At 40.4% G+C, this 144,179-nt stretch overlaps 7 protein-coding genes across 11 annotated transcripts in view; 5 read left to right on the forward strand and 2 right to left on the reverse strand.

Moving 5' to 3' along the window:
* tcf25 (TCF25 ribosome quality control complex subunit) overlaps positions 1-15,083 on the forward strand; it is an 18,378-nt gene extending 3,295 nt beyond the window's left edge. Inside the window, exons 7-18 of the mRNA XM_084357030.1 lie at positions 2,118-2,248; positions 3,380-3,479; positions 6,537-6,630; positions 6,708-6,800; positions 8,105-8,210; positions 8,946-9,105; positions 9,220-9,307; positions 9,544-9,702; positions 9,793-9,883; positions 10,574-10,653; positions 10,798-10,873; positions 14,128-15,083. Of these exons, the coding sequence (XP_084213156.1) occupies positions 2,118-2,248; positions 3,380-3,479; positions 6,537-6,630; positions 6,708-6,800; positions 8,105-8,210; positions 8,946-9,105; positions 9,220-9,307; positions 9,544-9,702; positions 9,793-9,883; positions 10,574-10,653; positions 10,798-10,873; positions 14,128-14,295 (1,346 nt within the window). The 3' untranslated portion in view covers positions 14,296-15,083. The remainder of the gene's footprint in view (positions 1-2,117; positions 2,249-3,379; positions 3,480-6,536; positions 6,631-6,707; positions 6,801-8,104; positions 8,211-8,945; positions 9,106-9,219; positions 9,308-9,543; positions 9,703-9,792; positions 9,884-10,573; positions 10,654-10,797; positions 10,874-14,127) is intronic.
* Positions 15,084-20,155: 5,072 nt separating this feature from the next.
* mc1r (melanocortin 1 receptor) lies at positions 20,156-23,239 on the forward strand. The gene has a single exon (XM_084369877.1). It carries the CDS (start codon positions 21,878-21,880, stop codon positions 22,850-22,852), a length of 975 nt encoding a protein of 324 aa, XP_084226003.1. The 5' UTR covers positions 20,156-21,877; the 3' UTR covers positions 22,853-23,239.
* Positions 23,240-28,893: 5,654 nt separating this feature from the next.
* Positions 28,894-40,422, forward strand: def8 (differentially expressed in FDCP 8 homolog). 2 transcript variants are annotated; one of them, XM_084362501.1, is made up of 12 exons: positions 28,894-28,972; positions 30,027-30,149; positions 32,324-32,418; positions 32,546-32,695; positions 34,265-34,406; positions 34,990-35,154; positions 35,924-36,051; positions 37,014-37,127; positions 37,442-37,522; positions 37,979-38,119; positions 38,336-38,445; positions 38,876-40,422. In XM_084362501.1, the coding sequence occupies exons 1-12, from the start codon at positions 28,933-28,935 to the stop codon at positions 38,961-38,963; spliced, it is 1,377 nt and encodes a 458-aa protein (XP_084218627.1). In that variant the 5' UTR covers positions 28,894-28,932; the 3' UTR covers positions 38,964-40,422. The 2 variants fall into 2 exon arrangements, with proteins under 2 accessions (XP_084218627.1, XP_084218628.1); XM_084362502.1 differs by having other exon boundaries at positions 28,965-29,054.
* A 1,401-nt stretch (positions 40,423-41,823) lies between these two features.
* On the forward strand, positions 41,824-52,795 carry LOC311257631 (mitochondrial inner membrane m-AAA protease component AFG3L2-like). 3 transcript variants are annotated; one of them, XM_084353364.1, is made up of 17 exons: positions 41,824-42,027; positions 44,203-44,293; positions 44,417-44,476; positions 44,567-44,685; positions 44,869-45,018; positions 45,126-45,200; positions 45,784-45,908; positions 46,002-46,275; positions 46,399-46,536; positions 46,760-46,913; positions 47,014-47,121; positions 48,465-48,590; positions 48,701-48,811; positions 49,230-49,345; positions 49,461-49,661; positions 49,954-50,148; positions 50,759-52,795. In XM_084353364.1, the coding sequence occupies exons 1-17, from the start codon at positions 41,908-41,910 to the stop codon at positions 50,978-50,980; spliced, it is 2,385 nt and encodes a 794-aa protein (XP_084209490.1). In that variant the 5' UTR covers positions 41,824-41,907; the 3' UTR covers positions 50,981-52,795. The 3 variants fall into 3 exon arrangements, with proteins under 3 accessions (XP_084209490.1, XP_084209491.1, XP_084209492.1); XM_084353365.1 differs by having other exon boundaries at positions 44,206-44,293; XM_084353366.1 differs by lacking the exon at positions 41,824-42,027 and adding an exon at positions 42,561-42,624 and having other exon boundaries at positions 44,206-44,293.
* An 853-nt stretch (positions 52,796-53,648) lies between these two features.
* On the reverse strand, positions 53,649-79,223 carry dbndd1 (dysbindin domain containing 1). The gene is made up of 6 exons (XM_084368869.1): positions 79,157-79,223; positions 75,027-75,110; positions 74,230-74,753; positions 70,490-70,639; positions 64,814-64,951; positions 53,649-55,073 (listed from the first exon to the last, which is right to left on the reverse strand). The coding sequence occupies exons 3-6, from the start codon at positions 74,258-74,260 to the stop codon at positions 54,919-54,921; spliced, it is 474 nt and encodes a 157-aa protein (XP_084224995.1). The 5' UTR covers positions 74,261-74,753; positions 75,027-75,110; positions 79,157-79,223; the 3' UTR covers positions 53,649-54,918.
* Positions 79,224-79,284: 61 nt separating this feature from the next.
* mthfsd (methenyltetrahydrofolate synthetase domain containing) lies at positions 79,285-86,911 on the forward strand. 2 transcript variants are annotated; one of them, XM_084367490.1, is made up of 8 exons: positions 79,285-79,449; positions 79,592-79,695; positions 80,721-80,834; positions 81,394-81,507; positions 81,625-81,715; positions 83,028-83,140; positions 83,535-83,660; positions 84,876-86,911. In XM_084367490.1, the coding sequence occupies exons 1-8, from the start codon at positions 79,422-79,424 to the stop codon at positions 85,611-85,613; spliced, it is 1,428 nt and encodes a 475-aa protein (XP_084223616.1). In that variant the 5' UTR covers positions 79,285-79,421; the 3' UTR covers positions 85,614-86,911. The 2 variants fall into 2 exon arrangements, with proteins under 2 accessions (XP_084223616.1, XP_084223615.1); XM_084367489.1 differs by lacking the exon at positions 80,721-80,834 and adding an exon at positions 80,902-81,015.
* A 1,799-nt stretch (positions 86,912-88,710) lies between these two features.
* Positions 88,711-92,521, reverse strand: foxf1 (forkhead box F1). Its single transcript, XM_084347660.1, has 2 exons — positions 91,288-92,521; positions 88,711-90,195 (listed from the first exon to the last, which is right to left on the reverse strand). The coding sequence occupies exons 1-2, from the start codon at positions 92,264-92,266 to the stop codon at positions 90,032-90,034; spliced, it is 1,143 nt and encodes a 380-aa protein (XP_084203786.1). The 5' UTR covers positions 92,267-92,521; the 3' UTR covers positions 88,711-90,031.
* Between the last annotated feature and the right edge of the window lie 51,658 nt (positions 92,522-144,179).

Raw genomic sequence — 144,179 nt, forward strand, 5'->3', positions numbered from 1 at the left:
AATTCAAGGTACTTAAACTTTACTTGAATATTTCCATTTAATGCAGCTTTATACGTCTACTCCACTTTATCTTAGAGGCAAATATTGTAAATTTTAACCTACTACATTTCTCGGACAGTGTTAATTACTAGTTACTTTACAGATTACAGCCCAGTGAAAACCATATATTTCAAAGTTTGGTGAGTTTGGATTTGATATTTCTGATAAACTGAAGGATTAAGTGTTCCTTTATGGGTTGAGAAAATTGTCCAACTTCTTAAGCTTAATGCACTTTTTAAAAACCCTCTTGGATTAGCTGAAAAATACATCACCACAGAGAAAACAGGGTTGTTTTTATGATCTCATGAAAAGCTGAGTTATAGAGATATTGGAGACAGAGATAGAGATTCTCACAGGTCAGGTCTACAGTACTTCACTGTTTTTTATGTCTACGGCTGATACTAATGCAACTGATCCTGCAAATAACAAAAAATATGACCTTCAATAATTGCATCGCAGTTATTTGATGGAGCCTAGATGTCTGCTGTCCCTACAGTCATGTAGTCTCAGTGCCTTGCTTTGCCTTGCCTTTCTGCTAGTAACATTTACCCATGTGAGTTTCACACAAGTCTGCTGTGAAGAATGGTGGAGGACACCATAACATAACACAGTAACATTGCATAAACAGGCACTTTTTCAAACACAGCCTTTAAGTAGTGATTATGTTTATCTAGCCACATTACAGATTACTTTATATTATAACTTAACTTATTTTAACATGAAGCACTTTTCAGTTACTGTAGAAACATGCTGGTACTTCTCCCTCACACCGGGAGAGACTTCCCAAAATAAACCTGTTGTCACCTACACAGGTTAACGGACAAAAACAACACTGAAAAAATACTCTGTTCGAAGTAAAAGTACTCAGTACAGAAAAACTGCCCCTTGACTGTTATGCTATTATATTATTATTACTCATGCGTTAATGTAAAAGCAGCACTTCACTGTTTTAGTTGGTTGACGTGGAGCTCATTTTTATCTATTATATATAGGACAACTAATGCAACTAATGACTGTTTTCATTATCGATTCATCTAATGAATATTTTCTTCGTTAATCGATTGTTTGCTGTTTAAAAATTCTAACCATAGTGAGAAATGGCATCACAATAACCAAGAGTCCAGTGGGATTCCCACTGTAGTACAAATCTCAAAATATTTAAGAATAGATTTAAATTATTAAAGTTAGGAAAAGCAGCTAATCCTTTTATTTCAGTTTCCAGCCGTTGGCAGAAACACTAAGAAGTTCATTTTGAACTCTGGCTATGATTCATTGCTGTCGGTTAAATTACCCAACAGTATAAGTAGCACAACCTTAAACATGTACAGCAGTAAAATATCATGTACACATTAATGCACCGTTACTGTTATTATCAAAACATCAGATGAAAAAGTAAAAAAGTGAATAGAACATTTTTTCTGCAGAACAAGTACTTTTAGAACTTTAAGTGAATTAAGCCAATTAAATCCATTTTTCAAACCATTTTTTTTTTATAGCCCATAATCACAATCACATAGTCTCTGTGGGCTTTCCTGGCCCCCTAGAGTCTAGCCTCTCTCAGCAAGTGTTAGCAATTTAAGTCTCTGTATGGTCTGTTTTTATGTTATGTAACACAAACTTAAATGGCACCTTGCCGCCCGAGGCACAAGCAACAATGTCACCTCAGGAGCAATGTTTACTTATATTTAGGCACCATGAAATCGCCTAAAAGTTGCATTTGTTACACGGACGTCATCAGAAAGACTGGCTGATTGTGTTCACGCTGAAAGTCACCATTGAAGTACGGTATTTGGTAATTTTTCCATTCATGCCATGTCAGATGAGAATTTTTTCAACACATGTAAGAGTAGCTATTGAAATGATGACGCCAGCCTCGTCAGTACACATGCTGTAGAACATAGCTCAGACATCGCTCCCTTGCTCGGACTGTGCGTGTAACATTTTTCACTATGATATGGGTCTTGTATACTTGTTTGTTTAAATCTACTAATGTGAATGATATAGATCTTCACCTTGTATCAGCCTGTTGTGTATTTATTATGTGTTCTTGTTTTTAACTCTGCTTGACATCGCCACAGGAATCTCAATGAGCTTGCTGCAGTCAAAGGATGGCATTCAGTTCTTCACCTTTGAGCACAATCGGGACTACCAACAAGTACAGTTCAAGTTCTTGGATGCTGTCGAGTCCATGGATCCCAACAACATTGTGGTAAAAAAATAAATAAAGTTCCTCTCCGCTATGCACTTTGGTGTCAGTGAGTTTGAAGATGATGTAGTAACATTTCAAATCAGGTTGGGCTGTACCATTCAAATTCAGATTTTATTTTGTAGATAAAGATAAGGCTACACGTTATAATTATGAATTTCTAATAACTCAAGAGTGTTGTATAGTACAAATTTAAATGTTTATTGAAAAAGATAGATGTTTTTATTTCCAAAAGTCACAAAATATATTATATATATATATATTTTTTTATCTGACAGATATGCTGCTTCAATCCATATTTATTGGCACTGAAATTCTCAGCTTCTTTCCAAAACCTCATTAAACGAAAGAGAGCAAAAGAATAGAAACAAATATCATATCAAATGAATCAATAGGACAGCCCTAAAAACATGCATCCTCAGTATTGATGCGGATTCATAAAATTATCAGTTGTCTGGGTGGCAAGAATGTTTACGTAATATTGCACAGATAATGTTATCCATTCTAGCCTATTAGCCCTTGAATAAAGTAACTAAAAAATAATCAACAAATGCAATTAAAATGTCCTCGCTCAAAGCCAAATAGAAGGATGTGTACTAAAACTTTAGGGGAGAGGTCAGAGTTTCATCCACTCACTGAGTTTAATGTTCTGTTGTCCGGGTCTCCACTGTGTGAAGTTAGACGTTGAGCTTTTGTAGTTTTATACTCTAAGAAATACGAATCAGTCCATGTTTGGATTTTGTTATTAAATGCAGCAACTGAGAATTGTGATTATACTGTAGTAAAACTAAGACATTAACCAGGCTGACAGAATTTCTTTCTGAAAAGAAGTTCAAATGTTTACACTCAATGGACAAACATTAACTTGTGACTCTTCTGTCTGGATTGCATTAGCAATTTCATTAAATTATCCAGGAGAGTCTCATGTTTCTGCATGCATGTATGCATTATAATTAAAACCCATCTTAGTGGAGGTTAGCCTGTGTCTACTTCACAACTTATTTATAAATCTGTAGTTCTGAGAAAATGTAACCACATGATCAGTGAGGCTTTTCTAATCCCACTTTTTCTAAAGAAATTTTTTTTTTCTATCCTGACTTCATGTCTTTGTCCATCTTCTCTTCTTCTCTTCAGGCCCTGCTACAGCTGAACCCATACCACATCGATTCCTTGCTGCAGCTCTCTGATGTCTGCCGCATACAGGAGGATCAGGAGATGGCCAGGGACCTCATAGGTTAGGATCAACTTTTCCTTTCATGAATTACATAAAGTCTAAACCAAAGGCATGACTCTAGATGTGTAAATGATAAGCGGTGTTATTAGAATCATACACAGGGATTCAGTGTATTTGACCAGAATTAGTTCAACATCAGAGCAACTGATTAATGTAGCTTAAAGGTAAACCCACACTATTTGTTGTATTAAGTGCATGATGTTGTTTTCTTCTCATAACGTTAAGCTACAATCTAGTATGAACCTAAAAGTTACTCGTCTGAGTTTTTCCTATCTCAAAAACAGACCTCTTCATACACAAGCTCCTTCTGTTCCAGTTTTGTTCCTTTATAGACATCAAATTTTGCACAGTTCCTCTTCAGACATTATTAAGCCTTTTAAGTCCAACTCTGTGTTTCTTCCTGGCTAAGTGGACCAGGCACACACTGTTCATTTAATATTTATTCATCACTTAATTTGCTTCCAGCAGGGGTATGGCTTGGATCTCTTTAATTGAACACATGAAAAGTCATTCCCTTTGGCCTTACAAGTTGGCCTTGTTAGTTGGTAAGAAATACCACACTAGGAACAAAATTCATCTAGTAATAATGGTCAGGGTTCTTGGGTTAAATGCACTATACAACCCTTTACAACTAACAGAGATCATCTGACATATAGAAAAAAAGATACGTTTGTTATTTTGAAGGTTCAGTGTGTAGGATTAGTTGCATCAGGCAGTGTGGTTGCACATCGCAATCCACCTAATCCCCCCCAACCTCACCTTCCTCTACAGTGACTGCAAGAAACGCGAAAGGCCCTCTGTAGAGCCAGTGTTTGGTTTGTCCAGTCTGGGCTACTGTAGAAACGGGGCAGCGCAAAATGACAGACAGAGGATGGAGGAGACCTGCTCCCTCTGTAAATATAAAATCAAAAAAACAGACGGAAGAAACCTCAAGAAGAGCCACAGAGGAGGGATCATGCAATAGATGCCGCATGTACGGAACAGAACAACAAACTCACACTTACAAATTGCATTGACAGAATATCTGATACAAGTGATTATTTAATATGTAAAGTGTGTGGATCCAGGAGGTCGACTGAGCAGGCCGAGACATCGCCAAGTGGTGCCCGAGCCACACGACCTCCTCTCCACCGTGGTGACCTGGAAGAGGGCAGGCCATACAAGATAATAAGCAGTAAAAAAGAAAACATCAGAGTGAAGACGCATCAAATTTCACAGAAGTACAGATGTAAGGAAATAGTAAAACAGAGGAGAGCAATGAGCGTAGCCCAGGATATGACGATCCAGATCCGTCAATATGTGAGGCAGCGGGAGCCAGGAGAGGGAGATGTTCCAAGGGACCTGTGGTTCATTAGAAGGGAGCCTGAATGAAAAGAGAGTAGGAGGAGGAGGAGGAGGAGCAGAAAGCTATAGAGATCACATTGAGAGAGCAACACAGCTTGCAGCTTGAGGGCACAGAAAACAATAAACTAAAGTTAGAGAAATGCGGCATTAATCAGAATAAACAGATTGTTTCTCGTTGGCAGGACAATGTGAATTCTAATAGTAAGAGACTTATTGAGACTGAGACCGACCCACTGAAGAAGCTAGTCAGTGACTAATGAAAGGTTAAGTCAAAGAAGTAAGTTTTGAGTTTAGATTTAAAGGCGTCAGTAGAGCCAGATTGTCTGATGTCTGCTGGGAGGTTATTTCAGAGGAAGGGGACACGAGTATAAAAAGCCCTGAAGCCAGCTGACTTCTTTTTAAACCCGGGGAAGGGCTGGGATAAGTCTCATTCTAAGGTCATGAAAACACAGTGATTTTTATTTTGAGGTGATTATACACTAATGAAAATAATTATGTGTAGTTATTATTCCTTCTAATGATTATATCTATTTCTGCAGTTGTCAGTTGCTGTAGTTAAACCAAGTTTACACTACAGGAGCCGCATTCATAAAGTTTCCTGGTACAAAGAGAGATGAAATTCTAAGAAAATCTTGAGAACTGTGACGCTTTCTAAGAATTTTTCCTTAAAGTAAAGACTAGCTCCTAGATAAGATTAAAAATAGAAGAACTTTTAATTTCCCGTCTCCCTCTGCTTACTGGTGCGCTCCCTAGCAATGGGGTAAATCTTGCCTCATCACCGAGATAAAGGTTTCTGTTCTTTCCCTGCTCAGATTTGCTCTAAGACGTTTCCTAAATCACGTTTCCAGCAAGGACTCCTGGCTAGATTTTTTTAAGGCTCCATTAGGAGCTCTCTCAGAATTTTATCCCTTATCTTGCCATCGCCGATGGTTTTTAGAGAGATCAACAAAAAAACACAGATCGGAGGCAGATCGCTGCACGCACCAGTGAAAGATGATCAGTATTTGTGATTTGCTCAACAAAAAAAGGAACTCGGGGACAGCAGGCCAGCCGACGACAGCTAGATATCTCTTTCAGTGCAAAAATAAACCTTGCTTTCCGCATATCCTCTTAATCCATCCTCTCACTCATATTCTTTTCTTTATAGTCCTTGTTTTTGTTGCTGAAAAACAACGCACAAACAACTTGGACTGCGTGTCAATCCACTGTCACGTCTATATGCGTGTGACCTTGTAATACGTGACCCCCTGTCGCTGATCAGTCATGAACAACAAACAATTGCAAGGCAGAAAGTTGTTTTCGTGCTCAGTGTCAGTTTGCTTTTGTCAGTGTTAATTCAACAAAACAGGCATTGTTAAAAAAATCACAGTCCATGAAAAGCACAATACTCGGTTTATTATCCCCCCCCCTCCTCAACCTCGAGGGATAATTTAACAACAGCCATTTGTCTTATTCCCCTGGCTGATTGAATAAGATGCCATTAGTTGAACTTGAACTTAAGACAGAGAAGTAAGACAGTATTTTCCAGTTTTGGTCTTTTTTTATACAAAACACTGCTGGGGATGTGATTATCTCAGAGATTAAAATGAATTGATAGACCCCTGCAACTGCAGCGTTGTACAGCTGTGTTTTGTGCTCCTCTCTGTTCTTTGTGTAACACCCAGTTTGCTGCTCCTTCAGTGAAAGTGTTTTTTTGTTTGTTTTTTGTTCCAGAGAGGGCCCTGTACAGCTTTGAGTGCGCTTTTCACCCTTTATTCAGTCTGACCTCAGGTACCTGCAGACTTGATTATCTGAGACCGGAGAACAGGTTGGTTATTCTTTTCATTTGTTAGACACTTGTATAAGGACTTAGAAATTCGATGATTCAATAATCTCTGTTTACAGGGCATTTTATCTGGCTCTTTATAAGCACATGATGTTTCTGGAGAAGAGAGGATGCCCACGTACGGCTTTGGAGTACTGCAAACTGATCCTGAGGTACATGTGGAAAAGCTTGTGCTATAGAGTTAAAGGGAAACAGTAACCAATAAACAATGCTTTTAGCTCAGTTACAGTCTTTACATCCCCGGGCCCTTTATGATGAACTTATCTAATTTGTTCCCATTATTTCTGACCCTCACTCTATTTCAGAGAGAAGGAAGGTGGCAGTTTAGACACTGTCTTGTGTTTGACATCACACTAAAAAGTATTGTTTGGCTTCCGAGCGCAACGAACAGAACTATTATTTCCCTGAAAAAAATAGCCACCAGTCAGCAGACTTGGAAATAATCTTCACAGAATTTAAACTCAACTATTAGGTTAGTGTTCTGCCAGTATTAATCCTGTTCGGGCACAAGGGGAAGTTTGAAAATGTGCTTTTTATTCGTGGTATGACACGATTATGCCACTTGATTTGCCACACACTATGGCAAATCAAGGGGCATAACCCCCCAAATTATTTATTAAAAGTACAACAGCTGAACACGTGTTTCTTCCAAGTTCTTCCGAATTCCTAGTTTGTGCTTTATCATCCACAATGTGATTTGGATCTGTATAACAGTGACATACAGGCTGATGTAATATGTTTGACCAAGATCTTACATATGATAGAATAATTGGATTATAATAAGATCAGTCAGTGTAATTATTCAAACCTCAACCCACAACTTAAAACCTCCCATATCATGCTGGTGCTTACATAATGCACACTAAGAGGACTGTTCTCACGCACTGCTGCCATCAGTTGTCCATAGCTCGAGCTTTACAGCCTTCCCATATGATGGACGATGCTTATCTATGATTTTCCATCCTACTCTGGAAAATCTGTCCTCCTCCAGCCAGCAGTGATTAAATCAGTATTGGCTCACAATGCCAACATGATTGATTACATATTTTGTAAACAAAGCACTCTTAAAACTCATATATGTGATATGATTAACTCTGTCAATCCACCGTTTAAGAGAAAAAAAACAAATCAATAGTGATATTTTGTTTTAGGTATTATCATAAGGCTCAGATAGTTTTTAAGCCTTTTGAAGGAAACCAGAAAAAATAACTTATTTAATTTATTTTATTGTCAGAAGTATTTTATGCACAGCAGACTGACAGTTTTGAGCAAAGACACTGCGTGGTTACTTAATTTGGCCGTCTGCCCAAGTTCCTCAATTTACTCTGGGAGGAAATAGTAGAGCTGTAGTGCTTTTGATTCTATCTGGTTTGTTTGTTTGTTTGGTCTGTTTTTTTTTGGTTAAGTGCTTGTAGTGATCACTTGTTTCCTGTCTTGTTTCCAACTCTTTTGTCAGTTTGGACCCGGACTCCGACCCTCTTTGCATGCTCCTGCTCATCGATTTACTGATGCTGCGTTCCAGAGAGTACCAGTGTCTCCTCCAGTTATACCAGGACTGGGAGGTAAAGTGTGCCATCATGTGCAGATATGTGCCAGCATCATGCTTAGGATTTCGAAACCAAAGCAGGGTTCTGGGTGTCCAACCCCCAAAAAATGTTTGATTCAAGGACTGTGTTTCCTGCATTCTGGTGATGTTTAAAGGATGAAAATAAGTGAAGCGCAACTGCATTTTTTTGTCAAATTATTTTCATTTCAGTTTTAATTCTCAGAAAACAACGCAGAATAATTTGCCCTCTAGCATAAACTTGCATAAATCTGTGACAAAAAGTAATATATATCACTTTTAATTTATTAATTTTTTTTGTCTTTGCGAGCCACTGCCCTGTGTTTGTCAGCCTCTCAGTGGGGATTGATTCGGTGTGACCCCAGTGATTGACAGAAAAATGAATTTTACAGCCCCTTCCCTTTAAAACTTAAATGTGAATTCTTCTCTCCAGGGTGTCTGAAATTTGTTAAGATATTCTCCATTTATCCATTTCACTCACTGACGAGTACGTGGCACAACAGAACAGCACACAACGGCACACAGCATGCTCTACTGTGCAAGAATCAGGTTATAATAATTAAAAGGGGAAAGTGTGTGAAGGAGTGTGTTATATTGCCATACATTGGGGAAAGTATAGGAGATTTGGGCCCCAGGAAGAAACCGGGAGAGGTTGATGAAAAAATGCTTTTGCTGGTATGACCAGCGTCAGCGTTTCAGTCTGATACAGAAACGTTTTGTTTTTGTGTTTCAGGAGCACAGAAACCTGTCCCAGCTGCCAAACTTTGCGTTCTCCACTGCACTTTGCCATTTCCACCTCAGTCAGCAGGAAGATCTGGATCCCGAAGATAGTGACAAACAAAGACGTAAAGCGGACCGGATGCTGCAGGATGCTCTCATCATGTTCCCTGGAGGTTAAATGAACCACTACCAGTATATGAATATTTAGACATTATTGCCTCTTATTCAAAAGCATTGTTAATGTGTGTTTTCATCTTATTGTGTTGCTGTGAATATGTTTTCTGCAGTCTTGATGCCTCTACTGGACCTGTGTACTGTGCAGCCAGATGCAACAGTCACCTCACATGCCTTCTTTGGCCCAAAGAGTCAGATAGGGTAATGTTTGCTCCCTTTCTTATCTGAAGTGTTGCAAACCGAGCAATTAAAATCCATGAAAACTCCATGATATTAATGTTGTATGGTACCCTTTATCATCCAATGTTGTATAACCATCAACTATGAAAAAGGCGTATGTTTTAGCTGCAAAATTTTCCATGGCCTTTATTTTTATCCTGTATCAATTTTGCTCCTACCCTAACGTTAAAAAAACTCAACCTACCTTCTGTCTCTAGGCAGCCCCCAGCCCTGGCTGAACTGACGGCACTGTATGTGGGGAGGACCTGCAGCCTGTGGAGGGAAGCAGCAGTAATGCTGTGGTTGGAGGAGTCTGTGAAAGAGGTGCTGCGTCGAGATGATGCCGAAGACCCTTTTGTTGAAGACTGCCAAAACAAGTAAGATCTCAATAAGCTGCTCGGCTGCCCACATTTCTGTGCAATATGTGCTTCGTAAACCAGCGTTTTACCTTCATTACTGTGTTTCAGGAGAAAGCAGAGGTACCAGAGCGCACCGAGGAACATCCATCGCCACGTCCTCCTCTCCGAGATCAAGGAAGCCGTTGCAAGTCTGCCCCTGGTGAGGAACAATCAGGAACCACACTTATGATTCATTGAATCTGCACTGTCCTCAATTCACTCAGTAGACACAGGAGGTGTGATGAGCATCAGTAGGATCAAATCTTGACAATTTTCTTATACAGTGTGAGTTCCAAGTATCCTCACAAGACAGAGGAATTAAACCAGTTTATAGATCAAACTGTCAAATCCAGTAGAGCCTGACCGATATACAGTTTTTGGGGCTGAGGATGATACCAATATTAGGGAGCAGAAAACTCCGGTATCGATATATCAGCAGATATACACTGATTTTTGCAGTGATACCTCAAATGTGGTTGTCAAACACTTCTGACAAAAACATAACAGAGACTGAATATTTACAGTTTAACAATAAACGTAATTGTCTAAAATGACAATGGCAGAGGTTTTTCTAATCGGCATAGTTGCTTTTTCACATGCAAAACCTTGCTGCTATATACTGTAACATATTCTGCTGTGCTTCACCTCACATAGGTCACCCCCCCCCCCCCCCCCTCCCCCCAAAAAACACAAATCAATATTGAGTCATAGACCTTCGAAGAATCATATAATCTGTGCCCTACAGAGGATCCTCACAAAGCCTCCAGTCTTGCATGTAATTCATGTCTCTCTTAACTCATGCACCCCTGAGGAAGTGACTCTAATACAGCCATTTGTTTGATACCTTCAGGACGTGACTAGTCAGCCTGTGATGGGCTTCGACCCTCTGCCTCCACTGGACTCAGTCACATCGTATAACAGACCAGAGAGGTAATAGACAGCTGTGCACATGAAATGCCACAGTACAGTCAAAAGAAGATGCAAATATTGTTGTTTACAAGCAACAGGCATTTTATCATGTATCCAATGTCACACTTTAGTGAGATTTCTCTGTGTGTTTGTGTCTGCATACAGGCAGCATGTTGGCGCATCCAATGAGAGTACATTGTCGCTGTTTTTCCGGTCTTTGCTGCCAAACTTCAACCTTCAGGTGAGTAGCACGGATCAGGCAAGATAGGTCTGGTAGGAAATGGGTATGGATAACGAATGGATTAGGATTTGGGGAAAAAAGAGTTGTGAGGTAATTTTATGGAAAGACACATAGTACTATTATCTCTGTACATTAAAAAAATGGGCAAGTATTAGTAGAAAGCTTCCTAGGACACTAGCAAAGGCCCGTTTTGTGGATGGGATATCATATGATGAATAGCTTTGAGTCCCACATGCAAACTGATTGGCTCCAGAGAAAATCATGAATCATCTTCCTGTGAGATGTCCCAAGAGTCGTCTGTTTTTATTTAGCTTCCTGACCCGAATCATTGAAAGAGCTCAAAGTTAACTGTGTTTAAGGTTGGTTTTCTATGAAACGATTAGTAAGATAATTTACAGATGTACCCATTTAGTTGCCGGACCCTCCAGGGCTGGTGGAAACTGAACTGGTAAAAAAGATCTGGACAACCATTCTAACAAGATGGAACACTTCCTCCAAAGACTCATGGTTACCCTGAGGGGATGACAACTGCTAAATATGAAGGAAAGCATATGACCTTGTTAACAGCATGTCCACCGTTTCCCAGTGTGTCACTGAAGGACAAAACAATAACAACATTCATGAAGTTGTTTGTGGCTTTGGCTTTGCAGTCTCTTTCCTTGTAATTGAGTTATATGTTTATGTTTATATATTATTCAAACATAGAGCCAAGTGAGTTTACTCTGTCTACTTTTCATAAGTATTGTCAATCTTGAATGTTATCTATATTTATAGGAACTAAATCTTTAGAATATGTCCAGTGTTAGTTGAGCACGTTCCATGTTTCTGCTTACACTTCATCATTTAATCATTAATCACTATTCATTCCTACAAATGCTCGCCGTCATACAGACATCAAAATCTGTCCACCCTCATGGACTCTCAGGAACTTGTACAGCACTTTCTGTTTGAGGCTGACTGTTTGACAGAAAGGAGTGAATGTTTTAAGATCTTTTTGTCAAAGAAGTGGAAGTTACTCTGAGGCAACCTAGCCATTTGTTTAATTCTTTTTATTTTTGGGCAGAAATTTATATTGCAAGGATAAGGGAAGTCTCATTTCTTCTGCCATCCACAGATTTTTTACAAAATGTAGGAAAACTTTGTACATTTAGGGAGAGGTACACACAAAAGCAATGCAAAGGATGTCAGAGGGAGGTTGAAAAGGAAATAAAATAAAAAGCATTAAGGCTTGCTGGAAAGAAAAAAAGAAAAAATATTACAGTTTTATTCATTTAACACCTGCATGAAAAATTTGACCCACTTGATCGAGAATTTAATGGATATTTTTCTTAAGATGGATAGAAAAGTAATCCTTTTCATAACATATATATAATTGTCTTTATCTATCCACTTGTATTTTGGAGGGTTCAGAAAGCAAGCTGTGTCTTAAGTGCCTCTAAAAATCCACTAAATTTTAGCTTTATTTAAGTCGATTTAAGTAATATATATGTACATTTACCGTTATCTGAAACAAGATTTTTATTTGCTATGTATAATAGAAATTATCTTGGTGTAATGTACCGTAGTGTTTTGAGTATACTCATTGGCTTAACAGGCTTCACCCCCAACATTCATGCCTGTCAAGGGGAGTAAGGGAGTCAGCAGACTGAGTGGTTGTTGTCGAGTGATGACTGCAGTGTAAAAAGTGTGAAACTTCAAACCATTGATCTCTGGCTGATTATCGCTGTTTAAGGGATGGAGAACTGAAGAGCAGTGTAAACCTGAAAACACTCCGTAAGAATAATTTGCAAATTCAGTTATTATCTCCTCACCGTCATGCTGATGAAAAGTCAGATGCAGTTTTGTAATCCACAACATTAAAGTAGCTGGGGATCTGATTTAAAATGTAAAAAAACACAGAAAAAACATCAAATGGCTCCATACAGAGTGATTTGAAAATATATAATTTACACCCTCGACGCATGGCTGTATTTTCAAATCAATCCAGAGACTTGGATTAAGCATGACCAATTGTAAAGAGCCATTTCATTTATTTATTTACATTTTGAAAACAATCCCTATCTACTTCAGTTGTTTTTGAGAATAGTACAGCGGTTTTGCAGTGAAGCTCCAGAAATATTTTGTTGACTAAAAAAAACTTCACCCAAGTTTCCTCCGCCGTGGGGTGAGTAGATAATGACTGAATTTTATTTTTGGCTGAAGGTTCAAGGTTGAACAAGGGGGGCGTTGTCAATTTCTTACGATGGTTGAGGTGCTTGGCCTGGAACAGTGTGTTCCCAGGTGATCGTAAATGTTATGCAAAGACTGTGTGTGCATACTTCTCTGTTTTTATATACAGAGACTTTAATATTGAAGTTAGAAAGTTCAGTGATCTTATTGATTGTCCATATTAAGTCCACTGTGTGGCACAATCCAACTGCCTTCACTTAAAGATACATCAGGCACACCCATTTACTGCTCATCTTGTGGGTCATACATGCTTCATGTTACCAGATGGGCCCGAGGCATGTTTCCATCAGGATGGTTCCATCTATTTTGATCATGTTATCCACTAATGGAGAGGAAGAGATACAACTTGGATAGAACAAATGTAGTTAAGACGAAGGAATATACAGTATATTTTTACTGTTACAGATCTGCAAACAAGATAATATTATCTTTACATAACACAAGCATAGATTATCCTGGTTGAGGGTGCATTGTGTTTCAAAGAATAAAAGTACTTTTGGCTGATTAATTAAGTGGGATTGTTTATAATATTAATCAAAATAATAAACTTAATTTGTATATGACCTCTCAAAACATCGTTGAACCAGGATTAAAACATTTTAGGTCTTCAATGAGGCAAATAGAATACAGCAAATTAAAATAATCCAAAATAAAATGGAATGAAATACCAAACAATAAGAACATATAAAGAAAAACAATGATTATAAAACAGATAGGACATGTTGGAAATAAAACTTTGTATCAGCATCAATTAAAAGCTGTTTCAAAAGGAAAAGTTTTGTGAAGTGCTTGAAAGATTAATTATTCTGCAAGCCTGAGGCAGGGAGTTCCAGAGCAGATTTAGTATTATTTACTCGCTTTGTAAAATAAAACAGTAGGACACATTCTTCTGGTCTGACAGCTTTGAGCCATCCAGTTCATCCAGAGAGATGAAACTGTTGAACTTGTGGTAATCGTGGAATATCAGTTCAACACTAGACTAACAGAAAATAATGTGATTTCCTGACCTCTCTTTCCTCGTTAAGGGTGAACTGAGGCAGGAGGACGACATGGAAGTGGCTCGAGCTGGTCAGGAGCTGAACCAGGAAGTGAATCGACTAATGGTGGCAATGAGGGACATGCTGGCAAACATCAGGTTTCAGGAGCCGCCGAGAGAGGACAACCCGTACAGAGACGAGGAGGAATGGGACTGAGAGAGGAGGGAGACAGAGGAGGAATGTCCAGTGTGAGGATGAAGAGGAATCGATAGACAATAATAAACTTAATAAAGTGTAATGACAACAAGTAAAATGAAATTATTTAATGTTGTTTATAATTAAAAAAGAGATGGCGTGGGACAACCGAATAGTATTTTTTTAATTGTCACAATTTCAGAGGACTAAAGTGAAAGGAGGAGATGGAGTTACGAGTCTCTCCCCGGCTTTAGTGGCGTTGATCAAAAACACAATTTCCGGACATTTGTCAACATGGGAAACGTTATTCTAGTCCAACCCGTCAGATTGGTTAGTTCCCATAAATTTCACTGTGGTTTTTATAAAAAATACCCATTTTGTAGCATATCTGCAACATGTCTAGTATATGTTGTTGCTGCAAAATGAATCATTTTTATAAAAAACACAGTACACACACATATACTAGGCGCCACTCTTTGTTCTTCGTCCTCTGGTTTGTGAGAGTTGTCATGCTCACAAACAATGGACTGCTTTATGAAATAAGAAAAAAGTTTAAACAGTCTTTTTATTTTGACTGGAAGTTCTTTATCGCTAATTCAGATTGAGCAGTTTAATACAGGATGTAACAGAAACAGAACACTTTATTCTCATTGACAAAGGCGCTTAACATGAAAAATAGAGGTGAAAACTGAAGGCTCTTTTATCGTGTTTTAAACACTCTCTGCTCTCTTTAACATGTTTAACCAGACCAGCCTTTTGAATCTGTTTGATCTGTTTTTGCAAATGAAATAATAACCTCTTTTGTTTGAGCTTGTATTGGGAATATCCTCCATTTTGATCTTCGAAACAACTTTATTTGAAAGAAACATATCTGAGACCTGCTGCTGAGACACACTCGCCCAATCAGTTAGGAGAAATTGTGTTGAGTTTCCCAAAGAAGCATTTCTGAGGCAATGCTGTCACCATAATTATCTTGTACAGAGTTTATTCTGATTTAAAAAGAAATAAATCAAGTAAAAACATTGATTAAAATAAATATATATGAAGCTTTTTCATAAATAGCAGCTGTGTTTACCCACTCTTCTGACTTCTTTGCTTTCCTATCACATTATTTGCTAAACATTTAAAAATAAAACAAGCGTGCAACTATTTTGGTCGCACATGCGTGACGTGACTAAACATTTTCACTGGTCGCACCGGTGCGCCTGACAATCAACAGGTCAGGTTAAGAAAATCTAGCCTTTAAAAGTGTTTTTAACAAACACCAACTGGGTGTGTAGACAGTTGCCTTTGCGTAGATTTCTTTCTGCACATAATCATTTACACAATTTGTTAAGATAAAATGTATGATTGGATGCATTTGACTTATGCCCTGGTGCACCTAAATGAAAAAGGCGCACCAGTGTAAAAAGTCTGGAGTGAGATACTGTTGGGACAGAGAACTTGTTTCTGTTGTGACCTGATGTCGATGCCTTCATTCATTTATTTTGTCTTCGTTTGTCGTTTACTCGATCAGAACTATCACAATGCTGGGAATCTGACACATTTTCTTTGGGAAACTGCAGTTATACAATCTAATCCAATTTCCTTGGGCTTTTAGTTTTGTTTATGTTTTTTCATTCTTGTGTAAATCTTATAATTGCTGTGTCGGTAACTGACTCTCACGTTTCAGTTTAAGATGGCTTGCTAATATTTCAGTTATTTGTGGCTTACTCCACCAAAACAAACCACACAGATAACTTTTTCCATCAGCCAGCTGCTGTCTATGAAGTCTCAGTGTATTCAGTGCTCAGTTATGGCAGATAGTTCGTAAGCTTTGCCTGGATTGAATTTAGTTCCTTTGCACTCTCACTTAGACGTTCATGACCTCCCTCAATGATGCTGATTCACTGCACTTAAAACCTGAGGCCGCAACTGTACTTCTAGCAACACATCAACAAAATATTCATCACTTACGTACATTATTTTCAAGTTTTTCTCTCTTGTGTTGCTAAACTTAGATGTCTCAGCCAGACAGTCTGCAAAGCCCTTCCATGGTTTTCATCTGGCAGAAGAAAGAATTTGTCTCATGATGTGCTTATTTTGTCTTCCTGTCAAATCTCTTTTTTTACATGATTCTATTTTTCGGTCTCTTTTTCTTTTATAGTCGTGATTAGCTCACCGGATTCCCATTAAATATAATTAAACTAAATCAAATTAGAAACGTTCGACCCAAAGGCTTTTCGGTCACAGTTGGATAAATTGTGAAGACACTGAACAAATCACCCTCTATACATACAGTAACACAGTCCGTGAGCGGCATGTTAACACAGTGTGACACAGTGTGACTGTTGGATAGTCCAATGATGTCATTGTTCCCTAGTTCACCTGGAGCAATGAGGCTGTTAGAGCTTTTCATGTGATCTAGTAAAGCGAGTCTTTCATATCAGAGCCTCAGAAGGAGCTGTGTGTGAGGCTCAGAGGCTGCCTGATTCAACCCCACTGTTTCCACCACTGTTGCACAGATATTCATTACTGTGTAATGAATGAATATGACAGTAACCTCACATTTACCCCAAATAACTTTATGCCCCGGCGCTGGTGGTAGCCTTGGCTGGAAGCATTATGATTTCAGGCTGTCTTTCGGTCCCATTCTTGTGAACATCAAATCTCAAGAACGCCTTGAGGTAATTTCTTCAAATTTGGCACAAACATCCACTTCGGCTCAAGGATGAAGTGGCTAGACCTTGGTTGCCAGATGTCAAAGGTCAAGGTCACTGTGACCTCACAAAAAAAAAAGTTTTTGGCCATTTCTCCACAATTAATTTTATAATTATGTCAAAATTTTACACATTTTTTTAATAGGATAAAATGATGAAGTGATGACATTTTGCTTCCAAAAAGGTCAAAGGTCAACTTCAATGTGACATCATAATGTTAAGCAAAAAATGACCTGGCTATTTTTCAATGCCACAGCTAAGGAATAGCAACTTGACTGGTATGTGGAGCCATACAGCTGCACGGCGGGAATTGTAATTGGATAACTTAAGTATGTTCAGTGTATAATGAAATAAAAAAAGAGTAAAACAGCAAATCTTCACATTTGAGACCAGATAGTGTTTGGCATTTATTTCAAGATAAGAATACTTTAAAGTTAATTGATAGGCAAAATAGTTGTAGATTAATCGTCAGCCAATCAAGTGCGCGGGAGTTACATGACGACAGGTATGAGCCTCGTGTGAGAGGCAGAGCTGCAGTGTTACACTATTCTGTAACGCTTTCTTTATTACATGCCCTGTAACTTCTGATTATAATCTATGGCCGACATTTCTGATGACGTAACGTACTTTGAACGTTGAGAAAAAAAACTGACTGAACTACACACGTGAATGAAATTGGAAATAATGAGCGGTACATTTTGGAAGTAATTTTTGAAGATGTTTTTTAAAGCAAAGTGTCATTAACTTCATGGGACAATATGCACATTGTTTTAAAAGGCATCGATAGGACTACATCTCACTGTGGGATGTCTGTGGGTTGTCCAGTAGGACAGTTTGGGATATCATCTCACACTGTTTACCCAAATAACTCATATTTCTTCAAATTTGGCCTAAGGGTCCACTTGGAGTTAAGGATGAACTTTGGACTTTGGTGGTCAAAGGTCACTGTTTTTGGGTGTAACTCGAGAATTAATGTGCTAATTTTGACAACAAGTGATGACATTTTATATCCAAAAGGTCAGTGAAGGTCAGCTTCACTGTGACATCATAACGTTCTGCGAAAACACTTTGCCGCCCATTATTCATAACCATAACTCAGGAGCAGAAGGGAGATTGTGATCAAATTTCACATTCGGTCAGACACTGAAGTATGTGAAGCATTGATGTTTGTATCAGGTTTTTTAGCCAATCGTGGGAACACATACAAGGAATTGTACTGTTTTTTTGTTTTTTATTAACTTACACATAATAGACATAGAGCAGTACTCCAACTCCAAGTTTGCTGGTTTTGCTGATATTGGGCTTCAGGTTGTTGTTGTTGCACCATGTGATGAAGCTCTCTATCAGTCCTCTGTACTCTTCTGTAAAAATAGTCTCAAAGAGATGTCAACATGTTTCTCACTGGAAATGATTCACTGAAACTTCCATTTTACCAAGACCTTACACTCAATGCCTTTTATAAAAGTCCTTCAAAGGCTTCACTGCATAGGCTTTACTATATGAGACTAGACAGACATGGATGTAAAGTGCAACTTGACTCTCAAGACAGCGAGGCGGTAATTCCAGTTTTTACTGACACTAATATATTCCTGTCTAAGGTAAGTGAGATATGGCTTTTGCAAGCAGCCTTATTATTACACATAAGTATCTTTTCCGTGTCAGTCGATAACAACGCATATGTCACACATTTTTAAAGATATTTCATGTTTTATTAACTTCAGGAATTTCCGGAACAACAGCAGGCTATTAAGAGCAGAATTTGACCCATTGACTTCTCAGCTGTTCAAATCAAAGTATCATAAATCTGCAATTACACTAAAGGATGGCTTCATGTTTTTTTTTTTTGTTTTTTTTTTAAACTAGACTGCCATGTATGGAGGCCGAGAGCAGCCGTGCCTTCTTTTGTTTATGTCGTTGCGTTGAGATCATGAGTTAATTATTCTTGAGATCACAAAGCTGGTTTACCTGTGATAACTGGTTAATATATCTTATTCAGAGAAAACAAAATGCCCCTTTCTCAAGATAACAAGATAATTTAATATATATCGTTAGAGTAAAACATGATATACACACACTATTAACTTGTTATGAACTTTTAAAACTTGCCACAAGCGACGAGAGGTGGCGCAACAGTCGGCTTTCATCGCTGTTAGTTCCTTTGATGTCAGTTTGGTGTGTCAGGGCCCTTACTGTACATACAGTGGGCAACATACAGCAGATGTGTTCATTTCCAGTATATAGCCATACGAATTCTTGTTGGCATAAGGGAACTGTAAAACTGTAAAAGAAGCTACCCACACTGGTGGGCCTTTGAATGGTATAATAAAGTATGTATATTAAACAAAAGTGAGATTGAAGTACAATCTGATGCGTTGATCGTTGGTAGAGCTTATTTACAAGGCAGCCATTTTCCTACCTCGAATGCTGAGGTGATGTAATGCTGCTGTGTTCCAGGTTGCAAGTTGTATAAATGTACATCTCAATCTCAGACAAATTTCTCCAAGATAGGTGTGTACATTTCTGAATTCATTTACGCCTTTTCTAATCGGTTCTAAACAGTAATGTTTGCTAGAATGTGGTGGAATGCTAACATCAGCTGTTGTTTTACCTAGAAACTATCCATTGTCTTTATAGTTGCTAATCAATCAGGAAAGAGTGAAATGACAACAATTTGTCAGATTGCCTGCGTTTGTATGACTTGTGCCCCAGAACACAGCAGTACAACCTTTGAGCTTCACACCCTGAGTGTGATGTGTAAGGAAAAAGGCCACTGTGAATATGATCTATTGGTACTCCTTGATTGTACATTTTAGCTTAAATCAGTCGCTGCAGTTGGTAAGACACCATCTGTGCATGCAGGAACAGCACTCATGATCTCTGTTAATATTATAATTGTGTTGTGAAAAAATTGCAAGCGTGGCCATTCTGGGCCTCCGTGGACACGCCCTTGTGCACAGTGAAAAAGATTGTTAGAGGTCATTTCAGTATAAGTCAAGGAGCGCACATGTACAGCACTCGTTCTGTGCAAAAATGAATAGCCAGAGTTAATATGAGACTTCAACAGTATGAAGAGTTTGACAACTCTTCCAAAGGTACTGTCGCGGCACAAGCAGCAAACGTTGTTGTTGAAACAGAGAGAGCGACTTCTGTACCAAAAGCTCCATTCAGATTTCACTTTTTCAGACCGCTGAAGCTTCACATTAGCTTCAGACAGTTTTTCACAAAACAAAGACCTGATTTTCATATTTAAAGCCACAAAGAAAAACACGATCAAACATCGGGTGTCATCAAATGTTTCTGAAGCATCAGTGGCTTCTCAAAAAAGGATGTTAACAGGAGTAAGAAGCAAAATGTAATTTTTGAACATGAATGGGACATTTTGAGTCACGGTGAAGACTGGAATCAGAGTTGATCATTTGGAGGCGGTGAGGTCAAATGGATGTCAGCAGTTATTTTTAACACTTTTCCTTTTCTTTGTTTAACTCCATGTCCATATATCTACTGTATTTTTACAAGGTCTATGTAGGCGTGTGTAGATATATGCGTCTATAGAATACAATAGAATAGAATAAACTTTATTGTCTGTCCCAATAGTGACAGAAATTCTCCTTTGACAAGGCTCAACAATACAGATGAGTCACATTTAAAACACATTAAAAACATTTATTTGTATGTGTGACATACGTATTTGTATGTATGTGTTGGCATTTGTATGGAGTTATTATTATATTTATTTTAATACGGTAATATGAATTTGTCTAATTTAACTTCTTTAACTAATACACTACTTTGATTTTATAAAAAGGTTTGTACTACAACGGGAATACTTTTTTTGGTTTGTTTTGTTTTTGTTTGTTTATGTTGTTTTTGTTTCTGTTTGTCTTATGTTTTTGTTTTGTTTGTTTTTTGTTTCTCTGTGTCTTATGTTTTTGTTTATGTTGTTTTAGTTTCTCTGTCATATGTTTTTTTTGTTTTGTTTCTCTGTTTGTCTTATGTTTTTGTTTGTTTATGTTGTTTTTGTTTCTCTTTGTCTTATGTGTTTTTGTTTGTTTATGTTGTTTTAGTTTCTCTGTCCTATGTTTTTTTTGTTTTTGTTTCTCTGTTTGTGCTGTTTTTGTTTTGTTTTTTTGTTTCTCTGTTTGTCTTATGTTTTTGTTTTGTTTGTCCCTGTACGTTTTTTCTTCCTTTTCTTCTTTCCTAAAATGTACTGTTTTCAGTTTCTGTGGATGCCCTTAGAATAAAAAAGACTGGATTTTGTGTCCCATCACTTACATTAAAATTGCTTCATTGCCTCTCTCTGCATCCAGTTTGAGCAGAGGTAACGTCTATATAATAATAACAAAGTGCTTCACAGAAAAGAAATACTATCCGCTCCTTTGACAGCGCCGCAGCCCAGCTGACGTCTGTGTGAGAGGAGGAGTCGCCTGAAGTCCTCCAGAATCCGGCATCACTTTGAGAAATGTTCAAGCAAGTCAGTCTCCCCAACTCTCTTTGTCGTGTTCACTGTCACCATGTTGGTAAGAACCGAAACAGGGAGGATGTCTGCAGCTTGAGAGGCGCGTGAGAATGGAAAACCATGAGGTGTAAACCCTGTTTTGATGGAGAAGGACATTTTATGGATCTCCATGCTGGACAAGTTGCATCCATAGGACAGAAGAGGCGAGGAGACGCGCCAACTCTCCGGACTGCCGCGGTGCGTTGATGTGACTGTTCCCCGAGCAGAAGTTTAACATCTGAACGATAAAGTAATAACAGCTCATGGAAGTGTTGTCAGATATGTAACAGTCTTTGGATGCGTTGATGGGTTGAATGACTGAACAACTTCTCGGGCGACTCGCTTGATTTTTCATTTTGTCGTTTTTTTTATCATCCATCACATAACAAAAAATAAAAGAAAATCAGACATGGCGTTGAGCAACGCGTCCCTATCCAACCCCTCCGTCCTCCACGTGGACTTCACCCTGATTGACTTTATGGACGAGAACGAGACGAACCTCACCACCGGAGAGCAGAACTCGTTGGGCTGCGTGCAGATCCGCGTCCCTCAGGAGCTCTTCCTGACCCTGGGGCTCATCAGCCTGGTGGAGAACATCCTGGTGGTTCTCGCCATCATCAAGAACCGCAACCTGCACTCGCCCATGTACTACTTCATCTGCTGCCTGGCCGTCTCCGACATCCTGGTCAGCGTCAGCAACGTGGTGGAGACCATATTCATGCTCCTCAACGACCACGGCCTGATGGACGTGCACCCCGGCATGCTGCGCTTCCTGGACAACGTCATCGACGTGATGATCTGCAGCTCCGTGGTGTCCTCGCTCTCCTTTCTGTGCACCATCGCCGCGGATCGCTACATCACCATCTTTTACGCGCTGCGCTACCACAGCATCATGACCACGCAGCGCGCCATCGCCATCATCGTGGTGGTGTGGCTGGCCAGCATCACCTCCAGCATCCTCTTCATCGTGTACCACACCGACAACGCTGTCATCGTGTGCCTCGTGACCTTCTTCTGCACCACCCTGGTGTTTAACGCCGTGCTCTACCTGCACATGTTCCTCCTGGCGCATGTGCACTCCCGGCGCATCATGGCTTTCCACAAAGCCAGGCGCCAGTCCACGAGCATGAAGGGCGCGATTACCCTCACCATCCTGCTCGGGGTGTTCATTTTATGCTGGGGCCCCTTCTTCCTCCACCTCATCCTCATCCTCACCTGCCCCACCAGCCCCTTCTGTAACTGTTTCTTCAGAAACTTTAACCTTTTCCTCATCCTCATCATCTGTAACTCGCTCATCGATCCGCTCATCTACGCCTACCGGAGCCAGGAGCTGCGTAAAACCCTACAGGAGCTGGTGCTGTGCTGTTGGTGCTTCGGGGTGTGACACCAGGTTCAATGAACAATGTTCAGCTCCCAAAGAGTGACTGATTGAACAGGCAGGTGATGCCCATAATCGAAGCTGCACACGACAAAGACTGTATCCCTGGAAAATAATAATAATAAGTTTGTGCATCTCATTGTGGATTTTATAATCATCAGGTTAATTGCGGGTTTACACTGTATGTGCCAAACATCTGGACGTTTAATCCAGCAGTGACTCACTAGATTGTGAACTCTCACACACAATAGAGTCTGTAGGTTACTGGACTCATGTTTGCTGGACTCATGCTTTAACTGAGAAGTATTTTATTTTTATTAAATCAAGTTCAAATCTTAAAAAAGAAAAGAAAGAAAGAGCCATTTCTTCTGTAAATCAGTTGTGTTTCCTGTATATAAAGTGCCTCTTTTTTGTTGTTGATCCGTCTCATCTCTGCTTTTAAAAGCTGCTTTTGAAGACAACAAGGAAACAAACTCAATATCTGCCCTGGAGATATGTCATAAAAAATGATATAACTAAACTCATGACTCATGACAAAAACAAGCTTTGACATTCAATGCGTTAAGGTTAATGTCACGTGTTAGAGATGAGAAATTGCCTCGTTGGTTCTGGTGTCGAGTGGTTTTCATGACTTCCCTTCTCATCATAACGCAGTCCATTTCCCACTGTTTTAAAATGATTCCCATTTGGGCAGAGAAGCACTCACTAAAAGAAGAATAACATTTACTTTGGCTGATACTTATGATTTTTAAATTCAGCAATGAATGGGATAATTTAATGAATCCTGGTGCAAGAAGAAATCTGAAGAGAAAGTGGTGAAGGAAGGATTTTTTTAAAAACTCTTGTCTGTTTGGTGGTGTTGCGTGTGAATTACTCCACCAAGACTAAATGTCTGGATGTCTGAGGAGGAAAAAAAAAGAGGGTGAGCTAAATCACATGAACGGCCTCGCTTGGTGGCAGGCCTGATGCCCGAGGCATGATGGGATTTATGACAGAAGGCACGTCGAAGTTTTATTTCTGTGTTATTTCCCAGAAATGGGCAGCGGGTCAGTTTGTGGAAGGGCTTGAAATGCGGCCTGATTAAGTTATGTAGGTCAAATAAGCGAGACATTAGCCTGATGGCCTGTGGGGAATGTCATTTAAAATGTAGCATGAAAATGAAGTATTAAAAAAATCACTTAGCCTGATACTTTTTGTCTATAGGGCGCAGATGTAAGAGTCATTAACGAGCAAAAGACAGAGAAACCTTTCCAACTATGTCCTCAAATGTTCTTTCAGATACAACTCACAGCTTTGTCATTGTATTTATTTATTTACCCTATGATATCTCATATTCTTTATTGATCCTAAGGATTTGTTGTTAATAGGACCTACATTTTAGACTCTGAAACTGAAATTCAGCCATATAACCTGTCTTTATTTTAGATTTCTCTCCTCAGTGCTTTGTTACATTAGTTTCCAAATTAAAGGGGGAAAGACACAGATCCCATCATAAGCAGGAATTGAGCTGTATAACTTTACTGGTTAGAAGATGTCGACCCTGTAATGTGAAATGTGCACATTAATATTGAGGATAAAGACTGTTGTACACAATAACTTGAAGAATGCCTGCCAGAGTATTTGCTGCTGAGTAATGTAACTGTACTTAAACACTGTCCCTACTGTTATTATTGATGTTTTTTCTGTGTAATTTCTCTTTTGATTGTTAATTATGACTTTATTTCCTTTTTTGTATTTGTAATGGTATTTCTGTTCCATAGCCTCCTATTCTTTTTGGCGTTGGAGTTGTTAGAGAGGATTTTGAATGTACAGTATGTCTTTGTGGTGTCTGCGATATAAATCTTACTATTAAAGGTCATGACACTGTGGCACTATGTACTTTGTTGCATCCCCTAAAGTAAACCTGGTTCAACACAAGCTGTAAATGCAGTGGGCGTAAAAAAAACAAAAAACTGCAGCATGCCTCCCATGTTTACTTGAAACTGGGTAAAACAGGTCCATGTTGTGCAGTTATTCACTAAAAGGAATATACGTTAAGTGTAATCTTATTGAAATTGTTGACACGTTATCTGTTAGTGTGAAATAACAAGGCCAAAATAACCCAAGCTTGATGCAAATTAATGGTAAAAGAAGCGTTATTATTGATCAGCCGTCCAATACACTTTCTCCTCTCGTCATTACCAAGTATGCTAAGTTAGCAGGTTATTTAACACCAAATATCCAAACCCAAGGCTTAATTCATTTGCTTACGAGATAAGAGCTTGGAGACAGCTGTGCATCTCATGGTTTTTTGGAAGTAAAAGTCTCAATTAATTCTGCCTTTAGAAGTAACTCTGCAATATCTACAGATGATACTGTAAGACAAGACAGAGGACATAAACTAAACAACACAGTCTTCAACTTTAACGTATTTAAATGCAGTATTAACAGTTTTTTCTTCCACTTCTTTTTAAAAAGTGTGAAAGTCAATGTGCTCTCAGCAGACAGAGGGTTCTTTGATATATAACACAACAGAGATGTTTTTGAAATGCTCAGTTATTAAACTCATGATCAAGTTCAGTTCGGATGCTGCGCTGTAAATGAAAACAATTATTGAAGGGACGGGGGATTTCCAACAGGCACAAATTAAACCGCATCCTGCACTGACGGAAGAAATTAGTCTTAATTGTTTAAAATAATATTCAAAGGATATGTGTTTATTATAGTTCAACCACATGAGCATAATTGAAAAATGAATAACAAATAAATAAAAATGTGATCTCACCATTTAAGCAGTGTAAGCCAGAAAGAGCAAGAGAGCAAAGATTAAATAAAGTTGTCACAAAAAATGTATGTCTGCAATATATTTTTTGAATTCTTGCTTACTTCTTTTGCGTTTGTTGTTTCAAACTGTTTAAAAGCGTAACTTTATTCCTTATATTTAGAACTTTTTTGGCCTAACTTTTGTTGTTTCAGAGGATTATGAAGGACATGAAAAATGAAAAAAAAAAAAAAATTAATGAAGAACCGATCAGTGTGATAATTTGTTGATCTGTGTCTAAAACTAATTTGTCACTTTAATTTCACGATGGCAGTCTCTGTAGGGAGTTTGCCCCATAGCTTTGTGTTATTTGTTTGAAGTCTTTGAACTTCATGGCCTAATACCAAACTTGGCTGTTACTGAAGGGGGAAAATATTCTACTCATGCTTTTGATTGACAATGTGCAAAGTATTACTTTATTCCTCATAAATCTTACTTGTCTCATACTTTTTATGTTCATATGTCACTGACTAATCAATTTATTCATATTTATGTTTAATCGTTTTATCAGTACATTGTGCAGTTAGGCGAATGATCTGTCATAGATCAGTGAGACAGGCAGAGCAGACTAATTGATTTATTGAATACTTCTCTCTCTCTCTCTCTCTAAGGAGGGAGAAGGGAGATGGCAGTTTTGTCATATATGTTTACAAGAAGTAAAAGATGCAGTCTATATACTTGAGAGCTGAGCTGTGCTGATTTGTTTAGGTACATGAAGGACCAAACCTGACCTGAATATTGCAAATTAATGATAATATAAATGTATCAAATGCCAATTAAAATATAAATGTTAATTGAATTCATCTCATTGTAGTTATTTGTAGAAGTGTATTTTGCATTCATTCATTATTCACTGCTTATCCTAGGCAGGGTCCTTCGGGGGGCATGGAGCTGATCCCGGCTGACATTAGGTTAGCGGTGGGGTGCACCCTGGACATGTCACCGGTTCATCATAGGGCTGACATATAGACACAAACAACCATTCACACTCACATAGGTAATTTAGAGTGACTGATTAATCTTGCTTGCATGTCTTTGGACTGGGAGGGAGGAAGCCAGAGTACCTGGAGAGAACTTGCAGGCAGGAGGAGAAAACTCTCCGACTCCAGCCAGGTCTCAAACAAATGCCACTGATACATTATTCTTTTTAAATACTTAATTTCTTTTCACAGTGACCACTTTCATTTGAATATTTAATTTAAAAAAGATTCTGATGAGTCAGAATTGGTCCTCCACACTACAAATGAAGTAGAACAATTAGCCCGCTGGCTAACACACATGACGTCTTGGATGAATATTGAAAGTGTTAAGTTCACAGTTAAAGCCAAAGGCAGAAATGTCTTGTGCTTGACTTTCAATTTTTTTCAAGGATGTAAATACCTCAAGGATGGCCTAAGTGTGACTGCATTATTTGCAGGAAGCAGGATGTTTACAGTTATGGCTTCTTCCTTCATTTAGCTGCACAAAGCGGTTCTGTTTACTGTCTAAATGGCAGCTGTGGAGAATTTTCTCAGCTGGACAACAAACACACTCAAGCTTTAATTAGGTAGACATATCCATATGACCAGAAAACAAATGACTGAATACTGTTAATAAAGTTTTGACTGATGAAGACTGTCAGCTGCTAATTAGTATATTTACATATTAAACTTAAAGGTCCCATTTGAAAGAAAAGTTTATTTTTGAGTCTAATTCCCAACTTATCAAATACTGATGCTTTGGGTTTCCCAACTCGTCAAGAATTACAGATCTTGACAAGTTGGAGACTCAAAAACAAAATTTTCTTACAGATGGGACCTTTAATATGAAGTCCCCCAGATATCTGACAATGACAGGAGTAGGCTATAATGTATGGCTTTAAGTGCTATAGTAGTAGTAATCATTTGATGATTCTTGTCACATTGAAGTAACTCTGTAGTTTTCTATTGGTGACATGTCTTCATATAGAAGCTAAGCTGTGTAAAACCTGTTCTGGTACTGCTTAACTCAAACTGACAAGATACAGTTATACTTGGAATAATCTGCAGAGGGAACTAATGCTTACTTACCTCATTTCAAACAAAAATCCATTTACATACATGGACTGTAATTGAAAAACTAAGGGCATTTGTATAAACACTTTTATTGTCATTAATGATAGGATAATTGTTATTTCATTTTAGTCCAACAGGTAATGGACTAGTACATTTCAGTGTCCAAGAGGTATAAAGGTATAGGTATAGGTAGGTATAGGTCACTTTCAAGAGATTCCATGAGTCTGCCGCACTAACACCAGCCTTTCCAAGATCAGTCCTGGCACAAGTATATATACAAGTATATATGCAACAATACCAAGAGTGATCCTGCCATGTATATTACATATAAGGCAATATATGTATATGTATATATTATTATATACATACATCCTTGGATTTATGGAGATATAGGTTCATAACATATATGAAATACCCATAGTAAATTCTGTATATGCACATATATGGCAAAATGTCTATATGTTGAATAATTATATGGTATGTTAACATGTTAACAATATATATGTAATTGATATATGTAAAACATTTAGAACACATATAAAATGCCCATAGTACAATTTGTATGTACATATATCTAAAGAATATATGATGATGTTTTTTTATATATGTACATAATATGATATGCATATATGTATAATTTGTATATTAAACATTTATACAAACACATTTATGTTATATGCATAAATAATTACATATGTGACATATGCCAAAATATGTCACTGACATGCGTAAACATACATATTTGTATGGGCTGGATATATAAGTCAACATATAAAATAGCTCCAGTTTCTAATAGGTTTCATATATGGTTTGTAGATATATGTAGATTCCCTATATGGGAAATTCATGTATGTACACATGTCGTATTATAGGATGAGTAGATGTTGTGAGAACTAGATTTGATTTAAGGAAAGAAAATCCCCTCCATCACTGTGAAGGTGATCTCTTTTCATCTCGGAGGAAGTTACTGTCCCACATTTCATCGAACATATGGGATGTTCATTTTCAATGTAAAAGCACCAAACGTTACTTCCGTATAAGATAATAGCCTTTAATATGAACCATTTAGACAAGAGACATAAGCATGACCTATTTTGTATTAAATATTTTGGTTTAGTACAGAAAAATTACCTAATTATTCTTAATTTTCCCATGTTAATCAAGCAATGCTACGGACATGTAATCTTATTTTGAAAATACCCACCGGAATTCGCCCGTTTGAACCACTGAAGACTTGACGCCGCTGCCTGGTGATGTTGCTGATGACAGGGACAAAACAACACGGGGAAAACTGTACGTTATAACCAAAAGCGTCGACTAAAATATATGTTTTACAACTGTCGGTTCCTTGTTGATAGATAAGGTCAACAACGGGGTAAGCTTCGGACCAGACCGAACTGTTAAATCAGCTAACATTAGCCTCAAACCGACGCCTGGTTTGTTTTTAAGGCTAGTTAGCTAGCTAACGTTAGCTGGCTGTTGACATCTGTTTGTTGATGTTGTTGAGCCCTGTTTGTGCTGATAGCATATTACCTGCGACAAATACTATCAATGCCCTACATGTCAAGTTGTAATACTCGAGACATAATGGAGGTTACCGATGTGTAGAGGAGGACTGTAAACAACAGCTCTGATTGGCTGTAATTGGTGAGGCGAGGTTTCAACTTGTGTTTACATCGTCTCAGGGTTTGCACAGTTTTCTCTGTTACTGGTAAAAATGTGCGAAAAATAGTGAATTAAATGTCCGTGTTTGAATCATTATTTAGAAATGACTTCCTGTCAACTAGCGTTGCAGACTGTTTAGTGACAGCGTTGTTTCTCAGCACATTGATTTTTATAGGAAGGCTGTGGTTTCAATTTCAGGTCATTTTAATTGCACATAATTAAGCTCATAAGAGGTTGAAGGTGAAGTGTTGCTTATGTTGATGTTGCCTGTTATCATGTAGCCTACTCAAGGTTTATTGAAGACCAACTCAATCTGAGCATTTGTAGCAAAAAAAGAGGTGTCACTGTTAAAATCCTACTACTCAGCCTGTAAAAACAAGTTATAATGTCTTCTGTGGCTCTGGAGTAGCTTTGTTACATCTGAGAAAACAACCCTGATGATGACAGGTGGAGTTATAACAGAAAGTCTGTATTACAACCAGATTGAAATCATTTTTTACTGGATAGCAGCAGCACAGTTAAATTGTGATCTTAATGCGACCACACTGCACAATAAGCAATAACCATGAAGACACATTAGCTACCTCACTTCCATTAAAAGGCAGCCAGGAGCCTCCCTCCTGCGTAATTCAAAACACAAGAGCAGAGAATGGTGACTGTAATATATTTTGTCTTCCCTCAGATGTAGCCGATGAAATGGAGTATGATGAGAAACTCGCACTTTTCCGCCAAACCCGCCTCAATCCCTTTGATCGCGGAGAGGGAGAAGATGGTCCCCAAGGAGACAAGACGCCACCACAGCATGGTAAAGTTCTCTCACACCCTCACACCTGTAGCTCAGTTCAAGGAAACAAAATGTTGCCTTTAAATTTGTTTTTCTGTACACTTTATCTTATTACGAATAAAACAAGAGGTGTAAACATGAAGTCATACGGCTGCAACTGGACCTAATATGTCACACACTACGTATCACTATAGGGGACTATTAAAATACATGGAGTAGGACTGGAACGCAACATAATTCTGTTTTATCCTCCTTTGTCTTTTCTATGTATCAATATCCCAGAAACTATTTGCTGATGCTTTTAAGTGCAGCTGTTAAAATTGTGAGGATGAAGAATGGATGCCTTTCAGCTATTGAAAATCTTGATTTTGGCTGTCAGTCTAGTTTACTTTGGCAGACATTAATATATTGTTACACTCTGAAAAGATGTCTTGTTTGGTAGACTCTGAAAAAAGCCAATAAATCTGGGATTTTATAGAAATAACACATTTTAAATACTCAGCTCTCCTTGAGTTGTTTGCTGTAGGTACATTGAGTAAAAAAAGAAATGTTTTATTGATCTATGGGTGGAAAGTGGGTGTAGTAATCTGCCTAATATATCGATTTTCTTGACATTTCCCTTACTAAACAGATTGGTGCTGCAGTGCGGGGTAGTTTGTGCTTTTCTAAATGTCACATACTTGCAGATATAAACTTTGTCTCCTTACAGTACCAAATGCAGTGAGGCGATTAGGTGCTTAGATCATGTTGCTATGGCTCATTTGCTGTACGGCGCAGTGACTCTCTCCTGGAAATGATTATTACAAATAAACAAACTGTTTTCATCTAGTCTTGAACAGATCCTAATACCGGTACATGAAGAACACTGGACTGTTGTTAATAAGCTTATAGAAAAGGAAGTTAAAAACTGAGACTGGACCAGGGGAAATAAAAGCATAAGTGTAAGCACTACTGTAGTAACACTTCCTGTATTTTAGGAGTTGGGAATCGGAGACGTTGTTATTAGATCACAGTGATTTTAACATGCAAGCCTGACACGCTGTCAGCTGAGCTGCTTCATTGTCCTCTCTCTGTCGCACTGAGAAGCTGAATTTACTCAACATGTTATCCTCTGACGTGTATGCAGGTAATAACCACATTTGTCTACACTTTTTCAGAAAGATAGAGAGTGGTTTGTTAAATCTAGTGGTCTGTGTAGTAAATTTTATATCTTTTGTAAAGCTTTTCAAATTTGGCTTAATTTCCTCCCCCTTTTTTTAGATTCCTCAGTAACAGACACATTTCTCCAGAGGTTGCTCCATGTCTGCTGGATTTGTGTGTATGCTTTAGTTTGCTAACAGGTTCGCCAGAACAAGTAGCCAAAATATAAAATCTATTAAAGCAGCTCTAAGCAGCTAATATGGTCACACACATCAGAAAGCACAAGCTCACCCGTATTTGATAACAACTCTATGCATCTCCTAAAAACGTTGTTGTGTCTCTGTGCTAGTAATATGTTTTATCATATACTGATATTATGGAAGCATTACTCCTTGGTCTTACAGATATTCTTTAATATTTGCACATAAACTCAAACAAAAAATGTTATTTCACTTACTGTATTATCTTAGTTAAGCCAAACGTTAAAGACATGTAACTAATAAGGATACGAATAATTTCACATGTAATAGACCAATGCACATAGCACACATACCGTACTAATTTTACATGTACGGTACCGCAGATGAAACGCGTTTGTACAGAAATAGTTGATAGTAGCACAAGAAGTTGTCGAAGAATGTTGATTTAATTCATTTAGAAGCATACCATGTGTGAATCTTGGACTATGTATGACCTCCCTGATATATTATAAAAAAAAAAAAAAGAAGCATACCATGTGAATGCCTACGTAACAGATTGATCGTAAACATGCAAATGCGAGAAAAGTTCATTTGGCTAGGTGATCTGTTTTGTCAGCTGACTTGGTTGCACATTACCAGAAGTGCTAAAAAAAATGACCTGTGATTCCTTCAGTTGTACATTGTGAGTTTTTGCCTCCTCGACTTCTTGAGTGGTGAGTCAGAGTGTAGAGCTTGTCTTGAGTGGCCACAGTCATGTGTGTGAAATTAGCATGCATGCCTGAGTGCACTTGGCAGACCATAGTGTGTGTGCTTACAAGAAGAACGGTGCCTTATGCCAAGTGGTCTTCTTTTTAGAAACAAGGCCTGAGCTGTTCTCTGGGACCAGAACCCACAGTTCAGATCGGACCATGGATCTTGGTCTAGCTGAGGACCACTTCTCAAGGCCTGTGGTAAGTAAAGCTTCCCACTCCAAATGAAACTGTTTCATAGCGTAAGACTGAGAGTGCCTGCATGCAGAACTTCTCTTCTATTTACTGTATATTGACGCATGCCTTTGCTCTTGTTCACCGTTTACAGGGTTCATTTGTGGCGTCCGACATTGAGCAGCTGAAACTTGCCATAGAGGAGTGTAAGAAGCTGATCTTGGAGCTGCCAGAGCACTCGGAGAGACAAAAGGACACTGTGGTGAAACTTATCCACCTTCGCCTCAAACTACAGGAGCTTAAGGTTGGAACTGAGTAGTGAATGGAGAAGTACATGAGATGGTAGTGTAGTTGTTGGTGCTGGCTCAGTGGCACAGTCAGTAAAACTTCAAAGAAATTCAAAATTGACTGATTTGACTTGCATGTTTTCAGTTTAGTGTAATATATTATGTTAGGCATGCCTTTTTACTGGATTATCAGAGGGGTGTTTCTGAAAGTAATGCTGCATTCAAGTGCATTCGGAAAATATAGAACTTGGGGGTTTGAATGATATATTGTACTGTAGTTGGTCTGTAGTTGAGAACTTTCAGAGAGAGAATGGAGAATGTCATAAGAAATCCTGCTTGACCTGTTTTTTGTAACAACACATTTAAAAAAAAAAGGCTTTCTTCAGCTTTCATTGCATCACTTTTGACCTTTTAGCCATTTTCCTGTATGAGATAAATGAGAGCAGGTAGACATTCTTGGAGAATGATAAGGTGATAAACAAGTTTGCGGAGATAAGCAACTTCCAGCAAAAGTTCCTCATGTTTCTAATAACTCAGTTTCTGTTTCCTGAGATTTCCTTCAAGGTACAGAAAGTACAGTGTTACGTGCAGTCTGTTCTTGCAGGACGAACCAATTAAACTCATTTTGTGGTGAATTTTTAGTAGTAGTTTAGTAATTTCTGGTGGTGTTTTGGAGCTGCATTTTGTGTGTTCTAGCCAATGTCTTCCAAGGTTAGCATGCTAACCAGCTAGCCCTGATCCGTTCTGTCTCCTGATAACACTTTGTACCGCCGGAGGGCCCCGTAGTTTCAACTGGGAAAGAAAAATAATGTTTCCCTCACTAAACAGAAAAGTACAACCGTACACCGTTTGAATTCAAGTCCAGCCCCCTTCTTGTTGCTGTGAGGGCAGACTCTCTCAGCTAATAAGGCCACTTAGCTCCATGGCAAACTGAGCTACTTGCTCACGGCAGGTAGTTGCTACAGCCAAAGATAGCTACAGCAAAGAGAACCAAGTTCAGTGAAGTTAGCAGCAGTAAGCAGTTTTGCTGCCCTTATAGATTTGGAGCTACTTTTGAATTCATGCCATTTCCTACAAATGACACCTTTTAATGGCTCAGTGATTTCCCCTCCTTTACAAACCCTCTGTATCACTGATAAAACTATCTGTCTAGTGGCATGCCGACAATGTTTCAGGCTGATTACTGTAGACAAAACATTGTACTGCAGCAGTCATGGCAACAGTGATGCACAAACGTTTTTCATGAATTAGGCTGCACTTGTTAAACAGAGTTTTGTTGCCTTTACAGTTAAACAGGCAAGTTTTGTCTTTGATGCTTCAGGGAGGATCATACAACTAGAACAGGACCATGAAAATAAATATAAACAGATGCTGCATATTTTTATTTATTTTATCAGATCGTATCAGATCACATCGTATAATGTAAAAGTTTTATTTAGTCTACGAGAGGGTGTGAATGTCTCACTGTACAAAAATTGCTATCATGTTATTCAGTAATCAATGTCTTTCTCATTTATAAATGAATATATCACTTCTTTGTTGGTGGTCTTAATAAATGTTTTGTTTTGCAATTTGTCCCCTAAAAGGACCCTGAGGAGGATGAGCCTAATCTGAGAATGCTGCTGGAGCATCGCTTTTCCAAGGAAAAGAGCAAGAGTGTGAAACAGACCTGTGACAAGTGTAGCACCATCATCTGGGGTCTCATCCAGACTTGGTATACCTGCACAGGTGAGACACAGTAAACAGTTAAACTTTCTGATGAAGCACTGTGGAGATATTTTAGTAGCAAAATTGTAAAACATCATATTGTGCATGGAATAGATGTTTTAATGGCGCATCGATTGTTCACAATTTAGACCTCTAAACAAGATCAAACCAGCTCCATATGAATTCCCTTTTCCATGCTGTCAGAGCTTCATCAAGGCTCATAATATGGTACTTCTGACACATGTGTGTGCAGTCTCACTGTCTGCAAACTGTCTTAAGATGTCTTTCTATCTGAGCCAGAGATTTAATTTTCATTTTAACTGTCCTTTTTTATCAGATTAGTAGTTAGAACAATAATTCGAAGACTTTGATTCAATTTAATCATTTCAGTTTGACGAAATATTTTTAGATTTTAATTTTATATTCTCATGTTTCTAGTTAATTTTTCCTGAATGGGGGATTCAGACTCAATGGGAGCATCTTTGTACAGCTCTCCAAGTAACAGCCATTAACCAGTCATACCAAACCCACTGTGTGTAGCAGTAATGCAGTTGCACCAAAAAAAAACTCTCATGCCCTGTGATTATCTCTTTTCTTGTTTCAGGTTGCTATTATCGTTGTCATAGTAAGTGTATGAACATGATCACCAAGCCTTGTGTCAGGTCGAAGGTCAGCCACCAGTCAGAGTACGAGCTCAGCATCTGCCCTGAGATAGGACTAGACCGGCAAGACTACCGCTGTGCAGAATGTCGCACGCCTATTTCACTGAGTGAGTACATATTTACTATGTTGGTATATGTTTGACAACTTGAAAGTTTTCCTTGATAGTCGTGTGCACAGTTGAAAATAAGGTTACTTTGCAGGCATCCAGAAATTGCTGACAAGGATTAAGTGAGCTACAAAAATTGAGTGTGCATGTTTAATATGGAACATATTTTGAGAAAATCTTTATACTCTACTACTCATCCAAATATTATATCTTACAAGTACTACAAGGAACTTTTTACTGGTTATGAAACAGTCTCAAATATATATATATAATATTGATGCCTCAAATGAGACCATCAGCAATGAGATTGGCAATTTCTATATTGTAGAAGCTTAGTAGAGGAAAGAAGCTGCTCTGTAGTCTTGTGTATACTTCATGCAGTGGATACTTCTGTATTGCCAGATAGCAGCTGAACAACAGACTTATATCATATTATGCTGGCCTTGCTACCAAGCTATGTCATGCTGTTGGCTTATTAATATAAAGACATAACATAACTACAGAATGGTGAAAACTTTAGCTTTCTCAACAGAATTACTATTACTGAGCAAAAGATTCTGTTAGCTGTGACTTACATGTAACATCGGTATGTGAACGGCACTAAAACAAAGTTAACTTTGTTTCACAATCATCATATTACAGTTGTTAATCTGAGTTACATCGCCTCATTGCTGTGCATCCTGCAAACAGCTGTGATTTAAATGAATCTGAGTACATCCTGCCTTTTTGTTTCATAGTTTGGCTATACTCTGCCACATTTGTCTTGTAGGGGGCGTGCCGAGTGAAGCCCGACAGTGTGACTACACAGGCCAGTATTACTGCAGCACATGCCACTGGAACGACACGGCCATTGTCCCAGCTCGTGTCATCCACAACTGGGAGTTTGAACCACGCAAGGTACCCTCAACAAGCACAACAATATACACTCAGCATGTAAAAGCATCATTTATATATTTATCTATTAGACTTATTGTCAAGTTATACCCCTTAAAAAACAGTAGATGAGTGTATGGTGGGGACTGTTCTTTTATAAATGTCACTGCTGAACATCAGAATTGTATTATGTATTATTAGAATTATATTACATAAGCATCAAATAAACTTAAGCTGGACCTCCTAGTCATACTAGTCATGAGGAGTGCCGTACAGACTGTGGAAACGGTCTTACTATGTGACTACAGAGGAGCTTTTTCAAGTGAAGTCAGTTGTGGTTTAAATATCAGAAACATGAAATCACAAAAAATGCCTGTTTAGTAAAGCCAGTCAGCATCTGACTCTCGCTATCAAGTTCAACTCAAGTCAGGACAAGGTTGTGATTCTAAGTCACATGGTGTGCATTGACCTATTCAGGCTGTCCGCCACTGCAGCTTTAACTAGGGTTTTCACCATTCTACAAATCCACAATTTGATTTGACTCGAGTGTAAGGTCCTGATTCGATTCACTTTTCGATTATTTTTTCCAGCATTGACAGCTATGCTATTCTTAGACTCGCATCTGGATTTATTAAGATCAACAGACCATTGGTTTCATGCCCTGACAACTGTCATTAACATTTTCAAAATCTTTTTAAAGATCAGGGTTAGGTAAGTCAGATAATATTCACCAAAAATAAAGGTTCCAGATTTCTACCCAAAATACCGCCCTGCAATGATTCAGAAATAAAAAACTAAAGAAACAAAAGGGTTTCCCAGTGCTGCATTTGAATTTGATGGTCGAAATTGAAAGCTCATTTTGAACAAGTTTCGATTTAACATAGAAATCATGACACGCCTTTGTTTAACCCACCTCACTGCGTTGGTATGAAACGATGAGTGTGTTCATGTGCAGTCTGTGTTTTGACAGCGTGTATAATTTTCAGGTTTGTCGCTCCTCGATGCGTTACCTGTCCCTGATGATACCACGACCTGTGCTGAAGCTAAAAGAAATCAACCCGCTGCTATTTAACTTTGTGGAGGAACTGGTCGAGATCAGGGTGGGTAGCTTCACTTTGTTTTAGAGGCACTGCTATTGATTACAGTTCAAATTATTTTAGATGGCTGTCTTCTCTGTTTTAGAGTGGAATCACCACAAAAATAACTGAATCATGATATGGTTACTCTTACAGTTGCTTGATCACCCAATGCCTCCTGTGCTTTGTTGCTATGTTAAGTGCCATGATGTTGAAAATCAAACGAGTTTTGGATAGAGTACTGCTAGCATGTGCATTTAGACTGAAAACCTGCTGCAGCTGTGTGCATTAAGTGAGACCAACAGTGATGTGTGTGTTTGTGGGTTTTTGCTTTACAGAAACTCCGTCAAGATATTCTGTTGATGAAACCCTACTTTATTACCTGCAAGGAGGCCATGGAGGCTCGGCTATTACTACAGGTCAGTATCTCTTTACAAACCAAACTGACTTTGCCTTCTGCAGTTAAAGTATCATTATATGTACACTGATATAATTAGATGATGTGACCAATAAGTTACATGTTACAACAGCACCACCATGTGGTGTAAGTGGACAGTTTGTGCTGCATCGGGACAGGTGCCTGATGTGAAATGGAGACGCTGTATGTGATATTAGTCTAGACAAATACTGTAAACCTGACTTGATTAAAAGTAAAGTAACTATTAACTGAAAAGTAAAATATTTATAAAAGAAAAAAGGTATTCCAACAGACAAAAAATACATGCCAATACACAGAATAGTTTGAGTCCAAATCATAGTGTTTGATGGCGAGTATCATAAAAATGTATATATTTTCCCTCAGCAAGTTTGTGTTTTTTTTATGGTGCAATAACACATTTTCCTAATTATTTTTCTCTTGTATTTGTCTTCTGCAGCTACAAGACCGGCAGCACTTTGTGGAAAATGATGACATGTACTCACTACAGGATTTGATTGACATCTCCAGCGGCAGACTCAGCTGTTCGCTCACAGAGATCCACACCACATTTGCTAAGCACATCAAACTAGACTGTGAGGTGAGCTCATACATAAAGTATAAATAACCATACTGCTGACTTCTCTTGATTTGTGAGCTTGTTGCAGGTGTATACATCACACATAACTTCATCTTGTTATGAGGCAATAGGCACTTAATGACAACTTTATTACTTGCTAAAGGAGTACAAAATCTATAACCTCTGTGAAACCCAGACTTTCTGACTCATTTTGTGTGTCTTTGTGTGTGTATGTAGCGTTGTCAGGCCAAAGGATTTGTGTGTGAACTGTGTAAGGAAGGAGACATCCTTTTCCCTTTTGACAGTCACACCTCAGTGTGCCACGAGTGCTCTGCTGTCTTCCACAGGTTAGTCACCACTGACCAGTCAGACAGAAAAACTCAACAAAGTATGTGATTGTGAGGAGTCTAAAATGTAGATGTGAAAAAATCTGTGAAGAAAAACACAGCTTGCAGTTATGGATACAACATAATAAAGCCTCAGCACTGAGATGGTGTTTTTCCCTCCTTTGAGTGGAGCTACTAGTAATCCATAGACGTCATTGGGTTTATTGGGCTATTCTGGTCTAAGATCGTCAGTTACACACCCTTACATCGCATACAGAGAAATAAGAAATGGATTACTATGTTTGTTCCACTCAACATACTCGAAGTAGCAGAAAAGTACAATTGTACAAACAAAAAACTTTAAACTAAAAACATTTTACCCAGACAAGACACCATTAATATGATGCATTTTTTACCAAAAAATGTCTGTGTTTGTTCTGCGTCTCTTTAGAGATTGTTACTACGACAACTCCACCACATGTCCGCGATGTGCCAGAATGACCGAGCGCAAGCAGGACGACGATGTGAAAGATGCATAACTCTGGAGAGGACCACCTGATGTTACTGGATGTTGCACTTTGCCTCATGTTGTGCTCTACTCTATCAACAGAGTCTGATAGAAGACTACAGTAGCTTTTTGTCTTTGTCCTTGGTTTGTTGTGTGCATACGTTTATACTGTAGTGTCTTAATCTTCCTGTGCACTACATTATGAAGCAGGGTTCTTCGAACCCCATCTGGAAATTAATATATATATATATTTTTTATCCAACTTTTTAATCTATACTGAAATTGGATGTACTGAACACTGTGTATGTGTGTTTGTGTGAGTGATTGGCATCAGTGTGTATGTGTCTGCTTGTATAAATGTACAAAATAAATGCCCTATAGAAAAAAGCCACATTATCAGCAGGTGATTATGCATGCTGTTACAAGCCTCGACTGAATTAACCTAAACTGCCAACTTTGCTGCATACTAAAATTTAAGGTTGCCATATATACTAAAAATTGTTTTGAATTTAAAGGATCATTACTCCCGCTTCCAAAGACACAATAACAACATTTATATTAACCAGAAATTTGCCTTTTAGCTTCCTAATGTATGTTTCTATTTTAAAAACAGTAAATGCGCTTGAAAGTTAAATGCGTGACCTTGCACTGAGCATCAGTTCATTAGGTCAGATAATTTAGTATGATGCATAATTAGTTTACAATAATAAATGAATTAAATCTGTTAGACTTTGCGATCTTAACATCACTGGGACTATTTTTCCCTTTATTTATTCCATAATCTGTTCCAACACTGACACACACACACTAATCTATACTGTCCCTGGAGCAGTCTGTACGGGTCCTCCACTCATGTAACATGCATAATATCCTTTTAGTCATAAGCTGTTGATCAGTTTAACATTTCATAAGATCTTAAAAAGAGATGTCCAGATAGGAAAGGTTGTGTAGTAAATCTTTAAGATCATAATTTCAAAATATACATACATATATAGACAAAAGATACATAATCAGAGCATGCATAACCAGTACAAAGAAAAGGCACGTGGGAGTTAAATGTGCTGTCCTTTTATTCAAAACTGTGAACTCATCGTAGACTTTTTGATCTGTGTTTAATCTGGTTCAGTCTAGTGCAGTCAGTGTGTAGCAAACAGATGTGATTACTCATGAACATCGTGTGCCTCAGATTGTCAGGTTGCATACAGCTGTTATCCAAACGTCTTAATGCACTCACCATCATGTAACGTACCTATAGCACACTGTGTCCAGAGATGACAAAGATGTTAACGTGACACCTTTGCTAATGTGTAAATGTTGACCTCAAGTATTTGTTTTAAAATAATGAGTTTTGGCTGTGTTATCTTTCAGCATGATGTACTGTATTATTATTTTTTTATTTCAAACTAATGGACATACATGGTGTTGGTAAAAGCACCAAAAACATGTTGGAGCAGTGCATGAATAAAGTAATGAAATGCATTAAAGCCACAGCGCTGTGTCAAGTTCATCTTTCACCTATTCAGGGATGAGTTGTGGCATATTGGGCCTCATTGGCACAGATGTGTAAGTAAAACTACATGACTTTTTTATATTTTCATCAAGCTCAGAACTGCTATATACTCAGGGAGTACGGCTCCCCTTGTTTTGACATCCATTCGACTTCACATGAGAGATGTTGATAACCGTCACTTTAAACACAGGCTCTGCCTCAAACCTCAGGCCCCCACACCTCTGCCTGGTAGGCCCATGTGGTAATCCAGCCATGCAGGCTACCTATGTTAGATAGTACAATCTGTTATTCAACTGTCAACAAAAGAAGCCCCAAAATGCAAAACAGGACAATGCTGTCACTCTCAAATAGATCCTAAATGTTAAACAGATACATATATATCTGTGTGTAGGGATGCAACTGATCATTACTGATTATTATCTTGATGAATCACTTAAACGCGGTAGATAAAATGTCAATAATGACGAAAACTCACATACCACTTTCCCAGAGTCCAGGACGAAATCTATAGATGTCTGGTTTTGTCTGTTCGACATTCAAAAGCCCAGAAATATTCATTTTACAATAGTAGAAAATTAAGGATTCAAATATCTATTTGTAAATGTAAAAATATTAGATTACTTTAGAGAGTCTTTATTGTCCCTGAGGGGCAATTTGGTTTGTAACAGTAGTCAACACAACCAGTACACATCATTGTAAAATAATACAATAAAGTTTTTTTTGTTGTTGTTTTATTTTATTTGTAATTACTCTGTGTATATCTTATTAAATTATCTCTATAATGTGATGGTTCTATTCTAGAAGGAGCAACTCAGGGATAAATTAAGTATTTCTGGTTCTGATATATGAGGCGTTGGAACCAAATCATTTTGGCTTTTCTCTTTTCCAAAAATGATTAATAGATTATCAGAATTGTTGCCAATTAATGTTCTGAATAAGTGAAGTGACTAATTGACTGATCATTGCACCAATAAATGTTTCCCTAGTAGTAGAAAATGCAAGAAAATGCAAACTCTCCAGCAAAGTACAAGTACCTCATGTACTGACTTTCCAGTTGTTGGCAACACTGCGGATCAGTCACGCCTACTACACGTGGAAAAGCAAATGTAAGGGTACAGGAGGAGGCGTGGTGGGATTTCTGCCAAATTATGCAACCCTGTGCAAAGACCAGTACGTCCCATGGTCTACCTAAATATTATAAGCCAAGTAATAAAAAACAATATATAATGTTTTGTTACACGCAATATATAGCTTTAAATTGACAGCGCCGGCGCGAGACAAAAAACTGCATCCAAGTCAAAAATGCTCTACGTCTGAAATTTCACCCTGTTCCTTTGTAACCGAAATCTCGCGAGATGTTGTGTAGTTGTTGGCACAGGCTTTCACGTCGCAGCAGAGACTGTTGCTCGGTACTTCTTGGTGGCTCGGAGGTCAGTCCAGTGAAGCCGAGAGAGCAGCATACGCGATGGCGCTGCTGTCTGTGAGTGTCGGACCCTTCTGGACCCGGGTCCGGTCCGTTCGGACGTGGAGCCGAGACTTCTCCACGATTTCTGCTACTTTTCGCAACAACGGCCCACTCGCTTCGGTAGGGTGGCGTTGTTTTTGTTCTTCGTATTATTATGCAAACTCTGCTACGCTCCTCTCATATAACACGAAAGAAAAGTTGGTGTTTTGCAACAGACACTTGGAGGTGTGTTGGGTAACGGGTGTGTGTGAGCCTCGGGTGACTGTGTTTTAGGGTCTGTCGTGGGAAAGAACACAATGTCCCTGAATGCAGCCTCACAAAAACATGTAAACAAACAAGCTGCAGCTCTGTTTGTGTGTCTCTCCTCTGTTGTTTATGCTCTCACGAGATGTCCGTTTGATAATGTTTGGATTGTAAGTGGGTGTCCTCAGTTTCATAATGTTTTGTTTGGAGGGGTCGTGTCTCTGTTACTGTGGTGTTCACTCTTATTCATTCATTCATTCATTCGGTTGCATTTATTTTGCAATGTTCGAAACAAAGCATGCAAATAAGCTGATTAGCATTAAATTGAGTTGAACTTTTAAAATTGACTTCAAGATAAGATGCAGCAGAGTCTGCACATTCTGCTGACTAGAAACCTTCACTTCAACACTGATCATTGTGATCAAAACAGACTGAAAATGTCTTTGAGATACAGCTGGACTATTTTCCTTTGGGGTATGACACTTGTCTACAATACATCAAGTTTTCCTTTATTTCAACACTGTCCATTAAACGTGCAGTTCTTGCAGGTATTTGTTTCCTTCCATGTGAACATTATGTGGTGAATAGAGCCTGGCCAATACACTGGCAGCTTATTGTGTGTTAATAATGATATATTGGTTTTCTGTGCGTATGGGCAGAGACTGCAAATCAGAAAAATTGCAGAAATGCATGCTTTATTGCCAGCATACGCTTATTTGACTTAAAGTTTTCTAAATTCAAGTTGAATTTAGATTTGTTGCATGTTTTTTTCTTAGTTGATGAACTTCTGATTTACTGATAGTGACTTCTTTGATGATGCTGTCTATTGTTGTAAGGACTGGCCACCTGTGGCCGTGCAGCTAGCAGTCTTGACTGGGAGCTCAAATCCCCAAGGAATTTTTTGGTGTGTACACGACTTGCACAGGAGCTTTGGACCGGGAGGCGCCGGGTTTAGCTGCTGAGCATGCTGGACATGCTTTGCAGCTCAACACATAACTCATTGATAATTTTAGTTTTGAATGTTTGCCACTAAAAATCTTACATATTGCACCTTTAACATCTCTTCACTCAGATGTATTGTGATATGGAAAAAAATTATAATAAAGTAATGTATCTTTATGAAATGTATATTGTTTATATATTGTCAGGTTTTTATTAACGTAAAGGTGCAATATGTAAGAATTAGACACCTCTTACATTCATACTCAAACATAGGGGACAGCATATCACCAGAGTAACTGCTAACTGCTGCTAACTCTAACTTTAGCTAGTTAGATCAGTTAGCTGTGCAGCTAGTGGTCTGGACTGGGTGGTTAGAGCATCGGGGAGTGTTTAAGTTTACACTGCTAGCACAGGAACCATTGGATCAGTAAGGGCTGGGGCTAGCTGGTCAGGCTAACTTCAGTAGATATCTCTGCAACAATACACTGAATAGACGTCATAATGTCAAAACTGTTCATTCTTCACATTCTGATGAAAACTGTAGTTCATTTTTTCATGTTTACAATGAAAATTCTTACATATTGCACCTTTTAGTATCAATAATGACATCGACCTAAAAACAAATTCATTTTGCAGTTGTGTGGAAGAAACCCATATTTCAGTGTTTGTACCTTTTGAAGAATAATTTAATCAGTTTTAATATGCACAAATAACAGATATGTTCGTAAACACCGTGAGTTTTATAGCAACTGTCCAATGTCAAGTATAAGTGGGTTATCTGCACCAGTGTTGCAATGACTTAATTAAATTAGGTTAACTGGGACATAGTCCGGTTTGCCCAGGTCATAATGAGATTTCAGTAATCCTGCAAATAATGTTGTGTTGGCTTGTTGGGACAAAAACATGTTGCTGGACAGATTTCTTATATCAACATGGAAGCTACTCGGTGGGGCTGAATCCTAACAGCTGCAGATGCCATCGGACTGTTCATATCATGTTTGAATCTATATTGCTTGTCTGCTATCTTGCATACAACATTATAGCATGTTGAATTACAGCGTTTCGTCTTTTAACTACAAACAAATTCTTCATACTCTGTCTTTATTTCAGAAGATGTCCCTGGTGCAAAGGAGATGTGGAGGATTATATCAACACAATGTCCCAATCGCTCGCTTCCTTAGCTCAAACAAGCCACCAAAAGGTAACGCACCTCCCAATGCCGTTAAACTATGTCATGTAGCCAAATGAGCGCACACAGTGACCTAAATCTTTTCAGGATGACTTCATTCTTTTTCTCTGTGTGTTTGCTGTTGAACTGGTTTAGGTTTTGAAAAGTTTTTCCCAAAGAGTGAAGAAAGCGCTGGTGTCAACAAATCAGCTGAAGGTGGGACAAATTTCAAGCAGCATTTTTACATCCTCTGTTCTCACTTCATCTGCAGTGTGTGACTGATTTTTTTTTTCTATTGCTGTTTAGATGAAAACACCAAAGAACAGGAATCTCTTATGAGGGAAGAGCAGGCCAGGAATGATGACGGGGACGAAAGACAAAGAGGAGGAAAAAAGGAAGAGTCACATTGGTGGACACGCTTTCAGGTGCAAATCATGGCACAGACAGATAACTGTATCTCATTAAACTGCACTACACAGACTGATAATATGGAATAATTTCCCTAACATGCCAGAATCTGATATCTCTGAAGGTTAAATCTAAACCTGATTTTACTCCTTTAAGTTATTTTGCATTCCATCTCTTACAACATTTCTTGTATCTAACAGGAGGATTTTCCCTGGGATGAAAGAGTTGTTCGAAACTTTGTGATCGGCGCAGCAGGCATGACCTCGGCTTTTTTGTACTTTTTCTTCCGTGAGACGGGGGTCCAGATCTCCTGGAAGGACTTTGTGCATCTCTACTTGAGCAGGGGCTTGGTAAGAGGCAGAGCGTGTTTTAGTCTTGGTGTAATGTGGGTGTTTTTTATCTGCATTTTTGTTTTTGCTGCCATGTGAACAGATTGGTGTTTGTGCTCTCTACACAGGTGAATCATCTGGAGGTCGTCAATAAACAATATGTCAAAGTAATTCCTGCCCACGGAGTGAACTCATCAGAAGTGGTAAGTGGCATGAAAATGCTGTTCTGTCCTCTTGTTTTTTCTTATACTGGAGATCACTCACTACACAAGCAGAGAAGAGTCATAAATATGACAAAAAAACTAAACTCAACACCCTCTTACTAGGCTTCTCCTCAACTTTCAATCGCCACTCAAGACTGAGCAAAGTCCATCCAAATCCAAAGTGGATTTAGAGTTAAAATTTGGTCAAACTACAGTTTCTAAGTTTGAAACTTAAAGGATAAGTTCACCCAAAAATTTAAATTCAGTCATTATTTACTCACCTCCATGCTGACGGAAAGTCAGGTGAACTTCCATAGTCCACAAAACATTTCTGGAGCTTCACAGCAAAACAGCGCTGCAGCATTCTCCTAAACAGCCGAAGTAGATGGGGACTTGTTTTAAAAACGTAATAAAACAACTGAAAAGAAACATAAAATGGCTGCATACAACTCATCCGGCATAACCAAGGTCTCTGGAAACCCTGAAGTCCCAAATTGATTTGAAAAGACATTATTTAAACCCTTTTTAAAGCAGAAGTCTCCACTGTAGCCGCTAAGCTAAAAAGTGTTTTTGTATGTTTCAGAGCTATTTGTGGTTCAACATTGGCAGTGTTGACTCATTCGAGCATAACCTGGAGATGGCCCAGCAGGACATGGGTCTGGACTCCACACAGCGAGTACCTGTATTCTACACCAGTGAAAGCGATGGGTGAGAATTTTATCTGATGACCAAATCAAATTGAAGTGATTTTTTTATGTGTACTGGATGAGTTCATGTTGATTCCCATCTTTCTCCCCACAGGACACTCCTTCTCACAATCCTCCCAACCTTAGTGCTGGTTGGCTTTTTACTTTTTGCCACACGGCAGGGACCAATGGGTGGAGGTCGTGGAGGTAGGGGGCGAGGAAACCCCTTTAGCATGGGTGAATCCAAAGCCAAGATAATAAGAGGCAACATTGACGTGCGATTCAGGGACGTTGCAGGCTGTGAGGAGGCCAAAGTGGAGATTTTGGAGTTTGTCAACTTCTTGAAGAATCCGCAGCAGTACCAGGACCTGGGAGCCAAGATCCCAAAGGTGTGCCATATTTTATGCATCATAAAGTATTGTGTTTAAGTTTTAAAGTGTTAAACTTCTCCACATGGTGAAGTATTCACTGAGTCACTTATATGTATCCTTGTGTAACATCTTTGTTTTCAGGGTGCAGTGTTATCTGGTCCTCCTGGAACTGGCAAGACGTTGCTCGCAAAGGCCACTGCCGGAGAGGCCAATGTCCCCTTCATCACCGTCAACGGCTCAGAGTTCCAGGAAATGTTTGTGGGCGTGGGTGCAGCGAGGGTCAGTACTCAGCTTAACGACTCTTCCCAGGAGTCTGGGAGCTGAATGATGCATCACATGTTGTTCATGCTCATCTCTTGGCACAACAATTGTTTGGGTTGTTCTGTCGAAGATACAAATGTAGTTGAAAATCTAGCTTTGCTTTGCTCTCTTGTGTTTGAATGATAAACACCGTAAGAAATCAAGCTAAATTGTGATTTTTCTTTGCTCTGTCCTATATCAGATAAGGGATACATTTGCCACAGCTCGAAAAAATGCCCCATGCATCCTTTTCATCGATGAGATCGATGCAGTGGGCAGGAAGAGAGGCAGAGGGAACTTTGGCAGCCAGAGCGAGCAGGAAAACACCCTTAATCAGCTGCTTGTAGAAATGGACGGTATGCATTTGTCATCACTTTCAGTGTTCGAGCCTTCCTCTCATTCCTGGTGCAACATTTCAAACGGCCTTTGTATGCTATCTGTATGTTTTCATGGCAGGATTCAACAGTAGCACTAACGTGGTGGTTTTGGCCGGCACCAATCGAGCTGATATCCTGGATCCAGCTCTGATGAGGCCCGGACGCTTTGACCGACATATATACATAGGTGAGGTGTAGCTCTTGTCTGAGGTCCACCAATTCATGACATTTATCTTTGATGCACACTCTTCCTTTCCCTACATCATAATTTGTCAGTTTCAAGGGTTTCTCAATATATTGCCACTTTTAAATTTCCCTTTATCATTTGTTGTTTGGCAATGTTTCCTTGGTTGTTGATGCATGTGTGCGTTACCATGCAACAAATTCAATTCAGTGGCTCTTCTGTGCATGCAGACCCAGATCTAATATTGTTAGTGTTTTTGCTCCAGATGAGGTGCAATGCTTAACCTTATTGACGCCCAGATCTTGTACTTACTTACAAAATTAGCTCAAAGCCTATTAGATTAGCTTGTGCTTTTTCTGCGCATGGCCTGTTCACTTGTTATGTCATTAAAAGCGTGTGTTACACACTGTGCACTTTCATCTTTGTGGCTAAAATGGTTAATCTTTTTTGCCTGCTAAGATCTAATTTGCGTTACGCCAGCATTGCTGGACAATAGTGGGCATGGCAGAATTCTCTCTGACAAAGAAAACTGGGTCAAAATGAGAGAGCTGGCTTTCAATAAAAGAAGGATTAGATAACTGGAGGCCAACGTGAGGGATGGGACCCACCGCTCCTCTCTCTGTTGATTTTTTCTCTGTTCCCTGTCCTAGTATTTCTGTTGTTACATGCAAACTGTGTTGGTCAGACAAAAAACAGTCACATTACTCATTAATGTTTGATCAGTATTTAGTTACAGAACTTGTTACATCTCTAATGTTTCTAAGCAAAGAAAGTGTGAGTTTAGACTACATGAATAATGCATTACATTAAGGTCAGCTGGCATTTTAAGAGTAGACGTCCAAATATAAGCTCCAGAATATGCCAGTTTTTTGAAAGGCTGTCTTCAGGATGAGTTTGACATTATGAATCTGCTCGCTTGAAAACAGCTCTTATAAGAGCTAATGCTACTGTCCGTGTAACTTCATGGCATTACATTGGTGTCACAAGATTTGTCTTTTTATATGTTGCTTCTAACTGCCCACTTTGATCCTCAGGATTTGATGCACAGCTCAAGAAATTCAATTTCTAATGTGGCTTTCTGTAGCTGACATCTCTGACCTCTTCGTCTTGTATGCAGCTGTAGTTTGAATTTAAGAATTTAAACATTTAAACAGTTTTTTAGGCATGTGGTTCAGAGTCCACACACTTGAAAAGGTTAGATCTATTATCTTGTAAGACTGGCCTCTGTTTTAGTAATATTATCATGTGATGACGATACTTCTGCAGCAACAAAACATGTCAATCCTATTTTTTCAGTGCTTATCATTCTTTTGTTTAAAAAAATGTTTGTTTTAATTTTTCTACAGGCCCACCGGATATTAAAGGCAGGGCGTCCATCTTTAAGGTGCATTTAAGACCTCTGAAGTTGGACTCCAGTATAGAAGTAGAGGCTTTAGCCAGAAAGCTGGCTGCACTAACCCCAGGTTTTACTGGTAAGAATGAAGGAAATGTGCTTATGATATAAACGGATCACACAGTTTTGTATTCTCCGTCTGTTTCTTTGTCACACCACAGTCTTAATCATGTTATCTGTGTGTCTCAGGGGCTGATATCGCTAATGTGTGTAATGAAGCAGCTCTGATAGCTGCACGTCACCTCAACCAATATATCAGCACTAAGCACTTTGAGCAGGCAGTCGAGAGAGTAATTGGAGGTAAGTTAACAACCACGTGCATGCACTTGATATTATAATAATACTCATAGAACTAATGGATATGGTTTTTACACCATCATCAAGCAATAGTATTAAAAGGAATACACATTTTTCTTCTTACCTGTCGTGCTAGTTATTCGTCTTGATTATTTGTGTGTTTTGGAGATATTGGCAGTACAAAAATATGTCTTTCTGATTTTGAATGGTCCCTTTAAAGTGGTTAGATTTGCTTTAAATTCTGTAACGTGAAGTTTTGATCAAGTATATTCTATTAATGTACATTATATCCTAATATATCTCATTGAGACTTCCATGTAGGGAGGAGACCCGATCCTCTCAACTGGGTATACTTAAAGGCTGATAACTTGTTCCTTACACAAAAAACACTTGTGCTTAAGATCATCCTCTTTGCTTTCAGGTCTGGAGAAAAAGACTCAGGTATTGCAGCTCCCAGAGAAGACTACTGTGGCGTATCATGAGGCTGGACATGCTGTGGTCGGCTGGTTCCTAGAACATGCAGACCCCCTACTTAAGGTAGTCACACACTGCCCTCACACACCTTTTATGTGTTTTCCCCTTCCACAGTCACATTAAGATTTATTTAAATGATTATATTGATAAATGGATTGATTTTAATGCTCTCCCTCAGGTGTCCATTGTTCCCAGAGGAAAAGGTTTGGGTTATGCACAGTATCTGCCTAAGGAACAGTACCTGTTCACCCAGGAGCAGCTGTTTGACAGGATGTGCATGATGCTTGGGGGTCGAGTGGCTGAGCAAGTTTTCTTTCATCGAATCACCACTGGGGCGCAGGACGACCTCAGGAAAGTCACACAGTCTGCTTATGCACAGGTAATCATAACAATTAGACGTCACCTACAGGGTTCGCTCAAGGTCTTGAAAGTTTGGAAAGTGCTTGATTATTAACGGTTTTCAAGGTTAAGAATATGCTTGAATTTGAGGTAAAATATTTTCAATGTAACCTGGTGTTTCATCTACACAATCACTAATGTTAATTGGTAGTCAAGGCGTACAGAGTCTGGAAAGTTTTTCAGCACTTTGAAGAAGCACACGAAGCGTTTGGTTTGAAGTGAAGCAACACTGTGTAATTTGACTCACAGTTCTCCATTTCTTCATATTTTAGGTTGTACAGTTTGGAATGAACGAGGCGGTGGGTCAGATGTCCTTTGACCTCCCTCAGCAGGGTGCCATAGTAACTGAGAAACCCTTCAGTGAACCCACTGCCCAGCTTATAGACCAGGAGGTGCGCCTGCTAATAGATGGGGCCTTCCAGCGAACACTTCTGCTCGTCAACGAAAAGAAAGAAATGGTGGAGAAGGTGAGAAGCATATTGACGATCTAACTGATGGCTCATTTGTGCTTTTCTTAAAGGTCCAGTGTGCAGGATTTAGGGGGATCTAATGTCAGAAATGGATTATAATATTTGTATTGATGCTGTCATTAGTGTATAATCACCTGAAACTAAGAATCGTTGTGTTTTTGTTACCTGAGAATGAGTCTTTCATATCTACAGAGAGACAGCAGCCCAGAATGAACAAACCAAACTCTGGCTCTAGAGAGGGCCATTTGCGAGTGGTGTTCAGTTGCTTGAAATCTGCTACTTTAGATCTAGACACCTCGAAATCCTACACATTGGACCTTTTTAAATAAGCATTTTTAGAAACTTGGTGGAAGGCGTATGAGGGAGAGGGCTAACCTAAGCTACCTTAGGCATAATAGCTATTAGTGATATTAGAAATCATTATTTAAAAATAAATGAACGCTACTATTACATCCAACTATTGTTAAAACTGTCGCTCCACAGCCTGTTTTGTGTTTTGAGTGTTGAATCTCTGTGATCAGTAATACCACCTACATAATTATTGATGATAGAGTTATTATCATCATTAAAAGGCTTGTTGTTGACTGTTTTTGGTCACGTGTCGCAGGTGGCTAAACGTCTGCTAGAAAAGGAGATTCTAGACAAGGCCGACATGGTGGAGCTGCTAGGAACTCGTCCCTTCCGAGAGAAGTCTTCATATGAGGACTTTGTTGAAGGTCTGGGGGATTTAGAGGAGGATACCTCTCTGCCCGAAGGCCTAAAGGACTGGAACAAGAACAAACGGGATGAACATCACTTGCAGAACAGGCAGAAGAAGTCAGCCGTTTAGCTGTAGGCGGACTCGCAGCCTCGAGGCAAATATTCCTCTGGATTAAGGTGAATATTTCTCAAGCGCAGCACCATCTGGTCCAGACGCTGGAAAAGATTATTCTCACAGACAGCTGCAAAGAGGATGATGATGTGTTGCACAGGTCTTACACGGCCAGATTATGCTTTTTGTTATTGTAGTTTTTTTATATCCGAGCAGGAATTCCAAACAATGACTCGTTATTTTTAGTGTTCTGGCAATTAAAAGTCAGTAAGCTATAAAGCTTCTGTGAAGAGTCTGAGGCTTATGTTCACTGGAGGTGCCTTCTACACCCATCCTCCAACACTTGATGAAGTCCTACATAATAATCTTAAACCACGGTCAGGAAATGTATTGAGCTCAAGTCACAAAAATACAGAAATCAAATGCCTCGTGTGACATTTACATTAGCTGTGGTGTGTATTAGTCGGTTACACACTGAGGTTCATTGCCCTTAAAAAGATGCAGATTCTCTAGTCTGTGGTCAAGATGTCCAGAAATCTATCAACCTAATAAGAATGCTTTCTTCTCTTGTTCCTCAAATGTCAGAGGTGCTTTGACTGTATCTTCTTCACACCATTTTACAATGAAGGCATTCAGGGACATTATGTCTCGACCTCAGTACATTTACACATTTTCACCCTGTCATAGTCCTCCAGCAGACTTCAGTGTTCCCCAACCTGGTTCCTGTTAATATATCAGTAAAGGCAGCTGTTACAACTCAGTGTTTGTACATTTTGTAACTTTCTGACTGTTATCACAATTATTAATGGATCACATGTACTGTAGGATGTTTTCTCCTCTTCGGTGTCCCGTACTAATGAGTCTGCATCGATGTGGACATCCATCGTCTTATTCGGATAGTTACTTATAGAACTGGGAACAACGGAGCTGAGAAAGAATCAAATATAAGCTAACAAACACCACACACTGCTGAGATGTTTGCTCTAAAACAGATTTTTAACTCTTCAGTCACACACACTACCTCACAGCCTCTGTATTCTTAACTGCCTCTTAGATTAACATTATTCTCTATACAACTCATTGATTACAATACTCACACTGACTACAGTCTGGTTTTGCTAGTTTCTTTTAATCCGTATTTGTTATTAATAACCTGACACCCAAATGCTCTCTGTGCTTTGCAGTTCATTTTGATAACACAAATGGGTAAGGGCTCAAAGGTAATTGAAAATGAATAGACTTTTTACTGTGGATGGATTAGGTGTCCTTCTCCCTCCCACATCAAATCATGCTTTCATGTAATTGTGGCTTATGTTTGAATGCACTCCGTAATTGTGAGTCAAGCAAGTTAAACTAGATAACTGTTCATGTAGCAACTCATTTCATGTATTTGAGAACCACTCCTACAAGGGTTGGTTACACACTGTCATTATAATGTTGATAGTGTCTTAATGGTTAAGCCAGAGGCTCCTGAGCTGAGTAAATAGATTTACTTGAACTAATGCCTCGCAGTGTGAGCGGTGTGGGCCCTTTTTGAGATTGTTAAGACCCCGACTATTGTGACAGTGAAATTGTCCATTATTGAAATCCAGATTACATAAAATATTATAAATGATGAGCTGCTGGTTGTATAGAGAGCTATTGTGTGTTTCGTGCCTGCTTGACAATGCACTATTCTTTGTTTTTGCTTGATGAATAATTCTTTTTACCTGTCAGTGAGGATTATTGATTTTACACTGAGATGTCAAGATGAATGAAAAGAAGAATGAAAAATCAAAAATGTGAGGCCGTTGAGGCCCACACCAATATTAAACCATTTTTTATACCCCTGTGGCTTCTCTTTTTATTTTCGAGTCTTTCCGTCAGCCCAGATTCTCTTTACGAGAAGTATAATTTCTAAAACTGTCAGCATTCCATTGCTTCTGTCTTTCTCTGTTTTAACAACACGTTTTTTATTCCAGTATCAGAGAGTGCCTTGCATGTAAATAGCACAATCTTACGCAGTTTATTTTTGCACAGTAAGTGTGAGCAATTGATTTTTTAGCATGTTCCATATGGTGAACAGCCACTGTGCTTTGTCTCCTGCAGGGCTCTTTTTAAACCCTTACTGTCATTTATACTGATGTGATCATGCTTTATCAATTCATTTTGTACAAGCAAGATCACAGATTTGTTTACCGTAGTGTAAATAACCACTGTAAAACTTAAGGGAGACATATTTTGCTCATTTTCAGGTTCATAATATTATTTTGCGTGGCTTCAGTTCTGTATTCCCCCTCTGTCTAAAAGCTTTGTTTTAGCTCCTGTCTCTTTAAGCCCCCCCCTCCAGAATAACCAGTCTGCTCTGACTGGTCAGCTCACACATGCCTGAGCCAGCACCGCTAACAACCAGGGAGCAGCTTCACTAAATTTATTCTTACATGCCAAACTAGCTGCTGGGCATAAATTATGCAAATGTGCAACCTGATGATGTAGTATGATGTCACCAAGTCACAAAATTAAAGAAGAGACTATGAGCAGTGTTTTCTGTGGGAGAGAGGAGCTTCTTTTTAACCTATATAAAAACAGTGAGGGAAAGAAGAAAAAAAGCATAATAGGCCTCCTTTAAAATATATGCCCTCCCCACACAATACAGAATGAGGCAGTTTCCCTGACCTTTAGTAAATAAATGACGCAATAAAACATACTTTTTTCCAAGACTTTTATTTGTTCCTCTATTATCCCAGTGTCACTTTTGATCCATCGTGTCACAGCATTCAGAATTATTGGCACTCCTGGTATAGACAAGCCAAACGTGAGATAAATAAATCAAGTAATCAGCTATAACCTTTACGTACAAAGATGTGAAATATTGCATCGTAAGTTAGGTTCATCCTTTAAAAGATGATTACAAAATCGTTGGCACTTTGTTGTATTTTTGGCATTCATGCAAAGCTTTCTGAAGTCCACTTGACTCTGGTGCAATGCTACCTTAATTTTCTAACTGCTTCAAGTATTCTCCAGCTTTGAAGTACCAACTCCAATCGCCTCGGGAGCAGCAACTCTGGCAGCCATTATTTTTAAAAATGATACTCGGAAAACAATTGTCTGAACAAATTGTGAAAAAGAAGTATCTGGGTATGGAAAAGTGTGTCGCATATAGCTTGCTACTTGGTCTGTTTATCTTTTATGTCATCTGCACCAAGTGCCAATAATTCTGGGGGGCACTGTAAATACAATTCAGTGAGACAAGTGCAAAATTTCATTTAGGAAATTATAATAACAACACATTCTTCATTAAAATGTAGATGGTGTGATGGATATAAAGAGTGTGGCTTCACTCACATCCACTTCCACTGATCAACCCACCTTAAGTGCAGGCAACAACAACAAAAAAAGAAAAACCCTGTCACATTTTCAAGCCAAAACATGAAGTAACAGCCTCAGCGTGGCATTTATGTTTCAAATCCTGGTATTTCAATGTGAATCCCAGTGTCTGAACTTCAAACTGAAGGTCTGACCACATGCTGTGGACACAGTGTAAAATCAATCTCGCTGTCCAGGCTGTCCCCACCCTGAGAGGCTGTAAGGATGGAGGTGCTGTTATATTTCTGCTGATGTCATACCCTGTCTGTCATTCAAAAACAAAGCTTAAAATCATCTGGCAGCACAGGGTGCATTAAGAACCCCGTGCATGAAAAACACAATGATTGTGTGTGTTTGTGTGTGAGAAAGAAACAGAGGAAAGGAAGAGAGAAGGAGAGAGTGTGTATATTGCACATCTCAACATCTTAAGTCAGAGCACAGAGCACGTTGTCCAGAGTTCAACCTGAACTGTTTCAGCACCATGAGACGTTACGTGAGTGCACAGTGGCAGATGAGGGGCCTCTCGGTCCGCGATGTGCTCACACTCTGGCTGTGTCTGTCTGCCTCTGGGCTTTCTCACTCTCTGCAGTCTGGCTGTTTCACACCAGATGTCACGGCTGCTTCGATCTCTCCAGCTTCATTAAGGGCTCCGGGGTGTCCGAGTCACTGTGGTGCTTTCTCTCTCTCGGGGGCTCGACTCTGCTGCAGCGTGTCCACGAGGGGGAGCGCATGTAGCCACCCCTGGGCAGCACAGGCTGGTGGGAACCTGTGGACCAAACAAAGATGTTACTGACAAGAATCCAAATCTTGGAATCTGCATTTATATCTCATAAATGCAGATACATACAGAGACAGACATCAGGAAATCATCTGCACACCTTGACCCTGAAAATACAGTTGTCTTAAAGGTGCATTATGTAGTTTTTGGGAAGAAATTTTCAGAGAGAGAAACAAACAAACTAAACAAACAAACTCTCTTCATTTTCATGACTGTGTTATTGCCTCATTGATATTGTGAATATTAAAATTCTGAGTTTGAATTTCTTCTCCAAAACTTTAACAAAAATTATTAATATGAACTTTCTGTACATGCAAGATATTTTCTTTGCGCCCTTGTGCCCAGCAGCTTCGTTCAAAAATAGCTCAGTGAGATACACTGTAAATGTTATTGTTGAGGGAAGCATTTCCCAGATTAAATCTCCTGCAGTCCTTTATCTCAGGATATTCACATCTTGTGCAGAGTTTTATATCATTATATCCCAGCGGGGTCTTAGAAAGGCCTGCTGAGCCATAATGACTTTAAAATGTCATGTGACTCCTTCAAGGATTTATCAAAAACATTTTTCACAGTGTCACACATGAACTACCATTTTTACATTGTCTCACTCTGTTTGAGTTTTGAATTTTGTTACCTTATCAATATTGTAAATATAACATTTCTGAGTTTCTGAATTTCTTTTCCAAAACTAGGTAGTGCACCTTTAAAGGTGAAGTTCACCCACAAATGAAAACTCAGTCATTATCTACTCATCCTCATGCCGATGGAAAGTTGGGTGTACAAAGTATTTGAGTCAACAAAACATTTCTGGAACTTCACAGCAAAACAGAGTTGCAGCATTCCCCTAAACAACTGAAGTAGACTGGGACTTCTTTTAAAACTGAAAAAAAAAAAAAAAACCACAGCAAAAAAACAACCAAAACGACAAAAAAACAACATATAATTGTCCCAATAACTTGGCACTTTAGATGGGCTGTGTAGTGCAACACTAACTTTACATTTTATAACAAGTCCCCATCTACTTAAGTCGTTTGGAGAATGCTGCAAATCTGTTTGGCTGTGAAGCTACAGAAATGTTTGGTGGACTACGAAACTTCACCTGACTTTCCACCGGCATGGGGGTGAGTATTTAATGCCTGAATTTTCATTTTTGGGTGAACTGTATCTCCAGAGCCAGAGTTTAATTGCAACAGGCCTTGCAAGATAGAGCTAATGTTTGCCTGCATAAACACACATACTGTACATACCAGACATTTTTAGACACACCACAGATTGTTGTCCGTTTAAAATGACAGTGTGGGATCACACTGAAATTATCCACAAGCGTATTTCTCTCACATAAAATCTGCTTTCTCTTTGTATAAACTAGTAAATCTGTATAACCCATAAATACAACAACTTGTCCATCTCACACGAAGTTTATTTTAGTTGCATTTTTAATATTAACCAAACATTTCTTTTCAGTTCCGCTGTAGACCACTTGGTGGCGATGTCCAGCCTACCAGGGGGACAGCAATTGAGGTAATGACTGATGGCTCACTCTGCCTTACACTGCCCTTGTATCAGTCTATTGTAAGGTCTCCTAAGTGAAGGTTATACTCAGTACCTGGCTTATACTGTATATCTCCTTAAAGCCACGTCCATATCCTCACACACATTAGAGACTGAGAGACAAAGAGAAGGAGAGAAAAGGGGGAGGCGGAGGAGACGTATTGATCTCAGGAGATTGATGGCGTCTCCACTGGATTTTAATGAGAAGGACAACAACGGCTGCAGCAGGCATCATGAACACCTGCTGATGTCTGTGCTGTGTTTACCAAGTTATATGAATCTCCAATATTCACGAACTGTATAATGTGTGTTTGTGTGTGAGGCATCTCCCATTTCTTGCGTGCATTCTTCAGATTTCTGTTGACCTGTTTCTGCCCTGACATCCAATTAAAAGACTGAAAGGAAAATAATTGAAAACACACACAGTGAGGAATGTTTGCACACCTGAGAGGTAAAGCAATTACATACCTCCCCACAACATACAATGACTCTCCCGTTCTTTCCCCTCTCTTAATCGCTCTCTTGCTGCCACAGAGTCCCCTAAGCTATGGAGCACTGTGCTGTATTCCCTCTGTGCTGCTGGCGAGCAGCCACTACATTCTTCAGTCAGCATGTTGCAGCGCTTAATGTTTCTGAAACACGACTCTCCTACAGAAAACCTGTGACGGCACACTGAAAACAACTGTTGTTGACACCAAAATTGTGTTGATATGTGGGACAATGCCCTCCTGTTTCAACACAACAACACTCTTTTCATGTGTGCATGCTGATCCCTGCGAAGCCCATCAGTGTTTGTGAACTGGGGCAAGTTAAGCAAGTAAAGCATTTCTGCTGTATCGGCTGCTGTATGCATCTTTTTTAATGATCCCTTAAATGTGACTATCGAAAACTTTTTTTGGCCTTTTCACGGCTTTACTTGACAGGACAGCTGAAGAGTGACAGGAAACAGAATGAGAGAGAGAAGGGGGGTGACATGCAGCAGAGGGCCACAGGTCGGATGTGGACCCTGGGCTGCTGTGGTGAGGACACAGCCTCTGTACATGGGGGGCACGCTCTATCAACTGAGCTCCTGGGGCGCCCTTTCACTGGGAATTTTATGAATTATAAAATTACCCCAAGTATCATATTCTGTATTATAATCTCAGATTTTTTTTTTTTTTTTCATATCGGCACGTATCAGAAAACATATACGCCGATACAATATATCTGTGAAAAGCCAATTTCGGCTGATAATATCAGCCAACCGATATATGGGTCGGTTTCTAGTCTTTAAGAGCCTAAAGCTAGCCCGAGGGCAGTGAGTTGAGCTGAAGTCTGACCTTTTACATACAAAGGAGCTTCTATAGAGGGTCTATAAAATGTGGTCTTGTGCTCATAAAGGATAACCCCACAAAAATAAATAACATGAACATATTATTTACACTCGTAATTTTTATGGATATTAGAAATGCCTGGTGTAATGTGAATGTGACTAGACCCTGCGCTCACTACTTTTCTTCATTTATCTATTATTTGTTGACTACCCTTTTCTTTTCCTTTGATTTCACTGACCTATGATTAATTGTTTTATTTTGTTAATATTTTATTTATATGTATATATTGGAGTCATTTGATCTGACGACCAGAATGTGAAAATGCTCATATAAAAATTCAATAAAATACTAACACTACTAAACTAAAGCTAAAAAACTTCTAAAACTTAAATATATGTGTCCAATTCATGTCAAAATATCTCATATAAGACACAATCACCTAGAAAGTATGGCTGTGAGTGAGATCAAAACCTCTTGTTTCTTTTTTTTCCAGATTTTTTTCTTTCTTTTTTTATTTTTTACTTACTGCAAGCAAGGAAAAACAGATTTTTTTTTTTTTTTTTTACATATTTTTGAAGTGGCATTTTTTCCCTGTGAATCACCACTAAATGGTGCAAGACAGAAAGCTGCTGCTGCGCTGCCTCTCTACGGGCTACAGCATTACAACATGCTTCACTTCTGGCTGCGTCCCAAACGGTGGCATCACTGCAGGTATCTGTGACAGCACATTGGATAAAAAGCTCAAAGGGCCACACTCTAATCACTGATTGGGGTGTGGCCTGTTGTATTTTTGTGTGGTCCCAGTGAGATATTTCTGTCCTCGAAACTGTCAGAGATGTCAGCTCTCATGGGAGTGTCACTGAGCAGTCACAACATATCAGCGGAGGATTTGAAAGTGATATGCTGTGTAGTAAACAAACTATGATTGAAGGATACATTTCTGTTTCTGCCACTTATTTTCTGCGTGACCTCATCGCTTCTTATGTCTACTAAAGAAATCCTTAAAACAAACTCTAAAACACAACTCATGGAAGTTCAACCAGACAGACACAGAATAGTCTGCAGTGTCATCAGTTAAAACCTTGTTACTGCTCCAACCACAAAGAATAGGAGGCCAAAGCTCTGCCTGTGGTAGTTTTTCGGGGATGCGGGTAAACTTTATGGTTCATCAAGCTCATTTCAGTGTGAAACAAAGAGCAAACCCACTGGACAAAGTCAGCCTTTTGTTCTGTGCCTCTGGAGCTGCCCTAGCAAGAGACGCCTAATGAAACACTAATTACTGTACGTTCTCAGCTCTCTGGATTCTCTGACCTGATCATTCAGTTCAGCTGAACTGTCCATGAAGTATAAAAGCAGCTTAAAGTGAAAGAGAGCAACACTGAAATGGTCGAAGGGAACATGGTGAGGAGAGACAGAAGGGTAAAAAAAAAAAACAAGACACGAGCATCTATAAATAATGTGCTAGTGTAGTTGCTCGGATTATGATAACAGTTTAAATGGCTCTGAAGGCCAGCTTGTTTCCAGCAGGGAACAGTGAATTATTCAGGAACCCACATTTAGCATGAACTCGTTCACCCATCTTCATCGTCTCCTCTCCTCCTCTCCTCTCTGTACTTCATTTAACCTCTCCCTCAACTCCTTCATGCCCACCACACACTCAGTGCAGTTTCCCATAGAGTCCAATGCTAAAACAGGACAGAGGAGCTCGATACTACCACATTTGCAATGCAAACTTTGACAGAAATTAATTAAAATCAAGTCATTGCCACCCTCAATTCACTGATGACTTTATGGGCTAATAAACGTACCTACTTAAATTACACTGCCTTTGTCACAGTTCAGCTTGCAATATGTTACTGTTATAGTTTGAGCAGGGGTGTTCAAGGCTTATCAAAAATCATCTTGCATGAAATTACAAAGCAGAGTAATGTAGGAGGTTTTAGGGAATCCAGATGAAACAGAACAGCTGGTCCTCACAGCTGAGATTCGTGCAATAAGTCGCAGTTGGGATAAATCCTTTCTCCCACACACTCACAAACACACACCGCTGTCATCGTCCGCACGCCACAACATCTGCACGCAACAATGGAATATCTTTGTTCATGTGCGAAATGCATCATTTCACTGTTTCAGATGACTTAAAATACTGTTGCACATCTGAGAAGCTTTGTTTTTTCTATAATGAGAATGATTGAATTTTCAAAATGAAGAAAAAATGTGATGCTTTAGCATCCTGTTCTCTCTCCGGTACAATGTATCAGATGTTTTTAGCTGATGACATCTAGTTCTAACATTATTTTGGAGAGTCACTGTTTGTGCAACAACAGTCTGCAAGACAGCCTCTCTCTCCAGCCCAGTCCCCAGAATATAATGTTAGCAGTTAATGTTTCTGCAAACCACAGCTAGGCTATGTCCAAGGTTGACATTTGTACTGATTGGTTATACCATGTTCATATATGCTTACTCACATCAGGAGGTAGAGGGGATGGTGGCGTTATAACAGCCAACCAGGCTGCCAAATGGCCGACGGCATGACCACTGGAAATTTTTAAGGACACCTGGGGACACTGTGGCTTCAAAACCGTCTTTTTTTTTCACGGTAAGTTGGATCATCTCCATGATGTTTTCCTGAACATAACCAAGTGGTTTTTGTGCCTAAACCTAATCGGAGCTTAAGCTCAGCGATGTGACAAGAAAGACATAAAGAAATTCATCCAAAACAAACACAAAGTTGCAACATAAAGAAACGTTACGCTAACATTTATTCTGAATCGGGCTGATCTCTGGGTTTTGTCGTGAATGCTAAATTTAACATTCTGGCGCAATGCCCTCCCTGCTATGTAACACATGACGCTATTCTTTCAAATAAAACTTCAATTGTTTTGTAATACCAGAACAGCGTATGTAGAAACAGCTGTGTTTCATGTCTTTTGTGCAAAAGCAAAACACTATGCACTTGCTCTACACTATCTGTCTGCACACTCTCTCAGCAGCTGCATCTATCTGGGTTGGTTATCCTTCTTCTGTACGAGCCACATCTGAGGCAGACAGAGAGATGGGGAATAAAGGATGAAGGTATGCTAAGAGACAGAAGGTGAAGGAGAGGAGGATCATGTCTATGGAGAGACTGAGACAAAAACAGCTCACAGGTAGAGGAAGCGAGAGATTTTTGGCAACAAGGCACAAAATGATACGTCTTATGTCAGAAGGTTAAAGACTTTGAACAAGGATGATACGTTTGCAGCGTCCTCTATTTTTATTCATGACTTGCGCAGGTAAAAATACAAGAAATGAATGACACGCTTGTTACTTGCATTAATTATCAATAAAAACAGATGACTCATCTGAATATGTCGTCGTGAGTGTGCAAACATTCGATCATGGTTGGGATTTTGTTTTTCTCACAGATCTGAGGCTGGGTAAATGAAATTATTTCGCATCATAACAGTGATATTCAGCCGTACACCTCCTGACAGCAGGACTTCATCTTGATTAGTAGAAAGCAGAGGAGCGGATGTGAGGCCGTGGATGGGAAGCCTCTTGGCTGCGCCATCTCCTGCACCTGGCTGCTGACAGGCAGCTGCGGCCTGTGACTAACAAGAGGCGGAGGGAACTTGCGTGGTGGTGTTTGGAGAGGGCAGCTGAAAAGAGTGGACAAGCTACAAGTGTTTAGTCTGCTTGGCTGGGTGAACGCAGGTTTCAAGTTTAAGGAGGTAAATACATGTAAATCATATACAAGTACAACTTACTGACTTGTTGTTTGAGGCTTTTACAGATAACATTCACAAATTAGCATTTGGAAAACTGTGAAACTTTTTGAACTATGATATTCAAAATGAACCGAAGTGATTCAAATACATAATTACAATCCTCTCTTGACTTTGTGGAGTTTTTAAGCAGATTCAGCTCATTGTTTATCTGCCAGACCCACAACTTTACTGTTTTGGTTCACTCTTACAGTCTCATACATCCTTTTACTTGTCTTTAAAGTACTAAATGGTCTCAGGCTTACAGTACACACATCTCTGATTAACATGTGCATTACAAAGCACCCAGACCCCTCAGGCCCTCTGGGAAAAGTTGACTCTGTGTTCACAGGGTCGAAACCAAGCAAGGTGATGCAGCTTTTAGTTTCTTTGCTCCACACCTGTGGAACGAGCTTCCCGAGTACCTCGGCTCTGCTAAAACTGTCAGCTCATTTGTGTCTGAGTGGTGCTGTATGAAGAAAAACTTCACGCGTTACCTTTTCCGTCACAGCAGGCAGCTGTTTTCACTGAAAAAGCTCCAGACTCCAGAAACTAATGACTAGCAGTTGAACATAGTGGAGGGAGCATTTAGCAGCTACAGAGCCAGATACCAAAAACAGAGCATAAAGAGCATGAATACTGGGGTGGCCAGAAATACAACTACAAATGACTGCTAATGTCGCTCTGTAATGGCTGGATGGATTGATAGGCACCTGCTTGCTAACAAGTCGTCATATCAACTTTAAAGATGATGATATGTTGTGGCCCTGTTATTGCAATTATTGTTATTAAGTAAATCTGTCACTGTGATCAAGTGCAGCTCAGTTGGTATAGTTACTCCACAATGATGATTACTGGGAAACTACAAACCTGCACTCTTACCACTAGCAATGAGTGACACTGTGCGAGCCTTAATAAGAATCTTCACACAGTAAATGATAAACGGAGATACTTTTTAAGTGAAGCATTTGACATTCAGTTCTCCACACTCAGCGATGCACAGGCTTCACAGGGCTAAGAAACAAAGGCATTTCTTCTTTCCTGTGCATGCGCCTCTCCACCAAGAGCTGTTTAACATCTTTAATTCAAATAATTGGCTGTGGAGCTGCAGACAGCAGCTTATAGCACAGATGGCCCACTGGGACAATAACTCACACTTAACAAGCTGTGCCATGATATGGAATATTACTAATAAACAGAAAAGAGACGGAAGGGAGAGAATAATGATGGGGAAGAATGAGGAGATACTGCAATAAGAAAATTAAGGAGTGAGTGATCGCAGCATGAAGAAAGAATATGAGGGAAAATCTGATTTGTAAAGTTTTGAGATGACGAGAGTGAGAATGTCTGACTGTAAATCTGTTTTGTGTTTCAGTGGAGTCAAACGATGCAGAATTACATGTGGTCAACCTCCACTGTGAGCTTCTTGTTCAGGTACTGCCACGATGTCACCAGAATGATGAATATCTAAGTACAAGAACTGGTTACACGATGTTTGATGACAGTATCACAACTGAAGTCTGACATTTGTATCAAGAAAAATGTGATGGCTTCAACTTTTTGAAAAGCACAGTCCATGCACAGAATATACTGTTGTTGTGAGGCGTTGTCTAAACTGTGTCAGTGGCCCCTTTGTGTCTTGAGCCGGCATGAAATCCCGTGTGCATGCTGAGAGGCTGCAGGAGAGTCGGAGGAGGAGAGAGTTCACCGTCCGCATGCAGGATGAGGCTCACAGGTCATAAATAAAACATGGGAGAAGATTTTGTGCTTCCTTCTGCAGACTCCATCCTGTACCTGCTGCTGTGAGACACATGCAGGGTGAACTTCTCCCCTTTAATATGCATATGTGCATAAAACCCTGCATATACTGCATTTGATTAATTTGGGTCCTATACGACATTGCCTCCTTTCAAGATTGCTTTCCAGAAGGATACGACTCCTCAGTGACAGAATTTAAATAAAGTTGTTTAAGGTAAGAATCAAACAGAGTGAGACAATGTTAAAATGGCAGTTTATACGTGACACTGTGAAAAATGTTTTTGATAAATCCTTGAAGGAGTCACATGACATTTTAAAGTCATTATGGCTCAGCAGGCCTTTCTAAGACCCTGCTGGGATATAATGATATAAAACTCTGCACAAGATGTGAATATCCTGAGATAAAGGACTGCAGGGAGGAGATTTAATTTGGGAAATGCTTCCCTCAACAATAAAATTCAAAGTGCATCTCACTGAGCTATTTTTAAATGAAGCTGCTGGGCATAAGGGTGCAAAGAAAATATCCTGCATGCACAGAAAGTTCTTTCTAACAATTTGTGTGAAAGGGGCGCTATGTAGTTTTGGAGAAGAAATTCAAACTCAGAATTAATATTTACAATATTAATGAGGAATAATATGAACTCGGAAATATTAACTTTTTCCATAACTGTATAAACAAGCTGTTGTCAGAGGAAAATAAGGTCCCCATAACACTGTTTGGGGCTAGAAAGGTGGCAGGGTCCGCCAGTAAAACAGTATGAAAATTTACTAAGTTTGTTTATTCAGTTTATTCAGTCATGAAAACAATGAAAAAAATCAATCAATGAAGATCTTCCTCATCTGATTAAAGTTTCTTCCCCAAAACTACATAGTGCCCCTTTAAAACTGGCATTAATTAAACTCAGGGGGGGCACCAGTTCAAAAAAGCACTGCGAAAGTGCCTTGGATGCACCTATGGTGATTAAAACATGATAAAGTGCGCTCAAGGGTGTCCTTCCAGTGGACAAAAAGTGGTGAAGTGCCTTCCCTTCACTATAAATATGTCATGACTTCCTGCGCACTGGTGCCCCACTGCATACAGCTGGTGCCCTTTGTATTTTTTTTACCCCTGCCCTTCAAACATCCTGAGTCTGCCACTGCTCCACCCTCTTTGTGTCACATAGCTTGAACCTCCTGCCTTGGTCAAAATGTAGTGAGAATGTACTGGGAGAATCAAAACTCCACACATTATGGACTGTTTTCTACACAAACCTTAAGTGAATCTATCGTCTTTGCTATTAAAGATGTCGCCCTTGCCTTTATTTTTGTCATTCTTATTTATTGTAAAAACATGTGCATTTGCATTTTTAGCATGCCTTACCTGCTGGGGACTCGTTGTGGTTCTCTTCATCAGAGTCAGCGAAAACTTCAGCCAGCTCCTGGTCAGACATGTCAGTCAGCTCAGTCAGATCCAGGAGGTCAAAGTGCACCTCCAGAGAAGAAACACTACTCAGTGGTTCTAGGAGGCAGAGACAGAAAACAGGGTTTAAAAATACAGAGATTAAAAGGATCCACTCGTTTTGCTGACGGTGCAGAAGAAGAGCGACTCTTTAAGTCGGGGAAGTGGAACTGATTCTGAACACTCTTGAATCTCTATTGTGCTTATAATCAGATCAATAGCTGGCTCTTGCAGCACTATTGTAAAATCGATTTCGACAGTGAACATTTTTACTCTTTTATCCACTTTTATATGTGAATCTGTTCTGTACTTCAGAAATGTTTCATGCACAGAAGATTTCTTGAGTCTGCCTCTGAGCTCACCACTGCAGTCAGTCTGAAACAAGAGTTAAGGTCAGCGGAGATGAAAATAGCGAGTTCCTTAACGCATTGTGAGCTCCATCTTTCTCCTGGGTGTGTTGCACCTGTTCATTTCAGCACAAGCCTTCCTCAGCAGGCTGGAGCCAACACTGCTGCACACCACGGGGTGATATTCACATGTGGTGTGTATCGACGTGCCGGGCTCAGCATTCCAGTCAGGCTGCCTCCGGTGCTGAAGATTTAATGTAATGTATGTAAAGTAAATTTACTCAAAGACTACATATGTAAAGCCTAGCAGGGGTCAAAGAACATCTGCTTGTCTCAGCATCACCTGAGCTAGGAACCAGTTCTGTGTAACAGAGCTGAACTAATCTGCCGTGATAGTGACAAAGATGTTTGGAGACGGCACTGAGGCAGATGGAGGTGTGTTTGTATTTCTGTATGAATTAGCGGAGATCTGCCTGCCATGAAACGTCAAGTCTGAATGAAACACTTCCCTGGTTGTTTGTGGGCGTGAATTTGTGGAGAAAACGACGGGTTACACGACAGGTTGAAAGCTGTTATTACCCCATGTCGTTTTCCTGCTGTTTGTCAGCCTGTTTAAAACAATGCCTCAGAGTCCACTCTCCTGCTGCTCTTTGTCTGCTGCTACATTTAATTCCCTGCATTATCCTCCTGATGGAGCACATATTGATTAAAAGAAGACTGATCATCGTGCTGTAAGGGTGGCTGTCATGTTTCAAATAAATTAAAAACACTCAACACCTAAAATGCCAGGAGACACTCGGAATAACAAATATGGACGCAGCGACTATGAGAGAATACAAATGAGAAACGAACAGTTAAAAATTGTGAGCCAATACAGTTTGACATCCTGATGAGCCATCTTCACCTGAAGAGAATCAAACAAAGACCTGCATCGGCTGTCCTCTATTTCACCCCAAACCATCTGCTCCACTCAAAATATCTTGCTGTCATGCTCACAACTAAAGACTGGGTCACATGGAGGCCAAGACCACGGTAGATATGACATGCATGAATATTTACAAAGCCAGTGACCGTGTTGTCAGCATACAAATGCTGCACGTGAAATTATATTAAAAAAGGTGACAAAAAGAGAGAAATGATGATGAAAAGATGAAGGAATGCTAACAAAAGGTAAAGACTCAAGAAAGAGAAAAATGAAGGAAATAGCGCCGTTTTAACCCTTTTAAACTTTAAACCTTTAAGGTGCAATTTGTTAGATAGTTGATTGTGAAGCTTCATTCCCAGGTCATCAAATACTGATGCTTTTTGCACCTATAAGACAAAAAAATTACGTACCCATATCGTCAAAAGTATAATATAACACAGTGATAACCCGTGGGATGCCTCAGGGCTTCGTTGCAGTCCCCTTGTATTTGTTCCTCTACATCAGTTATTCCCAAACTTTTTCTATCATGTAACCCCCTTCAGAAGCTAAAAAATTAAGAAGGGGATGCAAGTAAGGGTCCAAATTCATAGTGAAATAAAGGTTGCCTAAGCACAATAGCATCAGGAATAGCATTAGCACTGTTTCTACATGTAACAAGTTTGAAATACTCACTTATTTAATGCTATCCCACGTTCAAAACCAACCCGCACGCTTTGATGTTGGATTTCTGAGGACTTTTTTTAAGCACATCAATATAAAATCCTATTTGGTACTCCTTAAGCTCCAGAAATCTTGTCTTGTCTGTACTCCAGCATAAAGCTGCAGTAAAGATGATTTTTTAAAATGAGATCAAAGAAAGTTTGACTCATCTATCCAAGTTTTGGTCATAGTCAGTCACCCACGTCAAAAAAAAGAAAAAAAGACAAAAAAAATCCAGCAGTTAAGTACTGCCAATGAGATGACACGTGCCAGTTTTACGTCTCCCTGCTGGATTCAATCTCACAGGTTACCACTTATATGTAGACTATTTTAGGATTTTATTGATCACACTAAAGGCTAAGCTTGTTCTGCCATCTGGATAAATGAAGTAATAAGTATCCAACTTCCCCACTGGTCTGTAGAGAGAGCTATCTGACGCCTGACTTCAAATTACTCCTGTATAATAAAAGACTATATTATCCCTCTGAAGACTCTAGAGCTACATGGCACTTCATTAGACAGTTAAGATAACCAGTTTCCATTATAAAACCAATAAACACTGCACCACGTATGATTACACAGCAGCACTGGAAAGGCTCAGCAGTCAACAGACAGATACATTTCACATCCAAAGCTTTTATCTCCTAAGTCTGCCGTCTGATAGCGGTTGGTTATACTCATGGGAGAAACACTGTGATATACAATTATTGATTGGCAGGAATCATACAAACCAAGTTTTTAAAATTCATTTCGTATTTCTCATCACTTCAGAGTCCCTCTTGACTGTGTTTGTGAATATATTCTACTTTTCCCTCGGGCTGTAAGGTGCCTGCTCACAGCTATCTGTCTTTTTTGACCCCCTTTTCAGGATGACTGAAGAAACTGGAGGCTGGGAGACAGGGTGGTTGGAAATTGCGGAGGAGGAGATGAAGAGCAAAAAGGGAGAGGCAGGATGATGAGCGAAGAGGGAGAGATGATGCTTCGTACGAAGGTAAATGTAAAAACAAGAAGACGGGAAGGGATGTGAGAGGATTTAGATGAAGAGGAAGGAAGGCATTTTGTTAAGCTAGCAGCACTATGCCATTATTTGCAATTGGCTACAAGGTTATTCCCTTTCTGCTGCGCTTGTTTTTTAACCACCTCTCTGCCCCCCCGTCTCTTTTTTTCCTCTCCCACACCCTTTCTCCTTGAATAATTGATCAGTGCATTTTCTCTCCCAGGCAGACACACTGAAACAACTGCCTCCATCTCAAAAGCCAATCAGGGGAGCTCTCGTGATGCCAGTGGGGAGGACTGACAATAGAGGACTCACGCTGAGACAAAAAAAAATAAAAATGAAGAACTTGGAGTCTGGAGCAGACCACCAGCTCTTCTCACAGAACGCACACAGTCTTCAACTCTTTTTTGGCATATTTTTATGTCACACTTTATATTCATGCCTTTGTAGTTAATATGTGTGAAATAAAGGTTCCTCCTGTTTACTAAAACGTAATATGTTTTCTTTTAAATCAGAATATAGCAGTAAGAAAAATAAATGTTCGCATGTTGTCAATATCGAAGGCTTTTGCTTTTATTTTCTTTCCCTTTTTCCCCTCTTCACTCTCATTTAGAAAGGTACAGATAGGATGGGCTGATGGAACAAAGAATAGGGAGGATGGGTGAGAGGGAGGAGTTCACATTGGGGAGAAGGGATGAGAGAGCTGAGAGGGGATGCTCGCCCTGCAAGTTGTATCTGTGTAATCCCCTTCCCTCGCTACTGGCTCCAAGGTCAACAGTCCAGCACGAGCAGCTTGTAATGATGACAGGAAGAAAGTTGTATTTTCTATAAACAATATATTCTGTTGCAAGTGTTTCTTTTCCTCACAGTGACCGAGCATACAGGCACTTGTCCATACAACGTGCAAGATAAACGGAGAGCAGACAGTTACAGCACTTTGAGGCTGCGTTTCAACATTTGTAAGTGTGACAACACTGGGTATTTTTAAGGAGACCTCAGGACAATTTCCAGCTGTGTTTAGGAGACCATGACACGTATTTTAAGCCAAAATCTTTTTTTTTTGCCTACACCTAACCAGAGAATAAGCACAGAATATTTGCCAAGATTGAATCTGAATCAAACCTAAAGAAATGTAATGTTTCAACATATTTGTGGTTGGGTTGGATTCACAATTAGCAGGAACTTTTTGAAAATCAATTTTGATTTTCCCTAAAAAATAAAATAAAAATCAGGGTAAAACATGTTTTCTTACATCCGCACAACAAGATGTGTAGCCCGGGGTATCTCTGCAGCATTACTTCATATAGTGCTTTTTTGTCACACATTTAACATTATCAAAAATTATCAGCTTCTGCGATTTTGATAACATTGTGATTAAGGCTGTACTCCGTTAATTGAATTCCACATTTCTCTCGTTGCCTCCCAGTTTCTGCTATCACCGATCAACAAAAACAGATAAACATTTTTTTCGCTCTCAGCCTTACTGCACAGCAGTCGCCATAAATTTTTAATCTTCCATTCCTGTACATCCACCCAATCACAATAACAACAGGCCATTTATCTGCACTGCAGTCTTACATGTGTTTGAATGTATTTGTGCATCTACTTGCTTTGCATGTTGTCGTTTTGTCATTAACTGACAATTTGCTTTCTTCTGGATGATTAAGATGTTTGTCTTTTTTTTGGGTAGGATGTTTGCTCCGTGCCTAAAAATAAATGTTGCAGATGACTCAGGAAAAACTGTGGTCCCTCTTTTTGGAAATGAAACTGCAGCACTAGGCACAAATTTGCTTTTCACTCAAGATGAGGTTGGCTCTGTGGTGCTGTGGACAAAACCTCAATGAATTCTCACAATAAAATTCAAGAAGCAGGTACATTTTTAAATCCAAACTCTCAATGACAGAGGTGAGAATTAATGCACTGAATAAGGGATGATCAATTCTGTATACATACATGTTTTCTCAGGAAAAGAGATCCTTCTTATCTTTCCCTCTACATATAGCCAGATAGCTGACCTGCTAGGTGACACGGATAGTTAGTGGGTCACATTAAATCACACAGACACATACATTAGTCCGAGTTAGTGAAGCAGATAAAGGTTGCCTTGTCACCGTGTAGCCTCAGCAGCCCTCTGTGGATCTGTGCCCTGGGCTCACAGTCTGACACGTACAGGGAAGCCTGTGTATGGGTCTGATGCACAATGAGTCCTTTCAACTGAGGCTAAGCTGCAGTGGTCTTTGAGAATGTGGGACCAGAATAACTAAAATCATTCAGCGGGTTCAAAGATCGGAGACGATCAACCTCGACTCCGCTGAATGAGGATGTGGTCCAGAATTTTATGCGTGAAATGTGTGAAACTACTGCATTAGTGCTTCACAAAGTGTTACTATATTTTACTTTAGATTGATCCAGTACTGTCACTGATAAGATCTTCGTTAACAGAAGCAGGATTTCCTCTCCTCTCCTTACTTAACATTCCTCATCCCCTTCTCCATTGGAGACACTTGCTAATGATCAGTCATCCCGCTGAAGGCATTTTTCACCCGTAATTTACCACCAATGAATATTCATCAATGCCATTTCACATCCTTTATATTACCCTCTTTTCAGCCCTCTCCTCAGGTACTCACGTCTCTTCTCAGTGATGTGCAGCAGACTAGCAGTGTGCCCAGACAGGCCGCCCTCCTCCTCCTCCTCCCCTGCTGGATGGTGGAACAACTCCTTGGATAGGTCACCTGAGCTGGAGGGCTTCAGAAGCTTCTGGATGTCTTTATTGGGCTCTGTCAGCGCAGAAACAGAGTGAGAGGGTGCAATAAGTGGATATAATGATCAAAGGTTTTTAGATTTTTAATAAAAGATCTAATTAACCTGCTGTAGCTCTCATTTCTAACTCAGAACAAGCTATGGCTTCAGAAAATGTAGTTACATCTATAAAGACACATCCTGTCACTGGTGGACTCAATCACACGCTCCCCGGTGCCCCCCATGTTTGAAAAAACACTGCATAAGTGCCCTCTTGGGTGCCCCTATGGTAGATAAAAGATGATAAAATGCCCTCTAGGGTGCCCTTCTAGTTCATTACAAATGTATTAAGACTTTCTGAATGCCCCACCTCATACAGCTGGCGCCCCTTTTTGTTTTCGGCCTTGCCCCTCAAACATCCCCAGTCTGCCTTTGCATCTTGGGGTAATGAAGGGGAAGAAATCACTTAAGCGATCCCATTTACTGAAAAACTGAATGTTCGCTCCAGTGTCTGTCTTCCATGTTCAGTTATTATCCTCCCTGTATAACCGTGTTATGTTTCAGCACTTAATTACCAGATCTTAACCTGACATGAATCCTCAAGTAAGTGCATCAGCTGTCTATTGTAATGCTTGAATATCTCAATTTAACAACCAACTTGTCCTCTTCTTTCCCTTTGATAAATTCTTTATCATTCTTTTGTGTAGACACGGTTGTTTGATCTGTAAACGTGTGATTCCTAGAAAAGAGATCGGTTTTCTTGGCAGACGTCTAATTCAACAGTTGTTACAATTTTGCCATTTTAATGTTTCTATAAAGATTCTGAGAACCTCTCAAACATCCATTCAAAATAGAAAAACAAGTTCACACAGGCGATTAACAAAGTCTGAAAATAGACTCTACTTAAAATAGCATCCCTTCCAATGCCGGAGTATGCACACACTGTTCACCTGTTTGTCACCGCTGAAAACACAGTGGGGAACGTGAGGCCGAGACTGAGTGAGATAAGGACAGGACTACCGAAGAATGCAGAAAATTATAACTGCAAGTGAAACTACATTTCCCAATTGCATGAGGGATCACCAGTACTATATCAAAACATAACATAACAGAAAAAGAAGTGTGGGTAGCAACATTTTGCAAAAACAACACCAGTATGGCTTTTTATATGATGACATCCAGAGTTGATGGAAAGCAGTGTGGGAGTACATCAGCGTCCTGATGGGCCTCAGCAGATGGCTCCTTCTGCCATTTCTACTCCCTGTGCGTTGCAGTTGAATTTCTAATTTGGGATGAAAAGTGCATTACACGAGGCCAAGCCCGAAAATGAGGGATTCTGATATCCCCCTGAGAGGCCGAGTGCTTATTGCTCTGCTATTGATTGATTTCCCCAGCAGCGAGGAGCCACACAAACTGTGGACTATAGCATTACCTCTGCTGTTATAATGAAATGTTTGTTCAATATTTAGACTATCTACCGGCAGCTTTGGTTTACATTTCCATCACCTTTCTTCAGTAAACACTTGTTGAAAAAGTCATGCCGGATTACTGTTCCTGACCTTTCTAGCATTGCTTGGAGGCAGTTTATTATACATCCAAGCTCTAATTTTATCCATTAAATCAGCTTTCTCTCCCAGGGAAATGTCATCACTAATGGCTACTGGAGTTGCATTCATTAAAACACATACTAGCTGTATTTGTAATGAACTCTTTCTTAGAGGAACTGTGAAAGATAGATGGCATTACTTCATGTCACGTCTCAACACAAAGACAAAAATAAATCTCTACGGACCACCTGTGTTGCTACAGTCTTTCCTGCTGTTCGAACTAAACAGTATTCCCATGTTTTTTGAGCTCATACTGGCGCAAATGTTCAGTATTTTCGTGGAAGATGAGTCTAGGATCAGTCAGAATGCTAATCAGTGACAGAAGAAAAGCGTTCTCGAGAAGGTCACAGTATTATCAGCATGTAAAGGACGACATGTTTACACAGATGGTCTGCTCTAACCACCACCTGCTGGTCCGGCTGTGAAGAAACCAAAGCAAATAACCAGAATATAACTCAGCTATCAGAAATGTGTCATATCAGGCGGTGGCTGATGATGCCTGGAGCCACCAGCCGTGACTGTCTGTGAATCAGCTAACCTGAGACAGACAGGCAGACAGATGGAGGGAGAAGGAGAGAGGGAGGATGTGATGTACACTGGCCAAGAGTTGACTCAAACTTGGTGTCTCAGTTCAATAAATCAATCAACTTGTTTGTAGCAGGGGCGGGATGAATTAACACCCCGACATCCTTTTTGTCAGGTCATTTATCTGACTGTACTCGGGTCATGTTTATTTATTTGACAATCTATGCTGTAATGAGCATTTCTATGCACATTTCTCTGAAAATAGATGACTGAATTGCCGTGCACTCCAGAATGAATTTCAGTTTAAAGTGTTCTTGGTGCATTTTCTAGCCATATTAATTCTAATCCCCACAAGCTGGTAATGTTTTATCTCCTGCTAATTCCTTAATTCAGAGTGGCAGTTCATTCAGAGGAACGAGGCTGATGACGGCTTCTCGCTGAAACGTGTTCGAATTGAGTGCAATCAATAAAAAGGCTAGTTATTTCTGAGTGCTGGTCCTGTTCGGTTTGTATGTTCAGAACAGCCACGATCCAAACAAACACTGCTGTCAGGAAGTCACACTTTGCGATACGTCATAACAATGATGTTCACTCTAATTGATTCTAATTATAATGAACTAATAATATCCCAATTTGTCATGGGCTGTCAGCGTGAACAGGTAGTGCTCACATACAGTATGTGCACAAAGCCATGGCAGGAGAAAAACATCCCGCCATTTAAAAAGTATACTATTATTGTGAGTACCTGCTGAAATTGCATCTTGTAATGGCTGCAGAGATGTTGTTTTAGCCCGAGGGAGTAATGAAGCAACATTTTAACAGTGGCTGAATGCACACTGTGGGTTCAGAGGCAGCTAATGTGATAGACAAGACAAAAAAAACTGCCCCTCTGTACATGATGAGATGCATATCTTTTCATTTATCAGAGGTATTGTTATAACCTGTTTTACACGGCCATGATCAAATGAAGTTCAACAATCAGCCCTTTGAATTTTTAGTTGTTGCGGTGCAATAGTGGTATTGTGCAGTGCTGCCACACAGAGCCCGCTCCTTTGGACGGCTTTTACACAAAGGCCGTATGCATCCACTATTGTACTGCAATTTGTCCAGCTTTTGTGTGGTTGACCTACAGTGTGGGGATATAAAAAGAACAGTGTGTGGATATAAAAAGACCTGCCCTGCTGGGGCAATGGATTAAACATGAAGCTTGAATGTGGGAATAAACCCTCCACAACTGGATCCTAGGTGAGGAAAATGATCAAAGACAGAAGTACCTTTCAGCGACTTGTCTAGATCAAACAGAAAACCCTACTGATTCTTTTCACCATTTATAAAGTGTCAGCACAATACAAAACACCTGGGACATTCTGCTTTAAAAGGAAGACACTTGCTATTCAGAGCACAACTCATTCAAAAGACAAAGACACTCTGCAACAACCACACTCGAGGAGTGTGACAAAAGCTGATGCACAGAGAAAACAGAAAATGTCTCTTACCTGGGCTCCCTGCCCCTCCCTGTGCCTCCATGCAGCTCAGCCGAGAGTGTCCTGCTGATCACCACACCAGCATCGCAGACGAACAGGGAGGGAAGAAGGGAGAGGCAAGGGGAGAGTGTGTGTGTGTGTCTGTGTGTGTGCATATGAGAGAGAGAGAGAGAGGGAGTGGGGCGAGACCTCGGCTCTGCAAAGACTCTGCTCCTCCTTCTTTTTTTTGTGTCCTCTCTTGCTCTAGATTTCCCAAACAGGTGATTTCTCTTCTGGCACGGTCCAACCGCCCTGCTCTGCCATCAGAGCCGTGTGAGTCCTGCACTGCTTCACAGAGGGAGTCCGCCACAGAGAGGGAGGTCTGAGAACAGCGACATCACTGCAAATGTCTGAGCCACTTGGTGTAGTGAACGCAGCGTTGTGAGCCTTGGCTTGGTATGCACAGAATACACAGACAGAGAGAGATCCAGGCTGAAAGAGGGAGAGAGAGAAAGGGAGAGAAAGGGAGGGAGGGTTGAGCTGGCAGACAGCCCAGACTGACAGAGAGAGAGAGAATGGGGTGTCAGGGAGGTTCATGGAGCACTGGAGGGTTTGTGTGCCTGTGTGTGAATGAGTATCCCTGTGTATATGTAGCATAGAAATGTGTGGATATACTTAAACATGATGATGGGCTGGTTGATGTAAAATTAGATGATTGAAAGAGAATCAAACATATTTTAAGGACTTCCATTTCAGTTCTGAAGAGCCATGACAAATAATAAATACACCCATTATGGAATTTCTTGTCTGTGGTCTGTGGTCTGACATACCTTCAGGAAAGCAAGAAATGGTGCTCCTTTCTGTTGAGGGGAATCTGTTGGTGGAGCTCGCCCTCTAGTGGTCAGATCTGCCTCCTGCAGGAAATCACAAGATTATATTGTGCCAGTGAACCACCAGAAGCCGCCATCTAGACCTCCATCAACTGGTTGGGCTCACATCCTCCATCTGCTTCTGTGATTAGAGTCTATGACAAGACAACCCGTTGGGCAGAATAAATGTTGGCAGTGTAAGTTTCTACCTTCTTTTGTTGTTGCAATTTAACATTTCTTTAGGTTCAATTTTCAACTTCATCTTGTGACAACGCTGTGTTTAAAATCTGGTTACGTTTAGACACAAACACCTCTTGGTTAGGGCGAGGAAAATATCCTATTTTGGCTAACAAAACCTGTCTTGGTCGTCACATTGTGGGAGATGTCCCGTCTTCCTATTAGAAATATCCAGTTTATATCGGGGGCTGGAAGCCCTGAGGTTAAAATATTCAGTGGGTTCAAACTTTGTTGAACTCAGTCTTGAACTGTTGTCACTGGCTTGGCAGCCTGACCGCCTGTAATGAAAAGAAACCATTATTAACTGGGCCTTGAATAAACTCTACTATAGAGTATCTAGGACCCCCAACAAGAGAGACAACTATTGTTTTTTTTTTAATCTTTTGCCCACACAGACAAACCTGTGTAGATCATAAATAAATAAATAGATAAATAACATAAAAAAGATCGTGGATAATCCAACACTTTCAGTTTGACTTTGCTTTTATCAAAGTACCTCCTAACCAGCAGGATGGCTTAAGCTCAACGTTGCTGTTAACGGACCTGCGTGTTCAGCAATAAACAGTGTAGGAGGCTTTGAGAATGTGACTTTTATGAAATAATTTGGAGAACACAGGAGCTGAACTTGTTTACTGCATAATTGGCTTGACCACCATAATTTGTTTATGCTCCCTTGTACAGAAGTGGCATGTGAAAGAACTTTCCATGATAACAACTTTTTTTGCGGCATGTCTTGAAAAGTACTGTCACAAAGTTTGGTATAAATATCCGTGGTGCTCAGAGAGTGAACCTGCTGACCCTGCTGACTTTCTAGTGCTACCAGTTTACTGATTTGCAATTTTGAAATCTATGTTCCCAGGGTCCTCAGTTTGCCGGCTCATACACATGAACCGTTCAGGTCAAATAATCCTAACCCCAGAGCTGGGGAACATAGGACCTAATGACTCCCTGTGAAATGTTGGCATTGGTATGCTTCAAAACAGAAAAAGTACTTTAATACATCTATTTAATGGGCAAGGTGCGAAGGAGAGGGACACGTAGAACCAAAAGTTGCGAGCAAGCTCCTGCACATTGTCTGACTTAAAAAAAACAAAAAAAACATACAAAAATACATTTATTTGCAACTTTTCTATACTAGACCTTCATTGGGCAAAAAGGTCTAGTCCCAAAACATCACAAATAACTGTATTTTTGGAAGTCAGACAGTGTGCGGGCATTTGCTTATAACATTAGCATGCTAACAAACTAAACTAAAGTGGTGATTTTGGTAAACATTACACCTTCTTAACAAACATGATGAACACCTTGCTGAGAGCATGTTAGCATGCTGATGTTAGGATTTAGCTCATAGGACAAAGTATAGCCTCACTGAGTTTCTACCATGGCCGTAGACTCTTGGTCTTGTTGTTGTATTATACTGTAAAAATAAGGTGTTATTGTGTCCATATGTCACATTAGGATTTTGTGCAGGAAGGAACACATCGTACACTGCCCTTTGCATTTTAGAAACCTCCACTATTCCTTCTCCACAGAAGATATTTGGACATGTTACAACAGAAGATCAGGTGAAAATAATCAAATTAATGATGGTTGAATTCCATTCAGCTGCTTCAGTTTCAGGGTCCTCCTACTGTGCATGCTGGCTCACTGTCACTGTGTTTGAAAATGTAATTTTCTTGTCATGTACCTAAATATAAGAACTGGAATTTTTAAAAGTGTTGTCCAAATAACAGTCACATTGTAAGTGCTAGATTTTATGGTGTAAATAAGTTAAATTAACCTTTTATCCAGTTAAATACAGATCACAAAAATCCTTATAAGTTCATAAGTGTAATTATTTTCCCCTCATGTTTTCCCTTCTGATAGCTCCTTGTATAGAAGTGTGCTCACCGGCGGAGGACGACTCTCCTCATTTTCTCAACACCACGAGAAAACTGTCAAACAGTTCTTGCTCTCCAAACCCTCTGTCTTCACTGGGATATTTCAGAACATCTGCAACTACTTCAAAACTGCCACAAACACAACCATCCACTAGAATTTCACTGCAAAGTCCTGACCAGTGCAGTTTGTGAGAACCATGACTCACGCACCATGAGGTCTCATGTGCAGAGGTTTCATGTGGTGAGTTCAGGGAGGTAATGTAAACTGTGAAGAGACTGCTTTCTCCCATGGGACTTTGGAAATGTGGATTACAGATTATACACACATCACGCTGTAGATACTGATCACTGATACCTGTAGACTGCCTGAACAATGCAGGTGAAGATGGAGATTGCGGAGGTCTAAGATTGTAGTGCTCCAGTTTACCTGAGTTACATTTAAAAGTATTGTATTATTTCTATTTTTTTCTACTTTTTTAAATTTTTTACTTATTGTAAGTCGCTTTGGACAAAAGCGTCTGTTAAAAATCTTGTAGACACTGATGAACAAACTAAATATGTTAATATCACATAAAAAGCAAAACAAACAAAACCAGTACTGGGATGACATAGTTTCAACAGAGGCTCCATGTGGCTGTTGTGTCCTTTATTGGCTTTGCAACATCTTCAACCATTGTGCTCCTCCTCGCTCCTTCAGTTTCATTTGTCTAACTGACACCTTTAAACAAAAGGACCACACAAGTGAAGTACTGAAAACATCTGGTGAGGGACATTTTTAAACTGAAGTTTCTAAACGCAATAAATTATTAATACGCGTATTCTACTTGAGGTTGCGATATACCTAAATACTGAATTATTTATAATGGCCACGAGTGCAGCTGTACTAAAGATAACCTGAAGATTGACTCAAAATTTCTCTGCTTTGACCATAAGTTGTTTTTTTTTTACTACTAAAAAAGGCTTTAGAGTCACTGCCCTCAGAAATGCCCCTGGCACAGCTGTGGTTTAAGATACAGGCACTAAAATGGAGCTTTCAGACAGAGCGTGAATAGAGGTGCTGCAGCAACAGACAGCATCAGTTTGCATCTAAGTATGTGTTTTTTGAACATTAAAGCATGTAAGCGTTTAGACACCCTTAAATGAATATATGAACCTAAAAAAGAGGGATAATATGGGACAATTATAGTGTAATTCAAGAATACCAGCTGCCATGCAATACCCACATGGAACCACAACATCATCCTGCTGGTTTGTACTCCACAACAGACGCTAAAATTGGTCCCTTTCTCAGCAGGGACACTGCCCCATCCTCTTCTTACAGCTATAATCGTCTTCGTTCTGGACTCCTGCGAATCCATTTAGCTGGTCACCTCAAGTATTTGCATCAGCCCTCTCAAGAATGCTTTCGTCCCACCCTGTCTCCGACCCTGTGATCCCCTACAATCCCCTCACTTCTGCCTGGTCAGCCTGAACCGAACGCAAAAACCTAACAAATAATACAGGATTCTTAAGCCTAGGTTTCAAACCAGTTTGACCAGCACTATACCAGCTATGACTGTTTTATCAGTTTCAAAAGCCTTACATTAAGTTGGTTTCATCTTTGAGAAATAAAATTAATAAGAATAATTGGTTACATCTTTCAGACATTGCCTTAAATGGATTTTATTTTGTATTTTCTAAGTAGAAGTAAGTAGTGCTTCTTTTTCTTTCAGCTGGGTAGGTCGAAAAAGCAATAAATCATACGTTTTAATGTGTTAACACTACAAGACGGCCACATTTTCATATTGTTTTTTATCTCCTACATAATGTTACTCTTATTAAATCACAAAATGTGTGCCTTTCATGTTGCCATGTGTGTTTTACACCTTACAGCACTTGAATGGTGCTAAACAAATAGGCTAAACTTGCAGCTAGCCTTTATATTAGAAGAGGCAGGAGGAGAAAAGTGAAACATAAAGATAAATACTCACGTACAGTACAGGTATTATCTGAACTGAACCCTTACACAGTGTTTTGTGTCACATTTCACCGTGTTTTCCCTGGCAGACCTTTTACAGTGTGACGCTTCCGGTTTCACGTTTGGTACAGATTGATCCCCCTGAGCCGCCGTAGCAATGATAAACACTGACAAGCAGCTGTTCCTTCAGTATTATGTTACAGGGCTCACGTGTAAGATTTGACATCGTGTAGTGTAGCAGAGTGTTGTAGAAGAGACTCACTTTTGTTAACATACAACATAATGGAGCCTGTTATATTAATAAAACCTGGTAGGTTGAATGTTCGTGACGCTTTGTTGTCAAAAATGAGCGTCGATGCTAATGTGCAGACATGTTTGGCTAATGTTGCTCCAGCGTCTAGCTTCACTTTGAATTTGTCTCAAATGCCTTTTTTTTTCTGTTTTCTCTCCAGGAGCGTCGAAATGGGACATCCGCCAGAAAGTTTGGGACTACATCGAGGAGAAAAATCTGGCAAACTTCCCACGGCCCGTTCACAACAGAATCCCCAATTTCAAGGCAGGTTTATTAAAAGCAGGTTTGAGTTCACGACCACCAAATGTGCTGCTATAGCTATAAGTAGCTGTGTGCTAAATGAAATACACTGCTCGTAGTTGAATTGTTAACTCAAATATGCAGTGGAGACATCTTTAGGAAGGCTGTGACAAAGACTCCAATCAGCTGTCTGCTTTTTATAATTCAGTGTAGTTTGATTCATTCAGGGTGGTCTCCTCACTGTGAACACCTGTCAGCTGTCTGTTGCAGGGAGGCCACGTGTGCACAGAGCAGTAAAGTAGTGATTATATTAGATATATGTGTACAAACGGGTATCTTTAAATAAGACACGATGGAGAACCAGATGTAAACAAGAGTGATGGTTTATGAAATGACATTAAAACTTTATTGGGGGAAGTGATTGATACTTTGAAATCAGCAAAGACCACTTTTATATCCTGCTTTTCCATTGAGCAAAATGTGATGTACTTTTTTTAAAAAACAGAGCTAACTTTTCTCAAAATGATTATTTTCATTGTCAATTAACCTGTCGATTATTCTTTCGATTAATCGATTAGTTGTTTGGTCGGGAAAAAAATGTCAGAATGGTGAAAAATGTTGATCAGTGTTTCTCAGAGCCCAAGAAGACGTCCTCAAATGTCTTGTTTTGTCCATAACCCAAAAATTTTCAGTTCACTGTCACAGAGGAGTAAACCAGAAAATATTCACAATTAAGAAGCTGGAGTCAGAGAAGTATGAGTTAATTGCTGTAAAATGTGCTGGAATTGATTCATTGATTATTAAAGTAGTTTGTGACGACAAATCAATTATTCGTTGCACCTCTACAGGTATGTCAATTCAATCTCTATTAACTGTGTTGTGTTCTCTGTTTGGAAGCTCAAATAATCGTAGATATCAAGTGTTTAAGCAGTAAACTGTATCGGTACAATCACTACAGCTCTTGACTGATGTTCTTGAATTCTGAATGATTAATGGTTCTCCTGTCCTGTGCATCTATGCGTCTCTTTCACTGTTTACTAAATAACCAGGGCGCAATTCAAGCATGCAACAAGCTAGTGGACCTGCAGGAGTTCAAGTCCAGCCAGACAGTCAAAGTAAACCCAGACAGACCGCAGCAGCAGGCACGCTTTGTCACCCTGGAAGTAAGTTGAAAAAAACAAACAAAAACAACTATCATCTGCCCTTTTGTCCTCCTCTTCTCTCACCCAGGGTGCGTTCACAGCCTGTGCCAAGGTGTCTGAGCTGCAGGTGTTCACCCACACAGCTGAGGTGAAGGTGGATCCTGATAAGCCTCTGGAGGGTGCCCGGCTGGCAGTGCTGCAGGTAGCACTGCACTGAGGAAAAAAAGCAACACTGCTTCTGGCTGTATTACAGACATTTATTTACTTTGTCTTATCTGTCTTGTAACCATGTCAGTTTGACCTACACGTGGGGGTTTAAATCAGGAATTGTGTCAGATAATCAGAAGGATAAAAAAAAAGCCTCACTTACACTCAAGTTGTAAGTTGCTAAAAAAAAATTAAGTTTCTGCATTACATGATTTCAAGACACATCACAGCTTTGCATCTGCTGAATTTGAATTGAGATAACATTGCTATCTTCATCATCGCTCGCTGAATTTATTCCAACCCAGTACTGATCTTTAATAATGGTAAACAAATGAAAATGTCTGGTGGCTAATTTTTGTGTATATTTTCTCAGGCACAGAAAACTTTGTTGGTCCCAACTCCTCGTCTTCGCACCGGCCTTTTCAATAAAATCACTCCTCCACAGGGGGCCAACAAAGAACAGCTACGCATATGCTCCTCCTCTCAGGTTTGAACTGGCTGATTTTACACATTTTCACCCAGAATTCTGAAGAATAAACCCCCAAACATTGAACCTATTCCTATCTTTTCATCTCTTCCCATCCCTTCTGAACCTCTTCTTCAGGGAGTGAAAGACTTCAGCGTGCCTGTTGGACTGGATGCGAAGGTGAAGGTAGACCTGGTGGTGGTTGGGTCCGTGGCAGTGTCAGAGAAAGGTAACTATTCCTGACAGGGGACGTTGACTGATTTTGTTTTTTCTTTTCTTTTTTTTATATCTTTCCTTTATGCAGATAATTGAAGAACATATGTAATGACATAATTCTTTGATAAGTAACTGTTATCTGATAACTGAAATTAGAAACAGTAACACGTTATATGAGAGTTACACAGAAGGCGTTTGTTCATTTTAAACGGGGGGACGGGTGGGAAAGGAGAGGTTGCAGGTTAACAAAGGGGATGCATTATGGTCAGTTTGCTAAGAATGGGGATAGCGTCTCCCCTCATTCCCCCCTCAAATCTCCTACCACAGTTTCAGACAAATGTAGTGTTGATGTGTTACTTTGCAACATGTTACCCCCAATGCTTGACCTCACCCTTAAAAAAACAGCAATTAAAGCGGCTTGTGTGGCCTGTGTTGTTGCTGATTTAGAGAACTTGAAAATTATTTACTTCAGTTTCAGGACTTCCGACTGGTAAGACTCCATATTCTACCTATACTTATGTATGTAATGAACATCAGTGTCTCACAAAATGTGACTGTTTGTGATCAGACACTGACTCTGCTAAACCAGGTCTTTGAAGATAAGAAATTAAATCCTATAAGGGTGGTTGATTACACTGTGGAAAATGACAAGAGACTGAGAGGGCATATCATGTAACAGAGGTCATATTAAATATTGTGTTGTGATCACTACATGTTGTTTGTAGCCCATGGAGGCACCAGGACACCCTGTCAGGAAGATCTGAAGAAGAACAGAGATGAGAATGGGTGCAGATGTGCTTAATCAGATCCATTTCGCTCTTTGTGGGTTCTGCTGTGTTCTGCCCTCCATGTAAATTGTCCCATCACTTACAATGCATTTTGACCCTCATTTTCAAAATGCCTGAGATAAGCGATGCAGTGCTGCGCTGGAACAGACATGTTTACTGTAATGCATGCATTTCTAAATGGCTCTAAGTGTACAGCACACATGGTTCTCATAAAGCGTTGGTTGCACAGGGTTCATCCATGTTCCCATCGGTCTACATTTAAAAGTTATTTTTTATGAATGGAAAGCATTACTACAGCTGCCCTCAACATGTGCATCAGTGTGTAATAATTCAGTGCAGTTTTTAGATAGGAATCCTCGGATTTAGGAGTATTTTTAAAAATGCTGAATGTGATGCAGATGCTGGTTATTTCTGGGATCTTTCATACATTCCAAGGCAGAAAATGCCACATCAAAGATGAAGCGTAATTCTCTGAATCACATGACGTAAAACCCTGTCTTTTAACAAAGGTCTTCTGGCTCCTGTCTTCCTCTGCAGGCTTTCGGATTGGAAAAGGAGAGGGCTTTGCTGACATGGAGTACGGCATGATGGCCTCTATGGGAGCTGTGAATGAGTCTACTGTGGTGGTTTCTATTGTCCATGACTGTCAGGTTAGTTTACTTCTTCTGTCATCATCTTATTATCAGAGAATGTGTCATGGAACTACAAAATAACAAAGGTGAAATTATTGTTTGATTAAAGCTTTCTGTATTTTCACTCCATTTTATCAAATACAGCGTAAAATGTTACTTGTCGAGTGTTGCTTGCTTTCTCCACAGTGGTGGGATAAAATTAAACTTTTTGTTTATTTTTTTCAAAATTGTCAGTTCGCTGTGTAGTCTCTAAAATATCCAAAATAAGTCGCAAGTAAAGATTTTAACTTGAAATGAATTATATAAATACATATTTTACCTCTCAAAATTGTCATACAACTTTCTGTTGATCAAACACATAATTAAAGACTTAAAGATGTTTGAGTGCTAATTGGCGTCTTTGTGCTTTCAGGTGCTGGACATCCCAGAGGAGTTAATGGATAGTCACGACCTGACTGTGGACTACATCCTCACACCCACCAGACTCATTAAAACAAACTGCCAGCTGCCCAAACCGCAGGGAATCATCTGGACTAAGGTATATTTAAAAAAAATAAAAATGTAATCCTGGATCCCTTACATAGCTTGTCTGATGACCAAATTTTGGGGATTATTGCGAAAAAATATTTGTATATTAATTTTAACAATTTAGCCCGTTTCTTGTACATTTAATCTGACTACAAATCTTTATGACTCATTAATTTGAACTGATGGAAGCTTATTGTACTGAGATGTTGATGTAGGTTCTCAGTCATCCAGGTCATGGTAGTTCTCAGTGCTGTATCGCAGGCAACTGGACGTGTTACGGTTTCTTGAAGACGTTTCACCTCTCATCCAAGAGTCTTCTTCAGTTCTAACTAACTGCCCTCAAGTATTTAGCTCCTCTGCTCAGCGACGCTGCCCTCTAGTGGACATTTAATAACCCGACACCTCAGCAGAGGACTTATTCAGTCTGCCTCTGAATGCGGTTACTTTATATCTTATAATAATTATCAGTGTCACTCTGGTTTGTACTCATCTTAGTTTTGGTTCACGCTTTTAATCAGTAATTCTAATATAAAATAAGTCAGCATTTTAGTTTTTCAGATACAGTACATATAGAGCATATATAGACTGAAAAACATTGAAAAAAAAGCAGTAATCAACAGCTATATTTTAATGTGAGTCTGGATGTTGAACTGCGTCTGATTTACTGCCTCCGGCAGAGAAATGTCCTGTGTTTCTCCACCTGATAATCTGTCTTTAATTAGACAAGATGGGGACATTATTCTTGCTATGTGGAGAGTTTTTGTGTAACCTCTGGGTTCCTTAAGACACACTTGTAAGTAAACAGGACCCAGTGACCTCACTGGCAGGAAGGCCATGTCTGATCATCAAAGGCTCCTCTGCCCAGCCAGCCTGGCTCTGCAGGGGCAGGGGAACGACGGGTCAAACAGGCCAGTGTAAAAACAATAGCCCCGTATATCCTTTACAGGACTGCTCAGCATCAAAGGCTGCCAAGACACTTAAAGGTCCAACAAATCAAGAGCGCAGACTTTATTTTTAACTGCTGGGGAAGTGAAATGTCCTGCCTCTATAAAAAAAATATTACAGCAGTATGGGCTGTGAGCAGGATGGAATAATACCAATTAATTTGTCAGCTTTCACTTTGTTATTAAATCAACTCATCCTCAGGTATGGAGCATTGGCTCAAAGCAGTGTGACCCCCCTCCCTTTTCAGCCTCACTGAGCCTGTCCCGTTTTGTGTCTTCAGTTGGACACTGAAAAGCTGGAGAGGATCCCCATCCTGAAGAAGCTGCGTGCTCTGGAGGAGCAGGCTGGAAAGGATGTAACACTGGGGGCAGCGCCTGTTGCAGCAGAGCCCGGTTTGCACGCGGGTCAACCCAGAGGGCAAACCAGACGGAGGCCACGGCAAAACACGCGGCAGGATCCTGAGGGGGAATCCAAACAGGAGAGAAGAGTAGAGTCAGAACCGAAAACCAGACAGCGCCCGGCTAGAGTGAGGAAAGAAAGCAGAGGAGATGGTGCGGGAGGTAAAGAGGGAGAAAACAGCGAGAGAGGAAGGGGAAGAAGAGGAGGGAACATGAAGGAAAGGGGCACAGAGGAGGGTGGAGGTGAGGGTTCTCAACGTAAGCTCCCTCTGAGTGTGACCACAGTTTACCTGGGGGGCATCCCTGCCGGGCTGCGTGTCAGCGAGCTGAAAACCGCCCTCAGAGAGAGGGAGGCCGGCCCGCTCAGGCTCACCTGGCAGGGAGCTCAACACAGGGCCTTCCTGGACTACAGCGACCCTCAGGCTGCAGAGCAGGCCCTGGAGGCTCTGCAGGGTCTCAATCTGAATGGTCACAGTCTGCAGGCTGAGCTGGCCAAGAGCCAGCGGGGAGGCAGGAGGTCCGGACAGTCCAACAGGAGACCGAGACAAGCAACAGCTCCCAAAACCAAAACGGCACCAGATAGTAAGAGTGACGGCGATGATGAAATGAGTGAGCAGTAACAGAAGCAGGCCATACGCTAAATGACGCTAAATGCATAAACAAGAGTTTAGTTTGTTTTTTAATATTTCTGCATTTATTGCAAGTTGACCTCAGCTACATGAACCGTAAACATTTAAAGTGACTGCTAAAGCTAATGAGCTGAACACACTATGAATAAAATACACCTCGCTAAAGCATTTGACTAGAAAAGTGATTTGTACATATCAATTCACGATACTTAACCACATGTATGTGCCTTTTTATTCACACACTCCTCGCGGTCTGTGTGAACATAGATCCTTCAGTTCTTGGAGGTGTTTTTTGAATAGATAGATAAATAGATAGATGGAGGCTTTTGTATCAGTGTTGAGTGAATTTTTTTCAGTATTACCTCCTCCGAGAAGGTCGCGTTTTCAGACCTCTTTGTCTGCTTGTTGGTTATCTCAGAAACATTCAACTAAGGCCATGAGCCAAAGAAGAACTGGTTAGTTTTTGTTACAGATGTAGCGCCACCATGTGGTCATTTAATCAGCTCATACAATCCTGATGAGTCCTGAGCCATGAAGTCAAAAATGAAAATTTTTAGTAAAGTTCTTGCTTTAACTATTGTGTATCCATACAGACCAATGTTGGGCACCATGTTGATTTCTTTTCTCGTTTTATTTTTGCCTGTTGTTGGCTTTATTGATGGGGCAGTTTAGGAGTGTCAGGAAAAGGGGAGAGTGAGGGGGGATGGCATGTAGCAAAGGGACACAGGTCGGATTCGAACTCGCCCAAGTGGCGAGGGCACAGCCTCTGTACATAGGGCGTCCGCTCCACCAACTGAGCCCTATGTTGAATTTTTTTTCATACAAATTTCATCCAACCTTCAATCAAAATCTGTAACCTCTGAATGACCCTAAAAAAATGTTTTTTCTTTGTTTTTTATTGCCAAATTATTTGAGCATATTGTGCAGTTTCAACCAAATTTATAAGACGTGTAAACGCACAGTATAACACAATATAATGCATTTAAATGGCCATAGCTTAGTGATGATGATTCTGACTCAGCTGAGACTTTGTACAATTCGTCCCTGCACATAACCCAGGATTTTGATATTTTCTAAATATGATAATCTATCAATGTATTTTGACAATGAAGATGTGGATCTAGATGAAGATTATAGACATCTAAACAACACACTTAGAGATTTGTTCGGCCTTGTTTGAGCTGCGTTTTGACTCCTTGCTTTGGTTTTCTCTGAATATTTTAAGACATTATATATTTGTTGTCATATTTGTTGTTGTTTTGTTTATTGATTAAAAAACCCTCACAACATATTCGTTGTATTCTGTGTGTTTAATGCATATTTTGTCTCTACTAAGGCATGTGACTACACTGGTACCGGTTTAATGTCTTAAACAAAACTGCGACGTATCTTACTTACTATTTTAACAAACGTTTGAGGGATGTCGCATTGCCATGCTGTTTTACAGCAATTGAGAAAGTACACTTCTGTTGATCAAACTGAGAACTTTGTAAAATCCCAACTCACTGTCCAGTTGTGACTGAGCCTGTTGCCCCTGATAATATCCTCCCTGCTAACACAGATTGTCCTCGTGGAGAGACGGTATTTAAACTTTAAACAAAATATCTCAGACCAACTGATCAGATTTTGACAAAACTTGGTAAACTGATGGATCTCACACAAATACAAAGAAAATACATTTTTTTAAACTTTAAATTGTTTTAGATCTTCTGCAAAACTCTGGATTATGCGACCAGTTCCTGTTTTCTTGAGTTCCTTAAAGTCTTGTTTTGAAAATCTGTCTGCAGCAGTAGTGGTTGTTTTTCAAACCCATTAACAAACTGAAATACTAGTAAGTAATTTATGTACGACTCAGATTAAAGCAACAAGTAACCTCTTATTATTCCCCCTGTAATGTTCCCACTGCACAGACCATCACCTGGTCACTGATCACTCTTGTGTCAGTCTGCAGTACCAGATAAGTGTCCTGTTTTCACTGAACTGTCGATTGTATTTAGACACAAGCAACACAGCATGTCCGTCTACACAGAGCAGGCCTCTGGCTTTTTATGGAGCTGTCATCCAGGCCTGGGCGAGGGAACAGCTGTGGAGCCCCATCTCGCTCCCTCGGCCCCACCAGAGCTCTGAACGTCAGCAAATGTCATCAGTCTGTTAATGTGCCGTTCCACTGCTGCTGAGCCGCCTCATCCCTGTGCTCGATGGCATGCTCGTTTTACTGGGGTTCAGTCGGTGGTCATGTTGTGAGATTTCAAAGCTTCACGAGTATTAAAACGCAGCGTGTTTACAACCAGAGGTACAGCTGTATGTGTGAGCGTACACCTCGACAGCATTACTTACAAAACAAAGTGAGTGAGGCGACTTCTTAAATTACAATTCGGCTACTTTATCTAACTTCCAGGAGGTGTGCAGGACAGAATTAGGATGGTCATAAAAATAGATCCCTGTCCACCATGTTTTTTTTTACATTCCTGTTTTTAGATTCAACATTACAAAGTTCTCTGAACCCGAAACTTAAGTCATTTCAGATCTTTAGTAGCTGATGAAACTAACAAATATGACTTTTGCAACTCTTATAATAAACAAATAAGAAATCTGATGAAGAGAGAACTCGCTCGTGCCTTTTGTAGTGTGACTAGTGGCTGTAGCATTTTCATGGCGTAATCAGACATTCACTTATTCATCATTTGTGCATGTTTCATTGCATCTTATTCCTCTGCATTTTCAGGTTGACTTTTCTGTGATATTTCAAATGTAAAGAGTTTTTAAGAGGAGAAACCTTTTTTCTTTTTTTTTATAATTTGTTAATTTGAGATTTTTATTTTCTTAAACCTCATCATTTGTCTACATTTTCAAAAAGTATACGCATCTTGGACCCCTGAACTGCACGGCAGACAAAATGCACTTAAGGAAAATAAATGTTAACGTAGCAGAGCTGCAGGTTTTCACCCTGTAACCCCAGGCGGGCGAGATCTCTGCGTCTGGTTTGTTCCAGCCTTAATTGCGGCGTACACTCTCGTTTCACACCATACCATTGAACTTTAAAACCATTTATTTCAAAATCTCTAATCAGTTAATAATTAAAAAGATGTGATAATTTAACGTCACTTTACAACAACAGGCATGAGCTGCTCCTGTCAGACAAAAACAGGCAACGACGAAGTGCATTATAACAAGACACCATTTATTCTATAGTTTAGACATTATATGAATATTGTGCTTTAAATTTTTGGCTTCCATATCACCAAATATTTAGCAGGTTAAACCCACTTTAAATCAGCTTGTCCTCCTTTTTTAGTTTGATTGATTAATTAATTGCAAGCTTTTCACATTTTTGAAATAATCCTGTTAAATTATTTTAACTGTTAACTACAATTTTGGGATGATTGTGTAATAATGCTCACCGACTTGTGTCCCCAAATATTCCCCATGAATTATGGATGTGTCATTAAATCGAAATATGCCTCGTTCTTTGGTGGGTTTGAGCTCAAACAGCCCAACAGATATATTTTATTTCTTACAAATGATTTGTTGTAATATAGCCTAAAGATCAGCCCTCATTGATGGACTGCTAATTTTCCTAACAAAATATAAGTATACAGTGCTGAAAGTAATGGTCTACATACATCTAACACAAACGACATAACAGTGCTTACAATATATCCTCAATTTTTTCATTTTAAAACAAATAACAAGCGTTCTGACAAATATTGCCAATAAAGCATATACCTCCTTGGCCAATTCGCCTGAATTTTAAAATATGTAGGCCTACAGAATAAATAAAAAAGTTGCGCTTATAGGCTATTCAAAAAAGTGCCTTCATCATTTTTTACACAGTATATATGGACATGTGTATGCGATGTCCATTATTGTTCATTTCGAAAATTCAACGCTGGTATGAAAGTCCAAAATAAAAAAAAAACATGAAACAAAGAGCCTCAGTCTAATTTGTCAAAGAAAATAAAGGTTAAAAACTTCAGACGGAGAAAATTGGACGTGTGCATTATTTTTTTTTTTCTTTACATTGGCCTATTTAACAAGAAGAATAAACATGAACAAGAAGTGTGAAATGGTAGTCATCCGCTCTGCAGGACTAAGTACCAAACAGCAGCAGGGTTTCATACAGCCAGTCTTTACCCCGCTGGTCGATGTAGATGCATGAAAAAAAAAGTTTGTATTATTATATATTATTATTACGTGGTTGCTTTGTGATGGGCATGTCTCCGCGTCTTTGCCGCATGGTGCGTAAAACAGTACAGAAAAGTAGTCCGGGCTACTTGAAGCAGTGAGCTGTCTCCAGGGGCCGGGGCAGGCCTCTCTCAGTGGTTATTTTACTCGTTTTCGCTTCACCCCGCCGCCTGGCTCCAGGCTGTCACACCGGCCTCTGGGTCTGCACAGTGTCCGTGAAGGCATCACATGACGCAGGGCTTGATGTCCTGGTAGGCGACCTGTTGGTGGTGGTAGTAGGAGCTGCTGCTCGGTGAGTGCATCGCCGAGGACGTCATGGCGTTGAAGGAGAAGACGAACTCCTTTCGGTCGCACATGCTCGGAGACTGGGAATGGTACCGAGGAATACCTGCGAGGAAAAGGTTTTAAAAAACATGGGTTAAAAAACAGGGAAGTATTTAGAGTCACGAGACAAGAGTTTGACCTCTGGAAAAAACATTTAGAATAATAAAATTATCACATTTGCTTTAACTGGTAATTAATTGTCAATTATCCATGACATTTCCTGTGGAGCAGCTGGTCCTGACTTAGCTTTTTCTGGATCCACTTATAATAATAATAATAATAATAATAATAATAATAATAATAATAATGTTGTAGGCACTTTATACAGCTATGTTAAATTAAAATGAGGATCTTCACACCTCTTCCTCCAACATTTCTTGAGGCCCTGCATCGAACATTTTTCCCGAAAATCCATCGAGAGAATTTTTTTAAATTTAATTTGCAGAGGCCAGATAAGACCTTCACTCTGTTATATACTCCTCCTAGACCCGCAGTCCGTTTAGCAAGCACGATTAAGATTGTCAAAAGGCGGAGGCGGGCTCGCAGGGCTAATTGACAGTGGCCCTCTTGCACGCCAGTCCCGCAGGACCCGCGGCCTCGGGGCAAGGCAGGCTGGTCCTGACCGCGCTTGTTTTTCTTGCCCGGAGATTGGCACGGCTCTAAACTGTCCCGGCAGACCCTCCCTGCCCTTTCGTGGCTCTCTCTCTTCTTCTTCTTTTTTTTTTTTCTCTCTCCAGAAACTGAAACCGTGCGTAAAAAAAACCCTCCTGATATCTGGATTTTATTGTGAAGTCTGTTTAATTGGAAGCAGGACGGAGATGAAGCTTAATTTTCGTGGGAGAAATGTGTGTTTTCTTCGGGGTTGCATCATTTGCTTTAATGCCTTTGATGAACTGATTTCTTCTTCTGTGTTTGGTGACAGGACATTCAAAATAGAGATACACAAATAAGGTTGTGTCAGGCTCGATATTTTTTCCTTCAGGCCCACCTTTGGCGTTAGACCATCACAATCTTAGAAATAAAATATTATTTAGACCTTCTAGTAATTAAATGGTTTGGTCCTTGTTTTTCTAAATGTCCCTGCATCATATATTTTCTTGTTCTCTTCATAAAATCCTCTGCAGTTTTAAATTAGCGGGGATCACATTGAGCTTACCTTGTAAATCTGTAGTACTGTGCCCGTTCTGGTGCAGGTACGACTGGTCTAGTGAATGTGTGGGCAGGCTCGGCTGCAGCGGGTTCGCCCCTGGATTACAAGGAGACAGAGGCTGCTGCTTGATGTAGGAGGCCCCGTTATTGAGCGAGGCCGAGGGGGCCGGGGCCCACGCCGAGGCTGAGCTCGAGTAGACGGGGTGAGGCTCCATGACTCCCCCGCTGGTGAGCAGAGGGGAGGCGGAATTGTCGTGGTGGGGATAATCACTCCCAGTGGATCCTGTACAACTTCCCATGTAGGAATGTCCACCGTTGGTCGACAAGTGTGACATGGTGTGCCCGGACAGACCCATCCCCTCCATGTTACCTGCCAAGTGTCCATTCATCATCCCAATCCCGCTGTCCAGAGACAGGCTGTTGGGCGGACAGGACAGGCCCCCGCCGCTCCCCTGGAAGTTGTAGGACTCGGGGATGTGGTTGAATCCCAGGCCGTTCATCATGCTGTACATGGGCTTCAGCGCCTGGCACTTGCGCCTGAAGCCCCTGGGTCTCCTTCTGAAGGAGCCTTCCTCGAACATAAACTCACTAGCCGGGTCGATAGTCCAGTAGTGGCCCTTCCCTGGCCGGCCGAGGCCCTTGGGCAGCTTTATGAAGCACTCGTTCAGGGACAAGTTGTGACGCACGGAGTTCTTCCATCCCTGGTATGAGCCTCTGAAAAACGGGAAGCGGCTCTGTAGGAACTGGTATATTTCACTCAGCGTCAGGCGCTTGGTTGGAGAGCTCTGGATAGCCATGACTATTAAAGCGATGTATGAATACGGGGGCTTCTCGGGTCTGCGGATCCCTGCGTTTGTCTTTTTGGTTTTCGTAGTGGAGGAGGCGGTTTCCATCACCGCCGTCTGTCCGTGCGGCTTCTCCGGAGCAGACATCGGGCTGCTCTGAGCAGGAGTCTGCGCTGGGGGCTGCTGGACCTCTGCCGTCATTGGTAGGATTTAGTCTTCGAGATGGCAAACGAAAATGGTTGATTTCCACCTTCCCAACACTACAAAGTTGGACACAAATTCGCTGACATAAAGAGCCAAAAAAAAAAGAAGTGGGTAAACTTAACGCGCGAACCAAAGACGAGACTTCTCTTCGTAACTTCTTCCGTTTGGTTCAGTCCTGCAGCAGTCTGAAGCCGAACCGCCTCGTAGGCTACGCAGCGTCCGAAAATGGGATAAGGAGCAGAACAGGAGCCGCTTTCCACTTCAGTTGGTGTGTTGTCGTGCGTCCGAGGAGCTCACTTTTTACTTATCTGTTGCCATCAGCGCATTGGAAGCTGGATGTCTTGGCCATCCTAACGTTGGGACCCGCCCAGTTCCCTCCTACTTCAGTGGTGGGCTGTGAGCATGCACATCTGTATGCGTTCACTTTTCAGAGAAATGTGTTTTTCCCCCTTTCCTTACATTGAAATAGGGAATATATCTCTTATAGAGCCTGTTTAAACCCATAATACTATTTTATGATGCAGAACAGAACGACGTGGCTGCAGATGGATTATAATTTATTACATAATCACACGATGATTAAATATCCTGGCTGTGGCCTTTAGATGCACGTTACTTTGCTATCTAATATGACTTTATTTTTATTTTTCAGCTCATTTTAAACGCAGAATATTATGATATAAACTGCATTTTCAACAAACCTGCTGTGCAAACTGCATCTCTCCATTTTCAGGCCACATGTTTGATGCACCAGCACGGCCAGCAGGTCATGTCTGCTCACGTCTTATTAAACGTATTAAATATTTCTTAAAACATTTTTAGGTCATGAAAAGCATTTAGCAGAGAGCGTGCCCCTCATATTCACCACCACCCTCCTGATTTCTGTAAAAGATAGACAGGAACATGGGCAGGATGTTTATACAGCAGAATGTAAACATTTTCCCTGGCCTTCTTTAAATAAAAAATCAAGCAAAAGCCCCGTTTAGATCAGCTAATACTCAATCTGATGCGATATGCCCGTCTGTTCGCAGCGGCTCATGTAAGATGTTGGGACGTTTTTACACATGAATATTGTTTGTGTAATGCAGTCATAATATTTACGCAGGGGACGCAGGAGGAGTGAGGTGGAAGCTCTGCCGAGCTGTGAGCACAGAAACTCGGACGGGGACTTGAGGATCGACTCCTGCGGGGAGTTTTGCCATCGAATGATTCGGAAATGAAGGTAAAGTGGATTTAATACTCATCAGGCAGAAAATAAGAATTTAGTGACAGAGTGGAAAACCAGACGTGTTCAGTTTGTTTAATATCTCAGAGAACAATCAGAATAATGAAGCTCAAATTAAACTCCCCAGAATGTGTTTTGCTTCGACTGAGTTGTGTTTTACCCAGGAGAGGATGCGCATCTGTTTGTTTGTCTGTTTGTGTTTCCAAGGTCGAAACGCTTATTTTTCCCTCGTTTTACTGCCTTTTATACAGCTGTGAGCGAGAGCTACTGAAAGACGATCACTCCATAACCTAAAACTGTTGACAGTAGGTTGCTTATTGTTCCCTGGAGATCTCGATTGCCTCAGCCTGCAACCTTTTGCCTCTCCGTGAGCCTGTCGTGCTTCTGGTCTCTGTCGGCGTTGCTGTTTCCAATACGTGCTCACGATGACTTTTAGTTTTGACACAATGGAAAATAACAGCGGAGAAAATAGTGAATGAACGTTTTTTTTTCTTTTCCTTTCTTTTTTTTTTAAAACAATGTTTGCCCTGTGCGTAAAACCAGACGATGTTTGGAGACTTTCTGTGCGTAAAGGTCACCAGTAGCTCCTATAATATTTTTCCCGTAGAATATCGTGACAGTATGTTTATGAGTTCAATTTGAGGAAACATTTAAATTTAATTCCGATATAAAACATGGAGTGGTTTATTGATATTTACCGGAACTGCCCAGTCCCGCTTTTTTTCCTTCTCTCTTCCAGGCGGTTTGCTGCAGGGAAAGCGAGAAAACAATTCATTGTCAGATTTTCTTTGTCAGCCCGAAGGTGACAGACGTGCCACTGTTAGTTTTTGCTGTTGCAGAGGAGATTTAAACCCATGGATAAATGAATGCAAGTATTGTTTTAACCGGTTGCCTGCTCGGCCACTCGCCTGGAGTGAGGGCCACACATTTATCAGCTCAGCGGACCACCCAGCGCGCACCAGGGGCAGGCGCGCGCCCGTACTCTCTTCTGCCCACTGCATTTAATTACCGCTGATGACTTCATTCCATTAGGGCGCTTTTTTTTCTGCTCATACGCTCATTCGCCCCATGTCATGTTATTCTTTCTTTGTTATATGTCGACCTGCGTATACATTTCTTACTCGCACGTGCGTTCAAAGCCAGTGTCCGTGGTTACATGTTTACGCACGCCATCAGTGTTGGATGGTGATGCGCTACTCCCCACTGCATTCTTCCTCCACCCAAAATCAGTTATTTTTTATTACCTAAGATAAGCTGTTATTGAAGTGTAATATTCAATAGTGGTAATACAGTGAAAATAACAAGTGTCCTAACAGTGCCATGGTGTACTCCCATCATCAAAAGTCTTTAATAAATCCATAATTTCAGAATATTTCACCCGCTCAGAGGAAATAGCTGCCATAACAGCGTCGGTGGCACATTATGTTCGTCATTACCGAGGCTCGAGTCCCGAGGTCAGAGCTCCCCCGTTGCTGCGTCGCAGAGACGAAGTCATGCACTTTTCCATGACGTCCCATCATGAAATATTTGACAGCGCTGCATCCTCAGGAATGCTCGGCCACTTAGGTGGAGGTACACCGCAGAGTGCACAGTCCTGACAGGCTTTCCGGACTGTCTTACCGTTATTTAGTGCACTCAAACCCATTTTGGAGCCATTTTAAAATCGCGTTGTTGCACAAACGTGCATGTAAATGTTTTCTCGTTGGTTGCACTTTTCCTTCAGTCAACTTAAAGTCTCGCACAGTGCCACACTACAGCAAGAGGCCCACAGTAGATAATTTAGGCCTTGTTCTTGTACGACGTAAACATGATTCTCAGACAGAGTATTTTAATATTTACAGGACGTTCAGTTTAGTCTCGCAGCGCCTTTTTGATGATTTAGTTTCATCATTGCAGATTTAAATCGTAATACTTTATTGTGTCCGAGGCTACATTGAGCTAAATTATCAAAACAAGCAACACACGACACGGTTAACTTTAAAATAATTGCCTATTCACACCAATTAGGCGACTACACCCGGCGGATTATAGATCCAACAGCTGCAGCAGCGGTGCGCAGTGTGATGTGATCTGGCCTCACGGACACAGATTTAATTGTTGAAGCGGAGAGGCCTGATCTAAAGCGGCTCAGAAACTGTGTAAGTGTACGTGTATATTTAATTTTCTTGACAAACAATCGTCTTTGAGGAATAAGCCAGTTCGTGTGGTGAAGGAGGGCCGCAGAGGGTCAGCGAGAGGCCGCAGGGACTTTGTTTGGAGGACGCGGCGACAGAGTGATCGATCAAGTGGCTAAAGTTCATCCGCCTTGAACTTGAATCAGGGTTTGAAGCAAAATTAATAGAAAGTCGGTTAAAGAGCAAAACAACTTCCCCCCCGAAAATTAAATGTTTGACTTCTTACAGCACGCGCGTGATGTCATTTGTTAAAAAGTTGTTTGTGAACTGAGAAAATCTGGAGAGAAAACAAGTGAAGTGTTTATTGTGTATTAATGTATTTCCAATAAATTAATATATAAATACAATACAAAGGTAAAAAGCTGAAACTCGTGAACATGGCTGATTTCCGAAATTACGAATGTCAGAGGGCCTCATGGAGTTTGATATGAGCCTGATTTTTTTTAACAGCCTCAGAGCACACAGATATCTTTGATTGTGTTTGTTTTATTTTCTAGTGTTATGCAGGACTAAAAGTGTGAAGGACAAGCACTCAAATGATGTGAGTTTGATGCACGCGTGCAAGTGACAAGCTGTCAGTTTCGAGCAGAAGATGAAACAAAAGTGCGTTTTAGAAAATAAACCTGCTGCTGGTTCACCTCAACTTTACGTCACAGGCACTCTGACATAAACAAATGTCATGTTTATATATTGTTATACTCTTTTTTAAATTTATATTAATCGTATAAATTCAATTTTCTATAATTAAACTATGAATATTGTATAAAAGTGATTTTAAGTTTACTGTCTCCAAACTCATGATTTTTTTTTTAATTGAAAACAGTGTAATGTCGAGGTGGGTACCCCCTCATCACTTTCCCTGCGCTGTAGGTGGCCGTGTATATTTTCGTTTAAGTGGTGTTTATGTGAACGAGAAAAGGACGGGATTGCTAGCAGACCGCTGATTGCGCGCGTTGGGTCTCTCCATGGATCTGAAGTGTATTTGATGGGCACCACCCTCTCCAGTAATCAGCTGCAGCGCAAGTGCGCCCGATGACTTTTTAATTTTCTTGGCGAGATATCTGCTCTGCGCCCTGCTGTTGTGTGTGAAGGCGCGGAAGAAAGTAGTCCCTTGGCAAAGCATGTAGATCGACTTATTAAATGCGCTCCATGGACTCATCCAAGCGCCTTTACGCATGACAGTGAGTCCAAACCAGCTTGTATATGAGCATCACTGACCCTGCTGCGACCGTGTTGAAGTTAAAGCGATAAAAACGAAATGTAAGGTAAAATATTCAGCCCGTGCGTCGTGTTGCAGGTGTGACAGTCTGATGTGAGGCATTATCGGATATGTCATCGCATTTTATTTGTTAAAATGTCTCAGGCGTGAATATAATCCTGTTTTTGTAATCTGAAATGTAGATAATCAAGTTTATTAACGGACTTTATAATACAGGGCGGCTGATAACAACGTGCCAGGAGGTTAGGTAAGAATTAAGTTTGTCTTTATTATTTTTTCCTAAAAATATTCGGACTTGTTACACACCAACGTGTCATCATGTTCAGTCTCTAATAATCCTTTTACGCAACGCTGTAAATGGACTTTAATTTACACAATTATGACATTTTATCGTCTGTGGCTGCGGCTCCTGTGGTTATTTCTCATTGGTTGATAGAGTGAACGCGTCACATCTGGCACGCAGATAAACGCCCACCTGTCTGCACACCTGCAGCAGCACACGCGCAGTTATACATCACAGACTTGAGCTATTGTTGCTAATTGGATGTCGCCGATGATGTCTGGATGTAGTAACATGTAATTGCACATCACACTTAAATATCAGGGATTTAAATTAAATATCGGATCATATAAAGTGAGAAATAACTCATTGTAATCTGAGACGTCATCAAAATATCACAGTGATCTCAGCTTTACGTAATCTGCTCCTTTGACGTGTGTATCTTGGATAATGGAGCATTCGACGCGAAGTATTTGTGTATTTTTGTGTTAAAAACAGCCCCAGTGAGCTCATCGTGCCAAAATACATGAGTCACTGGTACAGACGTTGTTGTGAGAACTCAAGCCTCTTCAACAAATCTCCACAGGCCTTCCCCGCAGCAGTCCCTGGTGTGCTGTACTGTCCAATCAAAGATAACCCACTCACATCTTCAGATTGACATTTACTCATTTCAGTATTCCTCAAGTGTTGAAAGTAGATTTGGTCCATTTCTCAAAATCGTCTCTATTTGACAGCGTCATGTTGACGAGACAATAAAAGAAAAAGAATAAATGCATATGTAAAATTCGTCCTGGTTTATTCTGTGATCTTAGGCAGCACCGCATAATTTGACATGAAGGACAGCAGTGGGGAGGTTTTGGCAGGTTCAGAGGTTTTACAAATTCCAAACTGTCCAAATGTGGTTAGCACTCGTAGAGAAAATGCTCCAGATTTTTAAATACCTGCTCGTAGCAGATTGGTAATCCAGCAAGCTGGGTGAACTGTTGTTCGTGTAAAATCCAAAGTATAAGCATAATTTACTCACTTTCATGTCAGAGCATTAAGAAAGACAAGTGATTGTGGGTTCAGTGTTGGATCAAATGTCTGCTGTCTTTGTATTTGTATGGTTTTTGTAAATTTAGGCGATAGATTAGAAATTGTTTAACAATATTCCTGAATTTTTAACCAGTTTTACAAAGAAATGTTGTTGTTTTTTAAAGGATATTTGTTTTTGGTTTATTGAAACACATTCTAAGATATTAATACAAATACAACCTATGGGATAGGCTAATAAAAGTCCAACATTATCCATTATTGTCCCTTTTGTTTGCTCGTCAAAGTTAATTAAAGTTATATACACTTAGACATTTAAGCTTAATATTGAAAGGAAAAAAATGTCATCTCTGAAATATGTACATTTCCCTCGGTTCGACTGTTGTGTTTGTGTGTGGTCTTCAGACCTGTTTAGCTGACGATTGTGTATAAGGGGAAGGAAAATGATGTTTTAATTTCTTTTAGAGTGAATATAATTAAACTAGGACACTCTTACATCGCTGGATAAATGTGTTTGGGAACAATTCTTAACATATTTTCTTTTTTCTACAAGGCAGTTAATTTTAGATCTTCCATCATGTGAAGGGTTCATTGCTTGGGTAAAATATATTCTTGCAAAGAAATATAAAATGCAAGTCTCTTTCTAAAACAATCCAAGGCACACTGTAGGATTTGTGTAAATTTAAAATGCCAGTATTTTACATTGCAACATGTATTTAAAATGACCAACATGGTCTTCATCGGGGTCAGTCAAGAGCACTGTGTGCCCAGGATAGTTTTTCAAGGAGACTTGCATTTTATTTATTTATATATATATATATACATATATATATATATATATATATATATATATATATATATATATATATATATATATATTATCATGATTATATTTCATCTATGCAATGAACCTTTCACAAGAATAGTACACCTGAAGTTTCCAAAGAGCACCTGTATGTGATCACCAGACAGAGCCAGCCCTTCAGCTCCATTATCTTCATGCAGTTAATTTTTAAATTCCATGATGAAGTTTTAATCAAATAAATCCTGTTTGAAAAAAAAAAGATTTAAGTTATTATATTAAATGTAACACTTTAGATGAAGGCCCTTGTAATAATATAGTAAGTAATTAGATTAGATTGGAGACTGAAAGTTTATTGTCATTATACAATGTACAACAAAATTATGATGCACAAGAAACAGGCATCCACACCCAAAATACAAAATATAGGCAACCCAGCGTATATACATGTACATATATATATATGTGGGGGAGTAGTAGGGAAGAGGAGAGGGGGTGTGACACACTTGAGAGTGTGTTGGGCCCTAATTAACATACACATTTTAATAAGCATCTTACATAATATGCTTATTAACATTATTTTGTGTAATAATACTACATAAGTGCTAATTGAAGCAATCAATCAATTGCATTTATTGTGAGATTATAAGACATTTATATGCACTTACATGAAAGTTAACTTCTTACTAACACACAGTTATATTCATAAGAATCTTTAAAATGGCCTTATTATCTATTACTAAACGCTTATTACAAGGACCTAAATATAACGTGTAACCAGTGTTATTTTTATTTTTAATGCCTGCTGGGTTAAAGCAGTATTAAAAACATATTGTGCTTTGCTATCCAGTCCCTAATTCCCAGAAATCGTCCAGTGAAAACATAAAATTTTCCTTCAGACGCCTCACCATTCCTCTCTGCTCTGCTGTGGCTTCTCGAGGAGGATTTAGTCCCACACAGTGAGTGGGAGCCTGCTTGCTGCCCCACCCTGCAGCCCTGCACACCTCCCAGGGCCGGTCCATCATGGTCTGTCTGATGCAGGGAGAGACATCAATAATAAGAGCTGAAGCAGAAACCACAGTGGAGATCACAAAAGACGGGGGGGAGAGCAGATGCAGGCCGCAACTGGCTCTGCTGCAGGTTAGCTCCTTTGATACTCGCTCTGATGGCAGTTTGATGGGTGCACACGGGGTGACATGGGTTTATACGTACGTGTTTACATGTGCGTTTACATAATGTGTATGGTGTTTACGCGCAGCCCACCAACTCTTTTTTTCTTAACTCTGAAGGGGGATTTTCCTGTGGCAAGCAGCTTCGGAAAAAGCAATTAAGAATTCCCAAACAGTACACCACAATGGGAGATATCATTTGTGCAATGTGTGTTCCATGTCTCTCGCAGTTTTTGTCTGGAATGGGCTGGCTATTTTTAATCTGCGCACAACTGAACCCACCTACAGACAAACCACAAATTGAATGCAGGGGAGGGGGGTGAGTGGGCATGGTAATTGCCTATTGTGGAGCTCAAACTCCTCTGTTCTGCCATAAACAGCTTTGGTAGTTCACAACTTGATACCCAGCGCTCCTGCCAGTTTGAAATTATAGCATATCCTCATTGTCTGTGGGAACTCAGAGCCAGGCAGTGGTTGGAATCAGTCAGGAATGCTTTGGGACGGTAACTGGATTCGGTTGTAATGCCCAGCTCTCCGCAGCGGAACACTAGGGTGGGAAAAAGGCCGAGAGCATTTCCTGAGTGGAGGGGGGTCCCAGCGAAGCATCACACGCATGGGCATCATGTGACAGCGATACTGCCAGGTTTTAGCCTATGATCCTTATACAGAGAGGAGTATAGCTGTGGGGGAGGTGGTGGGTGCAGCGGGCAGTGCCAGGGAGAGAAACAGGAAGAGGCTGAAGTGAGGACAAGAGAGGCATAAATCATGTAGTCGTTAAAATGCAACGTGTGATGGAAGGGCTGGTCTGGTGGTGGAGAACAGGACGAAGCAAAATCTGCAGTCTGTATCTGTTTATTTCACAACATTTCAATATCAATCATATCAATTTTTGAGTGTTATTTTCTTTCTTGTGCCGTTTCTGCTCTGCATATGTATATGTTTAAGTGTAGCTCCTCACAAAATATACAAAATAACACAGCCAGGAGCACAAACGAACCATGTGCTATCAATGATCTTGATCATGATCCCGCAGAGGAAACTGATGAAGCCCATTGGATGAAAAGCAGAATCTTTTCAATTGTCTCCAACCAAGTCCTGTCTCCCGAGATTCAACCCTCCTTGGACCATGAGCTTGATGAGAATCTTCACAGACATGTAGAGAAACAGAATTTATTCAAAAATGTACCTAAAAAAAATAAAATAATGCATGATTAAGTTGAAGATATAAAAAACAGGGAAATTGAGATGAAATATTGAACTAGTATTTAACCAATAGAACTCTGCATTAAAATGCAGAAATTAAGCAGGATATATTAACATGTTGTTTTATTTAATAGCTCGATGTTTCATATATAATGAGTGAAAACTCAGATGGAAAAGCGTCTACCATTTTCTCTTTAAAAAAAAAAGAAGAGAAATTTTGCTCTCCTGACCTTTAATTTAACACCAAGCTTCACATCACAGACTTCAATATTATACCTTGAGGTTTAAATAACACCTGTGCAACACCATCATGACCACCACTGAATGTCTGAGTGTCAAACTCAAAACTCTATACACCTGTGTTCCTAGCATGTAGCTTATTGTTGGCAAATCTGCATCATGAGAAGTTATGCTGCTAGCAGTTTCTATTCGCACTGTACAGAAAACACAGAAATCTGTGCAAAAAATCTGAATCTGATGATAATGAGTCAAGATTAGATGTGGTAAAGAGCACCTATTTACGTGTGTGTCAGCTGGACTTAAGGATGTTTATGGACACATGGTTGGTATGATTGTGGAGTGTGTGTCTGATGTCTGCGTGTTTTAATTTGACTGAGTTATGGCTGTGAGAGGGAAGGGTTGTGATGGTTGTGGCAAATTGTGTCAGTCGGATGACAGGAAAAGTAAACAAGTATTACTGCAACAATTAGCAGGCTGTTTGTATCCGTTCACATCACATCATCTGCTCCTGTTCACGATCCTCTGGTAAAGTGCATCTAATAAAGGTTGATGTTGATTACACTTGATTGCTGTGAACCACAATTTAATCGTCGTTTCAGCGGAGCAATCCAGCGAATATGAGAATGAAGAAGACGTTTCTATGTTTGCAATCAAAGACGCGTCCCTCTACCTGTCTGTTTTTCTGCACACATTTGTATGTCCGTGGGTGCCTCACGTGCACAGGCAGATTAATATATCGGTAATTCTGTTTTTTTAATGGCTGTCAATGGCTGCGTCTGTTATTGTATCGGCACATATGAGAATGTTGCTGACTAAATATTTGTGTGTGCTGGCAGCCAGACGTTGCTCCCTTCGGCTTCTGTAAATGTTGTGATGATCCTGGGAGGAATCTTAGCCTATAGTTGTCAGAGGGCTTTTTATTTCCACCTGCTACCGGCCTCTTTCCGTTGGTCTGCTCTGTAACAATGGCACTGGGAAAGCTGCAGAGTGCAAAGTGATTGATGCTGCACTGTATTTGGCCCTTCTTCAGATTGGGGCCTGAAAGGAAGTGGCTATCCCTCCCTTCCAACCCCGACTGCCATGCAATAACGGCGGGCTCGAGAGGGCAGAGTGCTGATCCGGACTTTCTTAGACATCCCATTTGAACAAAGTGCCAGTCTGCACAGAGCACACGTTGGCAGGCGCTTGTAAACACGGTTTCAGGACTTATAAATCAAATTCCCACTAGAAGAAACAGAGTGAAGTTCATTTGTGCCACACAATTAAACCCAACTCCATCCCCTCCATCTTGTCTCCAACCATCACTCTTTTCTTGTGGTAAAAGAAAGAGAGAAAAGAGATACAGACTCATCACGACTGCATTCTTTCCATTTTGTTGAACTGTGCTAGAGAAGGTAATCTATCACCCAAATCGTCTGTCCGTGTCTCTCTCTATTTCAAACCGTGTTTCTCTTTCTCCTTCCTCCAGGCCCAAGTGGGCAGGCGTGCGGCTTTGGCCACAGGAAGCTGTGAATTCTTCGGAGAATGGAAGATGTCTTATGGGGAGACATACTGCCCCCCCCTCCTCTACCCCACCCACTCGCCACCCCAACATGACACCTGACCCCTTCGTGTGTTTACATCAGACCGTGGAAGTGAGAAATAGTGATGAGTCACTCTGGCTGTGTGTTTACACTCCGGAGTCACGCAAGGAAGGAAATCAGCCACGGTCTGCTAAAAGTGGCGAGGTGAGAGAGAATAGCTGCAGTCCCCCAGAGCTGCAGTGATTTAACTCCGAGAGCCAGAATTTGTTTCATGTCATCGCTGCTGCAAAGACCTCCGACCAACAGAAAACAGCAACATTAGTGACACGGCAGAGTGTTGTCGAGGAAAAGGCAACCAAGGGTCAGAACAAGAGGTAAAAACTGATATAATAAGCAGGGAAAAATATTAAGAGAGAATGTGTAAATTGAATTTTAGAGAGTCTTATCCTTCACTTGTAACATGTTTCTTCAACTTAGAAACAACATTGACATGTCAACATTTCACTCTGTAAGACATCTTGAAAAGTTCTCAAACTATTTTTCTCAAAGCCACAAGGAGAGCATTTAATTGTTGAATTTAATTAAAAAAATAAAAATCTAAAAATAGGAGTTAAAAACTAGATTCTGAAAAAGTTGGGAGACTGTGCAAAACACAAATAAAACTGATATTGACATAAACTCATTTATAAACGGTACCAAGATTATATATTTAATACCTCATTAACTTAATTGATTTTTGTAAATATCTGCTTATCCTGAATTTGATGCCAGCTACACGTTTCAAACAGGTTGGGAAGGGGGAACATCATACATACCAACTTTGTTGGTGGTTGCACTGAGCAGTGATGCCAGGTTGAATGGAGATCAACAAAAAATGTCCACGTTTTTTTTCTTTAAATTATCATTAATATGCTTTATTGCTTTAAAAATATAAAAGGCTTGAAAAATTATAATTTCTCCCACCAACAAAGTGTCTAGTTATGATTCCCTGCAAAGGAAAAGAAAATAGTGTCTCACTTCACACCAACCCTAGGAACTATTATGCAGCACTTTGTTATCTTTCTTTATACTTAAAAGCCAGCTTGATATTTTTTCCTGACAATTTGTCTATCACAAGTTTATCCCAAGTTGCACTAAGGTTAGAAGAAAGTTTATTTGATTTTAATACAAGTGCATGTTATATTTATTTAAGCGACAGGCAGATTTTATGAAAGCGAGTCAGAAAGTGTCACCTCTAATGGCCCCGGTGATATTTGTGAACAGATTTCATTCAAATACAAAATACATGAAAGTTTATACAAATCCAATACTAAAACCGGCAAGAATAACAGGTTTGTGTATACTCTATGCCCTCAATATTATAATGAGAATTATATTCATGAATTCATTGTATTGCATTATAAAATGTGTTTGTGTGTATAAACGATCTCACAGTGTGATTTGCTGTATGGACCTCACTGAACACGTGCTGCACCGTGCTCTGGATGACTTTACGTCCGCTGCACTCTGAGGTGTGTTTACTGCGGCGAGGGCCAGTGTTTCAAACACAGTGTCACTGTCGTCCTCCACACTGAGCGACTTTAGATTTCGGATTGCACAACTGTTGTTTTCCAGAGACGGCTGTAGTTACTGCAGTAGTGCTGTGTAAATAAAAGTGACACTCTATTTCTTTCCATCATTACACCGGTGCGAGTAACTTCATTGCTGACTGTAGCGAGTATCCTGTTACACGCCCCCATACGCACGGCCACAATGAGAGAGTCAGTGGCTCTTATTTTGGCTGATCTCTCCTGAATTGTAAGTCCTGTCAGAGGCTTTGATTGATAGTTGTGTTTATCACCATATTATTAAGTAATCAGGCTCACCACAGCTGGGCCCGAAGCTCCTTAATTCCAGCTAAAGCACACGGCTTCGTGCTAATTAAAGGTTTGGCCAAAGTGTTTATTTTTGTGAATTTTTTAAAATATAGTTGTCTTTGTTTTTATGAGTGCGCTGATTGTTGCATTTGTATCCTCTCTGGAACATTTAGTATCAACCTTTAGTGTTCTCATCAGGAAGATCATGATTATTCATAATGACAGTGGAGGGAAAATCATGCTGAATAAACTGCATGTGGAGTGGAAAAATTTTGCTTTTTTGATGCTGTTTTACATTACTGTAAAAGCTGCAAAATGACAAATAAGGTGCACGCTCTACAGTAATCCTCATATATAACATGAGAGGGTCAATCAGTCTATGTTCTGTGCATCAGCAGAGGTTTCCTCTCGCTTCGTTAATAGAGCCCGCGGCAGGCTGCGTTTGTGTATTCCTGAGGTAAACACAGTCATGGCAAAGTGGACATGCTGCTGAGTGTGTCCTGACTGGAGACAGAGAGCACCGTGGCACTGTATGACTGAGACACTGGCAGCTCTCTAGAGCTAGGGTTAATGTGATGAATGGCCATTTGGTAATGGGCCATGTATTAGGGCGAAATAGCTCTTTTAAAAGCCCGAGCTGGAGCCGTTGCTATGGACAATTTGATTCAGGAATCAATCAGGTGGCAGATGTTTCATGTTGGATTAGTCAACTCTGTCTCGGTCTCTCTTTCAGCCAAATGAAGGAGGAACTGCTCGAGTGACTGCACGCAGTCAAAAAAACATCAGTGATGCCATGTTGTTTAAAAAAAAGATCCTGGACAAAAGTTGTAGGAACTGTGTACGTACACTGATTGACCCTGAAACAAAGTGAAAAATGTAATCATATATTTAGTATTTCTTTAGAGCACTGTATAGGCTCACCAGACTGTGGAGATCAGCCCAGTGTCAGCTAGTGAGGACGGTATGTACTTATCAATAGTTAGATTTCCAGTAATAAAAAAACCTACATTTGTGAACCCTGTACACTCCGAAATTTCTATCTGCGAAGAGAAAACCATGATGTGGAAAGTTTTTTTCACATCCCATACAAATATTTAGAGGTTTAGAGGTAATAATGTAATCATGCGGGTGTTTTGTGCAATAATTGTTCCCATATTACTATAATACTGCATTCCTTCCATTGAAATGTGATACATACTCTGTATATTTTATTTTGAAGTACTCTAAAAAATTATTTTGACCTTATTGATGATGTATTTCGTGTTGTTGTTGTGTCAATTTGTTCTACAGCTACAGGTTTTTTACACAAAAGTGAATGCTGGAATTAGTATCTGTTTTCCATTTTCATTACAATAAAAACATTTCACTTAACACAAGTTGGAATCGGTTGTTCATGTTTCTTCTGGTCTCATTTGAGCCGCTTTTTCTCTGGTGGTCCGTGTACTTGCTTTGTTTGTCTGGTTTCCCCATGCACCAAGTTAGTTTAAGTCTCATCCAATCATCCCCATCGCAAATCAGTATGTGAAAACACAAACACACAAAACTAAATGAATGGCATGCTTCTGCTTTTAAATCTGTGAGCAGCATCTTGTGAAGGAGTTTCTCTAAATGAACGTAAGGATGATGCTAAACAAGCCAACTAAAAATACACATGAGAAGCCAGAATAAGTCTCATTCTTAACAAATCCTTTTACGTGTGAAACCACTTTGTTAGAGTTGTATTTAGCCTCAAAGTCTTGGCCAAATTCAAGTAAAGAACCACTTAAGGACCTTGTAATGAATTGTCTGTTTTTCTGTGATGGCGTTGAGACTCGTATGATAAACACAGCGAGGATAAATCAGCAATATTGAATCTGTTGGTGGTCTCGTTGTTTACTTCGCTGTTATGTGATTTCTCCAACAACCAAAGGGTCATGGATCACTGCTCGCACTGTCTGCACATCTAAATAAGTGGCCGCCACCACTCGAAAACGATAATCAATAATGAACTGTGGCTGATCTATGATGGTCTTAAATGCTGGAGCCCAGTTATCTCTCTGTGACCTGGGATCTCTGCTTGGCTATAAGTGGATTCACACTGGTTTATCAGTTTTTTCTGAAGAGGTCATGTGAACCAGAGGAGCTCAAGCATGCAAAAACTGAAAAAAAAAAAAAAAAATCCATCTGGGCTGATCAGTGTGTTTACCATGCTGTCTCCTATAGCAGGATCTGGACATTTCATTGGTTTCCACGACAGAAAAGAAAATGTAATCAAGGCAAAATGCAGCAGCGTTCTCAGATGTTGTGTGTTTTTGTGAGTGGATGAGCTTCATTAAGAATGTTTCAGCCAATGGTTGAGGATGTATTCAGATCCGTAAGTACAAGTGCTGTGTGAAAATACTGCATTACAAGTAAAAGTCTGATAATGTCATAGTGCAATAACATATATAGTTTTTTTTAAATTATATGTGATGTATCCAGGTTGATAAAACTGCTGCATTAATCTGAAAATGTATGTAAAATTATCCTAAAACACCAGCCCAGCCCAAATTAAGTTTAAAGCTGTCGTCAAACCATTTGGAGTACAGGCACAGTTTTGGGCTCATTGGAAAGTTTACAGTCTGACTTTTTTCCCCAAGCTGTCAGAAGTTATGTTAGTGCTTCTGAAATTGATCTATAGGAGTTTGAACACACTTAACTATTTATGTATTTTTCTTGCCCTGAATTGTTTTAATGCAAAAGATGACCTGTAATTGCTCCTATTAGCTGGAAAACACAATGGGTCCACATCATTCATCTCCCATGGTCCAAGTTCAAACTTAATAACAATGCCACTGAAAATGGACACTTAGCTCTGTTTTTTCTGAGAAAATATCTTGGCAAAAAAAAAGCCATTTTGTGACCTCAAAACTCCTCTGCCTGAAAGTTACAGGAGCATTAAACTCATTATAGATCTTTTATGTCCTTATTTTCAATAACTCTGTATATGTAAAATAGTCAAACACAAGTGATTAAGTTGGAAAAAAAAAAAAAATTCAAGCTTAGGGCTTTAACTACTTATATACTGCTGGGAAGTTTAATCTACAGCAATGCATAATTTTCTATAAGATCTTCATATGTTGTAGCGTTGCTGCCCTGTGAGAACCACGTATCCCTAAAAGGTCGACTTCTTGTGAGCTCAGAAAAACAGCCCTGTGTTTCAGCTTTGTGACAATTCATTCCTCAGCCAATCTAATAGGTTGTTTTTTTACCTTAAATATATATATATATATTTGTTATGTGATGTACTTATCCTAAACATTTCGTATGTAACTTCTGAGAGAGAGTCAGAGAGCGAGGAAGGATGTTGGCAGATGTGACTAAACATGGCCTGAGGATTGAAACTTTAAAACATTAAAGGGCCACTATGTAGTTTTGGAGAAGAAATTCAAACTCTGAATTTTAATATTTACAATATTAATGAGTTAATGATACAAACTCAGTAGTATTTATTTTTAAAATAACTGAATAAACAAGCGGTTCTCAGAGGAAAATAAGGTCCCCAGAACACTGTTTGAAGCTAGAAAGGTGGCAGGGTCCGCCACATATAAACAAAGTAAAACAGTATGAAATTGTGTTATTAGGTCAGTTTGTTTATTCAGTCATGAAAATAAAGCGAGTTTGTTTATTTAGTTTGTTTTGGCATAAAAAAATCAGTCAATGATCTTTCTCTTCTGATTAAATCTTCCCAATGAAGTGCACCTTTAACTTGTCTGTGAACATTTCTTTTTCAAAAGCAAGGATCGCTGTTTGAAAATATTGTAATCTGAAGAGTAACTAGTTTTGAGAAAAAAAAGATACAATATCTGCCTTTGAGATGTAGCAGAGGAGAGGTATAAAGTTGCCTAAAATGGAAAATACTCAAGTAAAGTACAAGTTCCTTCAATTTGTACTTGAGTACTTAGTTACATTCCTCTGCTGGGTTTGGTGAGGGTGGAGCCTCTGAAGCGTTTATCTCAGATTTAGATAATAGCTGATTTTACTTGCTTATTATCACCTCTGCCCTTAATGTCTAACAGATATTGACAGATACTCAAGAGGTGAACCTTCAGTGGATCCCTGGAGGCCATAATGAATGTGCGGTAAACCAAAGACACTAATATGCCATTTCTCCAGTGTCCAAAGACGCCTTATCACAGGTGTTGGTAAGGACAGACAGATGGAAAGACAGACAGCCACATGGTTCCACTTTGACGTCTGCTAATTCCAGGGAATCAATCCTAAATGACACCTATGGGATACACAGAGTGGATTTCCCTCTGATGCAGATTGGTAGTGGTTTGCAGATGAAAGACAGTAAAATAAATAAAGCTGTGGCGAGCAGGCCCAGCTCCTCTGTCCGCACAGTACAACCATAATGGGATACATACTGACATGAGGGGAGAAGTGGAGGCCCTGCTCCTGTTTTCAACACTGTTGCCATGAAAACGCTGATGAACCACTGCTGAATATTTGTTTGCTGTGAAAAATATTCCAATTTTTTTTTATCTCAGAGGGTGAAAACTCACAAGTGGAATAAGAGCGATTAGCAGAAGGCAGTTCTGTTCCTCGTCACCCACGCTGCTCGCTGATACTGTTTTAATCCCAAAACACGGCATTTAATCAAACTCAGCAGTATCAAATGGCTTTTTAACCTCCTCCAATCAATCTTTTCATCAGCTGCTGTGTCTGCGGTGGGCCGGGAGTAAGAATAGTAATGGTAAGACAATACTGGCTTGTCTCTTCCTGGCTGGAATCAGACATGATACTCCTACAAGTTACACTGACCTCCTATTCCCCGCTGTGCCAGCGCAAATTCAACTGGCAGCATCGCAAGTTCGCTGGGAAGCTCTTCCAATTTTCTCTGCACCCTTGTGTTGAGGATGCTGGCTTAAAGTTTCACTTGTATTGCTACTTCACGTGGATGTTCTCGGACCATAACTGTGCAGAATGATGCCGTGCAGAACTCCACAATAGGAAGCCATTTTTTAATTAATCTGCTGAAAGGATGGAAGCCCATTTCTGCAAAAATAAAAAAATAAGATGAAAACTAAGCTGGATGAAAATAATATTCCAATGGTAAGTCATAATTATGAGATGAAAGTTAAGAATAAAGAGATAAAGAGTCAACATTTTGAGATAAAAAGTCAAAATTATTGGATACAAAGTCAAAACTTTGAAATAAAAAGTCATTATTATTGGATAAAACGTTGAAACTATGAGTCTATAAGTCAACATTTATCTAATAATTCCGACTTTTTAACTCACAATCAATTTTTTTTACATTTTATCTCATAATTTCGACTGATCTCAGTTTAAGATGTGTGTACAAGCAGGATTTTGTGAAATCACAACTAGTTTGGAAACCAGTGTTGGTCTAATATCCAACAATAAGTGGAAGTATATGTATACTGAGAACGGACTTTTGGATGAATAACAAACATCTTGTGTTCAGCTGTTAAACTTAAAAAGCAAAGAACAATATTTGCATATTAAGAGATTAAAGACACAATATGTAATTTCTGTCGCTGCAGAACAAAAAACAAACAATGTAGTTTGATGACATCGTAAAGTAGCATGGGATCATGGGAGTTGTTGTTTGTGCTGTTCAATAACCACCATTGCTGCAGTTTTATTCGTGTTACGTTTAGTCTTGTTCGGTGACTTCCTTCCTCACTCTCCCGGAAATCGTAGTGACATCGTGACACTGAATAAAATTATGTATTTCTCCGGGTCTAAACATTGTTGAAAACATTTAAGAAAATAAAATATTAAATAATAAAAAAGGTCTACTTGTTTTGAGCCATTTTAATGTGAAATATTACACATTATTTCATTAAATGAGGGAGAAGGAGTAGATGTAATTTAAAGGTTACTATAAGATATTTACGACCAAAACATAATCCGGATATTATTATTCAAAGCAGACGATTCTGATTTAAAAAGTGACGTAAAAGAGGTTCAACAATTTTCCACTTATCAGCTCACATTAATTGATGCCTGTTTACAGGGGCATTATCAAGGTTTTGTCACTGGTGCCACTGAGGTGATTTATTCAGATTCTGGTCGACTCCCGTCTGATGCACTTCAACAAATCACAGCCTGAGGTCTGGCTGACCCCACACCACACTCATCATCTCTGTCTCCCTCTCTGACCCCCACACAGCTCACTCCGACTGCCTGGGTGCAGCACCCAACGCGGATATCACCCAGGGGCTGTTTATAGAGCTCAGCTGACCAGTCCGTCCTCTAGACCTAGGACGCGCAGTTAATTTGATATTTGATTTGATATTTTAGACAAACAATTTAGGATAAATAAAACTGGAGCCAATAAAGAGAATATTTCCTGTTATTTATGACCCTTCTGAAGGAGCCAGAAATTTAGTTTTCCAGCAGACTCTTCTCTTCATACACAACTAATACCTGTTTGCTGAGTAGAGCTGTGAGTTTTCGTAATGATTAAGGAGCCTGTGACCACCAGCAGTGCAGTGTGACCTGGGGGCACAAGGTGATAAGACCTCCATAACTCTACTTTATCCCCCTGCTCATTATCAACCTCCATCCCAGATCTGCCCTGAGCCCTCGGGCTGCAGCAGGACAGTGCTGCTCTGCAACCTGAAGATTACTGGGGAGACACGCAGGCTCAGTTTGACTAACCCCAAACACCTGACAGCTTGTTTCTGTTGAGGGCAGGGTTAAACATTATTGGTACTCAACCACAAAAGAAGTAGGGAAATTGCACATTTATATCACATTCTGGTGTTTTCTTTTTATTTTGGGGTTTTAGTTTATATTCATATCCACTTCTATAATATGGATAATCAGAGAGTTTATTTGATGTACGCCAAAAATTATGTATTAGTGCTTTCTTCGTATCCAAAAGGGAGACATGAAAAAAATCTTCAAATCGAGTCGGCCGTCATTTATTTCTTAGTTGTGACAAGTTGAATCATTTTCAGAGCCACAGGTCTGGACCGAGGCCTGACCAGTGGGGCTACTGAGGCTGTCAGGATGTCAGCCAGGCTGCTTTTTTTTAAAAGGGAAACTTACAGGAGTCGGTGGCTGAGGTAAAGGAGATGTGTTAATACATGCATATGAGAGGTTTTTTATAAACCTCATGCTGTTATTCCTGGCCTCCAATATCTGCCGCAGGGCCACATATTTTTCATCGTGTTCTTTGAGCGGCAAAACACTGGACCGTTTTCATTTGTTTAACTTTCATGTCCCTCTAAGTGGGTTTTTATGAAGTGAACCGCTGTGCCATCAGTGGCACTTGATTGATGTTTTTCACATTAACCAAAGAGTCATTCTGGCAAATTGATGACATTTCTTTTAAATGTGATTCACTGGTGTTTGTGTGTTTTCTTTGACTCGTATTCAAAGCTGTATCATAAAGTAAATGGTGTTATGTGCTTGAGTTTCACTCTATTTTTCAAAGTCATATAATTTGGTGCTCTTCGCGTGCCGCGTGTCTGTGTTTGTCTGCGTGAGCACTTCTTTGAGCCATCCAGCTGCTTGTTTATGCATCTGTGTTTAGGCATGTGTAAAGGAGAGTTCACGTTGGCATGCATTTCTGCGTGTGCGTGTGTCTGTGTGTGAGCGGTACGATGATTGACATGACAACAGGTAATAAAGTCGAGTTCTCCTAACAGTCACTTAGATAAACTCAGATAACTAGACCAACGTTTATGAATCTGATATCAGCGAGACTACAATCTGCTTATTTTAGATCTCATAAAACAGTCATAAAACTCAGTATTTGTTTTGCTATGAAATGTGTTATCTTATGATATCAATTTCTTATTTAGAGAATCTCAATGATTACTGTGGGCGCTGGCTGTGTTCGTCAAGAATTAGTAATTCGAGCAGCAGAGGTTTCTCAACAGTGAAACAGTCAAAGGGTTTTGCAGTAGAAGGAGTCCTGCCAAATGCATTTCTTGATGTGTAATTGTGCGTGTTGTTGTGTTTAACATGGAAATTGTGAAATAAATGTGAATGTGAAAAAAGCTGACTAGTTCGTCATTAAAGGAGACCTATTTTGTTTTTTCTTTTCCATCAGTGTGTCATATATGTTCTTGTGTATGTAAAAGATCTTGTAAAATGTAAAAAGGTCAAAGTCTGCACCAACAGAAAACACTGCTCCTGAGACTTTGTGACATCACACTACATCACCATGTCACACATTTGTATAATTTATGCCTGGCGGCTGGTTTGGCATGAAAGAATTGATTTAGCACAGCTGCTCTGTTGTTGTTAGCGGCGCTTACTCAGGCGTGTGTGAGCTGAACAATCAGATGAGACTGGGTATTTTGAATGGAGGGGCTAAAAGAGACATGAGATAAAACTAAACCAATCAAAGCTAACTAAACCTATTCTAGTAGTAACCCACAATAAAATTATGAACCTGAAAATGAGCATAATGTTTCTCCTATGAGGAGATGTTGCAAGCTGAATTAGTGTTAAAGATATAAAATAATATATCCGCATTAAAATATCTAAAAATGACACACCCTTTGTTGTATGTTTAGATGAGTACTATCTCACTTATCTCAAATGATTCAAACGATCTTTATTCCCAGAGAAATCTGTTAATTTCTTCAAGGTGTGTTTGATTTGGTCGCCTGTCCCTATAGCTTGTGGGAAAACATCAGATGATACGTCAGAGAGTGAGGAAGGAAGTCAGCAAATGTGGCAAAACATAACATGAATAAAACTTTCATATATTACCTCATCTGTAAACGATCCTCCCTGAGTCATGTGGATAAATCTTCATTAGCAATGGTGGCTGTTTAACAATGACGACAATAACTCCCATGATCCCACGCTACTTACTTCTTTTGTTTTGTTTTGATAGCGAAGAGCCCTGGCGGCAAATTACATCCTGTGCATTTAAACATTTATTCATGTAGACATATGTAGCATAGGGTTTTTAAAAAGATTTAGAGGAAAAAAGAAACAGCCTCACTGTAAAATGACTAAAATTAGGTTGTATTTATCTTGGAGTGACCTAAAATGTCAGAGTCATGCCACAACAATATGAAAAATGTCCAGTGATCTCCTGATTAGCCTCACTGTTGTTAATGATACAGTTGCTCAGTCTTATGATATGGTTGCATTACAGTTCACAGTTATATTTATGAGCAGTAAGTGTCAGTCTATCTGTCACAGGAAGACGTGTGTAATTGGAGGAGTCTTACTAGAAAGAGCTTGGCAGGCTCTGTGGAGCAAAGCAAAACCCTGGACAATATTCCTGCTTCATGCCTGAAAATCAATAACCCAGACCCCGGTGGTGAACGCACGCAAGACAGACCCCACACAGCGCTGAGCTTTTCCCCGTCCACTCCCCCTCTCACACCCCTCGATCTTCTTTTCCTCCACTTAACGCCAGAAAGTCCACTTTGTGTGTCTCTCTTCATTCCAGTTTATGTCTTTCTCATTTACTGCTCTCTTCAGCAAGCTGGCTTGCAGAGCACCAGTGAAGGATACTGGGAAATAGCTCTAAAATGATTCATCATCTGGCTGACCTTTTCCACATGCATGCCTTTTTGTGCCTGTGAGTGTATGTGTAAGAGAGAAAGAGCGAAAAGTGGGGAGGGGGGCGGTGGCGGCGTGTAAATTTCTTGTTTTAATTTCTCAATTGGCTCTTAACCAGGGGTCAAAGGTTGGCTTAGCACAACAGCTTTGACAAGATAAGCACCTGTTTCTCTGCTGGTGGAGGCCAGAGTTATCCTATTACCCTCAATATGTAAACCTCTCAAAGGAGCTGTACACACATGCGTAAATACTGACGTAAATATGGGAAAACACCAGCGCTGCTCCCTCAAGGAAAACGCTAACACTGTCAACACCTTCCACCCCCGTCGCTTCAGACACATCCAGCATTACCTGACTGCAGACTCTTCATCAAGATCTTTGTTTTGAGCTGCGTTTGAAGCTTTGTTTACCTCGTTAGTAGAAAATCTGTAATTGGACGGTTCAGGACGCTCATTACACTTCACAAGTTTAGTGACGATGATGAAGATGCTTTATATAAAAGGTGCTGGCACAGATACATTTGTGGGCACGCAGCTCTTTGGGTTAGCATTGCTGTATTTTTAGATAGTAAACAGGCACAAAGAAACCACCTTTTTCTGCCACATTTTAGCACCCATAATTTGGCCCACCCCTTGTTTATACTCCTTGAGGCCTGTCTGATCTTTTTGTTTTTCTGCTGGTGAATGATGAGGGGGTCACACATAACTGGACAGACTCACGAAGCTATCCTCCTACACCTTGGCAATATATTTTTGCTACTTCCTTCTTGTTAATAGGTCATTAAAGCTGGTAACAATGGAGAGACCAAGCTAGATTTGGAAAGCATCCATCCAAAGAAAATCCCACAACCTCCCTTCAGGCCTCCCTATAAAAGCCATTCCCACAAAATCCATGAATGTGCACTGACTGCCTCGTTGCTCTCGCTGACCAGCTGGAAGGAAGTGTGTGACCGGCCATTTTGTTATGTTCTACAATCGTAGCTTTTTTAAGTCTAATAAAAACATAAATAAACAACTCTGTCAAATGCCACAATCATATAAACACGTAAAACAGCCGTCCCAAACTCACCTCAGTCCCAAAAGACTACCCGACGTGACCGTTAGCCTACCCACTGCTGTGGGTGTGTGCTTTGTGCTAACAGAGTTAGCTGCTGAACAAATCTCTTGCTGCTGCGCTGCAGATTGCTGTCTTTGCTAACCATATCAAACCTCCTGATGTCTCATTAATTAATTCACAAGATATCACTTAACATTATCATAATTGTTAGTACTCACCGCTGTCAAGCCAGTATGTTAGTTTTGGGAAATTTTGGCTGCACTTCCTCTTCCATACTTGCAACTAGCTTGCTGATAGCTTTAGCAATATATCTGCATAGCCTTGTGAAAGAGTGCACACGGGCAGGTACCAACTTCAAAACAAATAGGGGCAGCATGTTGTTGAATAACCGGTCACTGCTGCTAGCTGTTGCTGCCATTATCTAGTTAGCTCGGTTAACTGTGCAGTTAACACCAGGACTGTTCTTCACATTCTGCTGATACATTTTAATTTAAGTACATTTTCAATGTTTTCAGCTAAAATTCGAATGAAATTTGCACATTTAAGAGATCAGTTCTACAAATATAACAAAAAATACATCTGAAATAAATTTCCAATCATAGTCGACGATCAGATATATGAATTTTAGTCTCCGTTTTTCAGAGCAGCGATGGAGATGAAAGCACTGCACCTACTAGAGCTGATGACGCATACCTGTTTTTATTTTCTGGGGTGAAAGTTTGACGTCTCATCAGACTGGGGCTGGCTTGTGATGCCATGTAAACATTTTCACACTTGTGAGGTGAAGTTGGCAAAAAACCCTCTAACCCTGCTGCCTAGAGACAGAGGAACAAACAGTCTGTTGAGGTGAAACTTGTCAACATGCTGCAGTGAAGACAGGCGGTCATTAAAGTGTTGGGAAGATGTCATATCTCTCCCTTTTCTCTCTCCCGTACCCTGTTGGATTTCCCTCTTCTCCAAGTCGGACTGTTGTTTTGACAGAAACCGATCATTAGGTGCATCATGTTTCCTGAAATGAAATCGGAGCTTGGAGTAGTTTCTATCTGTGTTGTAAACATCTTCTGCCAGTACTCCCATACAATGAATGAAGGAGTTTCCTCATATGTGTTTGTTTTCCTTTCCATTTCCATCTCTAACTTTCCATCACTCTCTAATACTTATGACTGGGCCGTGCTCTCCTGCAGAGACTGTGTGTGAGTTGCTGCTGAGCAATTGGGCACTGTGTGTGGTACCCGGCTAAAGAGCGACTGTGTGTGTCTGACAGGCAGCACTGTTAATCCATACATGAGTAAGGGGTCATGTTGCTCAGGAAAGCATTGGGGCGAGGGGGGATGGGGGTATGCACTGCACTTGCCATTGTGTGTTTGTGTGCGTGTAAGTGTCTCCCTTCACCATTCGTTGTTAATTAGGTATGGTGATGTGAGTATGTTGCAGGATTGCATGATCAAACGCAGTGGGTTGAATGTGAAACCGTACAGGGACCAGAGGAAGCAGTCACGAAAGCTGTCTTGGCAGTCGGCGTGCATTGTGTGTGTGTGTGAGCACCTTCACTCCGAGCCTGGCTGGAACGCTCTATGGATGCTGTGGCCTTTCACTAAGCCTGGGCTTTCTGCTGTATTAATCACCCGCCGCAAGGTCTGATTTCTTGGCCTCGCGCGCTGAGTCTGCGGCCTTGACACTCGACTCTGCTCTTTGCGCTGTCCGTGAACATCGAGTCAGCATGGTTTTCCACAGCATGTGGTTTGAGATGTGTGCGAACTCATGAGAACTGGAGAGATTTGACATGTGTACAGTTGAGGGAGAGGGGAGCGTAGAGGAGGTGGAGAGGGGAGGAGGGAGCCGGTTACACGCATCTGTGTGAGACTGCTAAAACTGGCAGACCTGATAAGAAGAGGTCGGTCCAAATGAATGGGGGTCAATGTTGGAGTGGTGTAGTAGGGGTCCAGTCTGTGTAGGAGAGGCAGGCAGGGGGACAGGGGTCCCAGAGGTCACAGAGTCGCACAGACAGGGTGTGTAGCCTTACATTGTTCTGAGGCAGCCCGGCGGTATGAATGACGGTGTGTCACCGTGAAAACACTTTCTCACAATTGTCTGTAAGAATGTGTGTGCTCATGAATTTTATGCTCATGTATGGCCACGGTGTCATAACACAGGACTGACAGAGTTATATATGTACGAGTACAGAATTATCAGCTTATATCATTAAATTTGACCTAAACTTAAACATGTTAAGACAAGAAAGAATAAGAATAATCAGACTTTATTCTGCATATATGTTTATCTACCTAACATTTTCATTTTGTTTCTTTATTTTTTTCATTTTACTCTTTTCATTTGTGTACATATATCTGGTGATTCCTTACATGTTGCTCTCATTTCATCAAGGGTTGTAAGGATGGAGGGCGTGCATATGTTGTATTTCCTTGACAGCTCATGAGACTGCAGGTACCAGGGATGCAACCAAGTGTGTGAGTGAACCATCACACTACCACTTCACATCGTCAGTGGGCGGATCAAAACTGTGTGCGCAATACCACGTATCACCTCTGACGTGCTAATTTTGCTAATTCCCTCTCACACTGGGCAGTATGAGGAAAGTTGCTTGTAGAGCCCTGCAATTTTTTAATAACCTCTACCACCTACTGAAATTCAGATGCTCTCGATAGAAACGTTCAAACACATCTAGACCGGGTAGCGCGCGTATCTTGGCGTTAAACACCCATATTTTCCCTCGGCATGAAACTACCATTAAAAGCTGCAGCTGTTTTTTTTTTTTTACAGGATATGTGAACCCTGATTGTGTTAGATTGACCTTTGATTTCTCAAACCTCCCTGATGAGTTTGCTACTTTTGGGAGCACACAATGAAATAAATGAAGCGTTATCTGTTCAACTAGCCAACTGTATTTTCGGGAATCGAAAATGGTGGGGAGTTGTTTTTCTTTTGTATGTGCAGGGAAGGATAGGCAATGTGGAAATACTGTGAAACCAGATCTAACTCTGTAATTCTCTTCTACAGATGCTCTTTGTGTGTGCTTGTGTGCGATGTTAGCTCTGGGTTGGCAGTGCCACTTTAATGACCGAGCGCTCCCCTATTTTGCCGTTAAACCCCCTGTCTCTCTCTCGCACAGAGCCTTTGCTTGTGTGCTCTTGTTACTGGAGGGAATCTGTCAGTGTGACGCAGCACTGGTTTGTCTTGGCGGCCACTCCGCCGCTATGGGATACAGATGTTAACGGTCTGTGTGTGTTTCCCAATTAAAGCATTAATCCAAATCAACCCAAATGATCGCACACGGCGTAACGACGACCAGGGAGGGCCCCTTTCTACTCTCTTTCTACTTCTCCTTCCTGCTCTCCATCTCCGTCCTCCCTTACTTTCTTCTTAAATGTCCATCTTTTCTCACCCTGTGGCCTCTTTAATTGTCTCCATCACCTCTTCAGTTCATCAGTGTAATCTGCCTCCCTCCTCCCTCTCCCCCCTGTGATTACTCACCCTGCATTCCTTCAGCATGCATCAAAGCAGCCAATGCTAAATGTGGAAAAAGTGAATGTGGAGAAAAAGGAAGACAATAGCGCAATGAGGCTCCGCTCTGTCGACCATTTCATTTTTCCACTATTTTCTAAGATTTAAGCATGTTTATTTTCCTCTCGCTGCAGCAGCCGTGCTACACTGTATATTACGCCACTATAGGAGGCATGTAATTTAACACAATGACAGATTCCAAGCCTCTCAATGAAAGCCTTTAATTCGGAGGGATAACACGACTTTTAAGGGCATTGCAAACTCTCATGGTAACGTCTGGGTGCAAACGCGTACGCACACCAACCGTCCACCCACCCACCCACCCACACACTGATGTGCACTCTCACACATGTTCAGGTCCCAAACATCCTGCTGCAGCTTACACTAACTCATCATGTGTACAAACAAATGTCTTGAGGAGGCAGGACGCGTTTCGGAGAATAACACCCACCTGCGCAGGTCAAACAGTTCACAAGTTAGTGGCCTCGCAGATATGTTCGCACACTTGCACCTTCATGAATCAGCGCTTATTGAAAACCATCTTGCGCGCACACACACACACACTGTAGTGCCTCTCCACTGGCCCATGCATCGCATACTATACTACCACTTCAAACATGTTTCTGAATGTATTCACAGAGCCAAGCAGGCTTAACAATGGCCAGATATAGAGAAATTCTGAGTAAACACTCACAATACGGCTGCAGGCGGGGAGAGGATGAGCTCCATCTGGAGAAGCTGATGCCAGATATGAGTGTGTGCGTGTCTGTGTGCGATGGCAGCTCTGAAGATGAAGATGTCAATGTCCTTGTGTATGTGTGTGCATCGCAGGGCGTCTGTATGTGTGTGTTCTCCCCTGTCCTCCTAAACCAAACACAGTTAACAGTAGCCTGCTGTCATAACACCCTGCCATTCTACAATGGAGGCTGCTGTTCATTCTAAACAGGCAGAGACGAGAAGAGAGAGGGAGAGAAATGCAGGAGAAACAAGAGGCTGAGAGACACAATAAGAGAGCGAACGGGAAGAGGTAGAGATAAGCTAGGAGTGAGGTACTGACGCAACTGATTATGCTATTGTGAGCAGGAGGCAGGTTAGTGAACGGTGCCAACAGGAAGTTCAACACATGGCAGAGGCTGAGAAAACCTTCAGTGCACTCGATGAAGTCATGAAACCTCTACGTGTGCATCTGGAGGCATGTTTGTGTGTTGAGTGTCCATGCATCCATGTCTGTATTTATTCCGTGTGTGTGTGTACATTTATTAGATTCACAAATTACCTTGAAATAAAAGTTTTACCAGGCCTAGTTTATCAGATTATTCCTATAAAAACGGTCTAACATACATATCCTTTAATTATTGTGGCTGTTTTTATTATATAGGTTTAAAAACTGAAGGCCTATATTCAAAAAGTCTCTCCAGTTCTAATACAAAAACAAATCTCACTTTGAATTTGCGTGTGAACGCAGGACACGAAAAAGCACACGGCAACAAAGTTACTCCAAATTGGTCTCTGATGGTTGTGAATTTCAAAATTTCCTTTGAGGCCGACTCACAATAACACGCAGCCTAAACAGTGAAAATGGAGGAACACACACAGACTCGCACACACAGGCCTTCAGTCGGGGGGGATCCAGTGTAAACAACAATGACATGATTTTATTTTCCTCTTTTCCAGCGCTCAGTGAAACAACTTTCACGCTCTCACTTTGTTTCCATTTCTCCGCTTTTCAACAAGTCATCGTAGGAGGATGTAAAAGGCTTGTTAACATCATCGCACTGTGAAATTGTATACGTTCTTCGCTCTCGTTCTAATAAGAGATGATTAATTTAGATATCTACACTTAAAAAAAAAGAAGAAAAGGAATACAAACAATATTTTCAAACCTGTACTGCAAATATTTAACTGACTTCATTGACCAAATTTAAATGAAATAAAAAGTAATGTGCATAAATAAAGAGGAAACCTCAAATATGTAATATTTTTTTCTATAACCAGTCAGGATTACGTACCTCATTGTAAGAAATTTGTCGCAAATTCTGTTTAGTTTTTGCACAGAATGATTTATCATACTTCAACAGCTGCAGCCACTAAACTGAGCAGAAAAGTAGAAATGAATCTAATGAAAATGAAATTCAAGTGAAATAAAACCAGATTTTTGTCTTGGTCCATTTTTTTCAGTTTCTGAACTTGCCTTTATTGATTTTAGATTAGAGAAGAGGAGTTCTTCCCATAATGACCACTACTAAGCTCTCTCTCAACAAAGCCTTTAATTCCCTGGATCTCTGCAAACCTTAAATTAAATCTGTCAAAATTACAGAACTACTGTAAAAAAAAAGAGGGGATTTTTACTAGATTACTACACCAGCTAAATCCACTGAAATTAAAGAACAACTATGTGGAAAATTCCAGGTTTTCCTCCATTACATAATTTTGAAAAGTGAGGGAATAACTTTCGAATATTTTTAGGAGAATTTCATTTTTAAGGATTTTTAAAAAAAATGTTATCAAACAAGCTTCGTGCCCATTACACTCCCTTTAATTCCACACATGCAGACATCAACTTCAGGAACTGTGTGAGGTAGCGTGCGTGTACTGTCGCTCATCCTCTCTTACCCCATCACTGTGGTGCTCTGCTGAATTACAGGCTTGAGAGCGCCACCTAATAACAGGGTGCACCATGACTTCTTCTCCAGACCCATTTTGTGGACGGATACCTGATACCTTAACTCATTCTATCATTGTCATCTAAGATGCATGGCTCTAATTAACTGTAAATATAGGTGATTTTTTTTTTCTCCTCCAAATTATGCACATGGCGCTCTCTCATTTGAATCGAGTTAGAAAAATTGAAACACGCTGTGAAAGTTACATAAATAAAAAGGGAAATTCAAGTCAAATTATTAGAGTGTAATATTGATTGAAGTGCAACCTGTTCGGTAAACAACACTATGGATCCCAGAAGTTGGATTTTTTTCTCTGTCTCTGGTCAGGCTGAACTTGGCAACAGTATCGGTGGACATTTTTCTCTGTCAGGCTGCAGGAGTCAGTACAGCAGAGCCAGCTGCCGAGGCTCACAGCCTGGCCTCTAATTAAAACAGTGGAAAATGAGATAACTCCACAGATCCATCATGGCCGCCGTTGGCTGTCAGAGCGCTCGGGGGCTGCCACCCACCGTATGTTTACACCAGGGCCACTCGGCCTCTCTGCTCTCAGGGTGTTTTTAGAGTCCCGGCCTGATTTCTCTAATGGGCCGAGAGGTTTTTTTAGCCTCCTTCCACCCTTGCTTTGCTACAGTCCTCTCTCCACTCCCACCCCTCCTTCAAGTGTTCCTGTTGACGGAGGCTTGGAGTGGCAGAGTACCCCCCTTCCATCCCCTCCCTCCCATATTACCCACCCACTCTTCCTCGTTAGCCCTTCATTTATTAGGCCTTAATGGAAGCTGGGAGTGCTGTGATGTCATGCAGTGGTGCACGGAGAGGACAGCTTCTCTGTGTTTTTTCTTCCCTCATCCTTTACTGGTGCCTCGGATTCTTCATGTATATCCAACAATTTTCCATTTCGCCCGTGTCTGCTTACAGCATCCTTCTTGCTTAAGTCAGGTGTTCACCAAAGCCCAGAGGAGAGCGAGGCCAGTCTGCCAGATCTGTTGCAAGGTCGTGCACTGGGTGTGAGGCGGGGCACAGAGATGTACGGCATGCCACGGTCAGCAGCAGTTTATTTATGGGCAGAGACCTGGAACGTGCCTGCGCTGCTCGACTATTTCGTGTTATTTTGACAGCTGCCATTTAAAGGAGAATAAAACTGCCGCTGTGATTAGAGTCAGAGGCAAAAGCTGTCTTCATTCTTGCTGAATAATGGCAGAGTGTTAGCAGATCTCCCTCGACCCTCTCATGCCAGCCTCACTAATGATCCTAAGGCCTCTTCCACAGCTTGTGCCAACACGCCGCAGAGGAATCCAGCTACCAGCTCTGTTTCCCTTCCACAGGCAGAAAACAGCAGACTTTCACACTGGAAGGAATGTGGAGATGGAGTTGAAGGACTCGTCACAGCTGGAGACGTGTTAGCACCCTGTTAGCGGCTTTGAAATGTCAATTGTTGGAAAATAATCCAGGAATGAGCTTTTCTAATGCCGTCTTGACAGCAGAAATGTTTTCTCTGTCACTGAGATTTTAACGATTTAACAGTTGGTTTAATACAGTAACCCATAAATCTGATGACAGGTATCTCCAAAATACATGAATTACATGACTGATGTTTTGCTTTTCATGGCATACAGCTGTTGTAATATAGCATCCATAGGAAAGATTTTATCCATAGGATTTTAGATGATGGTCAACTGCCAGGATAACGTTACACAGTTTTTTTTTTTTATATCATGATGTAGAAAACATAATTAATGTTGACAAGAGGAGCAATATACAGTATATAAATATACACTATATAAATAAGGGTGTGTGTGTGTGGTGTCCAATAGGCCACCCAGCGGCAAAGCTCATTAGTTTCAGCCACACATCACCTCATGTTTCAGGCTGAATATCATACCACAAACCTCATTGATCAAGCTGTTGTGAATGCAGCCGAGCTGATGACAACGACCACAAATATGATACTTTGTGCTGTAACTGGATCCGTGTTTTTTTGTTCCCATTTCAGAGGCGTGTGCACCCCGTTGGGTCAGCCGGCATGTGCCTCATTTGAAAATCAAGCAGGGATCATTACAACACCACCGTCTCTCTCTCTCACTAGTAGCTGACACGTTTTCAGACGTCAACAGATGTCAAATTACTCCACAATTAGCCCAATGGGCCTCCTTGCACGCCCGCATTGTGTGCTTTCGCGAAGAGAAGGCTTGGGTAGATTGGGCTTTTGATTTCTATAAAATGACAAGTCATCCATCACGCTGATCGCTCACTCCTCTGCTCGCTACTCTCTCACTCTCTCTCTTTCTCCTCGTTCCCCTCTCTCTTCCCCTGACCTCCCTCTACACTCACTTGCTCTTTTTCTGCCCCCCTGACTCTTTTTCCCCTCCCTCCTGTCACTCTCAGTCAGGATGAAAAAAGGTCAGTGTGAGAGAAAGAACAGGAGAGTAAACAGGGGAGAGAGATCAAGAGCGTTTTACACCCGGTATAAATATTTGCAGAAATGTGGCTGAAACACGTGGAACCCACATGAAGAAAAAGAGAGAGGGGAGAACATTACTGCAGCCGGGGTTTCTGCGCACATGCACATGAGACCCACATGCACATATACACAAACCTACAACAAAGTCTTTTTTAAATCTTTCTTATTGATGGCATTCAGGCTGGCAGAGTGGTGAAGTCAGTGGAGAGACCACCCTTCAACCAAAGGGGTTCTTGGTGCACACCCTCATGTCAGTAGCAAGCTGCCATGCTGTAGTGTCCATGAGCACAGTATCGAATCCCTCCCGCTCCAATATAAAAAACACCCCAATGCGCGCATCACTTCAGCTCCATTGATTATTACTTTAAGAGGCAAAATATAATCTCAGCAGCGAAATTAGGCTGGATAGTGTGACCTGCGGACAAGTTGAAGAGGTTTAACTCACTCGCTGTCGTCGACTCCCTGTCAAACTCGTGTCAGCCGATTTGAGTTGCACACAGCTGGTTTCACTCTCAACACCTCCCCCTGTAATTACTGACAAACATACAAACACCCAGTGATGCCACTGAGCGTCTTGGCCGTGATGGATGGACAGGTGAGGAGACCCCGTCACCGAGAGTGCGATCGCTTGTATGAAACAGCCGGGTGCTGACAGTGAGATAAGTCGCTATCTGTGAATGATAGATAACATGACAGGGTGGCAAAATCAGGCCTGATCGCCCGAGTTAGTGGTAGTGACAAAGAGTGAGATGAAAAGGTGAAGAGGTGAACGTCCAATGGCACCATGAGATATTCTCAACAGTTGAAAGGAATAGGAAGTTATAAAACATGTTGAGCTCATGGGATGGTTTATAAATAGCACACCGCTTTTAAAAAAACATTTCACGTGTCATGTTACATCGCCCACATTTTAGTTATTTAGAGTTAGAGTTATTGATGTGTAAGAGAAGATGACATCAGGGGACTTTTCTAAGTTGAACTTGGTCGTCATGGTAACAAACGTTGGGTGACCTTCATCATTAACAATAATAAACACATGTTAAGTTTGTGAATTGGTCACAGTTTGGTTTTGCTAGGTTTTGGCACCATAACTTCTCGGTTAGGTTCAGGTCGGTTAGGAGTCGGTTAGGACTTTCTGGCTCTTCATCCTACGTACCTGGTAAGTTTTTTTTGTGTGACATTTACAAGAAAATGTCGTAGATGTAATAATGTGACATTTATTTTGATCTTCAAAAATCCAAAGTTACTCAATAATAAAAACAGCAAGAACTAGAATGGCACTCAGTAGAGCACCTACCTCTGCCAAGGCCCAACACTCACTCATAGATACCAGCCACCTGAATACAGTTGTTTTGTTCCCATCATGATCAATGCATTATTCCTGTTGAAACTGTTGAAACATTGAAAAACTACCTATTGCAATGTTAAAGAAAGTGAGAAAAAATTCCTAGCACCAAAAGTGAATTGGGTCTGTTCTGGGTCGAGACCCATCTTCCATCAAAGTTTCGTGGAAATCCATTCAGCACTTTTTGTGTAATCCTGCTGACAAACCAACCAATCAACCAACCAGCAAATGGACAAAGCAAACAATATAAACTCCTTGATGGAGGTAATTACAGTTAACAGCAAGAAAGATCATAAAAGCAGGTATTTGTGTGTGTGTGTGTGTGTGTGTGTGTGTGTGTGTGTGTGTGTGTGTGTGTGTGTGTGTGGGATGACAGAAGATCAGGATAATTGAGATGTGGCTTCTTGGACATCTGCGTAATCCCGCTTCATTGTTCTCTGTAGCTGCACAGCTGAAGAAAGCAGAACATCACCGCTGCCTTAAAAGGAGGGAAACATCCTGCGGACACAGAGACACAGGCGTGACAAGAGACGGTAGCTCTCTGTGCTGTCCTCCCAGCTCCATTCACCACAGTCACATTCTCTCAATGTCAATCCCACCTCTGTTTCCATCTCTGCATCTCTCTGAATATCATCATCTCTGTATGGAAGGCAGACTCATGCTGACCTCTTGGTCAGGCCTCAGATGATGTCTGAGGTGCTGTGAGTAGAGCAATGTTCTCTGTTCAATGTCTTGTTTGAAAGAAAACATGTCCAGAGAAGTCTCACGTCATACATACATACATACATGTGGAGGGTGGCTCGTGGTATTTTTAGACCCATGCTAAGAAAATTTTTACGTACTTTAAATTCTTCTTTTTAATTGAGAATATACAGCTTTCCAGTATAGCGCAATGTCATCGAAAAAGAAATATCATAAAAGATGATTACGATGATAAACACCTAAATTTCTTCATTGCAGACTGTCAACACAGTCGCATAGAGTAAGTTCATTCATTTAAGTGTTTCACCCGGCTCCACCACCATGAAGATGGGCTGTAAAGTATACACATTAAAAAAAAAATTGGATTTCATCCTATAATCAGGTATTATTCAGTATAAAAACAGACAAACAAAAAAATTAAGTGTCGCGCTTTTTATTTTTTTGTTTCAAATATTTTATCTTATCAAATATTAAAATCAAAAGGTTGAAAACCATCCCATCAATGTTAAATGTCCTCCACCACCTAGGATGCACATTTTAGTAAGACAGTTGAAAAATTTGCCGTGCACATCCTGTGAAACTCAAACACTATTTGTCAGGCTTCACTGAAAGCTGCAGCTCAGCAGCATATCATCAGCTGAGGGAGGAGTCAGTGAAATATGTAAGACATCCCTTAAAACTTTAACCAAACCACAAAGCCTGTGCTATCAAATATAATGTCACAGAGCTGCAGAATTTACAGAAAGTAGATTACAAAACATACTTTTATAACTATGTTCGCTTTCTCAGGTGTATGAAACTGAGAAAAATTAACCAGCAGATGAAATAATCTGCTACTTTGTTCAAAATACATAATCTCTGTGGTAATACATTGAGTATATTTTTAAAAAAAAAGAAGAAGCTATTTTACATAATCACCATGGGAGTTTTGAACCACTCAATCCCATCCTTCATTATCTTTGCAGGCCACCAGCCGCCTGTGTCTCCTCCCAGTTCAGCCCAATGTAACCTCCAGGCTGCTCGTCCGGGGCTTCAAATGCCCTCTGCAGCTCAGGGTAATTGAGTGGTGAGCAGATAAGGAAACTAGCCGGACTGATCTGCTGGTATGAGCAGGGAGGGGAACAGGGGGTCCCAGGAGCATTAGGGTCATTTGGCTGCTCTCTCTGGATTGGCAGAGGAATGTCAGAAACATTTTATAGACCTATTTACTATAAAGAAGGGTGGTTCTGATACTGCAAAGGAAAATTAAACAAAAGTACATTTGGACAGGTTTTTCAGTGGAATGGAGCGCTTCATTAGTAATTCAAAAAGTGTTATTGTTTCAGTTTCATCTCCAAAACAGTGAAGTTAAAAAAGTTTATCTACTAATTGAATGACAATCGTGTCCAGATGGTATCATAGTAAGTTCAACATTTTGCGAAATAAGCTTGTTCACTTTTTAGCCTAAAGTCAAATGAAAATAATTAAATATGGAGGCAGCTGCCGGTTAGCTTAGCAGAATACTAAGACTTGAAACAAGCAGGATCAGTGACAAAATTTGGCTGCACTTGGTGAAATTGGTGACCTTTGGGAAGAGCCAGGCTAGCTGTGTAACATTGTTTCCAGCTAAACTAAACTACAAAGAAGTTACTTGATGTAACTCCAGTTCTATGAGTAGACTTTGTTCAATGTTGCAATGGCAGCAATGTAGCTCGTGATGCAGCTTGAGAGACCATAGCCAGCCCAGCAGTTAGCAGAAGCGTGTGCCATGTTGTTGAAGAGGCAGCATGAGTGCAGTAACTCAAAGATGCACTTGTCATTTCCCAGGTACCGCGGCTAGTTTGCCACCGCCATGTCCATGCCCAGCGCAGGGCAAAGAGGACAGAGCAGACAGGCCAAAACAGGTAATGAGATACTTTACTATAGGACTATTAAGAGGGACATCTCAGTGACACTGGAGAGCGACCAGGTTTCGCTGAGTGCTGTGTCTGTACGGCTGAGGGAGAGGAGCAGTGGCTCCACTGGGGTTTCATTGCTACCTCCTGATTGGTGCAAAGATCAGTCACAGGTTCTGCAGCAAAGCCTCGAAAGGGATTGACAAATATCGAAACCCGTACGAGGGCGTAACATGTACAAAAGAGAACCAGCAGCTTGCAGGATTCATATTTACCCCACAGATGTGAGAGTGGTATCAGCCTGCTCAAATCCTTCACATAAAACAAATAAATCTGAACGCGACAGACCAATCCGACAAATAACATGAAATGAAAAATACACATCCCTGCCTGGTCAAACTATGAAATAATAAGTAACATTCTTCTCTCTCTCCCACTCGGTATCCGTTTCCTGCATTGGTGGTTTCCGCGCTGCTCTCCGTCAGCGTTGCCGCTGAGTGCTACATGGTGCCGTGCTCTGGTGTTGCTGTCATTTCCAGCTGCTCCCTCTATCAGCTGTCATCACTTCCACAAGTCCAGCACTGCCAATTAATTATCTGCGTCCCCACGCTACTATTCAAGAGCTGCAGCAGCTCCATGTTTTTGTGTACTATTCTTGGGAGCTACATCAGCGGTGTTCAAGGCTGTGACGTCACCTCGGAGGCAGCTGTTTTTATTCTTATGTCCTCCTTTCACCCGCTCTCAGGAGTTGGCAGAGTGCTGAGTAATGATCAAGAACTTGTCTTAAAGTTATCTGACTACATTTTCTACTTTCTACATTCTTAGAGTCATATATTTGTGCAAAAGTACCTTCTTAAAGCTATTTTCTACCAAGCCTGGGGCCCAACATCTTAATCTGATTTTTGATTCACCAGCGCCAATTGCATTATATAATGAGTCTGAGGTGTGTTCAGGAATATGTTGTGCTGCAGTCACAGAGTGAAATTAGGAGGAGGGGGGTAATGAACCCTGGGGTCCTGTGCTGGCCAAGTAATGGCCCAGTTTTATCATCCTACGACTTCCTGTTGCCTCCTCTCCTGGGAAGGCCTGCTGGAGCTCTGCTGGAAGCCCTCTGATAAAAACCCTGGCTAATGTTCACATGCTGCTGGGAACAAGAGAGAGAGAGAGGGAGAGATAGGGATAGAGAGGGAGTGACGGGGATAAAGAGAAAAAGCAAGAGAAGACATATTTTAGTAGTCATAGAAACTAAACGAAGCAATCCACCATGCCGCGGTTTACACCTTTCCACATGCTGACACACAGTGATGTGACAAAATGCAGTCGACCAGCCCATGAGAACACACCCTCTCGGAGACATGTGTCACATGTGGGCAGCTGTAGGACAGTGGAAAAGTGACCAGAGCGTAAGAGCGAGCAGATGAGGGGAGGGAAGATTGTTATTTTGGTGTTTTTGGCCCCAGATGAGAGTAAGTCCAGTCAGAGGATAGGCATGCTGGACACCAGGCATGGGAGCAAGGCACAGGAAGGAGAGCCATGATGATCACACAGCCTCAGATGATCCCTGGGTACCACACTGGCTTCCTGTGTTGGGAAACTAGCATTTAGAAAGGGGGGAGGAGTGAAGAGAAAGGTACTGTAAGAAAAAATAAAGAGGTGAGGAATGTATCAGTGGTAATCGAGCTGAGAGAAATGAAAAGTCCCTGGGTATTTCCTCAGAAAAGGAAAACAGAAAATGGAAAGACACTGCAGATAAACTGATAAGGATATGAAGAGCTTTGTATGTATGTGTATGTCTATAAGTGACCTTGCGCCGACAGAGGTTGAGAAAGTCACCAGCACATTAGTAAATGTTCTGGCAAATTCTCAATTTGTGGATGTCTATGTGACACTTTCTCACATGTCTGAGCAGTATCTGCTTTTCTTTAAGATGAGCTGCTGTCATACAATCCATCATATTCTCGTGCAGCTATACTGTAGCTCAGATTCACATAACTCCGTATCTGGCCTTTAATAAATCAGGCCTCGGTGACCTATTTCTGCTCGCTCACATTAATCTCGAGCAGATTCCGGATGCTGCCACAAGACACAACATTAAAACTACAAACTCATCTGCCAACAGACTTTTTCATGCAGAGACAAAGTGTCAATTCAGCTGATTGTTTTAAGACTGTTTATGCATTTATTCCGGGCTGTGATTTCTGTATTAATGTCATTATTTCAGTGACACTTCTTTAAACCTTTTGTTAAGAGCCACTAGATAAGATTAGATTACATCATTCTTAACCACGAGTAATACGTTACAGACTCTTATTTACCCCGAACCACCATTGATGCCAGTTACTTGTGTTTCTATCTTTCTAAGCAATGTTTACACTCACAAACCTCCTGAACTGCACAACTTGTGCTCTGCATTTTGTCGGGTTTCTCCAAAGTTCATCAGTGTGTTACAATACATCCAGTTGTGCCCTCATTGTACCTCATGTTGCAAGCTGTTTGTCAGTTCATACAGGAGTGGAATGAACAGCAAACTTTTACTTTAGTTCACATTGGATGTGTGTGATTTATTATGTTGTGATGCTTTGCTTATAGGTTTAGGCACCTAAACTACTTGGTCAGGGTTGCCACAAACATTATCATAGTCCTGTTATTTCTGTCTCCTTTTATTGTATTTTCTGGGTTTTTGTGGTGTCTCTGCAGTTTGCACTGTTTCCCTCCACTGTGTGCTCCTCCTTAGCCTGATTGTTCCTCCACACCTGCCCTGCACCAGCCTCATTAGCCCTGCCCTGTTCGTCAGCTCCTCTGTTCTGATGTTTCTTCACCTCATTCCCCTCATCTGAGCGTCTCTGCCCGTCTCTCCACCTGTGCCTCATTCCCTCATTAGTCCAGTTTTCACTTTAATCTTTTGTTTGAGTTCTCTGTCCTTTTTACCTCTACATGGTGTTTATGTTTGCCAATGAGCCTCCTGCATTTGGATCCACCTTCTTCATACATGTTCAATGTGACAAACACGGTGGGAAGATTGTCCGATGTTTTGTTAAAAATATCCAGTGGTTTCATGCTTACAAAACACCGACTTAAACAGTGGTCACTTGCTTGGTAGCCATTACACTCAGCTGTCACGTCACCACCTTCCCCTTTCTCTCCCAGACATTAAAGTCAGCTCATTTACGTCTCACATGTACCTGATATGACACACAGTGCAGAAATGTTGATGTGTTACATTTCAAAATGTAAATTGTAAAAAAGCTTTTTTTCCCGAAGCACCGGAGTGTGAGGCCACTTGAAGCGCTTCGTGCTGAAAATCTCTCAACCTTTCAGAAAGGTGCTGGTAGCATCACCGCCACTTCTTTTCTGGCAACCAATCATAATTTGTTTGGTCAGGACTCATCACCTGTTGCCCTGGTAATCCAGAAAATTGGGAAGAAGCTTGTTCTGGCTGTGTCGGTATGTCCTGAGCTTTATCAGACAGAAATTATCATAGCAGAGACAGAAAAGTCCATTTGTGGAAGCAGATTTTCTGTACACTGAATGTCGCTGAGTGTAGTGCTTTAATCACCTTATGCGTTAAGTGCGTAAGTTTGTGTGCTTAACCCTCTGTTATCATAGCATTGGCAGCTGTTAATCAAAACCAACCTGTAGGGGTTTCATTTTCTCATCCCAGCGCTGTCGAGCAGGCCCTTCGTTAGCTTGCAAGTTTGCTAACTTTCACTTGTCAATATTTTTGTTTCTTTTGTTTCTATTTCTGAAGATCTTAATGAACATAGAGTGGTTGTCTGTCTATATTTTAACCTTTTTCTTATATAACCTATATTTTCCACCTTTTTATCACTGTGTCACTGTGGCTACAATTAATTATTGTTAGCATTTAATAACTACAGCTCCCATGAGTCTCAGTGCTATCAAACATTACCTGAGCCACATTTTATGACTGCTGACAAAACAAGTTTTTGCTTTTAAAACAGCAAATTATTTTTTTCTCTTTGACTATATTAACAGCTGAGAATATGGACCACAAACCAGAGACTAAGACTGATGAAAGAAACCGTCCATGGGAAAATTCATTGTCTTAGAAAGGCTAGCATGAAAAGGGGGATGGTATCTGGCTCTCTGCGGCATGTTTCATTATGTGGAATAATATTTTATTTCAGGAGAGATAAAAGGCTTTCTTGATGTCAGACACAGGAAGAGCGGTCTCTCCGCAGTGCCGTCTGGGTGGGGCCGACACACAATGTTGAATGAATTCCATTAGGGCCTAAATTACCTTTAATAATAAAACAACAGGCAATTAGTGGGGCGCCATTAGCATGGTATTGAGGTGTTTGCTCGTGCGTGTGGCGCGGGCCAAACATATGGTTCGGCTCACGGCAGCCCACCGTTATAAAGCTAACATTGTCATGACTGATGTATGGTGGCGCGGTAGTGGGCTCTGAAAGATCCATTTGTCTTCTCAATTAGAGCTGAGAGGGGGAAGAGAGGAACGGGATATGGGGGCAGGGAGGTTAGGGGGCTACCCCCTGTGCGGTCCGCACTTAGGAACATGTGGTGGGGGCGAAGCTGTGTGTATTTGTGTGTTTGCAGAGAGAGTGAACAAGTGTGTGTCGGACAGTTGGATGCAGGCCAGATGAAGCCTGGGAGTTGTTTTGGCAGCTCCTTTTCACCTAAATGCCCCTACCCTCCCACTTTACTCCCTCGTCCCATATCTTTTCCTCGCCGTATTCCCCACCCCTCTCCATTTTGCCATGCAGCCAGGAATCTCTTCCCTGAGGCAGAGGCCACTTTAATGTGGGAAGCCTAGCAAAGGCAATCAGAGACCCAGACTCTTCTGCGCCATACACACACGCAAACTTGCACTTAAGCATAGACACACACTCTGAGTAGTCTCTTATCTGACTTGACGACATGGCATGCATGTTCTCTATTTCCCTCTATGATCTAACACTGTCTCACCATCAACAAGCACTACAACTTAGATAAGACCAAATGAGGGAGAAATGGGAGAGGGGAGCTATTATTGTGAGGTTTAAAACTCCACAAATCAGTTATTTATCCATCAGGGTAACGTTTTCAACAACTAGTTAAATAATTAGACTATCTACAAAGACATTCTCTGATGCTTGTCAGCTCATCCGGTTCATACATGATGTTTTTCATCTTATTTTATCTGACAAATTAACTTAAGTGCAGCACCACTTAAGATGGACTATTCTCCCTCTCGAGGGTGTATTAATTGGGGTAACTGATGAATCAGTTGCTGTGGCTTTCTGTCTGAGCTGGGAAAATGTGTTTCCCCCCTACTGATTCTCCCACCTTCCCACACATGTTAATACTGTCACAATGGTTTGGCAGCATGAAAACACTTAAGACATGACTCATACAATGAACTACCCCGGCTCACAGTGTCACCTGCAGCGTGAAATGCAGCGTAAAAAAATCCTACTATTTTTTATCCTACTATTAGACACATATGAGATTAATAATAAATACTGAAAGGAACCATCAGACTGCTTTATATGACAAGGTTGATTGCTGCCACAGGAGACCGTACAGGCACAAGAAAACACTCACCCAAACCAAATCTCCCTCTGTCTGTCATTCAGGGCCTGAGGTGGTCTGCACTAAACAACCACTGAGACTAAACAGCTCTTTGTAATGTCTCATTTGTTATGTGAAGTAGCCTTTCATTAGCATCACAGCTCAAAAAAAATATAAATGGTCTTGCACTTCTGTCGTGGTCATTTGACACATAAAAGCTACGGTTTGTGTAGAACAAAACGCAAAAACTCGGGTCACGTTTAAAAACACACATACAAATAGATGGAAGATAAATGAGTAGACATGTAAGGAAATCATGTACCCGTACTTCAAACACAAATATATCCATAATACTGAATATCCGTGAATGTGTGTCATTTAAAATGTTACATAAATGTTTTATCAATAAAATTTACTTCAGGCGATGACTTAGAAAGTGTTGATTATTAACAGTTTTTAATGTTGTATTGTTTTAAAAACCTATTTTTTTCCTCCTGTCTTTCAGTGTTTTTTAGGTTCTTGTGCCTGTAAAACTCTTGAAAGTCTTGAAAGTTAAATAGGTCCAAGTCTGCAGCAACAGAAGCTCCTCTTTCCCACAGAAAACCCTGCTCCTGAAACGCCTCGTCAGTAGTCCTGCCTCTAATTCTGTGACTTTGTGACATCAGACTACGTCACCATGTCGCACATTTGCACAATTTAGGCCTAGAGGCTAGTTTTGCATGTAATAACTGATTTAGCGCAGCTAAAGTGAGTGCTGTTTCAGGCATGTGTGAGCTGACCAGTCAGTGCAGACTGGGTATTCAGGAGTTGGGCCTTCAAGAGACAGGAGCTAAAACAGAGCATTTCAGACAGAGGGGGATACAAAGCTGCAGCACTGAACAGTATGAGAAAACTGATGTGTTTTTTGAGTATGTAAACCTGTTCCAGCAGTAACCCAAAATAAAATTATGAACCTGAAATTGAGCATGATATGTCTCCTTTAACTGGTTTATTTAGTGCTGGTTATTGTACAGTGATGGATCATAAGATGATAATATGTGTTTTTAAGAAACATTTTGATATACAATACAGAGTAACTACTGTAGTTGCACACATATAGGCATACAACTCCATGAACAAACATTAACATTACATACACACACACACACACACAAAAAAGCATTACAATAAAAAAGATCTGCCCCTGATCCACAATACGATTTTCTTCCTTTTTAATGTTAATGAGCAATACTTAAAGCAGAAGGATTTCATCAGTGACTGTATTCCAAAGGCAGCTTCAGCTACCAGCACACACACTGGCTGTGTGAATGCTACTGAGGAATCATAATAAAGGCAGTATTGTTCCGAAACATCTTATCCCGTCCAACAGCTCCTAATTGGCCCTTCTCATTATCCTGCCTCAGTGGTCCACTGTTGGTGGTATGCAGTGAAATCGAATCGCACTTCTAAGAGGCACAGGGGAAGTGCACTATATGCTCAGTGTGTGATGCTTTTTAATTCAAGGTCTCATCCAGTTCCCTGTTGCTGCTTGTGCTGGAACATCTGGAGCAGGCGTTAGCCCTCCGTCTGTGTGTCTAATAACTGCTGGCAGCTCTTGAGAATGCAGACCCAGACTGATCTAAGTGATCTGGCTGGTTGCTTATGAGGCTCTACTTTTTATGGAGATGAAGATATACCTGTGACAGTACGCAGCACCTTCATTCACCTTATTTAAACTCATGCAGCTGCCAAAGACCTGACACTCCTCAGCTGGCAGCTGGTGTGGTTAAAAGTCAGCTTAGAGAAAATGGTGGAAGACGCAATAATGAGAGACGGTGTGAGTGTTTTTCTGTCACTGCACCAACAGGAACGACGTGTGGGTTGACGTGGCTTTGGAACTAATCTGCTCTACCAAGACTCTGGCCGCATTTCCCTTTGTATTTATTGTGAAAATGTATAATAACTTAAGCGAGTGGTTTATGGCGGAAATGGTTTGAGCGCGGCCCTCTCGTGTGAAACTGAATCCTCTGCTGCATTATGGAAATGTGAGGCTCGGCAGCGAGTGCAAAGCAAACTGAGGCGGCTCTAATAGTGCGGTGCACTCTAATGAAATCAGCAACCCCAGGCCTCAGGAATGAAATCCATGCACGGCTTTTCATTCCCTACATCCTCACCCAAGCCGCCTTGTCAATTGGGCGTCCCAGCGCTGGTTTTGAGAAGAAGAGGCCTCATGTCTCGTCTGGCTAAAAGGATGGCAGAGTATCTCGGGATCAGCAGCACTTTAGTGTTTCAGAGGCACTGCGTATCCTGTCCGGGTCAGATTGAGAACAGAGGGGGAAGAGATATATAATGCACTGAATCATAGGCTACTGTCGTTGTGTACTAAACACACAGCCAGGGCTGGAGTAACTGACAATGCCAAGACTCGTAATTTGAACTTTATATGGATGAAAAACAGGACAGAATGACAGAAAAAAGCGGTTGTCTCTGGTCATATGGCTGCCTGTGTCTGCCTTTTCTGTCTCACCACAGTGGCAACAATCTTTAAATACAGGCGGTCGTCTTTTAGGCAGCTGTGTCAAAATGCATGTTGCTATTTTCTGTATTATATTTTCGTAATATCATATTAAAGGGGCACTATGTACTTTTGGAGAAGAAATTCAAACTCCAAATTTTTATATTTACAATAATAACAAGGTAATAATTCAAACTCAGAAACATATAAATATTATTTTTTCCCCATAACTGAATAAACAAGCTGTTTGTCAGAGGACAATAACGTCCCCAGAGCACTGTTTGAAGCTACAAAGGTGGCAGGGTCCGCCACATATAAACAAAGTGAAACAGTATGGAATTGTGTTGTCCTTTAAGTTTATACAGTCATGAAAACGAAGAGACTTTGCAGATTTAGTTTGTCATCAGTCAATGAAGATCTTTCTCCTCTGATTCAAATGTCTTTCCCAAAACGACAGAGCGCACCTTTAATTTGAACACTCTGCGTTAGTCAAACTCTTGAATTGGAGTGAGAACCCAGAAGACTTTTCAAGCCAAATTCAGAATAAAAATTACAACACGGAAAGAAGAAATCAGCTTTTATTCCTTTCAATGATTCTCCCTCAACTCCTTTACCAAAATCAGGTCTTTAACTTAAGTGGCTGATTGATGTATTACGGTTTGAGTGGCTTAAATGAGGAGTCAGACCCTTTTAGGGAGGTGAATTGGCGATGTAAGAGACACCCACGCAGCCCCACAGACGGAGGAACCCTTAGGAAGTTCTGGGTTAATTAGATTTGTCCTACAACGCAGCGCAGCCCTTTCCACTTCAAATATTTATGGATCACACGTCAGGAAAACAGACATTTGAGACCTCTCTGAGAGCTGACTAACATGAATTCTCCTCATACGCTGCTCCCTCCACCGCTTGCACACACACACACACACATCGTAGAGGCAGAGACACACACAACACAAACATGCAGACATGAAGTACTTGAATGCTCACCCACATAAGTACTAATCCACTCTTTACCCGTAATAAGTGCACAGGAATTTTGGTAAATTTGGATTTAATGGCTGTGATTCATTACTTATCGGACTCTTACGATCTGATTTGGAAACTCTGAAATTTTATCTGTTTACCTAGAAAAAGAAGTGACGTGCAGCGCACATTTTAACCCCGGTTTCACTTCCAACATCATTTTAACACCCCATAATTTCTGATCATGACGTCAACCTATGTGTTTGTTTGTATGTGTACTTGTATGCGTGTCTGTGCCTACCCTTTGTGTGCATGTGTCTTTTCTAAAGGGAAACTGGATGAGCAACAAATAAAGATTGGCTTTTAAAGTTTTTCTTCTCACACGTGAAATACGTTGTGCGTACAGCTGATGCAGAAATGCAGGAGATTTCATGCATATGTGTGTGTGTAGACGTTGATTTGTGAATGACAGTGCCGTGTGATAAGAACTCCCTGTCGACTGCTCTGCTTCGTGATGGGTCACAGAAGACCCCCGATTCTCTGTGACCCCATCAGACACTTCAGGGACGCTCTCTGGTTACTGTTTCCCCAGACCTCTGCCTTAACCCCCGCCAGTACACACACACACACACACACACACACACACACACACACACACACACACACACATGCATAGCCTTAAATAGCCCTGTCAGACCGATGCTGGATGCTTTACACAAGGAGAGACACAGACCAAAAGAGACAGAGAAGCTGAGAGAGAGTTGAAAGGAATAAAGAGAGCAAAAAAAAGAAAGAAAGGAGAGAGATAGAAGGAGAAACAAAGAGAAAGTGAGAAAAGGAAAGAGACCAGGACCCAGAGAGAAAGAGAGTGAGAGAGACAGAGCTGTCTTGAGGGCAGCCAGACGCCTGTTTGCAGCCTGAGAACAGGCCTGTCCGACTATCTCTCTTTGTCCTTTACAGCTCTACAAGGCCTGGGAGACGTTTTATAGTAGCAATCACTCAGATCCTCTTGGCTTTTATTCCATCTCTGGATGCCTCAGGATTGTATTCCATTACGGTTGCTATATATAGATAAAGGAAAACGTTGGACACATTAGAAACACCAAGAATTCATGAATTCCTTTCTATAAATTAGGCATCGAAAATGTTTTTAAACACCAACTTATTTTCTTCCCAAAATGAGAATCAGAAACTGAGGTAAAAATAAAATCTCCTGGGTGAAATCCTCTCTCTAGGTGTTTCCACGCTCTGTTGACACTGACCTTGTAAGTTGTCTAAATGATCGTCTCTGTTTGATATTGAGTGACACAACAGTTCTTTTGTGCCTCGGTGAGATCTGATGTCGACGAGAGCGTCGAGCTGCTATTTGATCCAGAGAGCGAATGTTGTTTCTGTCCCAGAGGGCGGCTGCTTTTCACTGAGCCTGCTGTGTCTGCTCAGGACCACACAGCCATGGAGCCTGGGACCCTGGGACCCCAAATCATTAGCTATAAGGGGCCTGTGAGACTCTGCTTCATGCACCCCACGACCGACCCCCCCCATCTCTCTTCGCAGGACTGTTTTAGCCCAATCATGTGCTGCCTGCTGACCGACAGATGCATCAATTATGAGCATTTAGTGCAGCAGATATGTGAAAATATGTGAAAGGGCAACAGGCGCCCAAAAGTGTCTCTGAATGATGACCCGGTCAATGTGTGGGCTTGTGTGTGTGAGAGAGAGACAGAGATGCTACAGATTTTGTAATTTTTTGTTTTAATCGTCATAGATTTTAATAGATTTCAGTAACATTTGTCATTCTGAGTGACTTTATTTTAATTCCTGGTAAACACTTTTCATGCAATGCAGCACATGTGCGCCGAAAATAACTTTTGTCAACAACTTATTATCAGCCGCTGCCCGTGCCAAGCGCAAACACATTCTGCGCACATCACTGACACCAAAAAATGAAATAAAGATATGGAAGTTTATTTTCTTTGAACAAGTAGTTTGAAAGTAAATAACAGAGCAGTAATTATGATTTTCTCTTTCAGTGAAGTGTCTGTTTTCAGATCATAACACAGAAACCCTTATAGCATGTTAACGCCACCTAGAGGGGCCTATTAGTAAACCATAATAGTTCAAGCTGGTCTCAGCTGCACACTCACAGTGAGTGTGCAACTGTGTGTGTGTGTGTGATATTGATTAGTGAACATTAAGGTCTTCAGTATTGTGAAAACCTTCCTCCTCTTCCTTGTTTTTGTCTAACATTATCTGCCATTGAGCTGAATTGATGCTTTTTACTTTGCTTTGGACAGAAATGAGATTTAATAAAATGTGATGTAATAAAACAGACAAAGAAATTAAACAGGGCTCTACGTGACATTTACTTATTGAGGCTAAAAGTGTAAGTACCCCACACACTAAGAACTTAGTTGTCTTAACTTGAATAACGAGTGAACTAGCTGCATCAATTACTTTGAGTTTAAACCACTCTTTCACTCTTGTGCTGTCAACATAAAGAATCATCTGTCCCTCCAGTTATCAAGTTTTCCTAACAGCTAAACCAACTGTCAACCTTTAATATTGTGTTTTCTTAACAATATGTCAAATTTTAACAGCTAATATCACAGTATGTATTTATGGGAACTTGAATTTCAAGTTATTTTATTTCATTTGAACTACTGCTATTTAAACTAACACTGGTTTTCCCAACTGAGTCCTCATCAAATCAACTAATAAGGGTAATTTCCTTAATATTAACCATTGTGTGAATTAGTTGCATTTGCTTTTCTTTTAGTAACACCAACTTCTTATGTTTATTTTTGTGAAAATACACCAAATGAGACATTAGCTAAAAAAATGCGAGTCATTTCGAAAAAGCAGAATAAAACAACCAGCTTCTGTTTTTTCTCATGTCTTTGATATAATAATGTGTTTAGTGCTTGATGTGGCCTTTTCCAGAGTAAATGCATGTTTAATTTGATAACAAGACATTTCAGATTTGGAGAAATGGTAAAAGTGTAAGAAGAAATTTAAAAATAAAATGCTTTTCCTGATCCTAAATAAAATTAAATAGATGTCAGTCCTGAATGCTCCCTTATTTCAGTGATTTTATTTTATTTTTTAACAATTCTGATGGCTATTTTTATTTTTTTTTCTTCATGACAAATTGATAAATAAATAAATGTAGGTTCAGACCTACAAGGAAAGGCCTGGCAGTTCCCTTCTTAGACGGAGCTGAAAAGCAGACGGCGGGCAGGTGCTATTTTGGGAGCAGACTTAAATGTTTCATGCGTAATCTGTTGGTTATAACCCGTGCAACGCGTCGTCGCTCCTCGACATGTTAGACAGCAATAATAACAGAAAAAAAAGGAGGCCATCATCTGGAAAGCAGTGAAAGTTGGATGGAGTTTCTCATCTCAAAGCCAGACACAGAGTGCACCCTGAGTCCATTTGTCCAACTCTGTCTGACAATAAACCATAACTCCGAATATGGATTTTACCACTGAGAATAAAAGCACGTTTTAAGGAGCACGTTTACAGTTGACTGCTCTATAAATACACGCATATCAGCAGCAACTGCTATCGAGAAAAAGTATTATTATTGGTATAAGTATATTGATATTAACTTTCAAGAAACTAATAATAATAATAATAATAATAATAATAGTAATAATACTGTTTCTAGTCCAAACTCTTTATTTTTTTTAAAGTAAATTATTATATCATCAGTTATGATTGTGGGATTTTTCAGAGGTCACCTCCCGTACACACACACACACACACACACACGCAGAGAGAGGGAGAGAGAGAGAGAGAGAGAGAGAGAGAGTTTGTCGTTGCCTTTGTGACGCAGCATCTGGCAGCAGCCCAGAAGGGAAGTGTGTTGTTGCATCTTAAATGCCCGCGATTGAAAAATTAAATGAGTCACCTCTCTCTCTCTCTCTCTCTCTCTCTCTCTCTCTCCCCCCGTCTGTCTCTCTCTCTCTGTCCTTCCTGTGCTGCAGCTCCCCTCCCTCAGCAAGGTTTCCTCGCCGGGGTCGGTCCTTTTCCGAGGAGGAACCGCGCGACAAGCCTGTGGATGTCGCGGGTCAAAGGGAAGTGGCCTACGTGCGAGTCTCATTAAGGACCAATTTAGAGAGCTGAAGACTTTTGCTGTCTGATCGAACAATGGAGGAGTCGGAGCCAAAGTCTTTCAACCTTCAATCAGGCAAGAATCCCAACACTGAAAACAGGCCCCTGTCCTCTGAAACACTGGCCCAAAGACCTCTGCGAACCTCATTTATTATATTAAATATGATTAATACAGTAAATATAAGAATTAGTCTATTTCACCTCTGGCCTGGCCTTTGAAGAGTTCACATTAAAATAGGCCTACAGCCTTTACTTTTCTCAATTCAGTTCACAATGTCCTGAGAAATTGTTAAATAATATAAATATGATTCATTTATGATATACAGAATAATAATGATAATTATATATGATAAAACAAAGAAACAGTGAATCAAAATTGCATCCTAAGTGCAGTAAAAAATATTAGTTTTTGAAAACTATATTTTTTCACTATCTTAAACTAGTTTTAATTAATTTGGTAGTTATTATCAACTTTATCCACCTGTTTCACCTTCATCCTTCTTAACTTATTATTTCAAAAAAATACAATTACTTGGTGATTTTGCTGCCTGTGTCTCTCACACAGCAAAGTTCTTGTCTTTTATGTCTTATTTCACTGTTTGCAGACACCAGTCTCTTTGTCCAATCCTTCTAACAGGATGTCTTATCAGAGAATTTCCATCCTACATGTAGGATGCACTTCTGTGTGTCAGAACCTTGTCTCAGCGAACAGGGCATGACCCCACCGTGTCACCCGGCGGGGACCCAGACGCTCTTGTGGCAAGGCAGGAAGGACAGAGTCTGTGTTATTCTTCCCTTCTACCTGATAGCCATATTTCACTGCTCCGTGACCTTCACCAGCTCCTTTACCCAGCAGACAAGTGTCCAGCTCTCCGCTCCTCAGTGCCACGGACCCCCCAGACTCCCCTGACTAACCGTCGCCTAACCTCACCATCACAACGTTAAATCATCTGTCCGTCTGCCTCACAACAGTCCTTTTCCTCAAATCCATGGCTTCAAATCACAGCCATCTCTTGCCCCGGTGACCCCAGCCTCCTGCCCAGACGCTGACCCACACCCATGTCCTTGTAAAGCCTGACCCCTAGACACAAACTTCTGCTTTGCTCAAAAACACCAAATAGCCAACGTCAGCATCATTTTCAGATTCAGTCAGACTTCAAGGAGTTCTTCCTTTTACCCAAAAAGACCTTGAATCTCTACCTCAACAATGCATCCCCGAGACAATACAACCTCCTCCCAACATAACGTGCACAATACACTCACACATATTTCACAAACACGTGGCCTGCATATTTCATGAGCGGCAAATCTCACACTTATTTCTCAACTGCCCACTTTTGCAGCCAGAAAAACTTTTAGCAGGCGGTTTGCCCACCCTGTGATCCAGATTTATCAAGGCTCGCAGGGCCCTGCGCTGGAAGGAAGAATGCAGCTCGTACCATTATGAGATAAAGGCCAGATGAGGAGGGATCCGCAGCCCAAGCTACCTGTCATCCGTTATCATAAATGTGGTATTAAACGTGGAGATAAGCGATGAAAGAAGAGGGAGGCAGGGTGCTGAGGATTACTGATACACAGGAGGGTGTGTGTTGTAAGCAGGCAGATGGTGCAGTCCGGCCCTGCTCCGCCTGATCCCTCTGACAGCTGCACTAGATCCTCGGCGGTGGAGGTGAGCACGGACTCGTTGCCGAGCTCTGAGTACATCATGTCCTTCCAGTGGAAATGCTGACCTTGTGGTTCATATTGTGTGTGTGTGTGCGTGCGCGGTAAGGTGATGCGAGGCAGGCAGCGTGACTGGTGGCATTAGGGAGTAATTGTGATTGAGAGCATTACTCCTCACTCCACCCTATGTCAGGGTGATACACACACACACACACACACACACACACACACACACACACACACACATTCACAGGCTCTCCCATGGGTCATTCTGACACTGTCCAGATAAAGAAAGGGACTGATGGTTATGTGGACGTGTGGAAAGAGAGCGAAAAAGGGAGAGAGAGAGAGAGTGTGTGTGTGTGTGTGTGTGGTACATATTTATTTTTGTTTAGCTTCAGAGTGTTAATGTGTTTGCCAAAGTCTTAACTAAGCGCGTGTGTGAGAGAGGGAGTTTTCTGGAGGGTGATAAGATTTTTTTCCCTGTGTTTTTTTTAATAGGAGTTTCAGGGAAAGTAAAATAAAAACAGAAAGGTACTGTATGTTGTAGTATGAGTATGAATTTGTGAATTTCTGTGAATGTTTGTGTTGTTTTAAAGCAACACGCAGGGATAACTTCTCGGTGTTTAACCACCAACACAATGTCTTATTTTTTCTTGAAAATTCGTGGCAATTAAATACAAAGTTTGAGATTTAGAGATATTCCTATCGCATCATATACCAACCACAAGCTTCAAATCAGAAAGTCGGTGACTGAATGCATTTTTGTCAAAAAGAAAACTGCAAAAAATATTAAACTATAATGTGATAGGCCACATCACAAGAATGTTTAAATGAATGGTATGATCAATAATCAATAGAACAATAAACGCTGTCACACAGTGTTTCTGTTTTCCCCTTCTTGGTGCATTTTCTAACGTAAATAACTAAACAAAAAATAAATCTTGTTGACAATTGCTTATTTGACTTTCTGGTTTATCAACATGATGTGATTTCCCAGATGACGTACGTGTGGATTTGTTCCCCAGAAGAGAGTGCGTGCCTCCAACATGGAGGCGGAAAGACTCTCCGAAATGCACTTTAAGATTTGGCAGTGGAACAGCAGTGTACTTATGAATCTCTTCCTGTTTGTGTTTACTCTCTCTTACAGCTCGTCTCTATAGGAAGATTATGTCTCCAGTCACTGGGACAGACCTGCCGGTATCTCTCTCACACTGAGGCTAAGTAAAGATCCATCCAGGCACTCAGAGGGTCCCAGGCCAACTCTGTGCC

Source organism: Pagrus pagrus (genome assembly GCF_965226575.1).
Source record: "Pagrus pagrus genome assembly, chromosome: 1".
Taxonomy (NCBI): domain Eukaryota; kingdom Metazoa; phylum Chordata; class Actinopteri; order Spariformes; family Sparidae; genus Pagrus; species Pagrus pagrus.

Excerpts from the sequence above, each read along its gene's own strand:
- mc1r (XM_084369877.1), top strand. The coding sequence starts at position 21,878 with ATGGCGTTGAGCAACGCGTCCCTATCCAACCCCTCCGTCCTCCACGTG.
- def8 (XM_084362501.1), top strand. The coding sequence starts at position 28,933 with ATGTTGCTGATGACAGGGACAAAACAACACGGGGAAAACT. Across the intron at positions 37,523-37,978 it reads AGGCTCGGCTATTACTACAG|CTACAAGACCGGCAGCACTT; the intron begins GTCAGTATCTCT and ends TGTCTTCTGCAG. Across the intron at positions 38,120-38,335 it reads ACATCAAACTAGACTGTGAG|CGTTGTCAGGCCAAAGGATT; the intron begins GTGAGCTCATAC and ends GTGTGTATGTAG.
- LOC311257631 (XM_084353364.1), top strand. The coding sequence starts at position 41,908 with ATGGCGCTGCTGTCTGTGAGTGTCGGACCCTTCTGGACCCGGGTCCGG. Across the intron at positions 46,276-46,398 it reads TGGGAGCCAAGATCCCAAAG|GGTGCAGTGTTATCTGGTCC; the intron begins GTGTGCCATATT and ends CTTTGTTTTCAG. Across the intron at positions 46,537-46,759 it reads TGGGCGTGGGTGCAGCGAGG|ATAAGGGATACATTTGCCAC; the intron begins GTCAGTACTCAG and ends GTCCTATATCAG.
- dbndd1 (XM_084368869.1), bottom strand. The coding sequence starts at position 74,260 with ATGGAGGCACAGGGAGGGGCAGGGAGCCCAG. Across the intron at positions 64,952-70,489 it reads GCACATCACTGAGAAGAGAC|AACCACTGAGTAGTGTTTCT; the intron begins GTGAGTACCTGA and ends TCTGCCTCCTAG. Across the intron at positions 55,074-64,813 it reads CCACAACGAGTCCCCAGCAG|GTTCCCACCAGCCTGTGCTG; the intron begins GTAAGGCATGCT and ends TTTGGTCCACAG.
- mthfsd (XM_084367490.1), top strand. The coding sequence starts at position 79,422 with ATGGAGCCTGTTATATTAATAAAACCTG. Across the intron at positions 79,696-80,720 it reads ACAGAATCCCCAATTTCAAG|GGCGCAATTCAAGCATGCAA; the intron begins GCAGGTTTATTA and ends CTAAATAACCAG. Across the intron at positions 80,835-81,393 it reads CACGCTTTGTCACCCTGGAA|GCACAGAAAACTTTGTTGGT; the intron begins GTAAGTTGAAAA and ends ATATTTTCTCAG.
- foxf1 (XM_084347660.1), bottom strand. The coding sequence starts at position 92,266 with ATGACGGCAGAGGTCCAGCAGCCCCCAGCGCAGACTCCTGCTCAGAGC. Across the intron at positions 90,196-91,287 it reads CAGTACTACAGATTTACAAG|GTATTCCTCGGTACCATTCC; the intron begins GTAAGCTCAATG and ends TTTTCCTCGCAG.